Source organism: Ornithorhynchus anatinus, chromosome X1, assembly GCF_004115215.2.
Source record: "Ornithorhynchus anatinus isolate Pmale09 chromosome X1, mOrnAna1.pri.v4, whole genome shotgun sequence".
NCBI lineage: Eukaryota > Metazoa > Chordata > Mammalia > Monotremata > Ornithorhynchidae > Ornithorhynchus > Ornithorhynchus anatinus.
In genome coordinates, this window is record NC_041749.1 from 35,412,724 (window position 1) to 35,556,902 (window position 144,179).

The window sequence follows — 144,179 nt, forward strand, 5'->3', positions numbered from 1 at the left end:
ATTTACGACTGAGGTAAAAGGCACAGAGAAGTGAAGTAGTACATTCCAAGCACTTAGTCCAGTGCTCTGCATATAGTAAGCTCTCAATAAATACTCTTGAATGAATGCATAATCATGATGATGGTATTTAAGTGCTTACTAGGTTCCAAGCACTGTTCTAAGTATTGCAGTAGATAGGTCTCAGGTCACACGGCAGACAAGCGACAGAGCTGGGATTAGAACCCCAGTTCTTCTGACTCCCAGGCCCGTGCTTTTTTCTACTAGGCCAAGCTGCTTCTCTGTCAGGCCCTTCCAAACACAGTCACCAACTCCGGACCACAGAACGTGGCAGCAGGAGCCAAGTGGGAGGGAAGAAGACTCAGTGCTGAAAATATAAATACTGGACATAATGATGGATTTGTACCTTACAGGGAACAGACCAGCTGAAAACCAGACAGACCAGTATAAAACTGGCCCCCTACCCTGACCCGAATCTGGCCTCCCGAGAAGTGGAAGCAAAAATCGCTGCAACCTGGCAAGGTTCTGGGAAAAACCTGGCCCTATGATTCCTTTCTTCTTTCTCTGGTCTCGCTCTTGTTCTTTCTCCTCCCCAGGTCTCTTTGGCTGCGGCCTCTGGCTCTTGGCCAGAGCTGGTTTGCCTCCGGTGGCCCGTGTGGCAAGCAGGCGGGCTCTCTGGCTGGGCCACAGTGGCCCTGGATAAGGCTCTGGCCAGGCTGGATTAAGAGTGTCTTTTGGAGCAGCATTTTGGAGGCCTCTCAGGGTCAGTCACAGGCAATTGGATTTACTGAGTGTTTACTGTGCACTTTGGGAGAGTACAATATATTATAACTGACACATTCCCTGCCCCCAATGAGATTATAGTCAAGGGGGGAGACAGACATTAATAGAAATAGATTCAGTACATAAGGTCGGGGGGGGGGGGGGGTGAATAAAGGGAGCAAGTCAGGGTGATGCAGAAGGGAGTTGAAGAAAAGGAAGAAAGGGCTTAAGGGAAGGTATTGTGGCTTAGTGGAAAGAGCACTGGCTTGGGAGTCAGAGGATGTGGGTTCTAATCCTGGCTCTACCACTTGTCTGCTGTGTGCCTCAGCTTCTCTGTGCCTCAGTTACCTCATCAGTAAAATGGGGATTATGACTGGGAGCCCCACGTGGCACAGCCTGATAACCTTGTATCTACTCCAGCAGTTAGAAGAGTGCTTGGCACACAGGTGCTTAAATGCCATTATTATTATTGTAATTATTAATATTAAGGCCTCTGGGAAGAGACAGGCCTTCAATAAGGCCTTGAAGGTGGGGAGAGTAATTATCTGTTGGATATGAAGAGAAAGGGCATTCCAGACCAGAGGCAGGACATGAGCAAGAGGTTGGAGGCGAGATAGATGAGATTGAGGTACAGTGAGAAGGTTGCATTAGAGGAACACAGTGTGCGGGTTGGGTTGTAGTAGGAGCGAAGTCATGTGAGGTATGAGGAGGCAAGGTGAGTGAGTGCTTTAAGGCCGATGGCGAAGAGGTTCTGTTCAATGTGGAGGTGGATGGGTGACCACAGGCGGTTCTTGAGAGTGGGGAAATGTGCCCTGAATATTTCTGTAGAAAAATGATCAGGGCAGCAGAGTGAAGTATCTGACTCGAGAGTTTGGGGGTGAGAAACCCCTGGCCTGAAAGGTCCCTTGAGAGATGGATCCATGCAGCTCTCTGGTGCAACAGGGTTAGCCTCACCCCAATTTTTTTAATGGTATTTAAGTGCTTCTCATGTGCCAGACATTGTACAAAGCTTTGGGGTAGATATGAGTGAATCATGCTCCACATGGGACTGACAATCTTCACCCCCATTTTACAGATGAGGTAAAATGCCATAATGAACTAACCACAGTTGCCTATGGCTGATCCCCCTTTTCCCCTTTTCGGGGAAGCTCCAGCCTCAGCGCCACTGTCACCACCCCAGCTGGCCCGGCCTCGGCCCCTTCTGAGGAGTTGGCGATGGGACCAGAATGATGTTTCTGGCTGCCCTGACCCTCCGGGGCCCTGGACCGGGAAGGGAAGTTCAGTCAGGGTGATGACAGCTGCTGTGGCAATAGCTGCTGTGGCAATGTTTAGGCTGCTGCGGCTGCCAAGGAGGAGGAGACAGGAGGAAGAGGGGGAGGCTTCGAAATTTCCCCTCTCCCACTTCCTGGCCATTCTTCACTGGTTGGGCAGAAATGGAAGTGCCCAGTGACATAGGGTGGCAGAGGATGGTGATGGCATGTGGTGGATTGGCCCCCTCCTCAATCACCTGTTTTGTTTTCTATGGTATTTAAGCTCTTACTATGTGCCATAGTGCCATAGAAGATAGATATCTTTCCCTCCTCTCTTTCCTCCTCCTCTCTTCCTCTCTCTGCCTCTTTCCCTTCCTTCCTCTTACTTCTCTTCCTCTCTTTGTTCTTCACCCTCCTCCCCACCCCAAACTGTTGTTGTTGTTGGCTGCAGGGCTCGCTTCCAGCAAAACCTCAGTAATCAGGACCTGCTTCTTTTAGCAAGGGGCAGTGCCAACTTGGGGATCCCAGCTGATCAGGGGAGACCCTGGAACTTCTCCTCTTGGATCTGGAATGTCTCCTGGGATTTCCTCCCTGGCTGGCTGGCTCCAGGAGAGGAAAGGAGTTGGGATTGGGGGGGACTGTCTGTCTCTCTGCTCTGCTTCTCTCTCTTTCCTTTTTTTTAAAATGATATTTAAGCACTTACTCTGTGCCAGTCACTGTTCTAAGCCCTAGGGTAGATACAAGGTAATCTGATTGGATACAGTCCATGGCCTACATTGGGCTCACAGTCTAAATTCCCATTTTACATATGAGGGAACTGAGGCCCAGAGAAGTGAAGTGACTTGCCCAGGGTCTCACAGCAGACAAGCGGCAGAGCAGGGATTAGAACGCAGGTCCTTCTGATTCCCAGGCCCGTACTCTGTCCACTAGGCCATGCTGCTTCTTTGTTAGTAATTAGTAGCAGCAGTAATGACATTTACTGAGGTTTTTCTCTGTGTGAGTGCTCAGTACAGTGCTCTGCACACAGTAAGCACTCAATAAATGCTATTGGGAAGCAGCATATTGCACTAAGTGCTGGGGTAGTTGAGATAATTGGGTTGGACACAGTCCCTGTCCTTTTTAATCTTAATCTCTGTTTTATAGATGAGGGAACTGAGTCACAGGGAATTTGTGATTTGCCCAATGACACACAGCAGAAAAGTGGCAGAGCTGGGATTGGAACCCAGGTCCTCTGATACTCAGGTCTGTGCTCTCTCCAATGGGCATCACTGCTCACTTGTTCAAATATCAATTTACAGGCCCTACTCTTTCAGCACCTCTCCCTCCTATCTGTCTGCCCTGTTAGATGGGCAGCTCCTCAAGGGCAGGGATTATGTCTTTGCAAGTGCTTAGTACAGTGGTCAATACATGCCACTGATGATTGATCAGGAAGGCAAAAGAGAAAATACCAGGGATTGGAAAAAATATAGAAAACATCACAATGCGGGACTATGTTTAATTCCCACCCCTGCATGGTCTCTGAGCACTTTGAACAGTGCTTTGCACACAGAAAGCACTTCATATACCCTATTGCTACCACAACAAAAGCCCGCTTTTGTGTGTGTCCTCTGCGGTTGGCACTGTGGGTCCTGCTTAGGCCATTTTAGCCCCAGAGATGAATTCCACTGTCAGTGGTGTCATCTTTGAGTATGAAGAACAACTCTGTTGTGCACTATTCCCGTAACTTAGGCTGAGGTTCTTATTCCTGCCAAGTATTTTAATAAACCACTTAGTCCCTGGCCCGTGGACAACCCTATCCCAGGTTACAGCCGCCCCTTGGTACATATAACCCAGAGATTCAGCCTGTACTGCTTGATACCTTACCCCAGGTTGCGACCACCACGCAACTGATGCAAGCCCAGGACCCAGCTGGTATTTTATTAATACCTCATAACTTTGGTATTTGAGCGCTTACTATGTGCCAGGCACTAAACTGAGCACTGGGGTGGATTCGAGCAAATTGAATTGGATGCGGTCCCTGTCCCACATGGGGCTCAGTCTCAATCCCCATTTTACAGATGAGGTAAGCGAGGAGCAAGGAAATGAAGTGACTTGCCCAAGTCCACACAGCAGAGAAGTGGCGGAGCCGGAATTAGAACCCAAGACCTTCTAATTCCCAGGCCCGTGCTCTAGCCGCTATGCCATCCGCACCTCAAACCTATCCCGGGTTACAATCATTCCATATTATTACAACCCGAGGGATGCAACTTATATTAGCAACATAGATTTGACACGTTATGGGCTGCTACTTCTGTTGTTATTGTACTCTCCCAAGTGTTTAGTACAGTGCTCTGCACAGAGTAAGTGCTCAATAGAGTCGATTGAAGTAATGTATTTTCCATGTAAATTGAGGGATGTGTTTATAATAAATACCAGCTGGACACTTATTGTCAATCAGTGGTATGTATTGAGCACTTACTGTGGTAGAACACTGTATTGATAGGGAGAGTACAATATAGTAGGTAGATGATTCCTGTCCACAAGAAGCTTGCCAGTCTAGTGGGGAGATGGATCATGAAATATATTACAACTATGAGATGTCAGAGTACAAGATGTATACATAAATGCTTTGATAACTAACATGATACATGGTAATTAATCAACCAATGAATGATATTTACTGAGCCTTACTGTGTGCTTGGGAAAGCACAGTACGGCACAGTTGATAGGTGTGATCCCTGCCCATGAGAAACTTAGAGTCCACAGAGGGAGACAGACATTAACATAGATTAGTGGTAGGGGAAATAGAATGTAAGATTATTTACATAAGTATTGGGGGGCTGGGAGCGAGCATCAACGTGCTGAACGAGTGCATAGCCAAGTGCCTATTTAGGGCAAAAAGATTAATTCGGGCCTGGAAATTAATCATATCTCTCTCTGGTATTTTGCTTTTTGACATTGTAGAAGATGAGCACATTTTAAAAATGTTTGTTAATGTGTGTCAAGCATTGTTCTAAACCCTGGGCTAATTACAGTTGCATCAGGTTGGACATGGTCCCTTTCCCACATGGGACTCATAAATCTAAGTTGGAGGGAGTACAGATATTGAATCCCCATTTTAGAGGTGAGGAAACTGAGGGACTGAGACGTTGAGCCCAAGGTCACCCAGCAAGCAATTGGCAGAATGAGGATTGGAACCCAGATCTTCTCACTCCCAGGCCCGTGCTCTTTCCGTGAGGCCACGCTGCTTCTCATTTGCCCCGTTCCAGTAGTAGTAATAAATTGTGGTATCGGTTAGGTGCTTACTATGGGCAAGCAACATATTACGCCCTGGGGTATATACAACATATTCGGGTCAGACCCCCTTCCTGTCCCATATGGGGTTCACAGGGTTACTGGGAGAGTGCTGGTATTGACTCCCCGTTTTACAGATGAGGCAACTGAGAGACTGGCAAGTTAAATGACTTGCCCAAGGTCACGCAGACATCGGTTTTGGGTGGAAGTGTGGTCTTTTTTAGACTGTGGAGGTACCATGAGAAGCTTTGGGGCAGCAGTTAAATGTCTTAAAGTGTGCTGACCACTAGGGAGCAATCATCCGCAAATAGTAGCTCAAGGCCGGGCATCTCCGCTACCTTTGTCTTGGCAGGAAGTCACTGTAAATCCAGGAATCCCAGATGCGGATCATACTGATTCTCATTTATATACTCTTCCCCCAGCATGTAGTAATAATTATTATGCTGGTATTTAAGCGCTTAATGATGGCTTTTGTTAAGCGCTTACTATGTGCAAAGCACTGTTCTAAGCCCTGGAGAGGTTACAAGGTGATCGGGTTGTCCCACATGGGGCTCACAGTCTTCATCCCCATTTTCCAGATGAGGTCACTGAGGCCCAGAGAAGTGAAGTGACTTGCCCAAAGTCACGCAGATGACAAGCGGCTTAACTGGGATTTGAACTCATGGCCTCTGACTTCCAAGCCTGGGCTCTTTCCACTGAGCCATGCTCCTCCTCTTGCTGCTTGCTATGTGTCAGGTGCGGTACTAAAGCGCTGGGGTGGATAGGAGCAAATCGGGTTGGATACAGTCCCTGTCCTGTGTGGAACGCTGGGTCTCCGGCCCCGTTTTACAGATGGGGTGACTGAGGCCCGGAGGAGTGAAGGGACTTGCCCAAGGTCACACAGCAGACAAGTAGTAGAGCCTTCTGACTCCCAGGCTCGCGCTGTATCCAAAAAGCTGCTTCTCTGCCCTGCACATGGTAAACAATAAATATTACTATTAGTTTCCTTTGAACAACTCGGTTCACAAGATCTTGAACATTATGGTGAAAAGCCTTGGTGCCAAAATGCCCTTCTGCCTGACATAATAATAATAATGTTGGTATTTATTAAGCACTTACTATGTGCAGAGCACTGTTCTAAGCGCTGAGGGAGATACAGGGTAATCAGGTTGTCCCACGTGGGGCTCACAGTCTTCATCCCCATTTTACAGATGAGGTAACCGAGGCACAGAGAAGTGAAGTGACTTGCCCACTTGTCACACAGCTGACAGTCACAAAGCTCAAATCCCCACCTATGACCCCTGACTCCCAAGCCCGGGCTCTTTCCACCGAGCCACACTGCTTCTCATTTGTGAGGATGAAGGGTGTCGAGATGCAGCCTCGGTTCAGAATTCTGACCCTCATTCCAATGTGGAATGACCTCTTAACTTTTCCAGACAGTCGGATTAGCGGGGAATGGCCCACAGACACACTACTGCATTTTACTGGCCAAAAAACTTGAATAGTAATAGTAATAATGGTATTTAAGTGCTTACTATGATTCAAACACTGTTCTAAGCACTGGGATAGATGGAAGTTAACCTGATTGACACAGTCCCTGTCCCCCCATGGGACTGACAGTTTCACACTGAACAGACTGACAGTCTGATAGTCAAGAGAAGCAGTGAGGCTCAATGGAAAGAGCCCGGGCTTGGGAGCCAGAGGTCATGGGTTCTAATCCAGGATCCACCACTTGTCAGCTGTGTGACTTTGGGTAAGTCACTTAACTTCTCTGTGCCTCAGTTCCCTCATCTGTAAAATGGGAATTAAGACGGTGAGCCCCATGTGGGGCAACCTGATTACCTTGTACCACCCCCCAACCCCCCCCCCCCGCCCCCCCCGTGCTTAGAACAGTGCTTGGCACATAGTAAGTGTTTAACAAATGCCATCATTATTATTAAATAGGATTAGGTCCTCATTTCCTCTTCTTCCACTCTCTTCTGCATTGCCCTTTTACTTGGATTTGTGCCTTTTATTTGCCCCCCAGCCCCAGACTATATATCTCTAATTTATTTCTATTAATATCTGTCTCCCCATCTTCTCGATTGAAAGCTCACTGTGGGCAGGGACAGTGTCTACCAACTCTATTATTTGCACTCTCCCAAGTGCTTAATACAGTGCTCTGCACAAAGTAAGAGCTCAATAAATATGATTGAGGGAGAAGCAGCTGCAGGCCACATACTAGTCCTGGTTTTGCTCTCTGCATTTCTCCTGCATCTGTCCAGGGAAGGCGATCAGGTCAGGAGTTCGGCTATCGGAGTGAAAGCCACGTTGGCTTTCAGGAAGGATTTCTTCATCAGCTGGTCAGTTAGGAGGTTCCACATTCTTGAACCTTCGCAGCAGTGGCTGCTGATTACTAATTTCTATCTATATACTCTTTCCCAGCTCTTAGTACAGTGTCCTGCATCCAGTAAGCACTTAATAAATATTATTACTATTACTACCAGTAGTAGTATTTGGGAAGCAGCATGGCCTAGTGGATAGAGCACGGGCCTGGGTTTCAGGAGGACCTGGGTTCTAATTCCTGCTCTGCCACTCGTCTGCTGGGTGACCTTGGTCAAGCCACTTCACTTCTCTGTGCCTGTTACCTCAATCTGTAAAGTGGGAATTAAGACTGTGAGCCCCACGTGGGACCACCTGATTACCGTGTGTCTACCCCAGGGCTTAGAAGAGTGCTTCGCACATAGTAAGCACTTACAAATACCACAATTATTAGTGTTATTATTATTACCACTCCTCCTGTGTCTGGTGTCGTTACCTTGCTCTGGCTATTTGGTGTACAGGAAAAGACATTTCTTTTCCAGGAGAGTTCCCATCTTTGGTCCATGCTCAGTGTTGATCATCCTTGGCCTCCTGATGATTTTGTTGAACGCGTCTCGGTGTTTTCTCTTAGCAAATCCAAGAATGTGTGTAGACGTGTTACATATAGGGTCCTTGCGTACTGACCTTTCAATCTTAAAATCTGAGCTATCAGAATGAGTGTGAGTCAAGAGCCTAATCCACTCAGTTGGACAGCTTGCCATGTTTGGTAGCCAGAGGCAGGACTCGGCCATGTTCAGCTTCTTTGTTGGTGGCTTATGATAGCGGTGCCATGACGGTGCCAGCTCAAATCTCAGTCTTCTGGCTGTGGGTCAGGCAGCATGGTGGTTTCTCCCTTAAACGAGTGACCGTGACATCCTGTCAATCCTGCTGCCTTACAATGACAAAATCTGGTAGTTGGCAGTGATGGGAGAGCGGGTACATCCATGTGGTTTTGTATTTTGGTATCAAGCTGGAACAGTATTAACCAGTTGATTACTCCCAGAATCCAAGGAGAGAGAGAGATAAGAGGCTGGAGCCAAGCCTCCTCCTCCTCCTCCTCCCCCCCGCCCCCAGCCCTGGGAACAGGGGCCCTTGATGAGGAAGAGAGAGTGCAAGTGGGGTTGCTGGAAGCATTGACAAAGGGGCAATTCTGTACATCAAAGCCCCCAGGCCTTTGACAGGTGGAAGGGAAAAAGGCAAAGAGTTCTGGAGGCAGAGATGGGCCATGGGGAGGCCTTGTCCTATTCTCTGCCCAATTTTTAACTGAACTCCCAGCCTTGCTTATTGCAGAGCTCTGAAAAGATCTGTCGGCTTCCAAGCAGAGATGAAAAGACCCCAAATAATGGCTTTCTAGTCTACTAGCTCCTGGTTCTCATCGCCCATAAAATCCCCGGCCCATCTTCATCTTCATCCCCCCAGCTCAAAGTGAAAAGCTGGCACCTCTGTCCGGGTGCCTTGTCAGAAGAAAAGGGAACTTGCCGGGGTGAGACCTGATATTTATAGCAATGTCTGTCTCCCCTTTAGACTGTAAGCTCGGTATGGGCAGGGAATGTATCCATTTATTGTTATATTGTACTCTTCCAAGCACTTAGTACAGTTCTCTGCACAAAGTAAGTGCTCAATAAATACCACTGATTGACTAAGCCTACAGGGGACCATCATGGACACTACTTGGACCGGAGGCAGCAGGAAGGCTAGGGGAGGTTTTGCAAGTCCGGGATGACTTGCTGCTTGACATTGGTCGGCCTCAGAGAGATTCTCTCCTGGTCATTCTCAAGGAGGGTGACCAGAGACAGGACCCTCAATTTCCAGCTGAGCTCAGGAGTCCACAAAGCCACCGACCAACTGATGACAAGGCCCGAGCTACCTGGGTGTGTCTCAACCTTGGACTGACCATCCTACCAGACCGCCTTCTCCAAGGCAGAGCGCTTAGCGAGACCAAGCCGGAGCCGCTGCCTTCAGCAGAAACTGGGTACTGCTCGGGAGAAAGCCAGAACAAAATCTTTCAGGAGCTTGCCCCAGTCCAAAATATCTTCCCCAGAAAAGGCTGATAGCAGTAGCAAGCACAGGCAGTTTGTCTTTCACCTCAAGAAGTGATTTCACAGTGGCTCCGGGCCCGCCAAGCCACCAGAATCCATTTTTGTGGGCGCTTATGAGCGTATAACATCCAAGATGCATTCTGTCTGCCTGCCGTTTTGGCCAAAACCTTTGCGAGGCAGCTGGATCTCTGCTTCCTCAAAAACTTTGAGTTTCTCGTTGTTTTTTTGTGGGATAAACAGCAGGTTCTTCATTGCTTTTTATCATTCTTAACTTTCGGAGGAAAATTTCGAGATGGGCCCTCTCTGAGGACTATGTTTCAAACTCACTCTCTCTCTGTCAACCCCTCCTCTTGGTATTCTGCAAAGCATGCAGAGACCTAAGGCCTGAGCCTCGAAAATGGGAGTAACTCATCTCTACTGGATAGAGAAAGTGTTTCCGGGGAAGACGAAAACATTTGGCTAATAAAGGAGGCTGGAGAGAAGCAGGTTTGGGTATTTTTTTTTTAATTTTATGGTGTTTGTTAAGCACTTACTATTCATTCAATCATATTTACTGAGCAGTTACTGAGTGCAGAGCACTATACTAAGCACTTGGGAAAGTACAATATAGCAATAAGAGAGACAATCCTTGCCCACAACGAGCTTACTATGTGCTGAGCCCTGTTCTAAGTGCTGGGTAGATAAAAATAACCAGATTGGACATTGTCTATGTCCCACGTGAGGTTCACACTCTTAATCCCCAATTTACAGATGAGGTAACTGAGGCACAGAGAAGTTAAATGACATGCTCTAGGTCACACAGGAGACAAGTGGCAGAGTTGGGATTAAAACCCAGTTCCTTCCAAATCTGGGGCCTATGCTCTATCCATTAGGCAACTCTGCTTCTCTGGGAATTGGAAATTGGATGAATGGTCCGTCCCTACCACAATGCCCCAGATGGATGTGTAGGTCCTGTAGATGGGAGGAGTGCAGGGAAGAGGCTGGAATTTTGCATGATGTGAGGTGATCGGCATCCACTCTGCATATCACTGCAGGAATAGAAGAATAGCCAGGGAACAGAGCAACAGCTGGGTTGGTGGGGGGTGAGGAGGAGGAGGTTGTGGGCGGGTGGGGGAGGGAGAGAGGAGGGATGGGTCTAGAGGAGGAAGTGATGGTGATTGGCCTGATCACTCCAATTTAGCAGGATGGTTTGGAATGTGCTATTGGTCATGAAGAAATGCCTTCCCATTTGGGGCTCTTTGCAAGGGCCTGAAGCCAGCACAATCATTCCTGCATGGGCTTTGTTCTTCTCCTAATTTTTCTGTGGCTGACATAGACTGTTGACTCTAGACAGAAAGTTCATTATGGACAGGGAATGTGTCTGCTCAGCCTGTTGTACTCTCCCAAGTGCTTAGTACAGTGCTGTGCACACAGAAAACACTCAATAAATACCACTGATTGACTGTCGTGCCATTGAAACACAAAGGGAAATGGAATAGCAGGCCCAGAAGGGCTACCCAAGGAGAACCACCTGCAAAGCAGAAAGATATCTGAGACATTAGTCTTTCCCTTTTTTTAAATGTGGTGCTTATTAAGCTCTTACTCTGCCAGGCACTGTACTAAGTGCTGGGGCAATACAGGATAATCAGGTTGGCCATTGTCCTTGCCTCAGTTGAGGCTCTTGAAGTTGGCCCATTTAAGCAGCACTTCCTCTTATAATGGTGGTATTTATTAAGCACTTAGGATGTTCCAAGCACTATGTAAACACAGGATTAGATACTAGATAATCAGGTTGGCCATAGTCCCGGTCCTACATGGGGCTACCTATCTAATTAGAGGGAGAACAGGTATTGAACCCCCATTTTACAATTGAGGAAACTGAGCCCGTTGTTGGGCAGGGATTGTCTCTGTTGCCAAATTGTACATTCCAAGCACTTAGTACAGTGCTCTGCCACAGTAAGTGCTCAATAAATACGATTGAATAAATGTTATTTGCCCAATCAAGCAGCAGGCAAGTGGAAGAGTTGAGATTCGAATGCAGGTCCTCATCCATAATTATGCTGACTACCTCCCCTTTTAGATTACAAATTCTTGTGGACAAGGATTGTTCCTCCTCCATCCATTACACTCACCCAAGCGTTCAATACAGTGCAAGGCACTTGGCACTCAAAGATGATTGATCGATCAGTTGATTGAATATAGTTCACCCGGGGTCCAGGTGTGCTGCTGCACCACTTGAATCACCGTCCTCGCTCTCTGGCCTTGGTAAACATTGCTTGACCGATATTTTCCATTCCTCAGAAACCTCCAATGGCTGTCCACTTCCCTCCACATCAAATGGGAACTCCTTATCGTCAGTTTCAAGCCCGTCCATCAGCTACTTCCATCTTACATACCAGTTCCCTTCCACTTGTCCCATCCCAAGCTCACCTCCCTAAGCTCACATCTCCAACCCACCTTGCTCTCACCAGTCTCCCTGCCTAGAACTCTTTCAAATCTGCCAGACCACAGCTCTCCAAAATCCAACTACCTTCAGGGTGCCTACCCTCGGCCCTTATCCATAGAAATATATGCAATTCTTGAGTAATTTTCGTTGCGCGCAAGTTATGTCCATCTGCCTCTCCCTCAAAATCGTAGCCTTCTTGAAAACAAGGACCACTCAACAGCACTACTGTTCGATTTGGTGAAATGGGGCCAAGTACTTTTCATCTCTATCTTTAAGGTTCTAGAATCTAGAAAAACGGATGTTTTTTCCAGTATACTTCTTTGAAGCTATTGGTATGCAAGGCTTCCACTTGCATTGTGGAGTTTCCCTTAAATCAATTCTATTGGAAGGGGTAAAAAGATTACATTAATGACCTGTTGATTTGGGGTATTGCCCTAAAGGAATAGAATAGGAGACTTGAACAAGCGATGATTAAAACGTATGAAGCTGACATGATACTGAAGAAAACTATACTTACAAAAAATTTAGGGGAAGAAAGTTTCATATAAAGGGGCGAAATTATTGGCAGAAGCTATCAATTCAGGTGTCAGAATTCACAGCAAATACAAACCTGACTGTTCCAAAAGGCAAGGAAAAGTTTAGCAAAGGCTTTGGGCGTATTGAGCTTCTTTGGAAAGTTCATTCCAAATTTGGCATAGAAAGCAAAACATGTAAGGGCCTTACTGGAAAAAATGTGCTGAGTTTTTAGGAGAAATATCCATTAGAAGGAATTTGACCCGGTGAAATTGATCATTAAAAGACACTGACACTAAGGAATTTTAATTCTGACAGAGAAATTACCATCTTGAAAACAAGGATTGGAAACAGCATTCATTCAGAAATAGGGTTCAAAATTAACTTATTCCTTGTGATTTTTTCTTCCCAGTTTATGATGATAGTAATCATAATGCCAGTATCAATAATAATTGTATTTAAGCATTTATTATGGGTCATTCATTCAGTTGTATTTGAGTGTTTACTGTGTGCAAAACACTGTACCAAGCGCTTGGGAGAGCACAATATAACAGACACATTCCCTGCCCAAGAGCTCAAAGTTTAGAGGGGGAGACGGACTTTAAAATACAGAAATAAAGCACTGTATTCAGTGCTGGGGTAGATACAAGATAATTAGATCCTACCTGGGACTCACAGTCTAAGTAGGTGGGAGAACAAAATGAATTCCCATTTTGCAGCTGAGGGAAGTGAGTCACTGACAGTTAAGTGACTTGCCCAAGGTCACACAGCAGGTACATGGTGGAGCCGGGATTAGAACCCAGTCTTCTAGATTTCAGGTCTGAGTTCTTTCCACTCGGCCATGCTGCTTTTCTAGATATTATCTTCCCCCCTATATCACCTCAACACTTACGCACTCAGCCACCTCATAATACTTTTACATATATTGGTTTGTGTACTCTGCTATTCAAGCGATTTACTCACCAAGCCATTTTTCCAGCCTCTCTTTCTCCTCTAGGTAAATCATTTCATGTCTGTCTCCCTATAACATTTCCCATCACTTTAAAGGTCAAGCCTCCCCCCTCTCCCCCCCCAGGTATCTTAAGGCTGTTGTCTATGTGCAGTTAGGGGCAAAGAGCAGAAGCAGGGTGGCCTAGTGGTCAGAGCACAGGCCAGGGACTCAGAAGGACCTGGGTTCTAATCCCGACTCTGCCACTTATCTGCTGTGGGACTCTGGGCAAGTCGCTCATCTTTTCTGTGCCCCAGTTTCCTCCTCTGTAAAATGGGGATTCAGTACCTGTCCTAGTTGGGGAGCCCAATGTTGGACAGGGACTGTCTAATCTATCTCGTATTCCCTAGCGCTTAGTAGGTCAATGCTATTGAGCACTTACTATGTGCAGAGCACTTTGGAAAGTACAATAGAATTAGCAGACACACAGAATGAGTGGTGCATTGTAAGTGATTAACAAATTCCACGACTATTTCTTTAGAATGTGATCCCTGGTTAGGACAGAGATTGTGTCTAACCTGAATACCTTGTATCTACCCCAGTGCTTAGTACAGTGCTTGTCACACAACAAAATAACTGTACCACAATTATTACAATTATGGTCTCGTGCCTCTCAGATTTAGGGCCTCCAGAAGGTGTGGGGATCATGGGTTTCAGTGGGTTAGTCTTGCTTCCTTGGGGCTGGCTGCTGCCATCAGGGGAGATGCTAACAGCCCTCTCCCTTCTGTGATAACACATTCCCTAGTTATAGCGATATCTTGAGAGGCAGGAGGACCTGGGTTCTAATTCTGGCACTGCCGCTTGTCTGCTGTGAGACCTTGGGCAAGTCACTTCATTTCTCTGTGCCTCAGTTGGCTCATCTGTAAAATGGGGATCGAGACTGTGAGCCCCACGTGGGACAGGGACTGTCCAAATCAATATGCTTCTCTCCACCCCGGCGCTTAGAGTGCTTAGCACCTAGTCAGCACTTAACAAATACCATAATAATAATAATTATTATTAAGTTCCATTATATATAAAATAACTGGGGTTTTTTCCCCTACCTTGTTAACCACTCCCTTCTTTGGCCAATTCCTCCCCTGTAATTGGCTGTGCTCCAACTGGTGTCACCAGAGGAGTGCTTTTTAAAATGGTATTTAAATGCTTACTATGTATCAAGCACTGTTCTAAACGCTGGGGGTAGATACAAGATGAACAAGTTGGACAGAGCTCCTGTCCCACATAGGGCTCATAGTCTAAGTTGGAGAGAACATACTTGATTGACATACTGTGCACAATATCTTTCCCACTGTGAAGGGTCCTGAGAGAGCAGTTTACCAGATCTAAAAATTTCTGGACCTCACCCCCTTTAACTGTGTATGAACTACCTTGGAATGTCACAGTCCCTTGTAAGATTGTAAGTACTTCAAGGGCATGGGTTACGTCTCCAAACCCAATCGTACCCTCCCTTGTGCATGTAGTAGACATTGAGTAAATACTATTGATTGATTGTAGAACTGGAAGAGTGACAGGGAGATCTTATTCTCTTGGAGCTAAATTCTAGCCTTACTCTTCTCTCCTTCACTAAGTGATCTTGGGTCTGGCTCTACCATGCTCCCTCAGGGTGAGCCCTCTCCCTCTTTGAGCAAACCCAGAGAGCCTGAGAACAGAAGCAGAGCAGCTGTTCTGTTGTGTGTTTTCCCCGACAAATGAATGGCTGATTTATCAATCCAATCACGAGTATTTATTGAGTGCTTATTGTGTGCAGAGCACTGTGCTAAGCACTTGAGAGAGTACAATATGACAGTTGGTAGACGCATTCCCTGCCCCCATTGAAGATTTAACTTTAAGTGAAATGGCCTCAATCTCTGCTCTTCTGCTGCTTGTGCCCTTTAGCCCAGCTTCCTGTATCCAAACATCTCTTTATTACTAAATATTGTAATATTTTATAATCTAACATTACCATTCAAACAGTTTCAATTCATCTTCTAGGCTGTTTCTCACAGTACTTTGAACTTCAGGTATATTATTTTTCGCTGTTTACCTTCCCCCTCGATACTGTCATCTGAACAATATCAACTCCATTGGTGGAGAGAGGGGTCACCATTCCTAAGGGATAATAATAATGTTGGTATTTGTTAAGCGCTTACTATGTGCAGAGCACTATTCTAAGCGCTGGGGTAGATACAAGGTAATCAGGTTGCCCCACGTGAGGCTCACAGTTAATCCCCATTTTACAGATGAGGTAACGGAGGCACAGAGAAGTTGTCACTTGCCCTCAGTCACACAGTTGACAAGTGGCAGAGCCGGAATTCGAACCCATGACCTCTGACTCCAAAGCCCGTGCTCTTTCCACTGAGCCACGCTGGATAGGGATCGTCAAGCAAGGGATGCTGCATGGCGTAATGGACAGAGCATGGGCCTGGGACCTGGGTTCTAATCCTGCCTCCATCTCTTGTCTGCTGTGGGACCTTGGGCAAATTGTTTCACTTCTCCGGCCTCAACTACCTCATCTGTAAAATGGGGATTAAGACTGTAGTCCATGTGGGACATGGATCGTGTCCAACTTGACTAGCTTGTCTTCACCCCAGTGTTTAGTACAATATCTGGCATGTAGTAAGAGCTTAACAAGTACCATTTGAAAAACAAAAAAGGGCTTGGCATTGTGGGGGTGAAGTCATTAGGTTTGAGCTTTTTGGGCTGGGTGGGCTAGTGTAGTTAATTAGCTCACCCCATTCCTTGGAGCAGGAAAGGAACCATAAATTGTTCTTGTCTGTCCGTCTCCCCCGATTAGACCGTAAGCCCGTCAAACGGCAGGGACCGTCTCTATCTGTTGCCGACTTGTTCATTCCAAGCGCTTAGTACAGTGCTCTGAATGAATAAATGGAGCAAAGATGGTGGTTTTACACTTGTTCCCCACTAGCAAAACCCTGCCTCTGGCCTGTGGGTTCCTGTTCTCCTTACTGCTTCTGGGTCAGAGGTCTTCTCTCATTTCCAGTCACAGAACATGTGAAGATAATAATCATGGCATTTAAGCACTTACTATGTGCAAAGTACTGTTCCTAGCACTGGGGGGATACAAGGTGATCAGGTTGTCCCACGTGGGGTTCGCAGTCTTGATCCCCATTTTACAGATGAGGTAACTGAGGCACAGAGAAATTAAGTGACTCGCCCAAAGTCACACAGCTGACAAGTGGCGGAGCGGGGATTGGAACCCATGACCTCTGACTCCCAAGCCCGGGCTCTTTCCATGTTGGTGTCTGGAGCTGCTGAGAGGGTTACTTAAACATAAGAGGCTAAGCAGTCGCCTTTCCTCTAGTCTGGCACCACTACTTCCCACATACTGCTGTTGTTATAAGCCAAGCAATCATGGCAGCTCTGGTTCCGCTGACCAATCCTGGGCTCATCCTCACGAACACGTCTGTAATTTATATTAATGTCTGTCTCCCCCTCTGGACTGTAAGCTCCCTCTGGGCAGGGCACATGTTACCAGCTGTGTTATATTATACTTTCCGAAGCACTTAATACAATGCTCTGAACTTGGTAAGTGCTCAGTACTGAGGATGGGGAGAATATCAAGTGCCTAAAGGAAGCAGGTTCAAGTGTGAAGGCCACCCTTCCCGCTGGGTGACCTCGGGTAAGTCACTTAACTTCTCTGGGCCTGTTACCTCATCTGTAAAATGGGGATTTAGGCTGTGAGTCCCATATGGGACAGGGACTGTAAAAGACCTGATCAAGCTTGAATCTACCCCAGTGCTGAGTTCAGTGCCTGGCACATAGTAAGTACTTTGCAAATATCATTAAAATCTAGTACAGTGCTGAGCATGCAGGAAAGTGCTCAGTCAGTTCCGTGCTCGGTACCTGGGACCCAGTTCTGGGCTCGATTCTGATTTTCCCAGACTTAGCTCCTTTTTCTGCCCAGAGAAGTGGCTGGAAGCTGCCTCTCTTACTTCTACCCTCCATTGTTGCCAATCTATTTACATGCGAATAAGGTCTTTGTTTCCTCTAAAAGTGCCTCTTCTCCTGCCTTTCATTCCCATTTGAAGACTCAATATGCTCGTGGCCTGACAGTTTACTGCTTTCAAAGCTATTCTGCTGGTATAAAAGAGAGATTATTGACATTACTGGAGATTATTGACTTTAGTGGGGGGCCCAACTGAATGTCCTGGAACAAAGATTCTGTTTTCATGTAAACTTCCTCCATAATACAAGAGCAGCACTTTAAGGAGAGTTGTTTCCACTTTCAACATTCTTCCCCCTGCCTCTCCCCAATGCCCCCCCTCCCTTCTCCTTCTCCTCCCTTTCCTCATTTGTTCATTCAATAGTATTTATTGAGTGCTTACTGTGTGTGGAGCACCATACTAAGCGCCTGGGAGAGTCCAAAATGAAAATAAACAGTCTAGAGGGTAAGCTTAAAGCCCAAGACACTCCCACCTCATCCAGACCCTTCCCAACCTCCTAGCTGTCCCTCCCTCTTCTCACCCCTGCTCCACTTCCTCCTCCTCACCCTGCCACCACCCAACTTTCTCCCTCTCCATAGCCTTCCCTTCCTAACTCTCATGGTTGCCCCTTTGTACCGTAACCTCGCTGTGGAAAGGGAACGTGCCTGCTGATTCTGCGCTTAGTACAGTGATCAGCACATAGAAGTGCTCAATAACTACCTGTGTTGGACTGATTGCCAAGGAGAATGGGGAAGATTGAGATGGCTTTTCCAACTGCCAGCTTTCAAATGGAAATATTAAAGTATTGAAACCCCATTTTACAGATGAGGCAACTGAGGCACCCAAGTGAAGTCACTTGCCCAAGGTCACACAACAAGCAAGTGGCTGAGCTGGGATTAGAACCCTGGTCCTCTGAATCCCAGGCCCACATTCCCTGCCCGCAGTGAGTTTACAGTCTAGAGGGTGAGAGACATTAATATAAATATATTATGGATATGGGTTCGACTCCCGGCTCTGCCACTTGTCAGCTGTGTGACTGTTGGCGAGTCACTTAACTTCTCTGTGCCTGTTACCTCATCTGTAAAATGGAAATTAACTGTGAGCCTCACGTTGGACAACCTGATGACCCTGTATCTACCCCAGTGTTTAGAACAGTGCTTTGCACGTAGTAAGCGCTTAATAAATACCAACATTATTATTATTACTTAAGTGCTGTGTGGCTGGGGTAGAATGAATAAAGGGAGCAAGTCAGGGCAATGCAGAAGGCAGTGGAGAAAAAAGGAAATGGGGGCTTAGGGAAGGCTTCTTAGAGGAGATATGCCATCAGTAAGGGAGAGTAATTGTCAGATACAAAGAGGGAGAGTGTTCTAAGACAGAGGCAGCATGTGGGTGAGAGGTTGGCGGTGAGATAGATGAGATCGAAGTACAGTGAGTAGGTTGGCATTAGAGGAGCAAAGCGTGTGGGTTTGGTTGTAGTAGAACGGTGAGGTAGGAGGGGATAAGGTATTTGAGTGATTTAAAGCCGATGGTAAGGAGTTTGTTGTGGAGATGGATGGGCAACCACTGGAGGTTCTTAAGGAGTGGGGAAACATGGACTGAATGTTTTTGTGGAGTGATCCAGGCAGCAGAGTGAAGTATGAATTGAAGTAGGGAGAGACAGGAGGCTGGGAGGTCAGCGAGGGGTTGATTCAGTAATCAGTGTGGGATAGGATAAGTGCTCAGAATAACGTGGTAGCTGTTTGGAGAGGAAAGGGCGGATTTTAGCAATGGTGTGAAGGTTGAACTGACAGGATTTAGGGATAGATTGAATATGTGGGCTGAATGAGGGAGAGGAGTCAAGGATAATGCCAAAATTATGCGTTTGTGAGACGAAGTGATGGGAAAGCCTGAGGACAGGGTTTTGGGTGGGAAGATAAGGAGTTCTGTTTTGGACATGTTAAGTTTGAGGTGACGGTAGGGCATCCAAATAGGGATGTCTTGAAGGCAGGAGGAATTGCGAGACCGCAGAGATGGAGAGAGATTAAGGCTGGAAATGTAGAGTTGAGAATCGTCCACATAGAAGTGATAGTTGAAGCCATGGGATCAAATTCGTTCATTCAGTAGTATTTACTGAGCACTTACTATGTGCAGAGCACTGTACTAAGCGCTTGGAATGTTCAATTCGGCAACAGATAAAGACCATCCCTGCCCAGTAACAGGCTCACAGTCTAAGCGGGGGCTTACAGTCTAATTGAGTTCTAAGGGAGTGGATGTAGACAGAGAAGAGAAGGGGACCCAAAACTGAGGGACTCCCACAGTTAGGGGGTGGGAGGCAGAGGAACAATCCGTGAAAGAGACTGAGAATGAGCATCGAGAGAGATAGGCTAGGCACTTTGCCATATTCTGGCTTGACTACTGCATCAGCCTCCTTGTTGATTCCCTAATCTCCAATCAATCAACAGTCAATCAGTGGTATTTATTGAGCACTTACTGGGTGCAGGGCACTATACTAAGCTCTGGGAAAAGTGTAGTACAGCAGAGTTGGTTGACATGATCCCTGCCCTTAAGGAGCTTCTAGTGGAGGAGCTTACAGTCTAATCTCCCCCAACTTCTGACTACTTCACTCTGCTGCCTGGATCATTTTTTCTAAAATAACATTCTGTGCACACCTTTCCACTTCTCAAAAGTCTGAAATGCTTTCTCATTCCTCTCCTTGTCAAGCGGAAACTCCTGACAGTTGATTTTTGAGGCACTGTCGGTTCTCTGCCTCTTTTCTCTTCTCCCACTTTACCCTAGTTCACAATCTCCGTTGCTCTCAGACTAACATACTCACTTCGGAGAGGAGGTTCTCATCATTCCTGCTGCTGACCTCCTTCTCATGCCCTTCCCCCTGAGGCTCTCCCCCTTCATATCCAACAGACCACAACTCTCTTCATTTACATAGCCCTTCTGAAATCGCTTCTCCATCAGGAGGCCATCTCTAATCAATTTCTAACCCTCTCAATATATATCTCCCAATTCCCATGTCAGCACTTTTGTTGTACCTAAGTACTTAAGCTTTCACAAGCCCTGTAGCACTTATCTCCGTTTCTTACACTTCATTTCTTCCTCCAATCTTTAATTTACTTGAATATCTGTGTCCCCAACTAGTTTTTAAATTTTTTTGTTTTTACGGCATTTTTAAGCACTCTCTATGTGTCAAACACTATTCTAAGTGCTGGGGTTAATTAGGTTGGACACGGTCCCTGTCCCACATGGGGCTCTCAGTCTAAATATGGGAAGAATGGGTATTCAATCCCTATTTTACAGTTGAGGAGACTGAAGCACCAGGAAGTTGTGACCTGCCCAGTGTCACACAGCAAGCAGTTGGCAGAACCAGGCTTAAAACCCAGGTACTCTGATTCCCAGGGTGCTGTTCAGAACACGTGTATAGAATTAACTGGATTCTCCCAAGTGCTTTGTAACTACCCCAGTGCTTAGTACAGTGGCTGGCACCTCGTAAGCGCTTAGCAAATACCATAAAAAACAAAAACAAACAAAACCCCAAGGACCGTGTCTGACCTGATTAGCTTGTAGCTACCCCAGCACTTAGTACAGTGCCTGGCACCCAGTAAGTGCTCAACAAATACCACTGAAAAAGAAAAATGACGTGTCTGATGGCATACACATCTACTGACACTCCCACACACACAGTGCCATGTACCCCCTGGCACATAAACACTGTAACCACCCCCAGATAGAAAATGCCAGACACACACACACACCTGTGCACACACAAACACAGACACATCGGTGGGTGCTTTGGGCTAGGATGGACTGTGAGCATCAGTCCCCCATCTCTCTGCTCCCACTCTACTCTCTGCCCTTTCCTCCTTCCTGCATAGGGCCCTTGGGTTGAATCCAACCCCTCAACACTTTATATCCCCCGCAGGGGAGATGCAGGCAGAATGCAGGCAATCAGGGCAAGAATATGGCATCTTCCCTACCAGCAGAAGGGGCATTTCAGTACTCAGAACAGTGCTTGGCCCATAGTAAGCACTTCCCAAGTACTATCATTATTATTGTTGTTGTTATTGATGATAATCCTGGCTCTGCCACCTGTCTGCCGTGTGGTCTTGGACAAATCACTTCTCTGTGCCTGTTATCTCATCTGTAAAATGGGGATGAAGACTTTGAGCCCCATATGGGAAGGGACTGTGTCCAACCCAATTTCCTTGTATCCAACCCAGTGCTTAGTACAGTGCCTGACACACAGAAAGCGCTTAACAAATATCACAGTTACTGCTGCTATTGTTATTATTGCCATAGAAGTGGTAGTCCCTGAATCTGTGGCTCTGACTTTGCCAGATTGGGGGTTGGGGGGGAGGAAGAAAAAGAAAGAAAAGGTTATCCCGTGGGCTCTATTGCAATTAGTTTTATTAAAACTGCAGCCTAATAGACCTTGAATGTTCCACTTTGGAAGTAGTGAGCCAGTTGACAAGCTCCCATGGAGGAGTGGGGGCAGGGCGGACAGGGAAGAGCAGTGCCAGATGGGAAGGGGCCAAGGCTGGTTCAGTTGCCATATGCCATTTAACCTAAAAAGGGAACCGCCTACAGAAGGAAAAATGCCGAGTATTTGTCAGCAGCAGCTTGAGGCAGAAATCAAAGCGCAGCATCTCACTCTCCGTTCAACCCAAGAAACCAAAATAAGCCCTCCTGCAGCCCAAGAATTCCCAGCGTCCTCAGTCCACAGTCCTCGGGCCTGGAGTCATGGCAAACGTGCTAGGAGGCCCGGGGCGCTCTGGCAGGGTCACGACAGCCTCTGGGCTGCCCCCAGAGTGGTTTTCTCCTCACGGAGGGATGTTGCCGAGGATAGAGCCCGGGCCTGGGAGTCAGAAGGCCCTGAGTTCTAGTCCCGGTTCTGCCACAGAATAAGACTGTGAGCCCCATGTGAGACAAGGATTATGTCCACCTGATTAGAGTGAATCTATTCCAGCGCTTAGTACAGTGCCTGGCACATAGTAAGCGCTTAGCCAATGCCATAAAATAATAGAAGCCCCCGCTCTGAGAGCATTATGGAAAGACATCGGGTTATCATGGACAACGCTCATTTTTTCCATTGGTAATCAATCAGTGGCCTCTACTGAGCTCTTCCTGGGCACTGAGCACTATTCTAAGCACTTGGGAGAGAACCAAAGAGGTAAAAGATCCAATCGCTCCCCTCAAGGAGCTTTCAATCTAATTGGGGAATTGCCAAATAAGCAGCTTGGCCTAGTGGAAAGAGCCTGGGAGTCCTCTGACTCTGCCACTTGTCTGCTGTGTGACCTTGGGCAAGTCACTTCACTTCTCTGTGCTTCCATTGCCTCATCTGAAAAATGGGGATTAAATCCTACTTCTAGCTAGACTGTGAGTCCCATGTGGGACAGGGATAGTGTCCAACCTGATAACCTTAAATCTACCTCAGTACTTAGTACAGTGCTTGGCACATAGTAAGCATTTAACAAATACCATTGAAAAATCAAGAACTTACAGATAAGAGGAAGAAGAAAATGGAAAGCTGGCTATGGAAAGTAAGAGTTTAAATAGTACAGTAGGGAAAATCTAGGTGTCCAAAAGCATTGACTGTGAGTCCCTTAGGGACAGGGACCGTGTCTAATTCCCTCCTGTGTATAATGTTTCGGCTTAATACAGTGCTTTGCACACCATAAGTGTTTAAGAAACACTTACTACTGGTACAGGTGGTTTGGGAGGTGGAAGTGGTGCAGGATTACTGTGGTGGTAGCAGGAAAGGTATGACTTGGGGAATAGAAAAATTGAGGAAAGCATCCTGAAGGATGTGAATTTTCAAGAGGGCGTTAAAAATGGGGACAGCATGGATTTAAAGAGGGAGGAAATTCCAGGCAGGGAGAGGGCTTGAGCAAGGTGCTGGAGGTGAGAAAGAGGGAAAGAGAAGGTTTGCATGGAAGCCCTGTGGCCTAATGGATACAGCTGGGGCCTGGGTTCTAATCCCAGCTCTGCCACTTGTCTGCTGTGTGACCTTAGGCACCTCACTTAACTTCTCTGTGCCTTAGTTACATCATCTGTAAAATGGGGATTAAGATTGTGAGCCCCACATAAGACATGGACTGTGTCCAATATGATTAGCTTATATTTACTCCGGTGCTTAGTACCTGGCATGTAATAAGCACTTAGCAAATACCTTTTTTTTTATAAACGAAGAATAAGATTGTTAGATAAGGAGAGTGCCTTCAAGTCAATAAATGGGAGTTTCTGTTTGAAAGGGATGGGTGCCAGCCAGGATCTCAAACAGATTGCATGGAAGAGGAGGCCCAGAGAAATCAGAAAGGAAAAGTGGACACCAGGTGATTAAGAAAGGGTAGAGTCTTTTATTAGAGGTTTTTCTACATTTCTGTTAATGGGAAAAAGATCGAATGGGTTTAGATGACCAGAACAAACGCCTTTAGTGGAGAGAGGTTGGGAAAGAAATGGAGAATATAAAAATGCTGGTTGTAATTAAAACAGCATATTTTGGGGAGGTTGGATTGGGGGTTGGGCTCTCTAGGAGGCATGACCCAAAAAGTAAGAGAGAAGGCAAGAAGATAAGAGATGAGGACTGACAGAGAATCAGAGCCAGAGGGAGAGAGAAATAGAGGCTGGCTGGGAGTCAGAGATGGAGAGGTGGTGGACATGGGGAAAAAGAGAGTCAGAGCCAAAAGGACTGTGGACTGTAACTTCGTTGTAGGCAGGGAATGTGTCTGTTATACTGTATTCTCCCAAGCGATTAGTATAGTGCTTTGCACACAGTAAACACTCAGTAAATACGATGAATGAATGAAAGAGAGGAAGGGGGAGAGAGAGAGAGAGAGAGTGGCAGATGGTCCAGGCAGCAGAGACACACGGGTTCACATGCTGACACACTTCCGCTCTCCCTCCCAAGACCAGCTCTTTGGTGTCCGGAGGGCTCCGTGCCCCACAGCAGGCAGCAGCCAGAAACGTTCTCATCCAGCGTGTGCGGCTACTTGCCTCCTGAGGCTCCACAGTAGTCCAGGTCGGCCGGAGGCAGAAGCAGCACTAGGAAGTCTGGTGGGGCAAAACCTCACTGGTCCAGCGGAGTAGGAATCAGCAGTGGCAGCAGGAACCTGGACAGTGGCAGGTAAAAGGGAAGCTGCCGCTGCCATCCAATCCATCTATATTTATTGGGCACTTACTGTGTGGAGAGCCCTGTACTGGGCGTTGGAGGAGAATACATGGTTGGAAATTAGGGTCCCTGGCCCTCGGGGGCTCACGCTCTAAGAGGTTTGGAAGGGACTTGGGTGGAGCCTGGCACATAGTAAGAGCTTAAATTGTGTTTCACTCTAGATGGTGAGCTCATTTTGAGCAGGGAATGTGTCTCGTTGTATTGTACTCTCCCAAGTGCTTAGTACAATGCTTTGCACACAGTAAGCCCTCAATAAACACGATTGAATGAATGAATGTTCCCGGTTGGCTCAGTCTATAGCGCATGAGACACTTAATCACTTAAGACACTTAAAGGGAAGCAGCGTGGCTCGGTGGAAAAGAGCCTGGGCTTCGGAGTCAGAGGTCATGAGTTCGACTCCCTGCTCTGCCACTTATCAGTTGTGTGACTGTGGGCAAGTCACTTCACTTCTCTGTGCCTCAGTTCCCTCATCTGTAAAATGGGGATTAACTGTGAGCCTCACGTGGGACAACCTGATTACCCTGTATCTACCCTAGTGCTTAGAACAGTGCTCTGCACATAGTAAGCGCTTAACAAATACCAACATTATTATTATTATTAATCTCAGGGTTGTGGGTCGGAGTCCCATGTTGGGTGTAGTTCTTATATGCAAACAGCATGATGTAATGGATAGAGCACAGGCCTGCACGTTAAGTCAAGGGTTCTAATCTCAGCTATGCTACTTGTCTGCTGTGTAGCCTTGGGCAAGTCACCTCACTTCTCTGTGCCTGTTACCTCATGTGTAAATTGGGGGATTAAGACTGTGAGCCGCATGTGAGATGACCTGATTACCTTGTATCTACTCCAGCTCTTAGAACAGTGCTTGGCATGTAGTAAGGATTTAACAGATACCATCATCATCTGTAAAATGGGGATTAAGACTGTGAGCCCCATGTGGGACAGGGACTGTGTCCAACCCGGTTTGCTTGTATCCACCCCAGTGCTTAGTACGGTGTCTGGCACATAGTAAGCGCTTACATACCACAGCTGTTATGTCTGTCATCCAAAGGCTCACCTGGCTCATTCAAACAAGCATCTGGTGACTGGGGGAGTTAACCCATGGTCCCATGGCAGGGCCTCGTGGAGGTCCATCCATCCCTGGCTGTAAAGGCAGGGCCCGGCTCTCCTTGGCCCAGGCACCGACTTTACGCTAAAGGCCTGCAAGCCACTCTCGTGCCTCTGCCCCACGACCCAGACTGAATCGGGCATTCCACAGGAGCATGGAGCTTCCTGGCACTTATCTCCCCGGGGCAGGGCCTCCCACCCCCCTCCTCGCCTTCCCCGGCCAGCCACACCGTACCCCCTCGTCGGCCTGGGGGAGGATGACGGAACATTCTGTTCTGCTGAGCGCACGGCGGAGGTATGTGAGCAGAGGGCAAATCTCCACACGAGGCCCCTCCTTGGACAGAAGAAGGCAGTAATGACCGGTCAGAACAACCGGCTTCCTGCCTGTCACACTCTGTTCCAGAGTCCCCGTTGGGTTCCCGTGGCTCACGTAGGCGCCGTCCGGATTCAGCCGGCTCCGGGGGCCGTCCGGTTTGTCTGGGCTGAGAGGACCCTGCAGCCGCCCCAAACGGCAGCCTCATCTGAACGGTGTCTACCGGAATGCACACAAAGACGGCATTCGCAGAGCGGCTATAAACAAAGCAGGAAGGCACTCGATGAATTTCGCCAGGAAGGAACTGTCGGCTAAAAATGGATTTGTGTCTTCGCTGCATTCCGCGGGACCCCTTCTCCCCCCACCACTCCCACCCGCCACCGGCATAGCATCCTGCCTTTTGACAGCCAAACTCGGTTGAGAGACCGTTTCTGCTCCGTTTGGTCGGCTGGCTCCACTTCTGCCTCATCCCCTATCCGTGGGGGTCCTGCAAGACTCCTTGGCTCATTCCCATACTCTTTTCCCTCTGCACACAGTAAGCCCTCAATAAATACCACTGATGGGTTGCGTTCACTCTCTTGGGAAATTCACTCACTCCATTTTCCATTTTCATCTTTATGGGGATGACCCACAAATCCAATCTCTAGCCCTGACCTCTCACCACCTAGCCAATCTGGCAGGTCCTGTAGACAACAGGACACCCCCCCACTGCTGGTATGCCAACTTCAAAATGGCCAAAATGCAACTTCTCATCCTCCCTCCTGAACTTTTCTGTTCTCCCAACTACCCCTTCTCTGCTCACAACACCTCCATCCTCCCTGTGTCTGAAGCCACAGGCCTTGGGAAACTTTCAACCAATGGCTAAAATCAGTAGAGATTTCTTCTGAAACATTTTGCAGCTCTGGCCATTCCTCACCACCTAGGGAAGCTACTTACCCAGGTTCGAGCAATCAGGATCAGTAGTGTAGTGAGGCAGTCTCCCTGACTCCAATTTCTCCCCACTTTGTGCTTCTGCCTGGATCGGCTTCCAGAAATGCTACTTAGAAACATCTCCCTTTTTCTCAAAATCCTTCCATGGTTGCCCATCTCCCTCCCCATTAAGTCAACACCTCTTACCAATGGCTTTTTATGTTCTTTACCAGTTCTCTTCACCTTACCTTAACAATTCTCCTCATCCACTACTCCCCAAGCATCTGTACCCCACAGTTACCTTGCTCACCTCTGATATTTTGCTCATATTTTACCGGGGCCTGGAATTCCCTTCCCTACAAACCCATCACACTTCATCACTCCCCACCTTCAAAGCCCTCCTAAAATCCAAGCTTCTCTAACAAGCCTTCCCTGACTAAAGACCAAATTAACCTTTACAATCCTTCAGCTACTTCTGGCACTTACGTATTTATTTATGCCCCTCTTTGGCACTAGCATATAGATGCCTAGTTCACTGAACATTGAATTTGGTTTATTCTGATTCCATTATGGTGAGTATTTCCATGTCTGCCTTCCCCATTAGAGTGTAAAACCCTTCTGGTCAGGGAATGTATCTTGTTAATTGTACTTCCCAAACATTTAGTACACTGCGGTGAGCTTACAAGGTAACCAGTAAATACCCTTCCTTTTCCTCCTCCTTTTCCTCCACCTCCTCCTCCCCTTCCATTTCCTCCTCTTTCATATTTACTCAGAGAACAGTCCACCTGTTGTTCCCTACTGTTCTCCAGAGAGAAATCCATACCTCACTCAGATGAGGAGTATTTCTGAGAGCTGGTTCCGGGTGAGGCGTCTCTAGGAAATCGTATTCTTGATGCTGTGAAGAAAGAAATGGTAAACTGGGGTCTGGTCCTCCCTTTTCAACCAACAGATTGCTGGGATCTACCCTAAGGAAGAGAAGATGTCTTCTCCACTCCTTCACGCTGTCACGGGGACTCCTGTTGACCCTTGCTCCAATCCAGAAGGGACTCAAACACCTATGGCACAGGGTCTCAGCTTCCGAGCACTGGGTAGGCCACTGCCATGGCTGTGGCTGTGCCTTCTGAGCCATGAGGCGCCTGAGACCTACAGCTTTAGCCCCAATTCTCCACTGCTCTTGTTGTGTATATCGTTGGCCTTGTCTTTTATTTTTTTCATCTTTCCTTCTGTGTCTCTTTCTACCCCTTCCCTCCCTGATACTCTTAAACTGTCACACAGCAGATGCCATGTCAACATCTCATCTGAATGCTTCTTTCCCAGTATTTAGTTCAGGGTTTTGCATATAGTCTTGTCTTATGCTGCAGAGTCATTTCTGACCCATTAGTGACTCCATGACACATCCCCCCAAGAACGCCCCATCTGTAACTGCTCTGGTAGTGCCCGTTGTTGGGTAGGGATTGTCTCTATTCGTTGCCAGATTGTACTTTCCAAGTGCTCAGTGCAGTGCTCTGCATACAGTACGCGCTCGATAAATATGACTGAATGAATAGTTTACCCATAGAGTTTTCTTGGTAATAGTACAGAAGTGGTTTCCCATTGCCTTCTTCCATGCAGTAGCTTGAGTCTCCGCCCTCAACCCTCTCCCATGCCGCTGCTGCCCAGCACAGGGGAGTTTTGACTTGTAGCAGATTGCCTTCCACTCACTAGCAACAGCCCAAGCTAGGCATGGAATGGGTAGGCCTCTGCTTGACTCTCCCTCCCATAGCTGAGACTGGTAGAGTGCTGGAAACTCTGCAGGTGTGAACCTGAGAGGGGATTGCATTCAGTAGGGATTCCATAAATACCGGGAGTCAGAAGGACCTGGCTTCTAATCCTGGCATTGCCGCTTGTCTGCTGTGTGACCTTGGACAAGTCACATAATGTCTCTGTATCTACCTCATCTGTAACGTGGGGATTAGGACTGTGAGCCCCATAATAATAATGGTATTAGTTAAGCACTTACTATTTGCCAGACACTATTCTAAGCCCTGGGGTAGGTACAAAATAATTGGGTTGGACTCGGTCCCTGTCCCATATAAGACTCACAGCCTTAATCCCCATTTTCCAGATGAGGTAACTGAGCCTCAGAGAAATTGTCTTGCCCAAGGTCACACAGCAGACAAGTAGTGGAGCCAGGATTGAACCCAGGGCAATTCTCCCAGACCCAGCCTCTATCCACTAGATCATGCTGCTTCTCATGTGGGATTAGAGAAGAAGCGTGGCTCAGTGGAAAGAGCCCAGGCTTGGCAGTCAGAGCTCACGGGTTCTCATCTCGGCTGTGCCACTTGTCAGCTCTGTGACCTTTGGCAAGTCACCTCACTTCTCTGTGCCTCAGTTACCTCATCTGGAAAATGGGGATGATGACTGTGAGCCCCACCTGGGGACAACCTAATGACCTTGTACCCCCCCCCAGTGCTTAGAACAGTGCTTGGCACATAGTAAGCGCCTAACAAATACCATCATCATCATATGGACTGTTGTCCAACCTGATTAGTTTGTATCTACTTAATACAGTGCCTGGCACCTAGTAAGCGCTTAACAAATTAAAAAAATACTTCTACTATTAATATTCTGTTACTACTACTAGGCAATACCCCAGGGAAAGGAAGGAGAGCGGGAGGGAAGAGATGGTAGATAATGTCTGGGAACTCTGCTAGCTCCAGCAATCGTGAGTTAGATTTACGATTTAATGTCATCGTCCAGGTCTCACGGAAGACTACTGGGTGGACTCCACTCAAACCATTCAAGAACAGCATAAATGGTTTGGAAGAAGCTTTCCACCTCTCGCTGAGGGGTAGAAAACTTAGGACCGGGCTGGATCTCGTGTTCCCACTCCAAATTGGGTTCTGCTTAAATTCCTCTGCCTGAGCCTTCGATCCAGAGTTAAAACAGCAAGCCACTGCCTGGCCAACCCAGTCAGCTTGGCCGAGGGCCTGAAAATCATTCCTTGGTTCAGCTCTGGACATTCCCCAGGGGCCTGAGACGTGGCTGCCAGTGTGAGAGGTGAGGGCGGAGAGTCGGGTGTTGTTAAAATGGTCGCGAAGCTAAGGTCACGGGAGGCCTTGGGAAGAGGGACTAAAGCGGCACTGGGGGAGACTAGAGAGAGACTCTTGGATTTCCAGCTGTTGGATCAGGCTCTCTCACCCCTGCAATCAGTGTTATTTATTGAGTGCCAACTGAGTGCAAAGCATTCTACTAAGCAGCTGGGACAGTACAGCAAAATTAAGATGCAAGTTTGCTGCCCTCGAGGAGCTTCTAAAGAGGGAAGGGGACTGGCAGCCAAAAGACAGTGAGTGGCAAGCAGAGAAGAAGCAGTGTGGACTAGTGGAATGTGCATAGACTTAGAAGTCAGGCCTGGGTTCTTGTCTGCTGTGTGACCTCAGGCAAGTCACTTAACCTTTCTGTGCCTCAGTTACCTCATCTGTAAAACGGGAATTAAGACTGTGAGCCCTACACGGGAGAAGGACTGTGTTCAATTCAGCCATCTTGTATCTACCCTGGTGCTTAGTACAGTGACTGAAAGCACTGTGGCCTACTGGAAAGAGCACAAGCCTGGGAGTCATAGAACTTGGGTTCTATTCCCGGTTCTGCCATTTGTCAGCTCCATTTGTCAGCTCAGTGACACGGGCAAGTGACTTCACTTCTCAGTTCAATTACCTCATCTGTAAAACGAGGATTCAATACCTGTTGTCCTTCCTTCTTAGAGTGTGAGTCCTGTGTGGGACAGGGGCAATGTCCAACCTGATTATACTGTATCTTCCCCAGTGCCTAGAAGAGTGCTTGACACATAGTAAGGGCTTAACAAATACTAAATTTATTATTATATCAGTCAGTCGTATTTAACGAGTGTCTATTGTATACAGAGCACTCTATTAAGCGCTTGGGAGAATACAATATAATAAACACGTTCCCTGCCTATAATGAACTGAGTCTAGAGGGGGAGACAGACATTAATATAAATAAATTACAGATATGTACATAAGTTCTGTGGGGCTGGGGATGAATAAAAGGAGCAAGTCAGGGTGACACAGAAGGGAGTTGAAGAAAAGGAAAGGAGGGCTTAGGAGGAGATGTGCCATCAGTAAGGCTTTGAAGGGAGGGAGGGTGATTGTCTTATATAGTAAATGCTCAACAAATACTGTTAAAGAAAAATGAGGAAGAAGAGTGACTTCCCAGGTAGCATCTCCCTGAGAGCTGGCCATAAACTTCAGCACTGAATTATTATTATTCAGATTATTCAGGGGTCCTGGGGAAGTAGTCCCCAGCCCTGGGCAGAAAGACTCCCAGGGTCCCTATCTTGGCTGGAGCCATCTGGCTCTTTCTGGACACCCTGGGGGTTCCCGTGACACATGGCCAAAGGCTTAACTAATGGATGGAACCCCTCCTGTGTACTCTCAGGGTCCCCCTCAGGACCATCCATTTCTGGGACATGCTGGTCTCGGGGCAGGGGCTGGTGCCCCTCAACACACTGGGAGGCTGCAAGCGATGGGCCGGCCCAGCCAGACAGAAGGGTACAGTGCTGAGACACACTTGGGGCTCTAAATCACCGCCGCAGCGTGACACCCGCCCGGACCTTGCCAGGACTTTCCGGGGGGGCTTCCTCGCTGGCTGAGAAGCCCCAGCGGGTGCCAGAGAAAGCAGCGGGAGGAGGCTGTGCCTCACACGTCTTGGCACCAGGTCCCGCTAATAGCTGGGCAGAAGGCCAGGGAGGGGAACACCGCTTCCTAAGGTCCCTTTCGAAGCCCCTGGCGACCGGCTGTTCCTTGAGAGGGTCAGGTGGGGGGTGGGGGGTCTCCCGGGCAGAAATAAGAAAAGCTTCTCCTCAGACTGCAGCGTGGCCTCCCAGCTGGGGTCAGCCTCAAGCCCTGGGACTGGGGGCTTTTTAACCTCCTGCCGGCAGTCCCCATGACTGATCCCTACTGGTCCTTTGGGGTGAGGGGATGAGTTTTGGGAAATCAGGACTTGTGGGGAAGCCTTCATTGGTCCTCACTGATGCTAGGGGAGACCTTTGTTTTTTCCCCACCAAACCAGCAACCAACACAAGTTCTCAGAGGCCCCAAGTGGGACAGGCCTTCCACAAACTCCTGAAAAACACTTAATTATGGTATTAAGCTCTTACTTTGTGCCAAGCACTGTGCTCAATGCAGAGGTAGATCAAGATGCGGTCAGTGTCCATACCCAGGGCTTACAATCTAAGTGGTTGGAGAGAAGATATCCTATTCCCATCTTGTGCTGTCAAGTCGTCTTTGTCCCCTAGTGACTCCACGGACACATCTCTCCCAGGACGCCCCACCTCCATCTGCAATCATTCTAGTAGTGTATCCAGAGAATTTTCTTGGTAACAATACGCAAGTGGTTGACCATTGCCTTCTTCCACGCAGTTAACTTGAATCTCTGCCCTCTACTCTCTCCCATGCCTCTGTTGCCCAGCATGGGTGAGTTTTGACTTGTAAGAGATTGCCTTCCACTCACTAGCCACTGTTCAAGCTAGGAATGGAATGGGTATGACTCTGCTCGACTCTCCCTCCTATAGCCGAGACTGGTAAAGGACTGGAAACTCTCGAGGTGCAGCCCTGGGAGGGGGCATTTCCATCTTTCAGGTGAAAGATCCATGGTATAGAGAAGTTAAATGGCTTATCCAAGGTCACAAAGCAGGCCAGGTTTAGAACTAGGGCCTTTGACTCCCAGGCCTGTGTACTTTCCTCTGTTCCTGCTTCTCTGGACAACGGGATGATCGCATCTGCAGTCAGGTCCAGCTCTTATCTCTCTTCAGAAGCCAAGCATCACTCCAATTCCTTGGCAGAAACTTTGCTCTTCCTCTATCTCCTTCAGGAAGCCAAGCATTACCCCCAAGTTTGTGTCTGGTGGTCTCTATATTTCCAACCAAACAGTGACCTCTACAGAAGTCACAGAGGGAGGAGGTGGGAGCCCCAGAGGACTCATGAGGGAAATGAAGCTCTGAAGGAGTCATCACGGCCAGGGGTGAGAGAGAGTCATTGAGTGAGGAATCCTGTGTGTTGCTACCCTGAGAAGGGGCAACTTGAGTTGTAGAACTGCTTGTAGTTGTAGAGGTTGGGATAAGAATCGCTCAGCTGGTTGAAGACAGGAGTGGAGGAAGTGGACCGTGGAGGTAAGCCAGGAGATTGGCAGGCCAGAGTTAAGGAGGGCAAGGGGGTGAGATGGTTGATTTATTAAACGGAAGGTGTTGAAAATGGAGGTTTGCACCTAGGGCTGGGAGGTTTGTTAGGAGAGACCCAGTCGTGGGGGGCAGGTGGAGCGGATCCAGACCCTGGACATGTCAGTGTGGCCAACTTTAAACTGAACTGTCCAATTTTCTGGTCTGTCCTCTGTCTGGCACAGATTGAGCCCCGGATGTGATGTCTTTATGACTCGGATTTTTATTTTAAGCATGAGCGTCCCTCTGCCTCGGTTTCCACTGCCGAGATCCCCGGCTTGGCAGTGACACCCGTGTTCGCAGGGAACAGGGAGGGGAACTCAAAACCATTGGTGGTGGGGTAGGTTAGGAGTTGAACCAAAGAAATGCTCTAGGTTAAGGTGGTCTCATGCCTGCTTCTGCAAAATGGCACATGGAATGCCAGCATGTGGTGCTTTTTGTATCTGTCTGGTATTCGTGAGGTTCATTAGTGTGCATATTCACTGTGGTAGAAGACGGGGTGAAGGGGAAAAGGTATTGGGGGTGATGACAGGGAAAAAGCCAGAGGCCTCAGAGAAAAATGGGCCTTAATACTAGAAAAGCAGCATGGCCTGATGGACAGAGCAGAAGGACTTGTGTTCTAATGCTGGCTCCACCACTTGTCTGCTGTATGACCTTGGGCAAGTCACTTCACTTCTTTGGGCCTCAGTTCACTCATCTATAAAGTGGGGATTAAGACTATGAGCCCCATGTGGGACAGGGACTGTGTCCAACCTGATTACCTTATATCTTCCCCAGCACTTAGAACAGTGCCTGGAACATAGTAAGCACTTAACAAATATCATTTAAAAAAAAACCCAAAAAAACCTGGAGTCCCAACAGAACTCCAGTTAGCCATTACCTTCTCTCCACTCCTGCCCCCAGCCTCCCCGGAAGCCCTGCCCCCTGAAATCCCCCTTCCATTCAACTCTATGGTGGAAAGGAAAAGTTGGCCATTTTGTTCTGCCTTCCCAGGGAGTTTGGGGAAGGTGTTGGGGTGGAGGCTGGGTGGGAACGATGGACCCAGGAATCCAGAGGACAGCAGGTGTCGACTACTCAATCTCCTTGCATCGGCAGCTGAGTGGCCTGAACCCAGGGTGATCGGACGGGGACTTAGTAAGAACCAACACCAGGAACAATCCGTCTCAGTGATGCGCACTGGGCATCAGACGGACTTGGGAAAGGATGACCAAGACCATGGTTTTTTCTGGCTCTGAAAACGGAGCCCAGCCGGGCTAATAAGGGCTTTCATTAAACGCTGAGCATAATCCAAGGCTGGAATAATGTCCCCTCTGTGGTGCGGCTCTACCGCGCCTGCCTTAACCCCCACTTTTTAACAAGGCCTGAAAGGAGGCTAAATAGAGACTCTCACCCTTGCATTACCTCAGAACCCATGTAGGCCCTCGGGGGCTAGTTGGAAGGGCTGGGGATGGGGGCGGGCGGCTGGCGGGGGAAGGCAGGCGGCTGGGGTTCCCAGTTTCACTGTGGCACTCCTGTCTGCGCTTCTCTTCTCCCCGGTTCTGAGCAGCTCTGAGCTCTGTGGTGACCAGAGGGAAGACCCTCCAAGTGGGTAGGGGTGGGGAAACTGATGGAGTCTCCTGGGGCTCTTTACTGATTTGAGAACATTTTTTGTATCTTTATGCACGCTCAGTTTTGGTATTTTCATCAATTTATGTTGATGGATTTTCCCAGGGGACTGTAAAATCCTTGAGGGTAGGGGTCAGGTCTTTTCCTGCTTCTGAATGTTCTCCTAACCTCCAAGGACAGTGCTCGGCCCATGGTCGAGGCTCAATCCTTTGGATTAAATGGGGTTGGACACAGTCCCTATATGACAGAGGGTTAACGGTTCTAAGTAGGAGGGAAAACAGATATTGAACCTAACGGTGTTTGTTAAGCACTTAATATGTTCTAAGCGTTGGAATAGATACAAGGTAATCAGGTTGGACACAGTCCATGTCCCACATGGGGCTCACAGTCTTAATCCCCACTTTACAAATGAGGTAATTGAGGTACAAAGAGGTGAAGTGACTTGCCCAAGGTCATACAGCAGATGAGTGGCGGAGCTGAGATTAGAACCCTATCCACAACCTCCTTCTTAGACTGTGGACCCCATATGGGCAAGCTAGGTGGCACAGAAGGGAGTGGGAAAAGAGGAAATGAGGGCTTAATCAGGGAAGGCCTCTTGAAGGAGATGAGTCTTAAATAAGGCTTTGAAGATGGTAAAAAGTAATTGCCTGTTGGAGATGAAATGAAAGAGCATTCCAGGCCAGAGGCGGGATGTGGGCGAGAGGTCGGTGATGAGATAGACGATATCGAGGTGCAGTGAGTAGGTTGGCATTAGAGGAGTGAAGTGTGTGGACTAGGTTATAGTAGGAGAGTAGGGAGGCGAGGAAGGAGGGAGGTGATTGGGTGCTTTAAAGCCGAAGGTGAGGAGTTCTTCTTTGAGGCAGAGGTGAGTGGGCAATCACCAGAGGTTCTTGAGGAGTGGGGAGATGTGGCCTGAACGTTTTTGTAGAAAAATGTATGAACTGGAATGGAGAGAGACAGGAGGCAGGGAGCTCAGCAAGTAGGTTGATAGAGTAATCATTGTGGGATAAAGTAAATGCTTGGATTAATGTCGTATCGGTCTAGCATTGTTGTGAATGTGGATCCGATGGGATTTAGTGATAGACTGAATACGTGGGTTGAACGAGAGGAGTCACGGATAATGCCAAGGTTATGGGTTTGTGAGACAAGAAAGATGGTGGTGCTGTCTTCAGTAATGGGAAGGTCATGGGGAGGTCTACAGTAATGGGAAAGTTATGGGGAGGCCAGGGTTTGGGAGGGAAGATGAGTAGTTTTGTTTTGGATGTGTTAAGTTTGAGGTGACAGCAGGACATCCAAGTCGAGAGATCTTGAAGGCAGGAGGAACGTGAGACCACAGAGATGGCGAGCGATCAGGGCTGGCGGTGTACATTTGGGAATCACCTGCATAGAGGTGGTAGTTGAAACCATGGGAGCATATGAGTTCTCAAGGGCGTGGGTGTAGATGGAGACTAGAAGGGGACGCAGAACTGAAGCTTGAGGGACACCCACAGTTAGAGGTGGGAGGCAGAGGAGAAGCCTCTGAAAGAGGGATAGGAGGAGAATCAGGAGAGGACTGTCAGCAAAGCCGAGGTTGGATAATGTTTGCAGGAGAAGGGGGAGGTCGATAGTGGCAAAGGTAGCCGAGAGGTCGAGGAGGATTAGGATAGAGCATTATAAGTACGTTCGTAAGTGCTATGGGACTGAGGGTGGATCTGTACTTGAAAGGTAGAAGTGAATAGGCCACCCTAAAGGGAAGGAGAAATGAGGACTGGACAAAGTGCTTAAGTGGTACAGACCCAAGTGCAGGAAGGGAGGGCAAAGAGGGTGGAGGAAATAAGAGGTTAGACAGGGAAGACTTCTTGGAGGAGTTGTGATTTTAGTAGAAATTTAAAGACGGAAGTGCCTGCTGTGTGATCTCGAGCAAATCTCTTAACCTCTCTGGGTCGCAGTTTCCTCAACTGTAAAATGGGAGTGAGATTGATCGTGACAGGCACTGTATCTGACTTCAATCAATCATTGCTATCGAGCGTTGCCTGAGGGCAGAGCACGGTACTAAGCACTCTATTCCTCTTAGCAATGGCATGTTTGTCCATTTGTGTCTTTTGCCTCTGTCATTAGAGTGTAAACTCCTGGAGGGCATGTTCAGTGTATTTTACTCTACATGTACCCTAAACTCACCAAATGAGTGAGGGTACAGTGATGTCTGCTGTTTCTGAGGCTCAGAGAGAGTCTGTCCCTCCAGACGGTAAGCTCACTGTGGCCAGAGAATGTCTGTTATATTGTTGTATCGTAGTCTCCCAAATGCTTAGTATGGTGCGCTGCACACAGTAAACGCTCAATAAATATGACTGACTGACTGACCGGCTCTGACTCTGGTACCAGCTGTCTCTCAATGCCTTGTCTCAGGGTGCAGGGGGCTGGGGAGAGGGATGGTGGGTGGCTGTGCAAATCATCCCTGTGATTACAAAAACAATTCAAGCATGTGGCCTGCTGGCGTGAGGACAGCTCCTTGCCCGTTTAGCCTTTGGTGCCTTTGCAGTGGAAACTGGACCAGGGCCAGAAAAGGTGCCCCATTGGATCCTTTGTGGATAAAGTGTGCAGTATCTCCCTCATAGATCGATGGTATTTATTGAGTGCTTACTGTTCGAAGTGCTTTGGGAGAGTGTGTGACGCCAGAGTTGGTAGACACATGCCCTGCCCACGATGAGCTGACGGACTAGATGGGGAGGCAGAAAACAATATAAATCAGTCAGTAATATGAATAAATAATTTATAGATATGTACAAAACTGCTATGAGAGATTCAATCTCTTCATTGTTAGGATCATCTTGGAATCAAAGTAGTACTGTGTTTCCCTACAGTACTCTGCTCTCAGTAAGCACTCAAAGTGCTCTGCCCACAGGAGATCCTCAGTACAGTGCTCGGCGCACAGTAGGTTCTCGGGGCAGGCAGACAGTAAATTCTTGTTGCAGTGCTTGGCACACAATAGGCTCTCAGTACTGTACCCTGCATACAGCGGGTTCTAGGTTCAGCAGTCCGCACGCAGTAGGCTCTCAGTGCAATGTTCGACCCACTGGACTCTCGGTACAGTGCTCAGCCACAGTAGACAATCAGTACAGTGCTCTGCATTCAGTAGGTTCTCAGTACAGTGCTCTGCACACAGTAGGTCTCAAGGCCTCAGCCCTGCTCCCAAGGGCATCGGTCCCGATACCGACCGATACAGGCCGCTTTCGTTCACCCCCCGCCCGCTGCTAAAAACGAGACCAGTTATCAAAAGAGAACCACCCCCTTCGGCCTGCCCAGTTGGAGTCCAGACCAGATTGGAAAGCGAAGGCCCCACCGTCTCGCCTGTTAAATAACTAAGTCGGAGCCGAGAAGACTCTTTTTTTTAAAACGCTTGCTCAGTCACCTTAGGAATGCCAGTCAAGTCGCCCGAAATGGCATCAGGAATGAGAACAAGCCGAGCAATTCTGCGCGCGCCAGCCCCCGCCCGACGCTCCTTCCGGGGCCGTGGAGGCCTGCTCCCAGAGAGACTCCGTTTTATCCCTTCCTTGTGTAGCTTTTTTGAGCACCAGGACGTGGCCCAGCCCCGACCTTTGACCTCAGAACGTGGCCTCCCCAGCTGGAGAAGCCTCAGGTAGAAGGGTCAGAGGGTCCGGGGCCTCGGGATGGGGAAAGGCGACTCCAGAGGGATGGGAGAGTCCCCAGATCCACTCCAAGCACTGTCGTTCCCCCCACTGCTCACGGAAGGCCAGGGATGGGTGTCTCTGGCTGGGCTGCTGGAAAGCCAAACTCTGGGATGGAAAAACAAGGTTTTGCGGTGAAACTCCCTGGCTGTTTTGGTTGCACGGAGCCTGCCAGCTACTAAAACGCTGGAGGAGCTGAAGGTTTTCAGACCACAGGAAACTTTATGGCCACTTAGGGGGTCTGTCCTTTGATGGCCCTGATTGATGGCTCTTGTGCCTGGGGCTGGGGGGGAGGAATCAGCGTCAACACCATTGAAGGAGCTGGGAGCTGTCAGCCATAGCGGGGCAACTCTCCCTGGAGCCACGAGGAACCTGCTGGCTGCCAGACCCTGGGGTTGACCATGTGGGTGATAAGGAGTCCGTAGATCTCAGGCCTCAGTGGACTCTGCACATAGAGAAGCAGCGTGGCTCGGTGGAAAGAGCACGGGCTTTGGAGTCAGAGGTCATGGGTTTGAATCCCGGCTCGGCCACTTATCAGCTGTGTGAGTTTGGGCAAGTCACTTAACTTCTCTGTGCCTCAGTTACCTCATCTGTAAAATGGGGATTAAGACTGTGAGCCCCACGTGGGACAACCTGATTCCCCTGTGTCTACCCCAGCGCTTAGAACAGTGCTCGGCACATAGTAAGCACTTAACAAATACCAACATTATTATTATTATTAGTAAGTGCTCAATAAATACAATTTGAATGAATTAATGACTGCTTATGGGCAGGGCACGTATCTGCTAATTCTGTTGAATTGTATTCTCCCAAGCAGTTAGTACAGTGCTCTATAGATACTAAGTGCTCAATAAATACCCCTGATTGATTTTTTTTTTTACAATATTTCTTTAGGGCTTACTATGTGCCAGGCCCTGAAGAGCTGGGGTAGATATAAGGTTGGGCAGAGACCATGCCTCACATGGGGCTCACATTCTTAATCCCCATTTTACAGATGAGGTAACTGAAGCCCAGAGAAATGAAGTGACTTGCCCAAGGTCAGACAGCAGACAAGTGGCAGAGCTGGGATTAGAACCCAAGTCCTGACAACTCTCGGGCCCAGGCTCTATCCATTAGGTCACGTTGATTGGTTGTCCCTCCCCTGAGGTCAGGCAGAACCCCCTTCTGGGGCAGAGAGTCCAGCGGGTCCATATGGCCGCTCCAGCTTGGGTCCAACCATCGACTGGTTCGGCGTAGAAGCAACACCGTATAAGAAGCAGCGTGGCGTAGTGGATGGAGCAAGGGCCTGGGAGCAGAAGGTCAGGGGTTCTAATCCCAGCTCTGCCATTTGCCTGTGGTGTGTCACCTTGGACAAGTCATGTCACTTCTCTGGGCCTGTTACCTCATCTGAAAAATGGGGATTGAGATTGCGAGCCCCACAAGGGGACACCAACTCGATTTGCTCATATCACCCCCCCCCCCACCCAGGGCTTAGTACAGAGCCTAGCACATAGTAAGCACTAGCAAATACCATTATTATTATTATTATTACTGGTGGCTCCCAAGGGCCCAAAGACAGCGGGAAAGGAAGAGGTGGAGTTCGTCCTCTGGCTGGCTCTCCTCTGTCCCCGCCGAATCACCAGAAGCCCGAACCTGATTGCTCCAGCTGTCTGGGCCCAGGACAGGCTGTGTATCGAGACCCTGCAGTCAGGAAATGATGCAGTGCCCTCCTGCCCTCTGCCAAGGTTCTCATGTCAGGTTGGGGAATGCTACACACATACCCACACATGTTCATGCACTCACACACAGGCTCACATATACTCAGGATAGCTAAGAAGCAGTGCGGCTTAGTGGCTGGAGCACAGGCCTGGGAGTCACAAGGACTTATTAATAAAAATGTCCATCTCTCCCTCTAGTCTGTTGATGTGGGCGGGGAACGTGTCTGTTTACTGTTATATTGTACTCTTCCAAGAGCTTAGTACAATGCTTTGCACTTAGTAAGCGCTCAATGAAAGAATGAATTGAACCTGGGTTCTAATCCCAGCCCTGCCACTTGTCTGTTGTGTGACTCTGGGCAAATCACTTCACTTCTCTGTGCTTCAGTTACCTCATCTGTAAAATGGGGATTAAGACTCTGAGCCCCATGTGGGACAGGGAGCGTATCCAACCTGATTCGCACGTATCTACCCCAGCTCTTAGTACAGTGCACAGAGTAAGTGTTTAACAAATACCATGAAAAAAAAAAATCACAGTGGATAGTCTGGTTTTCAGCTGCTCTGTCCCCTGTCCAGTACGGATTTTGTAGTGGACAAGTGCAATCCTTTACTTTGACTAAGCCCTCCTTTCTTCTCCTCCCACTCCCTCTGTGTCACCCTTACTTGCTCCCTTTATTCATTCCCCCCTCCCAGCCCCACAGCACTTGTGTACATTTCTGTAATTTATTCGTGTATACCAAGCGCTTCGTATGGTGCTCTGCACACAATAAGCACATTTGAATGAATGATCGAACTCTCTGCATCTCCTGTAGCTCCTGGTGCCGAGCTTGGTGGATCAGCCACAGGGCTCAAGGACACACGGGAACAGGAAGAATCTGGAGACTCTGGAGTTTTTGGGAAACACTCTGTTTGGGTTGATTTAGGCCAAAGGGGGGTGACTTACAAAATGGCAGCTACATCCCATCATCAGGGCCCACTGCGGGCAGACGTAGGGAACATCACGGAGTCTGATTTTTAGAGTCTCATCTCTGGCTCCCCAGAACGCGCTTAAACACACACTTGTCTTACTCATTTTCACACACAAGCACCCCCTGGCTCAAAAACACACTCCTCATAGGCTCTCACACTTATTAAATCTAAGAATTTAAATACCGTTACTGCCGCTCCTTAGCCGGAGAATTCCTCACCCCGCTCTGGGAAAGATGAGGTGCTAGGACCAGACAGCAGAAGCTGTGCCTCGGGGGGGTTGGCTGTGAAATCTTCACCTTTGCTCACCCCTTGATTGTGCTAATCCTGCACTCCCTCCTCTAGTCTCTTTTTCTTTCCTGTTCCTCACTGTTAATCCAGGGCCTTGATTCGCCTCTCCTGGACCCCTCTGCTGTTGCTCCCCTTGGCCTTTAGGTAGAAGTGCCCAACGGGCCCTCATCTCCTTTGCTACCTTTCTTGGGAGCTGCCAGCACAGAGTTGACATTGAAGCCTTAAGGTCTGGGTCATGTGGACTTCCGCAGTGACAGTTTCGGAGAGCTGGGTGGTTGGAGAATGAATGAATATACAGTACAGCCAGCCAAACCATCAGTTCTCCAGCCAACCGTCTTACCCATCTGTCCATCGATCCACCCGTCTTACCCATCTGTCCATCATACACTCACCTCCATCCATCCGCTCATCCATCCATTCAGCAATCCATCCATCCATCCATCCGTCCAACAATCCACCACCTAACCATCCATCCAGATGTCCAACTATTATGTCCTTAGGCTTCCCTTGCTAGGTTTGAGTATTACGAGGACCAGGCTGCTCTCTAACTCTCGCCTCTAGCACTTTGTGCACCTCGGGGGATTTTTGGTTGCAAGTTGGCAGGGAGGGGGGAAGGGAACTCCTGGCAGGCTCTGATGAGACAGGGCAGAGGCTAGAGCTAGGAATCGGTTACCCCTCGCAATGGCCAACTCAACCGAACGGCACCCGGCAAGGGGATTTTCACCAAATCCGGCTGCACTTTTTGCTCACTATTTTCCTGAGGGGTTGGCTCCTTTAGCGGCAGGGAGTGGGTGTGTTTGTTTAATCTGTCTCAGTCAGTCCTGTTTACAGCAGCCCCGATGAGGCACACAGCATGTTGCTGTTGCTAGCCTAGGAGCCACTCCACAAAGAGACCATTAAGACAGCACTTGACTCAAGCCAGGAGATGGGAGAAAAATGGGTTTAGGGCTTGCGGGAGGATGTGAGTCAGGATCTACAGCTACGGACTCACCGATCCTGCAGGAGAATCAGTTATAGCAAAGTCTAGGAGGGCAGGAAGACCCCCAAAAGGTCATCCAGGCCATCACCTGCCTCCACTCAGTTTTCACTTCTACCAGACAATTCAAGGCAGATGTAGAATTACCTTACTTCCCACACTGAGGAAAGAAAAGAGATCTCCCAACTCACCAATTTTATGTTTACATCCTTTCGTCCTTACTCTGTCTTCAGTACCATATTGTAAGCTCCTCGAAGGCAGGGAATGGGTGCCTTGCTTCTCTGTACTCTCCTGAGTGCTTCAGTACTTCATGCTCTGAAGGAGCTCAATAAATACAATTGATTGACTGATGGATGCAATGACGAGTTGGGGTGGGGCCGGCCAGTATCCAGCTCCAAGCTTAGTGGATGCCGTGTCTTGCTGGGACTTGTGGAAACTATTGTAGCCTTGACTGACATTCAACCTCAGGGATGTTGCTTCATGCTACCCTAGTTCTAGGCTATTTAGGCCTTAAAAAAATACATGGCATTTAGTGATCACTCTATGCCAGGCACTATACTAAATGCTGGGGTAGGTAAAAACTAATTAGGTTGGACACACTCCATTCCCACATGGGGCTCACAGTCTTAATCCTCATTTTACAGATGAGGTAACTGAGGCCCTGAGAAGTGAAATGCCCTAGTGTATTAGAGCCACGAGCCTGGGAGTCAGAAGGACCTGGGTTCTATTCCCAGCTCCAACATTTGCCTTCTATGTGGTCTTGGACAGGTTACTTTATTTCTTGTGCCTCAGTTCCCTCACTGGTAAAATGAGAATTAAGACTATGAGCCCCTTGTGGGACATGGACTGTGTCCAATCCAGTTAGCTTATATCTACCCCAGCGATTAGGATGGTATCTGGAACATAGTAAATTTAAAAAAAACATTTTTTTTTTTAAAAAGGGACTTGCCCTAGGTCATACAGCAGACAAGTGGCAGAGCCAGGATTAGAACCCAGCTCTTTCTGACTCCCAGGCCCGTGCTCTATCCATTAGGGAAGGTTGCTTCTCCACACTGCCTCTTCCCAGCCCATCAATCTCACTTCTTTCCCTTTTCCCTTCAAGGCCTGCCCCCTGGTCTCTCTGCTTTAACATGCAAACAAGGACCAAGACCTCCAGTGGTCCCAAGCCCTGTGTCCAACCCTCGGGGCAGAGTCTTGACGGTCCCTCTGAGGGGGAAGATTCCTTACTGGCCCTTAGGAAGAAGGTTGGGGGACACATTAGGATAGACAGTCCTCCCGGAGGAATGCCAAGCTTCATCTCCAAACTACAAAGTGCTACAGAATATTCGGCCAAACCTGATTACAGTCAGCCATAAGAAGAGCCGACCATGTCTTTTTCCTTTCGCACGATTATGATTTTAGGTCATCGAGCTCTTTAGCGTGGTTCCAGTGGTTGATGCGACTTATGGCAGTCTACATCTCCTAGTGGCTTTCACTGTGGGCATTGACCAGCCCACGGCCAAGTCTCCACCACCCCCTTCCTACCTCATCCCATCAGTCATGTGTTCTCAATGACATTGACCTGACCCATTTATGTTCCTTTTCTAAAAATAATAGCCAACAGTTTCCAATTTTCAACCCCCTCCTCCCCTCCCGGCAAAAGGCTAACAAGATGTGATGAGAACTCCACAGGGTGGGTTAATCACCCACCCCTGAACTAGAAGCAGCTTGGGGAAGAGCCATAGCCCGAGGCTGACCGAGGAATCTCTAGCGTTTAACAGAGAGTTCAGTGCTGGAGCCTGGTCTAGAGGTGGCCTGGTGGATAGACCACGAGCCTGGGAGCCGGAAGGAACTGGGTTCTAGTCCAGGCTCCGCCACGTGTCTGCTGTATGGCCTTGGGCGAGTCATCTAACCCCTCTGTCGCTCAGTTACCTCATCTGTAAAATGGGGTTTAAGACTGTGAGCCCTATGTGGTTCAGGGACTGATCCAACCTGATTAGCTTGTATGTGCCGCAGGGCATAGAACAGTGCTTGACACACAGTAAGCGCTTAAATACCATTATTATTAAGGTAGAGAGACGTCACCCTCTGGCCCCTAGATACCAGTGCTTGTGAGCTCGCGGTCCCCGGTGGGTCTTCTTGGCGTCGGACCTGCCATTTGACTCTTCGATCTTTGAGAAGGAACCCAGGGCTGAGACGAAGGAGAAACATCCGAAGCCAAAGGCAGTTTCCAGGGCTGCAGCAGAACAACCCGTGCTGACCTGGACAGGCGGTCTGCGGGCGGCCGGGAGCCTCACACCTTGACAGCCAGAGCTAAGGCTGTTGCTGTGTGACCTCAGGCAAATCACAAAAGTTCTCTGTGGCCTCAGTCCCCTCATCTGTAAAATCTCTGTTCTCCCTACTACTTAGACTTAGAGCCTCACGTGGAACCTGATTATCTTCCGAAGTAGCATGGCAGAGTGGATAGAGCACGGGCCTGGGAGTCAGAAGGTCGTGGGTTCTAATCCTGCCTGTCTGTTGTGTGACCTCGGGCAAGTCACTTCACTTCTCTGTGTCTCAGTTACCTCATCTGGAAAATGGGAATTGAGACTGTGAGCCCCATGTGGGACAGGGACTTTGATGATTTGTTTGTAGGCACCCCCAGGGCTTAGTAGAGTGCCTGGAACATAGTAAATGCTTAACAAATACCAGTATTATTGTATCTACCCCAGTGCTTAGTTCAGTGCTTGGCACATAGCACTCAAAAAATAGCCTAATTAATTATTATTATTGCTAATGATAGTAAAAACAGTCATTTGTATTGACTGAATGTTTACTGTGTGCAGAGCTCTGTACTAAGCGCTTGGGAGAGCACAATAAAACAATATAATAGACACATTCCCTGCCCACAACCAGCTTACAGTCTAGAGCAGCCTCAGTTTCCAAGGTCTCTCCACAGTTTTTCATTGCAACTAACAGGCTTTGACCACCCCCGCATAAAACCATGGCTGAAAATTAGAGGCACTGTGTGCTTAGGAGGTTTATGTTGCATTCCGAGATTGTGAGGCCACAAGGGAAGCAGCGTGGGCTAGTGGCAAGAGCTCGGGCCTGGGAGTCAGAGGACTTGGGTTCTAATCCTTGTTCTGCCAAATGCTTGCTGTATGACCTTGGGCAAGTTGCTCCTCTTCTCTGTGCCTCAGTTCTCCTGTTCTCCCTCCTACTTAGACTGTGAGCCCCATGTAATAATAATAATAATGTTGGTATTTGTTAAGCGCTTACTATGTGCCAAGCACTGTTCTAAGTGCTGGGGTAGACATAGGGGAATCAGGTTGTCCCACTTGGGGCTCACAGTCTTAATCCCCATTTTACAGATGAGGTAACTGAGGCACCGAGAAGTTAAGTGACTTGCCCAAAGTCACACAGCTGACAAGTGGCCGAGCCGGAATTCAAACCCACGACCTCTGACTCCAAAGCCCGTGCTCCTTCCACTGAGCCACGCTGCTTCTCATGTAGGACAGGGACTGTGTCTAACAATTAGAACAGCCTAAGAACAGTGTTTGACACATTGTAAGGGCTTAACAACTACCATGTTAAAAAAAAAAAAAAGACTCGAAGACACTAAACCAGACAACTTAGCATGGAGCCATTAAGCAGAAAGGATGGGCCGGGAAAGGCCTCTAAGTCCTTGGAGGCTCCCGACTGTCAGCCATTTCTATCAGAACTGCAATCTCCTTTGCCAGCTCCCGATTACGGGGAAAGCCCCAAACATTCCCCCACATCTAGTTCACTGTGTTTTCCGGGACTTTCACCCCCATGAGCCTCCTCCCTGAAGCCAGAGAAAACCGCAGCCTTCCCCAGAGGAAAAAAGCCTAAGTAGCCTTTCAGGGCCATCCCTGTTACGGTCCATTTTCCACTCCCCAGAAACCCCATCGTACGCTTTCACCCCCACACTGGATCTGCCTCCAGTACTGGGCTTCCCAGAGACCGGAGAAGACTCCCCCTGAACTTGTGTGTGGGTGTCAGTGTCGAGGAAGCTGGATCAGCCTCCCACGGGACAGCCAAGTTAGTGGAGGATGGAGACCTGTGGGGGGAAATGGGATCCAAAACCGACACAAGGGGGTCGTTTTTCAATCAATCAGTGGTATTTATTGAGCGCTTACTGGGTGCAGAGTATTGGACTGAGCGTTTAGGAGAGCACGATATAACAGGATTGGTAGACCCTTTCCCTGTCCGCAACGAGCGTCAGACCAACCCTCAGATGTGCTCTTTGTGTGGCCCTTTGCCCTCCGAACGAGGCTCTCCGGACTCTTCTGGCCCATTCGCCAGCAAGAACTGATAGAACCGGTTAGCACTCGCCCCATGGAGCTCACCCCATTTCCTCCATGCTGACCGAAGGGGCCTTGTGAGCTTTCCATGCAGACTCCCCAGGGCAAGGAGACTGATGAGCCCGGAGACTGTCCGCTCTGCATCAACAGTTCCGTGACCAGAGCTAGGCAATCCTCGGGCTGACACGGCAGCTGGGTCATACTTTGCACCAGATGTAGGGACTTAAGCGGGAAGAGTCTCCCTCTGGAATGTGTATCTGCCCTGTGGGACTCCCAGCTCTTTCCAATCAGCAGAGGGCTGGCTCCCACACTCCACCTCCCAAAAGAGACCCTGAGACAGACAGGAAATTGTCCTAAAGGCAGAGAGAAAACACGGGCGGCTAACACAGGCTCTGCTGTCTAACATCCCCATTCCTTCATCCCTAACCCTTTTTTTTTTTTTATAAATGGTAACTGTTAAGCTCTTACTACGTGCCAGGAACTGTACTAAGTGGTTGAGTAGGCTCAAGCTAACCGGGTTGGGCACAGTCCATGTCCCACATGGGGCTCATACTTTAAACCCCATTTTTCAGATGTGGTTACGGAGGCACAGAGAAGTTAAGTGATTCGCTAAGGTCACACAGCCAACGAACAGTGGACTCGAGATTAGAACCCAGGTCCTTCTGACACCCGCTTGCCTGCTGCGTGACCTTGGACAAGTCACTTCCAAAGCGATCGAGAACACAGAACCCATAATAAATGACCCGGAGCGCTGTTGGGATTTTTTTAAATGCTTTTTTTAAACGCTAAAGCCCTGAATGCCATCTTTCCCTTTAGGGATGAAGGCTGCAGGGCTTGTTGGATATTTGTGGGCTTCAATTATTCCTGGTGACCTAGAACTCGAATAAACCAGGCGGCATCTGTCCAACAGCTACAACCACTTTAAGAATGTCTAAGTGATTATTTCAAAACAAAGAATGGGGTATGTTTAGAGGCAAGAACAGCCAGTTGTCCCACGCAGAGACCAAATTGCCACAGTCGGCAATTTGCCGCAGTGAGAACACACAGATTGATGCTCTCAAGAACTCATATGACAAATGGCGAAATGTTCCCACACCACCACTGGGCCGAGAGTAATTAGGGTGTTGGCAAACAAAGCAAAATCCTTCCACTTTCCCACCGCAAAGGGAACTCTGAGCAAATAAGTGTGGTATTTACTATGTGTCGAACACTGTACTGAGCGCTGGGATAGATATGAGGTAATCAGATCCTCACAGTCTAAGGAAGGGTTCTGAGTCCCCATTCTGCAGATGAGGACAGAGGCCCAGAGATGTTAAGTGCCTTGTCCAAGGTCACCCAGCAGACGAGAGGCAGAGCTGGGGTTAGAACCCAGGTCCTCTGATTCCCAGGCCCTTGCTCTTTCCGCTTGACCACGCCGCTTCACTTTATACGTGGGCTTGAGGGAGAAGCATCCCTACCGGGAAAGTCATTCATACGTTCATTAATCTATCTCTGCCTGTCTTCCCCATGAGACTACATGCTTCCCAAGGGCAGGAATTGCAGCCTCTGAGCATCTGACCGCCTCTGAGCTCCTAGTACGGTCCTTGGCCAGGTACCGCTGATTCTGATCCAAGAGAGCTCATTTTCCACCACCCTTCCTTACGTGGAGCCCGTTTCATATGGGCCATCGTCGTATTCATTTTGTTTTCTTCAGTTACCTCATCTTTCTAAGATTTCATAGAGTTCTTTCCAACGCCCCAGAAGACAGCAGTCCTATTCAAAAAGATTATGACAGACTAGAGAAACGGTCCATCCAAACCGGGACGAAATTCAGCAGGAACCAGTGTGAGGTGGCGCACTTACAGACAAAAACCAAATATAATCAGGATGGGGAAATGGCAGTAAAAGGTCTGGATTCAGAAGGGAATGAGTCGGTGTCGGGTGACATCATTAAACCCCAACTCTGCTACTCATCTGTGTGTCCTTGGATAAGTCTCTTAGCTTCTCTGTACCTCAGTTTCCTCAACTATAAAATGGGGACTCAACACTTAGACTGAGAGCCCCATGTCTTATACGGTGCTCTCCCAAGCGCTTAAGTGCTCTGCTCACAGGAAATGTTCGATAAACACTGGCTGACAGGGACTTTGTCAGACCTGATTAACTTGTATCTTCCCCAGTAGAACAGTGTTTTGTACATACTAAGCATTTAGATCCCATTAAAAAAAAAAAAAGAGGCAGCAGAATCCTGGGACGAATGGATGGCATGCCCACTTTGCCCTGGTGTTTTCTTTGAAAATGGTGGAAGTGGAAAATACTCATCAATCAACAGGATTTATTGAGAGCCTACTATTATGCAGGGCACGGTACTAAGCACCTGGGATAAGGCAATAGAGGTAGAAGACGGGGTGTCTGCTCTCATGAACCTCTCACTCCAACAGGACAGATGCAAACTCATTTACAGATTGGGGGAAGAAGTGCTTAAATAGTGGAGTAGGTAAATCAAAATGCATGACTTGATGGGGGAGTTTATGACTGCCTATGTGCTGAGATGACAGGGAGGATGCAATCTGGGGAGATGAAAAATAAATTAGGGACCCAAGTCTTTGGGAGGAGGTGGGATTTCTGAAGATGGGGAGAGGTGGGGTCTGGTGGATTTGAAGGGGGGAGTTCCAGGCAAAAGGAGTGTGACGTGCAGGTCGTAGGTGGGGGTTGAAAACGAGGCATGCTGAGGGAAGCTTGGGAGGAAATGAGTGTGAGCTGGACTCGAAAGGAAAGAGGAAGCTGAGGGAGAGTCTTAAAGCCAAGGGGCTGGAATTTGTTTGCTATGGAAAAGAATGCGTAAAGATTTTGATGTAGTGGGTCTAGTAGATAGCGCACGATCCTGGGCTCTAATCCCAGCTCCACCACTTGTTTGCTACGTGACCTTGGGCATATCACTTAACTTTCCTATGCTTCAGTTCCCTCATCTGTAAAGTAGGGATTAAGACTACAAGCCCCATTTGGGCCATGAACTGTATCCAACCTGGTTTCCTTGGACCCACCCTGGTGCTTCTTAGGCAGTACCTGGCACAGAGTAAATGCTTAAATACCATAAAAAATGTCCTCGAGGAAAGATTAATGGAATGGAGGTTGTTTTGTAGGACAGAGGATTGAGGAGAGACTTAAATGTCTTGAAAGTATGTTTTGGGAGGGTACTGACCAGTTATTCTCTATGGCTACTGAGAACTGAATAGGAGCAAATGGGTCTAAAGTAGACTTACGCTGGATTGAAGTGAAAGACTCCCTAGCCAGCAAGGCTTGATCCCAGATTGATCTATCATTACTTTCATGGGGACAATCCCAAATGAAGGCCAGCTGAGGTCTCCGACTTACCCGTACGTTCACAGAGGGATGGTGTCCCCAGGCTGTCCCTTGCTCTGCTCGGGATCCAGGTCCTTGTCCCGCCAGTGGAAGTCTCCCCCAGGTCATCCCACTCTGGAGCTCCCATCATCTTCCTCCAGCACGGACGGCCTCGAGGCTTTCTTCCGAGGGAGTTGGTCCCAGAGGGGAGGCCTCACTTCCAGTTCTTCCAGGGAGACCCAGGTCCTCCTGGGTCCGGCCCTGGGCAGACCCTTTTCTGAGCTTGGCACCGTGAGAGGTTAGCGGTGGCCGGGCCCCCCTAACGTGCTGATTTCCAGGGGCTTAAACACTCAGAACTGAAAGCAGTTACTACCAACCACCACCTTTGTTTCTCAGAGGATGGATTGAGGCTAGATGAGACTTACCGGGAAGTGAGGGGGTGAAAGAGGGTGGGGGGGGGGGGTGGTTCAAAAAGAAACGTGCAGCCCCCTGGAGTAGGTCCCTTGGTCTTCACCCCTTTTCTCCACCTCCTGGGAGATTGGAGCTTGGTGTTGCAGGTTTCCAGACCGCAAACTCTTTGAGGACAAGGGTGTGCTTATTTCTATTAGTGCAGTGCTTGGTCCGGAACATGGGGCTCGTTATGATGAACACAACAGTCATCTGCCCCCAGTGGGTGCTCAGGAAGAATTTCATACCCACCACAGTGATAAAGTGACAGCTGTAGCTCTGCAGGATGGCCATGGGGACCCCCGCCCCTGGAGCTCCGCTGGAACAAAAGGTAACCGTCGGCCCTAGGTCCATTACGTCATTCGCTCTGGAGGCAGAAGCCTGGACCAGATGACCTTCTTGAAGTCCCTTAGCCACAAAACTGCCCAGGAAAAATAATAATGTTGGTATTTGTTAAACGCTTACTGTGTGCGGAGCACTGTTCTAAGCGCTGGGGTAGATACAGGGTAATCAGGTTGTCCCACGTGAGGCTCACAGTCTTAATCCCCATTTTACAGATGAGGGAACGGAGGCACAGAGAAGTTAAGTGACTTGCCCACAGTCACACAGCTGACAAGTGGCAGAGCAGGGCTCCGAACCCATGACCTCTGACTCCCAAGCCCGTGTTCTTTCTACTGAGCCATGCTGCTTCTCAAAAAATGCACCAGTGTTACTAACTCTAAAAAGCCTGCCCCAGAGAGAGAGAGAGAGAGAGAACAGAGGGCAGCATATGTTTTCTGTCAGGGACTAAACTTCTATTGACTCTGGGTTAGAGGCGGCTGAAACAGCAAGGGAGATTGTGGTAACCTCGGCCAAATGGCACGGGGGCAAGTATCGGATCCATTTGTTAAATGGGCTCAGGTGGGGCAGTAGATTTTGCGAGGTGGGGAGAGAGGGGGAACCCAAAACAAAAACAAACTTGACTTTTCACCATGTCAGAGTTTCTGGTTTTTCTAGTGTTTTATTATAAAATGGAGAAGGACATTGCCGATCGACTATACATCCATTCTCTCCAGCAAATTCCCAGCCCCGACCGTCCCCGTTTAAAACCCTGCAGGGATAAGGTCGGCGAACCTGTCTGAGGACGAAACCCCTGAGCAACTTCCCCAATCCTCCCCCCGACCCGGCAGACAGATTCGCCCACTCCCTGCCGGCCTGTGCTTTCCAGTTTACTGTGGGCTTGGGCCAGGCCCCCGCTCACTGGGAAAGCCAAAAACAGACAATTCAGAAGGATCTGCTGGGCCACCCTGGCTGCTGCCCTGGCCCGCCAACTTCGCCGTAATAAGCAGCTCATTTCTAAAGAAGCATCTCCTTCCCGGATCGACAATTCGGTCGTTTACTAATGCCGTGAAGGACCCAATCTACCTAGACTACTCTTAACTCTTCCTATCACAAAATTACAGATTCTGTTGCATTTTTCAGGGCTCCCCACTCTTCTATCTAGATTCCAATCCTCACAAAGCTCAAAGCTCTTGGGAAGTCCCCCCTCAAGCTCACTGCCAGTTCAGCCACCCAGACTCCTCTTGCCCCCCCTGCCCACCTCAAACACCACCCCAGTGTGCCTGAGCCTCCCATGATGGTCTGGGAGACCTTAGGATGAACCAGAAGGGCACAGCCCCCATTGAGCGGGGTCTTTTTTAACCCAAGTAAGGCAATCTGCCAGGCAGCGAGGCGGAACCATCATATTCGATCCCCGACTGAGTCTTTGGATATCTTCATTAAGAGGCTGCAGTCTTGTGTGTCTGGTGGAATATACTTGGCCGCTGCCAATTTTCGTCGGCTAGCATACCAGGCGAATTCTGCAAGGGAAAAAAAAAAGTCGTCAAAGCCTCTTTGGGCACATATGCATCGGACACTCGGTCTCCCGGAGCAATTCACAGTAAATGTTGTTGAGAGTGCTGTGCCCCGGCTTCGAAAACCATCTCAAGTGAAACCTCCTTCCAGCACCGTGTCAGTCGATCGCGTTAACTGGAGCGATTACTGTGTGCAGAGTACTGTAGTAAGCGCTCGGGAGAGTACAATTTAACAAAAAGCAGATACATTATGGACAAATGGGGATCTCCACGGAGCAGCCCCGTCAATACCGGGGCTCCTTTCTCCTGGTCTGGTCCTCCCTCTTGCAGCTGATCCAGGCGATGCCCGCTGGGGTGGACAGGCCGCCTCCCATCCCATCATCTTTCAAGGAAAATGGCTCGGGAGCTAGTGTAATTTAATGGGCTAAGGCACCGGAGCACACTGGGGAAGGAAATGACAAAGAAGGCTTTTAAGTACATCAAAATCTTATCAGCGAGAAAAGAAAATTAAGCAAGTGTCCTATTAAAAATCGACCACGCCCTTGGTAAAATGCTGGATGGTGTATTTGTTTCAAAGCAAATATTCATTGGCCTTTGCCATCTTGTCGAGAATTCGCTCTCTAGTGCTTCTGCACCTTTTTGGAGCCAGACCATTAGAAAAGGAAAATCAAGTCACATTCAAGTCTGACCACCGATTTCACCTCCAGCCTCAGAAAAACTTAAAGATAAAGCAAATGAAATAAGATGGCTCTGACAGTCATAAACAGAACCTCAGTTTCTATTGAAAATAAAATTAATTTTTACTTCAAAGGCATTTAAAAACCTCCTACGAGCCGGTCCGCCTTCTACAACTTGGCTTGCAGACTCAAATCAGATCATCATCACTTGCCAGAGTGGTTCGCGGACTGAAAATTGGGCTTATAATAGAAGTGTCGCTTGGTATGTGAATGACCAACTCTCAGATTGAATGTTAAGAAACTGACCCCCTAGCAGATAAAGGGTAAGCTGACATTTCGATGTTCAGACAGACTCTGAACCCTGTCAAGGGCATCACTTCAAATGGGCCGTTCATTTATTTATTTATTTTTAATTAGAGAACACGCCGTTAACTCATTTCCAGGGCAGACACTCCGTCAGCAGTTTCGGCTAGAGAAAAAAAAAAATTGGGCTCTCACTTAAACCCTCCTTGTGTGCAGGAATACTCATCTCGGTACAGCAAATAAGACCGAAATCAGTTATGCCACTCTATAAGACCACAGTGTGCTTGCCCCTGCAATACAGTGGGCAGTCCCACCTGTCCCATCTTAGAAAGGATAGAACAGAGTCGGAGATGAAGGCGGGGAAGAAGCTCACCCAAGACGGTCAGCTTCCGGATGAGGAGGGCCCGGAAACACTAGATAGAATTCTGCAGCCTGGAAAGATGCAGACTGAGAAGGGTGACTGAAGTCTACCAAACTCGGAAGGACCCGGACCCGGAATCACCTCTTCCCGATTCCCAAGCCCCACCGGGTCGAGGAACCCTCCCGAAGGACACACTTTATAGGAAAGCGGGCGATAAACCTATCGGATTTGCTCCCATGGGGCGTTATGCCGGTCCGAAACGATCAATAGCTTCCAGACGGATGTTCCGTACTTTTAATAAATGGGAGATCCCGCAGTAGGCTGCCGTAATTTCTCTCTCTAATCTTGGGCGGAATGTCCCACGCTGTGGGGGGCGGGCGACGCCGGCAACCATCCCGTGGCACCTCCCACTGCCCTTTGGTGTCACTTACAGAGTCAGATGCCCGGGCCGGATGGACTGTGGGGTCTGACCCGGAACGGCACCGATCCCGGCCTCGTGTTTTAATGAAGCAGCGCAGCTCTTCGTTTCGGGAGGAGAGGAGAAGTTGGGGGGGGGGGGGGGGGAGAGGAACACTTCTGCAGCTCTTTTTCTTCCCTTGGCTGAGGGGGTGGGGAGGGGGTCACTGAAAATCTCAAGTATTTATAGATCAGAAGGCATTATTTACTTAAAATAACCAGTGGGAAAGTAAACAGATGGAATCCTCTGCAAAACTGCTCTTCTCTGGGCTTCTGCTAGAATATTCCTTCCCCATTGCACTACCTGTGCCCGCAGAGTCGAGTCAGCTCGGCTGGGGGGGGCGGAGGATGGGGGGACGGAGGGAGGAAGGGAGCGGGAGGGAAGCCGAAGAGGTCGGGCGGGAGAGAGAACGAACAGCGTGGCGATACCAGACCTTAGGAGGCATCTGGGGAAGGAGCTGGAGGGTCCTGACTTTCAGGCTCCGGGGGTGGAGCGGGCACAACCTCCTCTTTCTTCTGTGCAGCCAGGAACTCATGAATCGCTCGCTCTATCTGGGGCCTGAAGATGTGGTTTAGTTTGGGATCCACCACCTGAGAAATAATTCTGTCCACTCCAGCTTCCAGCATCCCCGACCTTGGGGGCAAACAAGGAGCCATTCAGTTAGTTGGTCCCTCGAAGAACCGCCCCGACCCCGCTGCCGCCGCCGCCCTGCCCTGCCAGAGGAATCGCAGAGCCCTTGCATCAGCCCCAAATCGTGCCAACACGGTGACAGCTGCAGGCTCCTTGGTCGCTCCTTCCGGGGGGCGGGGGGGAGGGAGAGGAGAGACACAGGGGACGAGTGGCATCTTTCGCCACATGCGATTTAAGACCCGTCTCCCTTTGGAAAGCTCCCTCCGACGAATGCGTGCCCTGCCCAGGCCGGTGCCACACCACCCACCCCTCTCTCTGCACAACGCTTGCGTGGTGTGGGGGGGATGACGACAAGGGGACCCAAACTGGGGGCGGGTACAGCCCAAAGGTGGGTGTTGGGGCCGGGGGGAGATCCAAATTCAGGCTCCCGTGGCCCGGGCAAATGAGTCGCCAAGCCCGCTGCTTTTTAGCGGCCAAGAACTCTAGTCGGGCCTTGAAAGGGAGGCTCGTTCGAGCAAGAGGAGAGCAACAACACGTCGCTGGGCCGCCCAGCCTGACGTTCCCCGCATCCAGAGGGTGTCAAGATGAATATTATTATTATCATCACCCAAAATTGTGTTTTCGGGGAGCCATCCCCCAAGTGGAAGATGCTGAATCTTGGGGTGGGGAAGAGGTGCTCACAGGGAAGGAGGGGCAGGGAAGACTTTTTAATTTTATGGTATTTTAAAGTGCTTATTATGTATTAAACACTGCTGTGAGCGCTGGGGTAGGTACAAGTTAATTAGGTCGGACCGTGTCCGTGTCCCACGTGGGGCTCACAGATACTTAAACCCCATTTTTATACTTGAGGAAGCTGAGGCACAGAGAGGTGAAGTGACCTGTCTATGGCCACGCTGCTTCTCTGGATTCCACTGGGGAAGGCTGACGGAGATCAAAGGGAGGGGCCCGGAAGCAGAGTAATCGAGACAGGCGCAGGGTCGCCTAGTGTTGAAGAGGTGGCCATTCTGCAAAGGTGCTCTGGGGTACAGGGAGGTGGAGAGGGGAGGAAGAAAGGAGGGCAAGGTGAGGGAGGGAAAAGGGGGCAGCCACCCTCTGATTCTCACTAATTCTCCCTCGGGTTTCTGAGCATTTCTCCAACACGGGTGGTCCCCCCGGGCCTGCCTTTAACCATCCTGTCTGAGGCCATCCTGGAAAACGCTTTTACACGGGTCCCACAACCATAGATGAGCTGAAGCGGATTCTGGAGTGAGGAGAGAGAATCACAATCCAAGCTGGGGCGGCCTTCTGGCCACCGTGCTCTCAAGGACCACATGAGAGGTGAGACCCTCCCAGCCCCACTGTGCTTATGTCCATAGTGGTAATTTTTTTTTTTAATATTACCGTCCATCTCCCCGCCTCTAGACTGTAAGCTCATTGTGGGAAGGGAATTTGTTTACTGTTGTACTGTACTCTCCTGAGTGCTTAGTACAGCGCTCTGCACACAGTAAGCACTCAGTAAATACGACAGTAGAATGAATGACCCAACTCCCACCTGTATATTCTCTCCCAGTGCTTAGTACAGTTTTCAGCTCCCAGCGAGCGCTTAATACATGCTATTACCACTGCTGTCGCTACTATCATTAATCACCACTACTCCTTCAAAGCCTTACTGAGGCCCCTCTCCTCCAAGAAGCCTTCCCTGACTAAGCCCTCCTCTCCTCCCTTATTGCGCCACTTACTTGCTCCTTCATTCTTCCTCCCTCCCATCCCCACAGCCCATGTTTCTATCTGTTATTTATCTCTTCCCACAGCACCTAGGTGCGTATATCTGCAATTTCTTTCAGGTCTGTCTCCCCCTCTAGCCTCTGAGCTTGTTGTGGGCAGAAATGTGCCTGTCTGTTGTTATATCGTACTCTCCCAGGGGCTGGGTACGGTGCTTCGCACCTGGTAAGGGCTCAATAAATAGCGTCAGTGCACCAACGAAGGCACGGCTCCCTTTCCTGAAGGGAGACGCCGCCCGGACCGAAGAGTGCACGGAGGAGGTGCCGTTGGGCAACTCGCCGAGGCTCGGGGAACCGTGGCCACCCCCGAGACCCTCTGCCCGGGGTGCAATGTGGGCCCGTGGCGAGGAGCGGGGCCAAGTGGGCATCCGGCGGGCAGGGGATGGCTAGCCACGCGTCGCCCTCTCCTGGCCAAACCCCCTCACTGCAGCGTGCCCTGCCACCCCTGGGCCACGGGGCTCTCGCTCCCGCCGTCATTCATTTAATCGTATTTATTGAGCGCTTCCCTTCTGCGGAGCACCGTGCTTCTCTCCGCTGGGCGGACTGACGCCGGGCCGCAAGTCCCCGGACGGCAGAATTTCTTCAATTCCACCCCCACGGCACACGTGTTTCTATCTGTGATTACTCCCACAGCACCTATGTGCATAGTTTTATCTGTATTAGTCTGTCTCCCCCTCTAGACTGTGAGCTGCTTGTGGGCAGAAATGTACCTCTTTTGCTGTTACACTGTACTCTCCCGTGCGTTCAGTACGGTTCCGCTCAGCGTTTTCCTTGCCTACCTGTTTTCTCCCCTGACCTCCGATTCGCCAAACTCCATCGTTTAATTTGCTCATGTCTTGTTCCCCGGCTGCCTTCTACTAATAACGACCGGGATAATAATCACGATAACTGTGAATCTGTTAAGTGCTTACTATGTGCCAAGCTCTGTACTAAGTTCTGAAGTAGATGCGAGATCATCGGGTCCCGCACTGGGGTTCACAGCCTAAGCAGGAGGGAAAAGAAGTACCGATCAGATCCCCGCTCTGCATATGAGGGAACTGAGGCACTGAGAAGCTAAGTGACTTGCTCAAGGTCACAGAGCAGGGAAGTGGCGGAGCTGGCATCGGTGGCCAGGTCCTCTGACTCTCAGGGCCACGGTCTTTTCACTCAGCCACGTGCCTCTCTCTCCTCTCCCCTTCTATCCACTAGTTCTCCCCTAGCCCTGCCAACTTTCCACAGAATCTGGGATCCCAAGGGATGTGGACACAGAATTTCTCCCGGCTCACATCCACCTATCTGTTTTGCCCCCCGCCGACTCTCACCCTGGAAAAATCCAAAGGACGGCCTACCCTGTAAACTCCTTGTACAGAGGGAACAGTCTCATTTACCTCCTCCGTAAAGTGAAGACTGAAACCCTGAGCCCCACTTGGGACAGGGATTGTGTCCAAACCCATCTGTTGTATCCACCCCAGTGCTTAGTGTAGTGCCTGGCACATAGTAAGTGCTTAACAAATACCACAATTATTATTATGACCAACTCTATTGTACTGTGCTCTCCCAAGCGCTAGACACAGTGCTCTGCACACAGTAAGTTCTCAGTAGATACCACTGTTTGACTGATTCATGTGGGCAATCTTTCTTGGAGAAATAGCTGCAATGGAGTGAGGTGATTCACAGCTCCACCTTCTCTTGGGAAGAGGCCTTTCCTCACCAGAGCAATGGCGTTGGAGCTTGCCTTTGCAGTCTTACGATCGCTGGTCTCGGCGGGCCCTTTTCATTTGCCCGGAGGCAGAAGGGAATACGTGGAGGTATGGCGCTACCCCAAGAAAGAGCCTATCTGCAAGTGTTCGGCCCCATTTTTCCTGCTACTTTCCAACTTTGGTCTATGAAGGCCAACTAAATATTTGGAAAACCCCCTTCCCACCCCGCCCCATCCCTTACAAAAAGGCACCTGGATGGGACACCTCACTCAACAATGACTTCCACACTTGAAGAGGGCACAGTGATGCCCACTGGTAAGACCTTCCAGAGATACTGACCCACTCTCTTGCCGATCAGCTCATACCACATCAGTCATATTTACTGAGTGCCTACTGTGAGCAGAGCACTATACTAACCGCTTGGGAGAGTACAATAAAACAGACCTGTTCCCTGCCCACAGGAACTTACAATCAAGAGGGAGGAGGTGAACTTGGGCAGTGTGGACCAAGGGGCAAGAAACTGTCTTGAATTATTCTCTCGCCAATGGATCTACACTGACCGTCAGCAGTGTCATCTTCTAACGGGAAAGGCAACTGACAGTTCACGCTCTTTCAAGCCTAAGATCGCAGTCCACTTACATGCATGCACTGATTCTACTGAAATACTACAGTCAACTCTGGAGTTGATTTTGGTAGACCTATCACACAGAAAATTTGCTATCTGAACTCTAAGGAGCTAATAGAAACTGTTTTATTCCAATCAGTAGAAATAACAGCGAAACACCCAGCTCCTTCCCTCCGAAGTTTGCCATTATTTGGGGTTATCTTTCCTAGCTTTAGAATATTCTAGAAATTAGTCCCCACAAGGATTACTCTCCTGCTCTTTCCCTCTCAGAAAGGGCCCCAGTGAATGAAAGACAGATGGCCTTGTACTTTACACCATTATGCACCTTTCTGTCATTCACAGGTCAAGGAATAGGCTTTCTGAACATCGTATCTTTGTGTGGATGCCTCAAGGACCACGACAGAGCTGGCTTTTTGTATGCGTTCCTTTCTACTGTGAGGGAAGTCTTGTGTCTCCAGCCGGGTGACCACGGACTGAGGCTTTCAGCTAGGGCCCTGCTCTGACTGGTTGCTAGCAAGGAGCCTTGTCGAGGTGGCAAGCCAAGGATGTGTACCAAAGGTTCCGCGTTCCATCGTCCTACTGAAATAACTAGCAAATGTAGGGGGTCTATCAGGATCGACATTCCAAATGTTCACGAAACCACCGGCCAGTTGACGCTCGGCGACACAGGCGAGACTGTGGATGTCAGCCCGGTTGTGACGGCAAAAAGACACACGACCGAACAGGCGGGCTGCCTCGATTGGCTCTCCTGCCTTCGTGGACCCTACTTACTGAACCACACTGTGCCTCAGTCCATTTCTCAGTTGGTTTTTGTTCATCGTTGGGTTCCACTCCTGTTTATCCAGATGGGTTGACACGAAGTTGTCCACTTTTTGTCTCAGGTTTTGGTAAGCTGGCTGAAATGTTAAAGAGAGGGAAAAAAATGAGGAAAGTTGTAGAAAAATATTTTTCCATCTTTAGTTTCCCCTTCTCTCCACTACTACAAATCTGCCTGAGCCTGTGTCAGAAACTTAGAGATACATCCAATATACACAGCCCATCGTCACAACCTTGCCACTCAGATATTTACTTTTCTAATCACTGAAGTTTCGTTACCCGGGAAAACTCCATCTTGCCGCTCAAGATAGTTGAATTCATGTCTTCTCTAGACTTCTACTCTAAAATGGTGCACGTAAACCATATAAAAGCTGAGTGAGTGGGTGGAAAATTGGCAGAGGCGCTTTTTGGGCCCTGAACTAAATGGTCGCCTCTGGGGAAGAAAGTCTTGGGAACTTTGGCCAACTGGTCCTTCATATCATCAGCCTAATCGAGGTATTCATTTGAGCGCTCAGTGTGTGCACGTACTGTATGTACCAAGCGCTTGGAAGAGTACCTGCTCCCTGCCCCCGAGGAATTTACAGTCTAGAGGGAGAGGCAGATGTTAAATTCCGGATAAGGGAAAAGGTAGAGTACAAGTTGTAGCAGTAGTACAGAAGCAATGTGGCTGATTGGAAAAAGCCCGGGGTTTGGGAGTCAGAGGACCTGGGTTCTAATCCCGGCTCCGTCACTTGTCTGCTCTGTGACCTTGGCAAGTCATTTCTCTGAGCCTCAGTTACCTCATCTGTAAAATGGGGATTAAAAGTGTTAGCCCCACATAGGACAACCTGATTACCCTGTATCTACCCCAGTGCTTAGAAGAGTGCTTGGCACATAGTGCTTAACAAATACCACAGTTATTATTAACAACTGTATTTATTAAGGGATTACTGGGTGCACAGCACTGCAGAGTGCTGTATAAGGATAGGCACACAAGTGTTGTGGGGCTGGGGTGAGTAACAAAGTGCTGAAGAGGTGCAGCATAGGTGATGCCGAGGGGAGGGTGAGGGTGGGGAAGGGAGGGGTTAGTCAGGGTAGGTGTCTTAGAGGAGTTGGAAATCATTGGTATTTATTGAGTGCTTACTGTGTGCAGACCGCTGTATTACGCACTTGGGAGAGTACAATATAAGAGCTGGTAGATACGTTCCCTGCCCACAGCAAACTTACACTCTAGAGGAGAGGCATCTATGTGATTTTAATGGCTCTGAAGATGGGGTAAGTGGTGGTCTGTTGGATATGAAGGGGGAGGGAATTCCAGGCCACAGCCTAATGCGTGGCATTAGCCCAAGACACCAACGAAATGCTGGGCGTCGTCAGGATTGAAAACAAAGCAAAAGGCACCATTCTGTCACTATCCAAAACCTGGAACGCTTTCCTGTGCAATTGTGGTCACAGCATCTTAGGGTAGACAGAACTGGGCTGGAGAAGGAACCACAGAGCCAAGGAAAATGGGGGGGAAATGAGGCTTGGGGAAAATGGACGGGCTGAAAAGATGAGTTTTCCGTCATAACTGAAAGAGGCAGGCTGAGGAAGGGTATGACTGAACTCTACAACATCGAAAAGGGAGTGGATGGGGGAAGACCCAAACTTGTTGTGGACCCACTCCCACCCTGCCAGGACAAAAAGGGACACCAATTGAAGCCTGTGGATGAGAAATTCTGAACAGAGGGAAGCGCTTCACACAGGGAATTCAATACCACAAAATACCGGTACAGTCAAGAGGGTTTGGAGCAAGCAGTCGAGAATAGGTCACGAGGAGGAAAATGAAAGGTGCTGGGTGTCCAGCCCCATCAAGAGGTCAATGGTATTTATTGAGCACGTACTCTGAGTACAGCACTCTACTCCATTGCTTAGTACAATGCCTGGCACACAGTAAGCGCTAAAACAAATACCATAATTATTATTACCAGGCCCCGGCCCCGAGAACGGACGCTCGGAGGATTCTCCAAAATGTTCCGATGCCACAGTTGGACAAGGAATTGTGGACTGGTTGGCCCATCTGGCTGGGCCATTCACGGTCTAAGTTGCCTAAGGCCTCCATAAGCGGAAAATTTCCCAACAGAGACACACCCAGAGGAGTAGGAAATCTAGGTGAAAAGTGGTATGATTGAAATACGTGGTCTCAACGGGATCGGGAGCAGGTAAGTGGTAGTTACATTTAACATGGTTCAAGTGAGACATGGGTGTGTTTTTTTTTTACACCAAGCAGACCACAGGGTGAGGCCTGAACCAATCAATGGTATTTACTGAGCACTTGCTTTGTGCAGAGCACTTTACTAAGCACTTGGGTGAGCAGCACAATACAGTGGAGTTAGCAGGCACGTTCCCTGCCCACAAGCTTACCACCACAGGGTCTACACAATAGGTGCAGCTTTCTCCTCCTCCCTAGTCAAATGCCCCCAATCCCCCTGCCAAAAAATAAGAATGCGTCTTTACAGGACACATCAAGAATTTACCCCAAGGAGTAGTGTGACCAAGTGGATAGAGCATGGGCCTGGGGTCAGTCGGACCCAGGTTCTAATCCTGACTCCACCGCTGCATAACCTTGGGCAGATTGCCTCACTTCTCTGTGTCTCAGTTCCTTCATCTGTAAAATGGGGATTTAGACTGTGAGCTCCATGTGGGACGGGGAGTATGGCCAACCTGATTAGCTTGTATCTCTACCCCAGCGCTTAGTACAGTGCCTGGCCCACGGTGCCAAAAAAAGCTCAGAAACAGCCAGTTAACTGACAGATTCAGTCGGCTCTGAAAATCCAAAAGACAATTCAGGAAACCAAACTGTGGAGGGCCCCAGAAGGACCAAACCCCAGTGGGTTCAGTCGATTAGTAATCTTTATCGAGCCCGATTTCTGGGCACAGTGTACTAAGCGCTTGGGGGTGTGCACCTGGGCAGCTGCCCTAGATTCAGTTACCCGAATGGACAATCTGAACTGCATTCCTCGAATTCAAGGAATCCGCAGTCCCCTTCTATGGGATGTTTGGACTTGCTGGTAAATAGACCTGCTGGGTGAGCTCGTTTTGGGCAGGGAATGCACGTGCTAATTCTATTGTAAGGTATGCTCCCAAGTGCTTAATACAGTGTCTTGTACGTAGTAAGTGCTCAATATGATGGATGAAGCCCTAAATGAGGTCAGATCTAAACTTGGGAGGGGGACAGGGAGGAATGTGTAGGTGCGGGGGGGGGGGGTGGATGGTGAGGAGAGGGAGGGGGGAAGGAGGGAGGAGGAGGAGGGGAGGGAAGGTAGATGGGGAGGGAGAGGGAAAGGAGAGGGAGAAGGAAAGAGAGAGGGAAAGGAGAGGGAGAGGGTGAAGGACAGGAGAGGGAGAAGGAAAGGAGAGGAGAGGGAGAAGGAAAGGAGAGGGAGAAGGAAGGGAGAAGGAAGGGAGAGGGAAAGGAGAGGGAGAGGGACAGGAGAGGGAAAGGAGAGGGAGAGGGAAAGGAGAGGGAGAGGGAAAGGAGAAGAAGGGAAAGGAGAAGGAGGGCAAGGAGAAGAAGGGAAAGGAGAAGGAAGACAAGGAGAAGAAGGGAAAGGAGGAGGGCAAGGAGAAGGAAGACAAGGAGAAGGAGGGAAAGGAGGAGGAGGAGGGAAAGGAGGAGGAGGGAAAGGAGGAGGAGGAGGGAATGGAGAAGGAGGAGAGAAAGGAGGGCAAGGAGAAGGAGGAGGGAAAGGAGGAGGGAATCGAGGAGGAGGGAATGGGGAAGGAAAAGAAGGGGAAGGAGGGTAAAGGAGGAGAAAAGGGAGGAGGGGGGCTGGAAGGGGTGATGAGGAGGAGGAGGAGGAGGAGGGGGAGTCCCGTCACCTTGGTGTCGACGTCGGCCAGACAGTCCCGCCTGAAGCCGTCAAACAGGCCTCGGCTCTTGAGCTGCTCCACGATGAGGGCGATGAGCTGCGCGTCCCCGGGGGGCAGCGCCGCCGGGTTGGTGGCGCCCCCGACCCCGCCCGCCCCGGGGCCCGCTCCGCCGCCGCCGCCCCCCGGCCCCGCCGGCCCGGCCCCCGCCCCCGCCCTGGCCCCGGGCCCGGACGACGACGAGGAGGACGAGGCCGCCGCCGCCGCCGCCGCCCCCGAGCCCGGGCCGCTCCCGCCGCCGTCCGCCATGTCCGGCCCCGCGCCCCCGGGCCCGCCCGACACCCACAAGCCCCCGCGCGGCTCTGGGCCCGCCCGCGCTTTGCATCCTGGGAGGGGGAGTCTTTGGCGCCGGGCGGCCCCGCTCTATCGCCGCGGCTCGGGCCGCCCGGCTGAACTACAACTCCCGAAAGGCATTGCGCCCAAGGGGACGGGCGGGGCCGGGGAGGGAGGAGGAAGAAGGGACGGGCCTCGTTCAGCCGGCCTGGGCGAAGGGAGGCAGCGTGGGACTGCATGCATGCATGCATTCATTCATTCATTCATTCATTCATGCATTCCTTCCTTCCTTCCTTCCTTCCTGCCTTCCTGCCTGCCTGCCTGCCTTCCTGCCTTCCTGCCTTCCTTCCTGCCTTCCTTCCTGCCTTCCTTCCTGCATTCATTCCTGCCTGCCTGCATGCATTCATTCATGCATGCAATCATTCATTCATACAATCATTCATTTATTCAATCAATCAATCATTCATTCAATCATCAATCCATCCCTCCAGTCTAATAATAATAATAATAATAATGGTATGATTCATTCAGCCATCCATCCACTCATCCATCTATCCAGTCAAATAATAACAATAATAATAATGGTGTCATTCATTCATTCATTCATGCATTCATTCATTCAATCAATCATTCAATCAATCATTCATTCAATCATCAATCCATCCTTCCAGTCAAATAATAATAATAATAATGGTATCATTCATTCATCCATCCATCCACTCATCCAGTCAAATAATAACAATAATAATAATGGTATCATTCATTCATCTGTCCATCCACTCATCCATCCAGCCAGCCAAACAATAACAATAATAATGATGGTGTCATTCATTCATCTATCTATCCACTCATCCATCCAGACAAATAATAACAATAATAATCAACATGTTGGTATTTGTTGAGCGCTTACTATGTGCCGAGCACTGTTCTAAGCGCTGGGGGAGATACAGGGGAATGAGGTTGTCCCACGTGAGGCTCACTATCTTCGTCCCCGTTTTACAGATGAGGGAAATGAGGTACAGAGAAGCGAAGTGACTTGCCCACAGTCACACAGCTGACAAGTGGCAAGCCGGGAGTCGAACCCATGACCTCTGACTCCGAAGCCCAAGCTCTTTCCACTGAGCCATGCTGCTTTCATAATAATGGTATCATTCATTCATCCATCCATCCACTTATCCATCTATCCAGTCAAATAATAACAATGATAATAATATCATTCATTCATTCATCCATCCACTCACCCCTCCATTCATTCAAATAATAACAACAGTAATAATGGTATCCTTCATTCATCCATTCTAATAATAATAATGATGATGATGGTATCATTCATTCATCCATTCTAATAATAGCAATAACAATGATGGTATTTCTTGAGCTCTTACTATGTGCCAAGCACTGTTCCAAGCACTGGGGTAGATACAGGGTAACCAGATTGTCCCATGTGAGGCTCACACTTATTCATAATAACAGTGATGGCATTTGTTAAGTGCTTACTATGTGCAAAGCACTGTTCTAAGCGCTGCAGAGGATACAAAGTGATTAGGTTGTCCCACGTGGGGCTCAGAGTCTTAATGCCCATTTTATAGATGAGGTGACTGAGGCACAGAGAAGTGGAGTGACTTGCCCAAAGTCACACAGCTGACAGGTAGCGGAGCTGGGATTAGAACCCATGACCTCTGATTTCTAAGCCCGTGCTCTTTCCACTGAGCCACGCTACTTCTCTGAGTGGAGGAGCCTGGATTAGAGCCCACCCATGTTCAGTTGTATCGATTGAGGGCTTACTTTGTGACGAGCACTGGACTAAGCGCTTGGAAAGTGTGACTGGGCAACAGAGAGAGGCAATTCCTGCCCAATAACGGGCCCGCAGTGTTGAAGGGGAGTTGTAGTTAAAGTGTTGTTCTGTGCTGTGGCAACTCAGATTTTCAACTCTGTGGTGTTTCCAGTGCGGTGTTGCCACTGACAGTGTCTGAATCCGAAAGCTGGACAGTGAAAAAACAGGGTAGAAAGAACATCGATTCTTTTGAAACGTGGCGTTCCAGACTTCTAGACTGTGAGCCCATTATTGGGTAGGGATTGTCTCTTATCTGTTGCCGGATTGCCGCTTAGTACAGTGCTCTGCACACAGTAAGCGCTCGATAAATACGAGTGAGTGAATGAGTGGTGTTGGAGAAGGCCTTTGCGAATACCATGGACTGACCGAAAAGCAAATAAATGGATTTTGGAGCAAATTAAACCAAAGTGGTCCTTGGAAGGCCAAATGACTGGACTTAGACGAGCATGTTTTGGACGCGTAATCGGGAGGACTGATCCTCTGGAGAAGACTCTAATGCTAGGAAAAGGCCAGGGAAAAGGTAGAAGAGGCAGACCGGCAGCTAGATGGATAGAGACCATAACAGTGAGAACGGAGGGACGTTAGAAAGGTTGCGGATTATGGCAGAGGACGGGACATTCTGGAGAAGGTAGATCCATGGAGTTGCTATGAATCAGAAATGAACCTACAGCACATAATAATAATAATAATGCATGGTTTGAGTTTGTGTGTTTGGGTTGGGGTGGAGGCTGGCTGTTATTCTTCTTATTATTATTATTATTTAAAAAAAAAGACTGCTTCAAAATCCACAATCTATAGAGGACAGAAAACGACCATCCTTTCTAACCCGTTGCACTTGCTACCTTTCATTCAGTCATTCAATTCATTGTATTTATTAAGCGCTTTCTGTGTGCGAAGCACTGAACTAAACGCTTGGGAAAGTACACTGTAACAATCAAGAGACACTCCCTGCCCACAACGAACTTACTTGCCTGCTGTGTGACCTTGAGCAAGTCACTTAACCCCTCTGTGCCTTAGTTTTCTCATCTGTAAAATGGGATCCAATCCCTGATAATAATAATAATAATGATGATGCTGTTTGTTAAGTGCTTACCATGTGCCAAGTACTTTTCTAAGCGCTAGGATAGTTACAAGGTCAGGTAGTCCCACGTGGGGCTCACAATCTTCATCCCCATTTTACGGATGAGGTACCTGAGGCCCAGGGAAGTTAAGTGAGTTGCCCAAGGTCACACAGCAGACAAGTGGCAGAGCCAGGATTAGAACCCGATCAGCATAATACTTAGAATATGAACAGTAACAGCATCCGACTTGATTACTTTATATGGATCCCAGCGCTTAGAACAGTCCTTGAGATATAGTAAGCGCTGAACAAAAAACAGAGTTGTCAATAAGATTATGAAAGTGGGGAGAATGGTGGTTTAAAGAAAGCTGGAAACTGCAAATGCTGAAGACCTTCAGCTTGATCTAAATTTAGATGATGTGTTGACTCTGCAGTTGATCTGATGTCCTCGGTAAGCCCTCCTTCCCCGACCTGTGTTTCTTTTTTTTAATAGTATTCGCCAAGAGCTTACTACGTGCCAGCCTCTGTACTAAGCACTGCGGTAGATATAAGCTAATCAGGTTGGACACGGTCCCTGTCCTATATGGGGGTCACGGTCTTAATCTTCATTTTACAGACGAGGTAACTGAGGCACAGATAAGTTACGTGACTTGCTCAAGGTCACACAGCAGACAAGTGGCAGAGCTGGTTTAGAACTCAGTTCAATTAATCATTCGTATTTATTGAGCTCTTACTGCATTCAGAGCACTCTACTAAGTGCTTGAGGGAATGCACTATAACAGAGTTTGTAGACATATTTTATTTTAATGGCATTTGTTAAGTGTTTACTATGTGCCAAGGCCTGTACTAAGCACAATGGTGGATACAAGCTATTCAGGTTGGACCCAGTCCTTGTTCCACACGGGGCTCAAAATGAATCCCCATTTTGCCGGTGAGGTAAGTGGAGCACAGAGAAGCGAAGTGACTTCAAGATCAACAGCAGGCAATGGCGAAGCCAGAATTGGAGCCCAGATCCTTCCGGTTCCCAAGCCGATGCTCCATCCATTAGGCCACGCTGCTTCCCCGCCCACAACGAGCTCCCAGGCCCGTGCTCTCTCCACAAAGCCGTGCCGCTTCCCCCAAGATGGGATGGGTTTGGAAGGGTGAGGAGGAAGCCTGGGGGAGTGTGGAGAGGAATAGCCCTCTCACCCCGTCGTGCTCCTGGTCCATCTCTCTGATCATCTCGACGGTCCACCTTTGCCCCTGGTGCTAGATTTAGGTGGAGAGGGAGGAGAGAGGGATGGTGAGGGGGAGCTCCGGATTTCCGAGGCCACGTAGGGACACAGGTGGCTGTCCTGCAAACCTTTTCCATCCCCCGAAGACTTCAGAGGAGTCAAAGAGAGGAAGGTGAAGCCGAAGGGCCATTCAATAGGTCATTTGGACTCAGGAAGCCCTGACCCCGCCGACAATTCAGGCAGAAGGCAGTGCTGACGACAATCCACCAGATGTCTCTATGACTCTGACAGTCATCCGCTGGACCAGAAAGAGGAATGAATCCCTGAGATGTCTATTAACGCTGACCTCGTGTTAGCATCCCAGATACAGGAGAGGAAAAAAAGATCGTTCTTATGGAAAATATTATTTTAGAAATGAGCGGGCTGAAAATGGCAGAAGTAGCCCCTGCAGATCCAGATGAGAATCTTTGTCGGAGAGTCTCGGGAAAGAAGCTGGGCCGGGAACTTGTCCTTTATTCTGGGATTTTTGTACTCTCCCAAGCGCTCGGTACAGTGCACAGTAAGCACTCAATAAATACAATTGATCGATGGATAGGTAGAAGCTGCGTTGATTGGTTTTCACCATCAACGAAGCTTTTCGTGACCCACGGCTGATGCTCCAGCCCCCGTCAGGGTCCGGCCGACATGAGGGTCCGGGCCCCGGACCACCCCTGGGGGAGCCCCGGTGGCTGCTTTCACAGAGGTCCACCGGTCACAGCCGTGGCACACAATAGACTGAGGCAACCCTAAGGCGGACTAGTCGGCCCGCGGTGGACACGGAGATGGAACGACAGCCGAGAGGGACAGCCGGTGTCGGGAGAACGAACCGGGCTATTATTTTTAGGGGAAGGAAGCTGACCGGTTGTTCTCCAGGTCCACTGAGAGTTAGACAAGAGGAAACTGGCTGGAATTCAAACAAAGGAAATCGGGGCTTCACTGTTGTCTTTAAAGCATTCAATCAGCTCGCCTCCTCTTAGCTTTCGTTGCTGATACTCTACTTTGGCTCAGCCTGCACTCTTTGCTCCTCTAGAGCCAGCTTGCTATCTCCCCAGCGACCCCTTGCCCACACCCTCCTTTTCAGTCAGTTGTATTTATCGAGCGTATACCGTGTGCAGAGAACTGTGCTAAGTGCTTGGGCGAGCACAGTATAACAGACATATTCCCTGCTCATAATGAGCTTACAGTCCTTTGTTCCGGAACTACTTCAACCTCCATTTCTAACAGACCACCACTCTCCCCACCTTCCGAGGCTTTTTAAAATGGCATCTCCTCCAAGATGCCTTCCCCGGTTAAGTCCTCTTTTCCCCAATCCCTCATCCTTCTGTGTTGTCTAATCACCTGGATATGAACCCTTTAGGCACTTGATATTCACCTCACTCTCAGCCCCACAGCACTTATGCAAATATCCCTAATTTATTTATTTATATTGATGCCTGGCTCCCCCCTAGACTCTGAGCTCCCTGTGGACATGGGACGCGTCCTCTCTGTCGTACTGTACTCTCCCAAGCGCTTAGTAAAGGGCTCTGCACGCAGTAAAGACTCGATAAATGCCACTGATTGACTGATTGGTCACTTTATTGGGCACAAATAACTTCCAGACCATCGGGATAATAAAACAGCGGAAGAAGCTACCCGGGAAGGATGCGGAGCCTTTGTCTTTAAAGAAAAAACAGACCTGTGTATTCCCCAATGGGTCAGTCACTTGTCTGTCTGAACTCGATGACCTCAAAGTGTGTAAATTTTCGGAGATCATCCCTGCACCAGGCTTGATTTGAATTCTGATCCCACCAGAGGGCGATCCAGGGAAAGACAGGCCCTACTGGGAGGGGCTGAGAGGTGGTCAGCAAGTGGACGGGCCAAGGAGAGCAGGTGACGCCTCTCCTGTCCTCTCTGCGACTGTCCGCCCGAAGGAGCCTCTGCCGGCGACACGATAGACAATCCAGACATTGCAAACATAGGGGGTTAGTATGAGGAGGCCGCCAGCTAGCCGCTCTCCATCTCCCCGGAGACTGGGTGGAGCACCGTTGCATCTTAAATTACAACAGGAGGGATTTTAGTTAGCCCCGGTGGAGAACTTCCTGTTGATCAGGGCTCAGGCTTGATGTGGACTTTCTGGGTCATCGGAAAGCTTTTAGAAGAGGAGGGACTGTTCTTTACCTTGGATGGTTGGAGCCAGGGGACCGGATTTGGTGACTCGCCCAGTTCCCCGCAGTGCTAACCTAGAGCTTTCTTGCTGCAACACAAGCTTGTTCGGAGTCGGGTGCTGGAGGAAGCGGGACACAGGCTTCAGTGTGGCCTTGCTTCTGGAGGTGGTGTCCTAGCTCCACCTGCCTGAGGGTTTAGAGGAAAATGGAATCTAGTTGTCCCCGTGCCGGCCAGCCGACCCACCCACATGGTTGTCTTTATTTTGAACTTGATTTTTTTCATTAGTCATATGAACCTGCTTAGCTACCCAAGGGCCCGGGGGAGGGGTATGGACGCCAAGGCCGGTCTAGGGTGTGGGTGGTGCAGGGACCCTCAAGATTTGGGTGGGGAGCAGGCAGAAGAGCACATACGCATATTCTTTATTCATTTAGTTAACTGACTTTCTAGTGAGGGTACAATAATGATAGGGATCAATTGAAAAGGGAAGAGTGAGTCAGGAATTGATCCGAGGGTAAATCAGGGAAGGTCTCTTGGAGGAGGTGGCCCGGTGCAGTGATTGGAAGGGGGAGAGATCGTAGTAATAATAATAATAATGGTATTTGTTAAGCGTTTACTATGTGTCAAGCACCGTTCTAGGCACTGGGGTAGATACGAGCTAATCGAGTTGGACACAGTCCCTGTCCTACGTGGGGCTCACAGTCTCAATCCCCATTTTACAGATGAGGTAACCGAGGCACAGAAAAGTGACTTGTCCAAGGTCATATAGCAGACAAGTGGCAGAGCCGGGATGAGAACCCAGGTCCTTCTGACTCCTCGGTCTGTGCTCTAACTCCTAGGCCATGTTTCTTCCCATGTGAAGGGCGCATGGAGGATCGGAAGAATGAGGCTGTGGTGTCAGAGCTAGGCGAAGGAGGGGTGCTTGGAGGACGCTCCTTGCAGGCCTCCCAGGGGCAGGGGCAGAGGGCTGGGAATAGGTGGGAGATGAGGGTGGCTGGGGGTGGGTGGCACAGTGGCAGGGCAGAAGAGCTCTCCGTTGGCGAGGACCGATGAGGGTGAGCTGAGTGCTCGGAGGGCAGGGCCGCTGGGGCAGACCCCGAGGAGCCAGGAGAGGAGACCGTGGCTGGGTAGCAGGGCCAGGGACAGAGAGTGGCCTAGGGGTGTGGTGGGGGAAAGAGCTGGACAGTGCGGGGCTGAGGGCTGAGGGGAGGGGAGTGGAGGGGCTAGACTGGACTGGGGTGTGGGAGGTGCTGGGATCCTCAGGATTTGGGTGGGGAGCAGGCAGAAGAGCACATATGTATATTCTTTATTCATTTATACATTTTTTCATTTATTCACCTGTTGGTGCAATTGTTAGCTCAGTTGCTTCATCCTCATGGGCTTGGCCGGCTTCCTGCTTTATCCTTGATCTTCTGCGGGCTTTCACTATCTGGAAATGATTGCCATCTGTCTCCCCCATTATTTGCCTCTGAGAACAGAAGTGTTGCAAATGTATTTTGCACAGTGCCTGGCCCTCAGTGGGTGCTCAATAAATACCTTTGATTGACTGCTTGATCGTCAGGAGCCCTGCTCCTGCCGATCCCCCTTAACAGACTGTAATCTGGTTGAGGGCAGGGAATGTGTCTGTTTATTGTTATATTGTACTCTCCCAAGCACTTAGTACAGTGCTCCTCACCTAGTAAGCACTCAATAAATATGACTGAATGAAAGGTTTAGTGGAAGGGAGAAGGGGAAATGAGTTTGGTCTCCACCGTGTTGAGTTGGAAGGAGATACCCTGGGGGGCGGTCAGAACCGGATGGGTCTCCGGGTCTTCAGAAGGGGTTTTCCTTGCAGGATTTCCTTTACTATCCCTCCCTTTGCCTGTTATCCCGGAAGTCAGAGCCGTGAGTCATTGTGGAAATGCCCTCTGTGTGTCTTTCTGAGCCCACCAGGGTCCAGGGTGTCGGGTTCTGGGGCTGGGAGGGAGATGGGGGGCTTCCCTTTCCTGCCCGGGAGGCCTGGCCTTGCTCTCTTGCCGATGCATCCATCCGCTCGGTGCCAGGGAAGATTCCTAGTAGGCATGTGCTTCTGGGTTGACCCTGGAGGCCACAGGCCAGGCAGGGAAATGCTTTATGGTGTAGCGGGTAGATCACGGGCCTGGGAGTCAGAAGGTCATGGGTTCTGTTCCCGGCTCCACCACTTGTCTCTTGTGTGACCTTGGGCCAGCCACTTAACTTCTCTGTGCCTCAGTTATCTCATCTGGAAAATGGAGATCAAGACTGTGAGCCCTATGTGGACAGGGACTGTGTTCAACCCGATTAGCTTGTATCTAACCCCAGTGCTTAATACAGTTCCTGGCAGACTGTAAGCGCTTAGCAAATGCCATTATTATTATTATTATTATTATTTCAATCACCTTGCCCCCTCCTTCCTCACCTCGCTACTCTCCTACTACAACCCAGCCCGCGCACATCACTCCTTTAATGCCAACTGACTCACTGTACCTCCATCTTACCTATCTCACCTCCTACCTCTCACCCACGTCCTGCCTCTGGCCTGGAACGCCCTCCTTCTTCATATCCAATGGACGATCAATCTTCCCATCTTCAGAACTTTATTAAAGGCACAGCTTCTCCAAGAGACCTTCCCTGATTAAGCCCTCATTTTCTCTTCTCCCACACCTTTCTGGGTCATCCTTGCACTTCGATTTGCTCCCTCTATTCACCCTTCCCTCAGCCTCCAGCACTTATGTCCATATCTGTAATTTATTGATTTCTATTAGTGTCTGTCTCCTCTCTAGACTGTAAGTTCACTGTGGGCAGGGAACATGTCTACCAACTCTGTAATATTGTATTCTCCCAAGCGTTTAGGACAGTGCTCTGCACCATGAGCAGATTGATATAAATATGATTGATTGATTTCTTTAGTGGGTTTGTGTTGGCTTTGTCCTCACCAAGAGTCAGAGGAGAGGATGGAGAGCTCTGATTGAGGCACCTGGAGCCAGGCATGTAATAGGCAAATGCAGGCAACCGGGCCAGCCAGACCTCAGGGACTCTCTTGGGGAAGGTGGAGGCAGAGAAGGGAAGGAGAAGTTCAAAGATCCCTGGACCAACGAGCAATTCAACTTGGGGCCCTAAGCGGTTTTGTCCCTTTGTCTGGTCAACTCTCCCGTGCCTTAAGTGGGGCTGGTTTCCCTGTCAGAGACCCAATCCTGGCTTGTAATAATAATAATAATAATAATGATAATGTTGGTATTTGTTAAGCACTTACTATGTGCAGAGCACTGTTCTAAGTGCTGGGGTAGATACAGGGTAATCAGGTTGTCCCACGTGAGGCTCACAGTCTGCATCCCCATTTTACAGAGGAGGTAACTGAGGCACAGAGAAGTTAAGTGACTTGCCCACAGTCACACAGCTGACAAATGGCAGAGCCGCGATTCGAACCCATGACTTCTGACTCCCAAGCCCTTGCTCTTTCCAATGGGTCGAGCGCATCAGGAACTCTCCTATCCCCCACCTAACTTTTCTGTCCCTGGGGACAACAGCACCACCCTCCCCATCTCTTCCTTCTATTTTAACACCCGTAGTCAATCTGTCACCAAATCCTTTTGTTTCTTCCTCCACAGACTCTCCAGAATCCACCCCTTATTCTCCAGCCAAACTGCCATCATGCTGGTTCGGGCACCTTTCATTCATTTATTCATTCAGTCGTATTTACAGAGCGCTTACCGTGTGCAGAGCACTGTACTGATCACTTGGGAAGTACAATTGAGCAACAAATAGAGACAATCCCTGCCCATAAGGGGCTCACAGTCTAGAAGGGGAGAGAGAGACATCCAAACAAGTAAACAGGCATCAGTAGCATTATTATAAATAAAAAGAATTATAGATATGTGCACATCATCAATAAAAATAAATAGAATTATACTTATCAACATGTACATATATACCCAAGTGCTGTGCAGCAGCGAGAGGGCTAGAGCAAAGGGAGCGAGTCGGGGAGATGGGGATGGGAGAGGCAGCAGAGGACAAGGGGGTTTACATCTATCCCAACTGGACAACTGCATCGGCCTCCTCTCAGACCTCCCTATCTCCAGCCTCTCCCCTCTCCGGCCCATCTTTTCAAACATCTTTTCCCGAACATCTTTTCAAACATCTTTCTGCACAAGTCTCTCCACTCCTCAAACATCTCCAATGGCCTCCCATTCCATTCCCATTCCTCACGTCGGCTTAAAGGCATTCGGTTGGCTCACTCCCTCACTCCTTATCCTCATTCTTCCCCCATTTGGCAGAGGCTTTATTCCTTTGCAGCCAACCAACTCACTCTGCCTCGTTCTCCTCTCTCTGTCTCTGTCAGCCAACCTCCTGTTCACGCCCTCCCTCCCGCTTAGAACCACCTCTCCCTTCACATTTTGCCAGCCACTGCTCTCCCATCTTCAAGATCCTTCTGCAATCATATTTCCTCTAGGAGGCCTTCCCTGATGAATTGCCCATCTCCCTGCCCCATATACCCCCGAGACTGATAATGATGCTGGTATTTGTTAAGCGCTTACTGTGTGCAGAGCACTGTTCTAAGCGCTGGGGGAGATTCAAGGGTAACCGGGCTGTCCCTCATGAGGCTCACGGTGAATCCCCATTTTACAGATGAGGTAACTGAGGCACAGAGAAGTGAAGTGACTTGCCCACAGTCACACAGCTGACAAGTGGCAGAGCCGGGATTTGAACCCATGACCTCTGACTCCAAAGCCCGGGCTCTTTCCACTGAGCCACGCCGCTTCAGAATGCAGAAAGTCCTGTTGACTGATTGATTGATTGATTGATGGCTAGACGGGGAAGCCGCCGGAGATCCGCCATCACCATCTCCTGCTCCTTTTCGCTGGACCTCTCCCCCCCAACCCCCAACCTCAAGCTTATCCAAACACAACTCGAGAAGCTGGAAATACCAGTCAGCAGCTCCTCCTGGTAGTCAGACAGTAAGACAATCGTATTTATTGAACGCTTACTGTGTGCAGAGCACTTGGGTGAGTACGCTAAACAATAAGCAGACACATTCCCTGCCCACGGCGAGCTTTCTGTCTAGAGTGGCCCCCTCTGCCAGAGCCCTGCTTGCCCTCCCCAGGCCTAGCCCTGCCCCCTGATCTGGTGCCCAGAGGATTGAGGAAAAATCAGGCAGAGGTTGTGTTTTGGGGTAGAAGATCCTGTAGCTGGTCGCTTGGTCACCAGCCAATTGCAGTCTGATGGGCAGCACCTATATGCATACGCATATGTCTCCTGTACCTCGTGCCCAGCAGGTATCATCTGTGGTTTGACAATTCCAAATTCCGGTCCTGGTGGTCGTCCCCCGCCCCCCACCCCCACCCCGTGTCAGCTTCCAGGTGGAGTTATGGAATCCCTCCAAAAGGGGACAGAGAGGCTCTCCTGACTGGGCTGAGAGGCAGCAGGGGGGATCGAATAGTCCCAGATCACGGCAGGTGCTAGGTTTATTTTCAGCAGACTCCCGACTCGGAGAATTGGATCCCTGCCGGAGGCTTGGCGGGTCCTGCAGGCTCCCGGGAACCCCAGGCGGAGAGGAGCCCCCAGAGAAATGACCTTTCCCCATGCCCACAGGCACAGTCAAGTTCCTGCTGACACTGCCCAGTCCCACTCATTATCTCCGGCCTGCAGAGTTGGGCTAGCGCTCCACATGTGTGCGTGTGCCCACCCTGCTAACCGTGCCCGCCCACAGGCTCCTCAGTGGCTAGTCATAGGCTCCGGCCAGGGCGCCTGTGCCTGGCCTGAGCTTTGGCGGTCAGTCCCTTCCCTTAGTCTCCACAGTCAGTCTCTGAGCCCAAAATAACAATAATAATGAGAAGCAGTGGGGCCTAGTGGTTAGGGCACGGGCCTGGGAGTCAGAAGGACCTGGGTCCTAATCCTCGGCTCTTCCATTTGTCTGCTGGGTCACGCTGGGCAAGTCACTGAACTTCTCTGGGTCTCAGTTCCCTCATCTGTAAAATGGGGTTTACGACTGTGAGCTCCATGTGGGACATGGACTGGGTCCAACCTGATCAGCTTGTATCTTCCCCAGCGCTTAGTACAGTGGCTGGCACACAGTAAGCAATGTAACAAATACCATAAAAAATAATAATTGTAGCGTTCGCTAAGCGCTTACTATGTGCCAAGTACTATACTAAAGGTTGGCATAGATACAAGATAGTTTGGACGCCGTCCCTGCTTGTCATGAGGCTCACAGTCTAAGAAGGAGGGAGTCTTCCTAAAGAAGACATAGAGATGTTAAGTGATTTGTCCAAGGCCACACAGCAGGCAAATGGAGGAGGTAGGATTAGAACCCAGGGCCTTCCGACTCCCAGGCCCATGGTCTTTCTATGAGGCCACACTTGTGTAGAGTGCATGGGTGCCAGAAGTCAGAATGTCTTAGTGTCTTACAAAGGATTAGTGTGACCTATTTCCCCCAGAGTTTAGTACAGTGCTTGTTATGTAGTAAGCGCTCGATACCACATTTCCTATTGTTTTCAGCCCTGCAACCTTGCTGACTTTTTTTTCAGTGCTATTTGTTAACCACTTACTATGGGCCAAGGACTGGGATAGATACAAGTAAATCAGGTTGGACACAGTCCCTGTCCCACATAGGATTCAAAGTCTAATCCCCATTTTACAGCTGAGGTAACTGGGGTGCAGAGAAGTGAAGCGAAGTGACTTGACCAAGGTCACAGAGCAGACGAGTGGCAGAGCTAGGATTAGAACCCAGGTCCTTCTGACTCCCAGACCCTTGCTCTGTCCTCTAGGCCACGCTGCTTCTTCCATTTCCTTCTTCGGGGCTGGGTTTGGGCAGAACTCTGAGCGAGGGCGGAGTGGCTGGCCCTTTACGACCGTATCGCTGAACATCGAGGTCGTCCCTGGGGCATCGGCTGCCTGATATTCATCCTCCACTTCAGGGAGGAACAGGACAAGATAACATAACCCCCGCATCCCACCGACCCCCTCCCAGCGCGGCCAAGGAAGAACCTGATTTCACTCTCCCCACCCCAGGCCAGGAAGAGGCGGTCATGACCTTCTCCGGGCCAGAAATCCAATCTCTCCCCATAGTCTGGTCGGCTGAGTTCAAACCTCATCTCTCCAATGGGGCTGGCTGGGCTGGGAGGGCTGCTTGTCATTAGAGCTGAGAAAGTGATATGCTGGAGGAAGCCTTAATGGAGCCTGGAAAAAGCTAATGAGCTAATGTAGTCAAAGACTAAATAAATAAACCGGCGACCTTGTGTTCTCCGGACTCGGGTGCCCCGGTGGCCGGCTGTGCTGAGCCGTGGCAGACCCGGCCGGGGGAATTCCGGCCAAGACCGAACTTCCTCGGTTTGGGATTCAGGAGAAGGGGCTTCTGAAGAGCCTTCCTGCCTCTGTGCCTTGCCAGGACTTGGCTGGGGACACAGAAACCCTGGCATGGCAGCAGAAAAGGTTGAGGTTCCAAACCGGCCAGCACATCCCGGAAAGCCACAGTCCGGTTCATCCTACAATCGTTGACTTTGGATCCCCAGCCGAATGGCTCTGACGTTTTGGATGGATAAAACTCATTAAAAATCTTTCTTTTCCCACCCTGGTGCTTCCTCCGGACTGAGCGATTCCCTCAAACCCCTCAAGGCTCCTCTCTTCTCTGCGCTCTACCCCACCAGGAAGAACGAACACAAACACCGTTTGAGGTTGCCTCTCTGGACAGGGATTTCCTGTTGTCAGCCTGGAGCAATCGGGGCCTTTCCCTGCCAGCCGGGAGGGTGGGGCGGCTGGGCCTGCTCTCCTGAATCACCTGGAGCACCTCAGTCTGCCTGGAAACAGAGAGGAATTTGTCCAGTTTTATACCGGCCAGTCCAGTTTTTGGCTGGCACGTCCCTTCTGTAGTACCAATAAGGTCCCAGATGCTTGTCTCTCTGGAGGTTTAGTTTTCAGTGCCCATCCTCCCTCTGCCATGGGGCTTGCTGCTAAGCTTGCCACTTTCTTTCTTTTTCTTTTTTTTACAAATGGTATTTAAGCCTTTTCTGTGTGTCAAACACTCTTCTAAGCTCTGGAGTGGGTACAAGTGAATTAGATCAGACACCGTCCATGTCCTGCATGGGGCTCACAGTCTAAGTAGGAAGGAGAACAGGTATTTAATCCCCATTTTGCAGTTGAGGGAACTGAGGTCCAGAGAAGTTAAGTGATTGGCCCAAGGTGACACAGCAAACAAGGGACAGATCCAAGATTAGAACCCAGTCCTCTGACTCCCAGTCCTGTGTTCCTTCCGCTAGGGCACACTGCTTCTCCATGGAGCTTGGACCCAGTGTCCGAGCTCACAGTGATCTGGGGCGGGGGGAAACGCGGGCTACTGGAGTAAATGGAGGAGCCAGCCAAGGTCCTCCAGAGAAATGGTCTGGAGTCTGACTGAATCAGGCAGACTGCCACAAAATGACCACCATATTGTGTCATCACATCACACCTGTGCTGGGATTGAGCGTGTGACATCATGTGACTCTGGGGGGCTGGATATATCGATGGCTCTTGCTGGCCATCCTATGTGGAATCTCCAGGCTAGGACCAGATGGAAAAACTCTACAGGCAGAGATGTAGTTGGGGTCACCCCTCAGTGGCCTTGGAAGTCAGAGAAGCAGTGAGGCTTGTTGTGGGGTTAAGAGGTAGGGACCGCTTAGTTTAAGGAGGTGTCAGGAGAACTCCTCTATTCAGAAATTGGGGCCAGTTTTGGGTGGGAGAAGAGGGAGAAAGAGAGAGACAGAGAGATGGAAAGAGAGAGAGACATCAGAGCCGGAGAAATTGCCGTGGGACTATCAGCTTCAGGAGCAATGAGCCATATGAGAGGATCTCCCAGGAGCAAGCGGAGAACAATCGGAGCAGAATACAGAAAGGGGAAGGCAAGAGGTCTGAACCAGAAAAGCCCGGGCAAGCAGAGAGTTTGGGGCTCCGGAGCTGAGATCAGAAAGAAGGTTGAGGAGGAGCGGATGAGCAGTAAGGAGCGGGCCAATCCGGCCCGAGAGGAGCCCGTGGCTCTTAGCGAGAGCTACTCTCCCCCCCTTCAAAACCTTATTGAAGGCACGTCTCCTCCAAGAGGCCTTCCCTAACTAGCCCTCCTTTCCTCTTCTCTCACTTCCTTCTGCATCGCCCTGACTTGCTCCCTTTATTCATCCCCTTCCCAGACTCACAGCGCTTTTGTATGTGTCTGTAATTCATTCATTTATATTGTCTGTCTCCCCCTCTAGACCGTAAGCTCATTATGGCCAGGGAACATGTCTGTTAACTATTGTATTGAACTCTCCCAAGCTCTTAAAACAGTGTTCTGCACACAGTAAGCACTGAATAAATACGATCGAATGAATGCAGTGCTGTCGACACATCTCCACACCCTGTCCCGCTGTCCTCCCTGTATTCCCCTCTGTCCCGCTCGCTTCTCTTTCTCCCTGTGTCCTCTGGGTGCCTTTCTCCTCCCTTAGTCTGGTTGTGGGTTGAGGCCCTGCTATTTGGTCTGGTGAAACAGGCAACCAGAACACAGCATTCAGTACCCACAGCACAGCAAACGGCATCCGGCACCCAGTGTCCCGCAACCGGAGTCCAGCAAACAAGCATCCAGTCTCCATCGTCCAGTACCATCAAGCACCCAGAGTACAGCAAGCAGTGTCCGTCCGGCACCCAGAATCCAGCAAACTGTGTCCAGTCTCCAGAGCCCAGGCTGCAAGAATCGCATTTTCCTAACAGCTGAATGTTTCCTGCATTTCTCTTTGGCACATGGCTCACTTTAAGGGCCAGGACTCTGTGGCTCGCTCTAGTGCTGAGAATTCTGGGGGACTTTTCTCTGCAGAAGATGGGAAGGGTTTCTTCCCTGAATTTTTATGTAGGCTTCAGCTGGGGTGGGTTTGTTGGTAGGGGTCTCTTTATCAGTTTGCTATTCTGATTTCAGGAGGGAGAGGGAAAGAGAGAGAGGGGAAGAGGAAGAGAGAAAGAGACAGAGACAGACAGAGGCTCCTATTTTATTCTACGCCACTACTAAGATCAAGGCCCCCAGGAAGCTCTCACAGATATTTCATCACTATTAATAGGTTTGAACATTCAGAAGCCAAATTGCTGGATTTCTGACATTTAGAAAGAAACTCAAGTGAGAAGTTGCCTAGAAACCCTTTTCCTGACTAGAATTCAAACAAGCTTTCACTGTGGGAGAGAGAGGGGGAGTGGGGAGAATGTGGGTGGAAATGTACAGTAACTGTGCATGTAAGGGTGTGTGTAAAAATAACCTTTATCACAAAGCAGCAAGAGCTCCAAATGCTGCTGTTTACAACATTAATGCCAGTGATAGATGGTGATTTCATTTATTATACCGTTGCATGCACGAGCAAAGATTTTCATCTGTTCTCTGGAGCCGGTGCTTCATCGAGTTCTGCTACCAAGGCAGGACATTATTCAGGGATGCACCGATGGACAAACGAGGAGAAAATGGACAAACACGTAGAAAGTGGCGAAGCAACATGGCTCAGTAGAAAGAGTACAGGCCTGGGAGTTAGAAAACCTGAGTTCTAATCCTCGCTCTGCCACTTGTCTGCTGGGTGACCTTGGGCAAGTCACTTAACTTCTCTGGGCCTCAGTTACCTCATCTTTAAAATGGGAATAAAGACTGTGAACCCCATGTCCAATCTGATTAGCTTGTATCTGCCCCAGTGCTTAAGACAGTGCCTGGCACATAGTAAGCGCTTAACAAATACCAAGTTCAGAATGTATAGGCTAAGCGCTCACTATGTACCAGGCAACTTACTAAGCTCTGTAGTAGACACAAGCTAATCAGTTTGGACCCAGTCCTTGTCCCACATGGGGCTCATTTTAATCCCCATTTTACTAATGAGGTAATGAGGCACAGAGAAGTTAAGTGACTTGCCCGAGGTCATACAGCAGACAAGTGGCAGAGCTGGGTTTAGAACCCATGTCACTCTGACTTCCTGGCCTGTGCTATACCCACTAGGCAACACCGCTTCTTCCACCATTGTCGGTGCTCTCGGACCTCCATTCCAGGCCAGAGTCTTCAAAAGAAAGACTTTCTAGCCTTTGAGCAGAATCCTTCAGAGATAGTTAAGTCAACAGTTTCCTGCTGGCTCCTACTCTTCATTCGATTCATTCATTCACTCATATTTATTGAGCGCTTACTGTGTGCTGAACACTGTACTAAGCTCTTGGGAGAATACAATAAAGTGATAAACACACACATTCCCTACTCACAATGAGTTTTTGTCTGGAGGAGGAGACAGACAATTGTATAAATAAATTAGAGATACAGAGGGGGAATGAATAAAGGGAGCAAGTCAACTAGATGCAGAAGGGAGTTGGGAGAAGAAGAAAAGAGGGCTTAGTCAGGGAAGACCTATCATCTCCACTATTCCCTAGGGCCACCTGAGCTGCTTCCCAGATTCCGGACTGGCCTGTAGAGGACCTCTCCTGGTATTAACAGAAGATTTTTCTGAATGTTTATGTCCAGTTGCGTAGCAGGGGGGTGGTTTGGAAAATCTTTCCCAGCTTTGAGCAGCCAAATATCTGAACCCAGCCCTGGCTAAGAAAAGCCAAGAACAGGTGGTCTTGGCTATGACTAGCTCCCACCCCCATCTCCCAGCCTGCTCTCCAGTTTCGCCAGCTGAAGAGACGTCAGCACGATTCTCCCTGCTGAGGATCCTGAGCAGTGGAGTTTGGGGCATCCTGTGGGATAATTGCTTTAGCCAGATCAAAGCTCTTTCCTAATGATTAGTCATTCATTCATGCATCATTCATTCATTCAATCATATTTATTGAATGCTTACTGTGTGCAAAGCACAGTAGTAAGCACTAGGGAAAGTACAATGTAACAATAAACAGACACATTCCCTGGCCATAACGCATATGCTTTGCATTCCGTTAGCACTGAATAAATACTGCTGTTCCTACAAAGCCAAAGTTAATTGGCAGTTTACTTGTTCAAAACAATTTTCATAAATAAGTGAAAACATCCAGGTGTCCTAAGTACTACTTCAGTGAATCGAACCCTCAATTATTACCAAGAAAATATTTGTCCTTTCCCACCCAAATCCTTTTCTGTTTATTTTTTCCCCTGAAATTTTTTCCCTAACAGGACGCTCCTCACTACCAAATGTCAAGCCAAGGCCCGGACTGGGTTACTTTCCTTTGTTTTTTTCCAGGCCCAGAGGGCACCTCCTAAGCAGCAGATGTCACCGATGAAGTTCCCTGGCTGGGCCCAGGGTGGGGGGAAGGGAGCACCAGTTCCGCCCAGATAGCACCATCATCCCCGGCCCTGGAGTCAGGTTGCTTATCTGAACTCCCCGGGCCCTTGCACTATGCCCTGGAAACATCCCGACAAGCTCTTTTCTGCTGGCTACCTGCACTTCCTGTTTACAGCGGGACCGGGCGAGCCCTGAGAACAGCCCCAGCCCCCTCTCCCAGGGCTTCCCCTGCTCCTGCTCCCGCTGAGCCGGATCTGCAAGGGCAAAGGCCCTGCTGCAGCCTGGGAAATCACTGGGGAGGGGATGGAGAGGAGAGAATTTGAGCTGCGGGGAGGGGAAGTAATAGTGGAATTTGGAGGACATTCGGAAACCAACTTCCAGGTGGTGTTAGAGCCTGAACTTCTCTCCAAAACCTGGAGCAGATGTGGCCTTTTCCCAGACAGGCACAGAGCCGGAGTTGATCCCTTGCTTCCTGCCCACTCCCTATCAGCCCACGTCCATATCTTTCTGAGGCTCCACAGTGGGGAGCTTGGGATATGCTTTTGCCGAGGTCTCAGACAGAGGGAAACCCTTCTCGCAAAGCCGAGGGGCCTTCTCCGACCAGAGCCTGCGGAGGGACCAGTCGGTCGAATGACCCATCCTCCATCTTCTTGGTTTCCTCATCCCAGAAAGGGCAGTCTGTCTTTGACTGTTGGTCACTGTCTGTCTGATTGTCTGTCTGGGATTTGCCATCACCTATGTCTTCGTCCTGTAAACTCCCACAATATGCGAGGTGTGTTCTTATAAAACCCTGTTTATGGAAAATCTGCTCTGATCTGCTCACTGTTTCTGAACCCTCACCGACGAGCCCAAGCCATTTCTTCCACTTTTTGTGTCCAAAAAGATTCTTGTCATCAGATATACGTTCTTAATCCCCTAAACACTGGGGCCAAAACATATAGCGAAAGCATGTACATTCTTGCAGAAATGAGATTATTTGTATCTCAACTGACAGAGAGGAGGTAACCAGGACCTGTGGCCTTCTCACTGAAAGCTGCTGGCCCCGCAGGCCCAGGGAATGGAATGGACACCGGGGAGATGCTGCCCATGCTCAGTTTGGGGGAACAGAAGTGTTTGTCCTTCAGGGCGACAGTAGAAGGGTTAGGACCTCTTAAGTGGCCAGAGGGGAGGCTCAGGGCTCAGTCTGGGGCTCAGCTTCTTGCCAATCCAGAACCCAGCTTCCTGCCTGTCTAGAATCCAATTTTCTGCCAACCCAGGACCCAGATTCCAGCTTGCCCAAGACCCAGTTTTCTGCTTGCCCAGGATCCAGCCTTCTGCCTGCCCAACACAGACACTCTCCTTTATTCCCAGAACTTCTTGCCTGCCTGATAGGCCTTTGCTTTTTTCTCCTGGGCTCTGACAAACCTCCAGTTAGAAACCGGACAACACATAAGCACTTCATTCAGAAGCTTGACGTGACCAAGCTCAGTCAAACTGGGTGAGGCTGGAGGAGGGGAAGAGAGGTATAGAAAAGGATTTATAGTACATTGTTTGGTTTTGTTTTCTCTCCTCCCTGTGGAGCTCCATCCTCTTTTCCTTTTTTTTTCCACCATGGAAAAGCAGTTGAAGGCATAGGTGGAGCAAGGGCTCAGATACCTTTTCTTGCCCTTGGTTAAGAGCGGATGAGCCATTAGGCGTGGTTCATTTATAGTTCCATTCTTTGGGGTCCTGCTTATTTCCTGTGGGCAAATGGCTAGACTGGACCCTACTTTAGTTGTCAGCCTTTAGGCAGGGGTAATTGTCAAGCAAGATCACTGTCCATAAATCCTGAGGATTTCTCTGGAGGTGGAAGTTCCCATGTCACAGTCCTAAGGGGACCATCACCCCACCTCTGACTCTTACTGCTGTATAATAATCATGGTACTTATTACTTATTGCTTACTATTTGAAAGCAAAATCTTCTAAGTGCCGGAGCCATCGACCCCTGGCCCACGTCCTACCTCTGACCTGGAATGCCCCCCTTCCTCACATCTGCCCAATTCACTCTCTTCCCCTCTTCAAAGCCCTACTGAGAACTCTCCTCCTCCAGGAGGCCTCCCCAGCGTGAGCTCTCCCTTTCCCTCTGCTCCTCCTCCCCTCCCCTTTGCCCCTACTCCCTCTCTCTGCTCTACCCCTTTACCCTCCCCACAGCACTTGTGGATATTTGTATATATTATTTATTGCTCTAGTTTATTAATGATGTGTGTATATGATTCTATTTTGATGGTATTGATGCCTGTCTACTTGTTTTGTTTTGTTGTCTGCCTCCCCCTTCTAGACTGTGAATCTATTGTTGGGCAGGGATTGTCTATGTGTTCCCGAATTGTTCTTTCCAACTGCTTAGGACAGTGCTCTGCACACAGTAAGCACTCAATAAATACGACTGAATGAATGAGTACAAGCTAATCAGGTCAGACACAGTCCCTGTCCCACAGGGGGCTCACACTCTTAATCCTCATTTTACAGATGAGGAAACTGAGGCTCAGAGAAGTGAAGTGGCTTGCCCAAGATCACCCAGCAGACATGTGGCGGAGCTGGGATTAGAACCCAAGTCCTTCGGACTCTCAGGTCTGTGCTCCGTCCACTCAGCCACACGGGCTCTAATGGCCTTGGGCAAGTCGCTGACCTTCTCTGCGTCCCCGTTTCCTCATCCATAAACAGGGAACTAAACACCTTTTCTGCCTTCCCTTTAGTCTGTGAGCCCCATGTGTCTGTGCCTGATCTGATTGTAGTTACACCAGTGCTGAGCACAGAGCTTGGCACATGTAAACACTTAACAGTTACCACAACTTTTACTAACACCAGGTGAGGGAAAAGCTCTCTCCTTCTGAATGTCTGAGAGGAACAGCTACTCAGAGGGAGATTGGGCTGAAGACGGATGGGGAAAGGAGAAGCGAGTCGCTGCCCAAGTAAGAGCTGCACTGTGGGACTCCGGGGGCAATGGCGGTCTGGGATGTGCCAGTTGGAGCGATGTGGAGATGAGTTTGCTTGCAAGATTCCAGGGGTAGAAGAGTGGGCGAGCGCTGTGGGAGTGAGTGACAGCTAGTATATCTGGTACAAAGTGTGAACCTGATGACTGGACTTGGAAGGGCTTCTGAGTGGCTAATCTAATCAACACGTGTGTTGTGTGTGTGTGTGTGTCTTTCACTATCTCTGCCTGATTGTTCAGGAATGTGCCAGGAGATAGCCTGTAGTCCCAAACCTCTGCTCCAAAGTCGGTGAAGATTTAAGCATCTAAGCACCTGGAAGAGTACGATACAACAATATGACAGGGTTAGTAGACACATTCCCTGTTAGTAAGTTCACTGTGGGTAGGGAATGCGTCCGTTTGTCATATGGTACTCTCCCAAGCGCTTAGTACAGTGCTCTGCATGCAGTAAGCACTCAGTAAATACAACTGACTGACTGATTTACAGCCTAAAGGGGAAGACAGACATTAATAGACTGTGAGACCCATGTGGGACGTGGACTGTGTCGAACCTAATTAATTTGGAACTACCCCACCATTTATTTTGGTGCCTGGCACATAGTAAGTGCTTAAAAAATACCTGTAAAATAAAATTGCTGTAGTTCCAAAATAAAATTGCTGTAGTTCCTGCCTCCTTCCCCCAGAACTAGTATCCCACAGTTTGGACTGCAATATATCCAGTTTGGAGCCACAGGGAAAGGAAGATGTGTTTGTCTTGTCTGGAAACGAGTTCAGGAGAGGCAGGAGGCAGGGAGGTTGGCAAAATCAACCCATTTAGGGGCAAGGGAATTAGGGAGGAAAGGGAGGTAGGGGAAGATAAAACAAACACATCTTCCTTTCCTCCCTAATTCCCTTGCCCCTAAATGGGTTGATTTTGCCAACCTCCCTGCCTCCTGCCTCTCCTGAACTCCTTTCTATACTCTATTCTGCTGCCCAGACTTCAAAAATGTCCAGATTATGCTTCCCTACTCCTCAGGAAACTCCAGGGGTTGCCCATCCACCTCTGCATCAAACAGAAACTCCTCACCACTGGCTTTAAAACAATTAATCATCTTGCTACCTCACCTCACTACTCTCCTACTACAACCCAGCCCACTCACTTCATTCTTCTAATACTAACCTTCTCACTATACCTCAATCTCATCTATCTGGCCGCCGACCTCTATCCCACATCCTACCTCTGGCCTGGAATGCCCTCCCTCCTCACATCAGGCAAATAATTGCTCCAGCTTCAAAGCCTTATTGAAGGCACATCTCCTCCAAGAAGCCTTCCCTGACTAAGCCCTTCTCTCCTCTTCTCCCACTCCCTTCTCCATCACCCTGACTTGTGCCCTTTATTCATCCTTCCTCCCGGCCCCACAGCACATATGTATATATCTGTATATAGCTGTAATTTATTTATGTATTTGTTTATATTAATGCCTGGCTCCCCTTCTAGGCTGTGAGCTCATTGTGGGCAAGGAATTTGTCTCTTTGTTGTTATATTGTACTCTCCCAAGCACTTAGTACAGTGCGTCGCACACAGTAAGTGCCCAATAAATATGATTGAATGAATTGAAGGCAAGAACCTCGCAGTGTGCATCTGCTCCCTTGTGATAATTGTTCCCCTGTCCTCTCTGGTGGTCAGGCAGGACCCCTGAGTAACCAACCATTGCCCGCTACTCCTGAAGACACGGGGGGGCAAATTCAGATCAGTTGCATCGGTTCGTTTAGGTATCCTCACTCCAGATTGGCATTCTGCTGCCTGTGACATCGACTGGCTGGGGGACAGGATATTAGCTAAAATTGCGGAGGAAGGGTATTCCAGGGTGAGTCACTGAACAGGTCGGTGTGTGAAAAGTCATCCAGCAATATGGTCCCCTTCTAGACCGTAAGCTTACTGTAGGCAGGGAACGTATCTGCTAACTCTGTAAGCCCGTCAAACGGCAGGGACCGTCTCTATCTGTTGCCGACTTGTTCATTCCAAGCGCTTAGTACGGTGCTCTGCACATAGTAAGCGCTCAATAAATACTATTGAATGAACTCGGTTGAATTGTATTCTCCTACCGCTTAGTTCGGTGCTCTCCGGCTCAGGTCCTTCTGGAGTCTAACACTGCACCAGGAACGCTGGGCTCACCCCAAATTACTCCCCGCAGTCACAGAGATTTGACCTTCCCCCCGAAAGAGGGAGGAAACGAGACAGGGGTTTGCCTGCCCAGGACAAGCCCGTCAGTCAGCCAGTCAATCGCCTCCCGCAGCCCTCTCCCTCCTAAGTGCACACTTTCTGTAGAACTCTCGGGCTCACCTGGGGCCCCACCATTCTTGGTTCGAGGGCATTTGGGGGCCAACGGCTGCCTGCTGCCTTTCCTGCTGCCATCTTCTCCAGGTCCCGAGGCTCTCACATCCTACTGTAGCTATGCGTGGCCTAGGGGATAGAGTAAGGGACTGGGAGTCAGAAGGACCTGGTTTCTAATCCCGGCTCCTCCACTTGTCTGCTGAGTGATCTAGGGCAAGTCACTTCACTTCTCTGAGCCTCAGTTACCTCAACTGTAAAATGGGGATTAGGACTGTAAGCCCCAGGAGGGACATGGACCGTGTCCCACCTGATTATTTTGTATCCACCCCAGCGCTTAGTACCTGGCATATAGTAAGCGCTTAACAAATGCCACGATTGTTATTATTATTACTGGCTCAGGGAGTCAATTCTCTGAGGCAGGCTGGCTGGTGAATTTACTTTCACCCCGTCTTTCTCAGAGCCAGCTCTCCTACCCATAACCAATATCCACAACCCCCAAGCCTGTGCAAGCGGTTCCGTGGCTCTCTGCCAAGAATGCGGTCTGCCAGCGGCCCGGGAATGGAGCGCACCGGGAAGCTGCCCTTTAAACAAACACAAGGCCAAATACTATGCCAAGAGGGGACTTGGCCACGCCAACGCGGAGCCAAGTCAGAGTCAGCAGAGGCGGCAGAGCCAACGCTCAGAGGCAGAGAGAAGGGGAGGAAGAGGAGCAGAAGCCAGAGAAGTTAAGTGACTTTCCCAAGGTCACACAGCCGGCCAAAGGCGGAACCGGGACTGCAATCCAGGTCACCTGACTCCTACTGTTGATAGCGGTATTCGTTAAGCGCTTACTATGCGATAAGCATTGAACTAGACCCTTGGGTGGATACAGGATAATCAGGTCCCCAGTGGGGTTAGCGGTCTTTCCATTAAGAAGCATTTCCTCTCTAATCGATCAGTCGACCTATTCGCCGTACCAAGATCTCGTCTATCTCACCACCGGCCCCTCGTCCCTGTCCTGCCCCTGGCCTATGGTAATTATTGAAGGCCTACTGAGTGCTGAGCACTGTACAGAGTGGGAGAGTACAACAGAAGCTAGGCTCATTCCAGGCCCTCTCACTTCCTGCTCTCAAGGAGCGTACACTCTTATAGGGACGACAGACAGGCATCAACTACTGATCGATAGTAGGAGCAGGAGGAAGAACCAGGATAAGAGAAAGAGCATGGACTAGTAGAAAGAGCATGGTCTGGGAGTTAGAGGACTTGGATTCTAAGCAGCGTGGCTCAGTGGAAAGAGCCTGGGCTTCGGAGTCAGAGGTCATGGGTTCGACTCCCAGCTCTGCCACTTGTCAGCTGTGTGACTGTGGGCGAGTCACTTCACTTCTCTGTGCCTCAGTTACCTCATCTGTAAAATGGGGATTACCTGTGAGCCTCACGTGGGACAACCTGATTACCCTGTATCTACCCTAGCGCTTAGAACAGTGCTCGGCACATAGTAAGCGCTTAACAAATACCAACATTATTATTAATCCCGGCTGTGCCAAATGCTTGCTGCATGACCTTGGACAAGTCACTTCACTTCTCCATGCCTCAGTTCTCCTGTTCTCTCTCCAGAGAAGCAGCGTGGCTCAGTGGAAAGAGTCCGGGCTTGGGAGTCAGAGTTCATGGGTTCGAATCCCGACTCTGCCACTTGTCAGCTGTTTGACTGTGGGCAAGTCACTTCACTTCTCTGTGCCTCAGTTCCCTCATCTGTAAAATGGGGATTAACTGTGAGTCTCACGTGGGACAACCTGATTACCCTGTATCTACCCCAACGCTTAGAACAGTGCTCTGCACATAGTAAGCGCTTAACAAATACCAACATTATTATTACTTAGACTGTGAGCCCGAAGTAAGCACTTGATAAATATCGCCGATGATAATACAGTGCTCTGCACACAGTGAGGGTTCAATAAATACGATTGAATGAATGAATAAAGAAGAACATGAGATTGCAAGCGGCATCGTTACTGATTTACTTCCACCCTCCAGCTGATTGAGGATTCTTTCTCCCCGGTGGCACCGGGATGCTCGGAGGAAACGAGGTGGCGTGAGCCCGTTGTGGAACAGGAACTGTGTGTCCTATGTAGTTCGCTTGAATCTACCCCATGCTTAGAACAGTGTTTGACACATAATAAGTGCTGAGGAAAGAGCAGGGGCTTGGGAGTCAGAGGATGTGGGTTCTAATCCCGGTTCCATCTCTTGTCTGCTGTGTGACCTTGGGCAAGCCACTTCACTTCTCTGTGCCTCAATTACCTCATCTGTAAAATGGGGATTAGGACTGTGAGCCCCATGTGGGACAACTTAATTACCTTGTATCTATCCCTGTGCTTAGAATGGTGCTTGTCACATAGCGCTTAACGAATACCGTAATTATTATAATTATTAAATACTACTGAAAAAAATGCCGAAGGGGAATGTAGTGTAAAAATGCTACGATGAAATAGTTAACTAAATAGCTGGCCGTAAGTGGGATGCAAGACCCATTTCTTGGCACTGGTTTTGCTCCGGGCTTGAGCAAATGGCCCAAGCTGCTTTGGGCTTGCCCAAAGGGTTTTGGCTGGAGAGAAGATTCGTGCAGGAAGCCAGGTGGAGTGGCAGACACCATATCCATTCCAGAGCGGGGTTGGGGTGAAGTGGAAAGTGTCGTGGGCTGCTGCACGGGGGTTTGTCGGACTGGCCGTGCTAAGGATTTTGCAAACCAGTGACCAAACCACGTCTTTCCCATGGCTCTACAAGTGTTTCCCGGTTGGTCACCCCTGTGCCAGCCACCACCACCATCCAACGTTCAGACCCGCTTGCCCCACAGACCCGAACGGCTTTGGACCAAATTCGGCTTGGTCACTCTACGGGGGTCATCCCAGATGCTTCTCTGTAAGCTTTATTCCCAGAGAAGCAGCATGGCCTAGTAGAAAGAGCAAGAGGATTGGGAGTCAAAGGACCTGGGTTCAATCCCGCCTCTGCTATTTACCCGTGGTGTGACCTTGGGCGAGTCACTTATTTGCTCTGTGCCGCAGTATCCTCACAGAATCCCCACTGAATGGGGTTCAGTACTTAGCCTGTGAGCCCCACGCGGGACAGCGACTCTGTCAGTCCTGTTTCCCTATATCTACCCCAGTGCTTAGAACAGTGCTTGATACATAGTAAAGGCTTAACAAATGCCACAATTATAATTAAAGTCCATTTCTTGCCTGTGGATTTCTGCCGGCTTACCATCAAGCCAGGAGAAGCAGTATGGCTTAGAGGAAAGAACACGGGTCTGGGAGTCAGAGGACCTGGGTTTTAAGCCTGGTTCTGTCACTTATCTACTATGCGAACTTGGGCTAGCCACTTCACTTCTTTGGGCCTTTGCTACCTCATCTGTAAAATGGGGATTAAGACTATGAGCCCCATGTAGGATGTGGACTGTGTCAAACCTGATTATCCTGTATCTAGCCCGGTGCTTAGAACAGTGCTTGACACGTAGTAAGTGCTTAATAAATATCATTAAAAAAACCCTAAAACTTCAGAAGTGAGAAATAATGATAATAATAATAATGGTATTTAAGTGCTTACTATGTGCCAGGCACTGTACAGCACTGGGGTGGATACAAGCAAATTGGGTTGGACACATGGGGTTCCCAATCTCAATCACCATTTTATAGATGAGGTAACTGAGGCACAGAGAGTGAAGTGACTTGCCCAAGATCCCACAGCAGACAAGCGGCGAAAGAGCAGGTGCTGGAGTCCCCCTGCACCCAGTGACTTTAAAGAGAATTTAAGAATATTTTAGGAAGAACTAAAAGGTGATTAATAATTATGGTATTTGTTGGGCACTTACTATGCCTTGAGCGCTGTATTAAGAGCCAGGGTAGATGCAAGATGATCAGGTTGGATAAAGTCCCTGCCCAACCTGCGCCTCACAGTCTTAGTAAGAGGGAGAACAAGCGTTGAATATCCATTTTATAGACAAGGCAAGCGAGCCACAGAGAAATTAAGTGATTTGCTCAAGGTCACACAGCAGACAAGTGGCGGAGGTGGAATTAGAACCCAGCTCTTCTGATACCCAGGCCCGTGTTCTTTCCACTAGGCTACGTTGCTTCTTTAGGAAATTAAGAACACCCCACGAAAAAGCAGAGACATTTAGCCACATTTTCCCATTTCCCATTTAAACCCTCTTGCTGTAGAGGGATGGTGGTGATGATTTTGGAGATGGAGGCTCCTGACAAGAATAATGGATGAGCCTCTGAGGTGAGGTTTTCAGGGCTGAGAAACTGCACGAAGGAATCGATCTCAATGATGGTGGTTTGCACCATGCCTCTCACACTCTCTCATTCCTGCCAGTCCCCGCCGATGGTTGCCTTGGTAGCCACTGCGGTTTTCGCCGCCCACATTAGGCAGCTATTTTTCACGATTCTCGCTGGGCCCGTCCACCTCACGGATCATCCTAAGTGTTCTAAAGTCAGAAATCTTCACTCCTCATGGCAGAGTCCTGCTTCTAGAATCGGTATCCTGATGTATCCTGATGTGGGGCTAGGGAAGCAGCATGGTCTAGTGGAAAGAGCACAGATCTGGGCGTCAGAGGACCTGGTTTCTAATCCAGGCTCTGCCATTTACCTGCTGTAGGACTTTGGGCAAGTCACTTCAGCTCCCCATCTGCAAAATGGGGATTCGATACCTGTTCTCCCTCCTATGTGGACTGTGAGCCCCACATGGGACCTGATTATCTCGTATCTACCCCAGGTGGGTACACAATAAGCACTTAACCAATACCACAATTATTATTTGTAATATTATTAAGGCATAAAGGTCATAAAATGAAATCCAGGAAGAAAACGCCGAGTTTCCCTCGGTGGTACTTTTCCCCACGCTGGGTTGAAACAGACCTTTTCTGAACCTTAACTCTTACCACCCCCCGTGAAAGGGATTTTTGCCTGAGTTCTAAGCGAGGACTGTTTTTAGCAGAGCTTCCAAGGAAGAGCTTAGCTGGCCTGTCACAATCTCTTTCTATTACTGACCTTGTTGTTTGATGACAAGGCTGCTGACAGCGTGATTTTCTGAACTGGACACCCCCTCCCTGCCGTCGGTCTGCCTGGTGGAGCCTGAGAGCTGCAGGGCTCGATGGGAAATTTGTCCTGAAGAGTTGCCAAGGCAACACCATCAGCATATGACTTCCTGGAGGAACCAGAAGGGACCCCCCTCCCCTCCATCCTACCCTTCCAGGCACGCTGCAGGCTCACGGGGAAAAAGAGCAAGTCAGCCGGCCCGGGGTTCTGTCTGACCACCCTGGACCAGGGTGGACTCTGTAGCGTTTGGTCACGGGGTCATGGGAGTACTCCCAGTTGGAGGAAGGCCGGACTCTGATGTCTGGCAGAGGGCAGAACAGTCCCCAAGCGAATGGCAACCAGACAGAGGGAGTCTATCAGTCGGTCAATCAATCCGCAAATAAAAATGGTACTTGTTAAACCCTTACTATGTGTCAAGCACTGTTCTAGGTGTTGGGGTAGATACAAGTTAGGTTGGGCAAAGTCCCTGTCCCAAAAAGGGCTCACACTCTCATCCCCATTTTACAGATGAGATAACTGAGGCACAGAGGAGTTAAGTGACTTGCCCAAGGTCACACAGCAGACAGGAGGCAGAGGCAGGATTAAACCCAGTTCCTTCTGACTCCCAAGCCCATGCTCTATCCACTCAACCATGCTGCTTCTGTACTAACTGCTTGGGAGAGCACAATACCAAAGAATTAAGGGACACATTCCCTGCCCAAAAAGAGCTTAAAGCCTAGAAGGAGAGACAAACGTTGATATGAATAAATGTCGGGGTTGACAATGGCTGACAGAGATTTTTACAAACAGTGTGCCCGGGGTATCAAGTCGGCCACCTGGGGCTCACAGTCTAAGTAGGAGGGAGAAGGGGTATTGAATCCCCATTTTGCAGCTGGGGGAACCGAGGTGCTGAGAGGTTAAATAACTTGTCTGAAGTCACAGCAGACAGTTGGCAAAGCCAGGTTTAGAACCCAAGCCCTCCGACTCCCAGGCCTGTGCTCTTTCCACTAGATCGCACTACCCAATGGAGAAGAAAGTTCTCTCTCTCTAACAGGAAAATTCCAGGCCTTGAGTTGACCATCAGATTTGATGTTCATAACCTCAAATACAGTGTTTATCAGTGTCTAAGACTGTGGGAATGGGGGCTAGGTCCCCCTAATCTGATTGATTAATTATGGTATTTATTAAGTGTTTACTGTGCTCCAAATGTTGTGCTGAATGTTGAGGTAAATAAAAGAGAATCAGATCAGAGTCCCTCTCCCATGTCGAGTCTATTTGGCAGTGAGAGATGGTATCTCATCCCCTTTGTACAGATGGGAAAACCGAAGACACAGAGAAGGTAAATGACTTACCCCGATCAACAGCCGGTCAAAGACAGAGCTGGGATTAGAAGCCTATTTTTCTGACTCTTAGTCTTGTGCTGCTTTCACTGGGCCACAAGAGTAATGGAGAAGTCTAATTATGAGCTCTGCTAGTCCAAGATGGATCTTGAGCAGGTAATTCATTCATTCATCCAATCTTATTTATTGAGCACTTACTGTGTGCAGAACACTGTACTAAGTGCTTGGGAGAGTACCATATAACAGAAATAGAAGACATGTTCCCTGCCTACAAGGAATTTACAGTCTAGAGAGGTTGGGATCCTTTCCAGTCACCACTACTCATGGTGCTCACTGGCCATAGTGGTTAGCGGAGAGTCCCACGGAGAAGTAATCATAAGGAGGTGTCTGCTTTCAGGGGTGTGTCTGCATGGGGTTCAGCAGGGGCTATCTCTTGGGCTTCAGGGCTACTGCCTGGCTCAGATAAGCCCACAGGAGGCCAGAGGCTTTATCTCAGTTCCCCCAAAATCCTCACGTCAGCAACCCTAGGTCTGAATGGTGAGATTTGGAACCTTTCTGTCCCCCAGGTCTACCCACCCAGCCAAGAAGGGGACGGAAGGAGTTTAGACTTGTGAACCCCATGTGGGACGGAGGATGTGTCCCAACCTCGTAATCTTTTAACTAGGCCAGCTCTTAGCACAGTGCTTGGCACCCAGCATGGCCTAGTGGCTGGATTACGAGCCTGGGAGTCCGTGGGACCTGGGTTCCGGTCCTGGTTCTGCCTCTTGTCTGCTGTGTAACCTTGGACAAGTCACTTTACTTCTCTGTCCCTCATCCGTAAAAGGGGGATTAAGACTGTGAGCCTCATGAGGGAAATGGACTATATCCAACCTGATTAGCTTGTCCTTATCCCAGAGCTTAGAATGGTGCCTGATATATAGTAAACCCTTAACAAATGCCATTAAAAAAAATGATTAACGAATACCATTATCACCAAAAATAAAAGCTGCCAACTTGGTTTTCAGTTCCCATGATCCAGCCAAGGAAGTTTGGTGGAGTCTGGCCCAGAGTAGAGGGGATGAAGCCCAGGAACAGCCTCTTTTGTGGTTGGATTTTTGTCATGGGGTTAAATTTAAGGTTTTTCTCTTTCTGAAAAAACTCCACACTCCAGCTCTCTGAACTTGGCATTCCATCTCAGCACCAGGCAGGGAGCAGGGACCATGATGTTCATTTGGGAGCGATAGATTTTGATTTGCTTTGTTGCGTTTTTGTCTTAATAAGAAGTAGTGTGGTCTAGTGGAAAGAGCATGGGGCTGGGAGTCAGAGGACCTGAGTTCTAATCCCAACTCTGCCACTTGCCTGTTGTGTGACCTTGGGCAAGTTACTTAATTTCTCTGTGCCTCAGTTCTCTCATCTGTAAAATGGGGATTCAATACTTGTTCTCCCTCCTACTTAGTCTGGGAGCCCAATACAGAACCTTATGATCTTGTATCTACTAACGGACTTGGCACAGAGTAAGCACTTAACAAATACCACGATTAAAACAACTAGAAACGAGAGATTCCAGTCTGGCCAGTTTAGAAAAGAGTGCAAATTCATGTGTAGCAGAGTGCTTTGCATGTTTTTAGTGCATAATAGATGTTATTGACTGATGACTTTTTCTAAACTGCAAACCCAAAACTTTGGTTGGTAGTTTTTGCTCAGAATTTGTTGTCTGAGGACTCTTTAGACAAAATAATGCTTAACCAATCAAGAGCCTTAGGGAGAATACAGTAGAGTAAGGAGACATGTTCCTGGACCACAGGGAGTTTATAATCTAGTGGAGTAGAGAGACATTATAACAAAACAGTTGGGTTCTAGTCAGGTTGGACACAATCCTTGTCCCACATGGGGCTCACAGTCTTAATCCCCATTTTGCAGATAAGGTAACTGAGCCTCAGAGAAGTTAAATGACTTCTCCAAGGTCACGCAGCAGACGAGTGGTAGAGCCAGGATTAGAAACCAGGTCCTCCGGTCTCCCAGGTCTGTGCTTTATCCACTTGGCCAAACTACTTCTCAACTGATACTGTCGGTTGCCATACGTTCAGGAGCCTAAGGAGGCTTTCTCCGGTCCATCCCACCCGCAGAGAGGCTGGATAGCCTCTGGAATAGTAATAACGATAATAACTGTGGTATTTGTTAAGCCAAACAAGGTGCCAAACATTATACTAAGCACTGGGGTAGATTCCAAATAGATTGGACATAGTTCTTGTCCCAAGAGGACTTAAAATTTAAGGGGGAGGGAGAGCAGGTATTTAATTTCCATTTCACAGATGAGGAAACTAAGGCACGGTGAATATGTGACTTGTCCAGATCACATCGAAAGTGAGTGCGAAGCCGGGAGTAGAATGCAGGTCCCCTGTAAACCGGACCTGTGCTTGGATACCAACTGCCACTTGGGAGAAACAGCTCCAGGACACTCTTGCCTGATTAATGGTAGAAGCCTCTAGTCAGGCACGGAGGGGTAAAGGATGGGCAGACAGACAGAGGGATTTACGGTTCTTGCATTCTCTGTAAAGGAAAGGTTCCTTACCCAGAAAATTGCCCCCAAATTGTTCAGACCTTCTGCCATGACTGCAGGAACATAAACAGCTGGTTAGATGTTCACTAAGGGACCTGGATCTAAAGCAGGCCAGGCCAAAAACACTGAGCTGTTTCTAAGCTCTCCAAGGTATGAGAAGACCCCAGGAAAAATTTGGGATGAAAAGACCCTGGCAGATCCACTCCAGGTCCCCATGGGACCGCCTTTTTTTGCTATTTCTATTTACCTGCCATTCCCCCAAATTCACACTATTTAATCTGCAGGATGAATTGGGACTCATCTTTGGTTACATGCATATATTGTATGTAATCGTGAAAGTAACCACGTGTAGGCATTTATGCATACGTGCATGCGTTAATGGGTGTGCGTGCATGCGTTTTGTGTACGTGGAAGGGAGGGTGCACTATGTCTATTTCAGTGCTGCAAATTCATTATTTACCTGTGAATGCCAGGCAGGCGTGATGGCACCGGGAGTTTAACTGTAGTGGGGCCTGGTGCTGACTGGCTGTCATGGTCTGCCCGTCGGCACAGATGGATGACTTTCCTATCATCTCTCACCTTCCCCTCCACAAAGCAGCCGTTCTGGATTGCGGTCCCCTCTCAGAGGTACTATTTATTTTAGCTCTCACTCCCCTGCCAGATTGCAAGCTTCTTGAGGGCAGGGATCGTGTCTACTAAGCCTATTGTACTCCTCCAAGCGCTGAGCACGGTGCTATGCACAGAGCAGGTCTTCATTCATTCATTCAATCGTGTCTATTGGGTGCTTACTGTGTGCAGAGCACTGTACTAAGTGCTGGGAGAGTGCAATTTAACAATAAACAGACACATTCCCTGCCCGCAACTGATGTGCAATCAGTATTACCAATCAGTGGATTGATTAGGACAGAGTCTGCCGATGTCCCTGCAGAAAAGAAGGGGGACCATCTTCCCGTCTTCTCCCTCACAGCAGGGCTCCACTATCTCCCTCTGCTTCCACTTTATCCCGTCTTAGATTTGGGGACAAAAAAAGGAGACTCCAGTCTTTTCCTTAACAAAGAACCATCATCTTCATCACTGATGGTATTTATTGAGTGCTTACTGTGTATAGAGCACTGTGCTAAGCCCTCGGGAGGGTACAGTATAACGATAAATAGGCACATTCCCTGGCTACAGCGAGTTTATGGTCTCTCTCAGTTTTTTTTTGATTTGGCCCATCTTGTGTGAATTATAGGATCTGCTAGAGCTTACGTTTTCCAGTATGGAGAATGTCTGCATTGTTTCCTGTTAAAATAGTTCATTAAAGCAGCTGGGTACTATGGAGACCGTCTCTATAGAAATTCTCAGGCCCAGCCCCCTCAGCTCTCACAGTGCCGGGGGGTAGACAGTGAAGAAGCTGCATGGAGATTCAAGGCTGTTGAAGAAGCCTATGGTTTGCATGATTCATTCATTCAATCATATTTATTGAGCACTTAGGGTGTGCAAAGCCCTGTACTATGCGCTTGGAAGTGTACAATACAACAACAAATGGACACATTCCCTGCCCACAACGAGCTCCCATTCTAGAGATTGAGATTCCCTAGTTCATTTTGCTCTCGACTGGTTAGAGGCAGGGGGGATCTGATGGGAGGGGGAGAGCTACGGAGCTCCCGCCCTGGGAGAGTGTTGGAATCAATCTAAGCAGCGTGGCTCAGTGGAAAGAGTCCGGGCTTGGGAGTCAGAGGTCATGGGTTCGAATTCCAGCTCTGCCACTTGTCAGCTGTGTGACTGTGGGCAAGTCACTTAACTTCTCTGTGCCTCACTTACTTCATCTGTAAAATGGGGATTAACTGTGAACCTCACTTGGGACAACCTGATTCCCTTGTACCTACTCCAGCGCTTAGAACAATGCTCTGCACATAATAAGTGCTTAACAAATGCCAACATTATTATTATTATCCATTGGTCAATCAATCAATGGTATTTGTTGAGCACTTACTGGGTGCAGAGGACGGTTCTAAGGGCTTGGGAGAGTAAAATATAACAAAGGTGATAGACCCGTTCCCTGCCCACAATGAGTTTACAGTCTAGAAGGGGAGATGGACATTAATAGAAATAAATGTTCCCGTGGAGTGGCCTATGCTGGACAAGGACCCCAAAGAATTTGAGGAACCCAGTCCTATGGCCCCTGGGGACTGCTAATGCCGACGATCTCTTGGGGCTGGAAGCTCCCGCGTCCCCCAACTATTGGGAAGACTCGCCCTTGGACTCCTCGTGCTTCAGGAGTATGGAAGCAGCATGGCCTAGTGGATAGAGCATGCGCTGGGGACTCAGAAAGACCTGAGTTCTAATCCTGGCTCCACCACTTGTCTGCTGTGTGATCTTGGGCAAGTCACTTCGCTTCTCCGTGCCTCATCTGCAAAATGGGGTTAAGACTGTGAGTTCCTGATGTGGGACAAGGACTATGTCCAACCCAATTATCTTGCATCTACCTCAGCACAGTTCCTGGCACGTACTAAGTGCTTAACAGATGCTATTATTATTATTTTTACTAGTAATAATAATAATGTCCTAATGGGAACGTGTGCTCTGGGGACTGTGCCCCTGGCTGCAGCAGACCAGGGCTGCTCCGGGGACTTCACGGCCAATGCAGACGCCATCCCACCGCCAATGCAATGTGATAATAATTTCCCCGATCCGCCCCACCGGCGATACAGAAGGACGAGCCTGAGGACCAAGGGTCGAGGACAGAAATAGTTGAGGGACAAGAGAGCCTCCAGCCCCATCTGGTAGTCCCCGGGGACTTCAGCGCACGTAGTAAGCGCTTAACTCCCCAAGTGCTTAATACAGTGCTCTGCGCACAGTAAGTGGTCATTCCTGCCTCTCTCCTCTCCCCTTCTCTAGTGTAAAACTAAATCATTTAGAACACCAAGAGGGCCGAGCCACGCAAGCTCTTCAGTGGGGCCGAGTAGCGTCTCTGTCATCTTGAGGTCAAATCTGCCGGCATCCGTCTCCTCCCGTTGGCTGCCGAATGCGTCCCCACTGCTCATTTAACTGCGCAGAGCGCTGACAAGCAGGAAGGTTCCTTGCTTTCCAGGGCCACGGTGGCCGCTCTCCGGCCTCATTGTGAGTCTGGGCCCGCAGCAGGCTGGGATGACTCACCCAGCGGCCTGCCAGCGCTAACCTCTGCCCGTGCCAGGTTTTCTCTATTTTTTTCCACTTTTTTCTTCTCGGAGGATGATTGTGGCTGGAGTGTCCCTCTGGTTTTATTAACGTTATTTAATTATATCTCTCATTTGGTAAAGGGACCTGAATTTATTATAGAGAGAGGCCCTGGGCATCAGCAGACAGCACTGTAAAATAGGACACAGATTTGGGAAGCTTTCAGGCTTTTAGGGTATTTTTGCAACGTGTAATCGATCACAGCCAGATATGGCCATTATGTAATTTAATTTAATTAGGTACTGTGAGGAAAACTACACGACGACACAAAAATAAGGCCCCAGAAACCAGATGGCGAAGGAACAGCTCGGTCCAAGTGGAACAGAGAAGCAGCGTGGCCTAGTGGAAAGTGCATGGACTGGGAGTCGGGGGACCTGCGTTCTAATTCCAGCTCTGCCAATTTTTTGCTGTGTGACCTTGGGCAAGTCACTTCACTTCTCTGAGCCACAGTTACCTCATCTATAAAATGGGGATTAAATCCGCTTCCCTCCAATTTATACAGTGAGCCCCATGTCGGACAGGAACTCTGTCCAACCTGGTAAACTTGTTTCTGCCCCAGTGCTTAGAACAGTGCTTGACACATAGTAAGCACTAAACAGATACCATTAAACAAAGAAAAGGATCAAGCAGTGTGGCCTAGTGGAGAGAGCACGGGCTGGGATTCAGAGGGATCTGGGTTCTAATCCCAGTTCTGCCACCTATCTGCTGTGTGAGCTTGGGTAAATCACTTAACTTCTCTATGCCTTAGTTACCTCATCTGTAAATGGGAATTAAGACAGTGAGCCCCATGTAGGACAGGAATTGTGTCCAACCCAATCTGCGCATATTCATTCAATAGTATTTATTTCACCTCGGCACTTAGAACAGTACCTGGAGCATAGTAAGCGCTTAACCAATACCACAATTATCATTATTATGATGGTTCACCTACTGAATGGGAGCCAACAATTTTTACACAATTAGTAATTAATAATTAATGGGAAGGGGCCACACGCGAATGTCCCCTGGCAGTCAGGAGGTCCGGTTGGCAATGAGGGAAGGAATTTAGGAAACAGTACATTGTCTGCTGAGTTTCCAGAGAAAAGCACTGAGGGGGACAAACTGGGATTATTCCTGAGGAGAACTGCCTCGGCCCCACTGAAGCCAGGAGAGGTAGAGAGCAGAGAGACAAGGGGCTCCATTTTGCAGGAGAGAGTTTTGGCTCTAACCCCAGATGGACTCTGATACTTTGCTTCTGAAACAAGGCTTTGAGAGCCAAGGTCACCTGAACTGCACAGTCCCCGCAGCACCTGGGGTGAAAGACCTCAGACTCACACCGTCGTGCTAAGCAGTCTCGACAACCCCACAGTCCTTGTCACAGCATGGCCCTTCCCCACCTCCTCCCTCCACTCAAGGCCAGAAGCTGCTTCTGTCCTTCACCCTTATGAGAAGCAGCATGATGCAGTGAACGGAACACGGACCTGGGAGTCCAAAGGTCGTGAGTTCTAATCCCGGCTCTGCCAGTTGTTTGCTATGTGACCCTGGACAAGTCATTTCACCTCTCTGTGCCTCATTTACCTCATCTGTAAAATGACGATTGAGACTGTGAACCCCACGTGGGACAGGGACTGTGTCCAACCTGATTTGCTTGTATCCTCCCCAGCGCTTAGTACAGTGTCTGGCACAAATACCATTATTATTATTATTTCATTATTAAGCATTTAGAACAGTGCTCTGCATACAACAAACACCCAGTAAATACCATCGATTGACTAATCACGTCATGCTGCTCCCATGGGCAGAACCCATGAGGTTGCTCATGGTATAAAGCCAAACCCTGTTAGAGGCAGAGTCCTGGGCTGCTTAGACCATGGAACTGACTCAACAATTGAGCTCAGTAGGGCCTTATAGTCTTTTATTCTCGTGCTAGCAGACCTGATTCATATTTTTGGAGCTGGGCACCACCAGTCCCAGCCACCTCAGCACCTCTGCCTGGTTGACAGGGAACATTTTGAACTTTTCCACCCTCTAGTCTCTTTGCATACCACCCCTCCTCTCAGCTGTCATCTTGGCAAGCTGGCAGCAGGGTGGGGGTGGGGGGCAGGGCAGCCCTGCACCCCCAGTGGGTCAGATTACTGGGCCAATCAGGAGCCCGAAACACAGACCCAATCCCCTGCCTATAATGTCCTATATGCACCAGCTCAACTTCAGGATTTTTATTTATTTTCTGTCTGAGTGCAAGAAAGAGTTCTGGAATCAGGGGCCCCCGTAGTTAGCTGCCTAATGATCCAGATGACATTCCCGTTAAAGAGTAGGAGGAGCCTAGGAAATCTTTAATTTGTCACTAAATTTTCCCCCATCCAGCCACGCTCAGGTTGTCCATAAGAGCCAGTGTGACTCTGGGGTAGTTTGACTCATTCCTCAGTTAGTTCACTCAGGGAACGGCTACCATGCTGGGTGAAGTTTTGGGAGGCCCTGATGGGAAAGAAGTGGCTAACTCTTAGAAATGGCGAGAGCGGAAAGAAAAAAATTTAAAGTTAGGGAAATAGCCCGGCTATGCAGTTGAATTTCCACACTCTGAAAACAGCAACTTCCTCACTTGAGTGGAATAGATAAAAGCACAGCTCAGTCTCATCCCCAGAAAAGGAAGGGTCCGAGAACTCCCCGCAGCTTCCCTGGAGGAAACCGGAATCTACATGGGATCCCAGGGAGCTGAACCCCTAATCTAGGAATTCACGGTGTTTCCCTCTGACTGGGCCACTTTATAATAATAATAACTGTGGTATTTGTTAAGCACTTACTGTGTGCCAAGCACTGTACTAAGCACTGGAGTGGATACAAGCAAATCAGGTTGGACACCGTCCCTGTCCCACCTGGGGCTCATGGTCTCAATTTCCATTTTACAGATGAGGTAACTGAGGCACAGAGAAGTTAAATGACTGGCCCAAGGTCACCCAGCAGACAAGTGGCAGAGCCAGGATTAGAATCCATGACCTTCTAACTCCCAAGCTTGTGCTCTATCCACTACTCCAAATACAACAGAGTTGGAAGATATATTCCCTGCCCATGATGATCTGATAGTCTAGGGGAAGATATCGTTAGTCACATATGGAGTGGGAACATTTTCCCCTCCAGGAATGGTCCTGTCAGATCTGCCTGGCATCTGGACTCTGGGTTGGAGCATACACCAGGTCCTTATCTGACACGTCCATCTCAGGACATTCCTTGGACTCTCTCCTGCTTCCAACAAGGACTGGTCTGGAGGGAGAAGTGGAGAAGAGAAGGAGATAGAATCAATAAATCATATTTACTGAGCATCTACCGTGTGAAGAACACTGTACTAAATGTTTGGGAGAATACGATGTAATGATAATAATAATAATAATTGTGGTATTTGTTAAGCACCTACTATGTGTCAGGCACTCTACTAAACACTTGGGTAGATACAAGCAAAGTGAGTTGGATACGGTTCCTGTCCCATTCGAGCCTCACGGTTTCAATCCCCATTTTACAGATGAGGTAACTGAAGCACAGAGAAATTAAATGACTTGCCCAGGGTCACCCAGCAGACAAATGGCACAGCCAGGATTAGAACCCAGATCCTTCTGACTCCCAGGCCCGTGCTCTATCCACTAGGCCATGCTGCTTCAACTGCAGCAGACTTGTTCCCTGCCCACAAGGAGTTTGTCGACCTGGAAAACATTAACCTCACAAAATTGCAGCTCTGAGGGCTTGGGTAACCTAGCTCTGGAGGTGAAGATTCTGTTTCCTGAACGATTTCCACTCTGCCCAGCTACACTGCCCTGAAAATAAATAGGTCGGTGTCCTGAGGCTCAAGAGGAGCTCAGGGGAGAGGAATGGAGGAAGGGCCCTGAGCACTTATGGGACACTTGTTGGAACCAGAAGTGGAGTCAAGAGGATGAGACACCGAGGGGCTAAAGACAGAGAGGGAGGTCATGCGGCCTCGGGGAAAAAGCGTGGAACAAGGCATCGATCAATCGGTGGTGTTGGTCAAGCGCTTACTATATGCAGAGCATTGCATTTATTCAATAGTATTTATTGAGCACTTACTATGTGCAGAGCACTGTACTAAGTGCTTGGAATGTACAATTCGGGAACAGAGACAATCCCTGCCCAATGAGGGGCTCACAGTCTAAACGGGGGAGACAGACAGCAGAGCAAAACAGAACAAAGCAAAAACAAGACAACATCACCAAGATAAATAGAATCGAGGAATAAGCAGACACATTCCACACCCATAACGAAGTTATATTCTAGAGACCTGGATTCTAATCCCAGACCTGCCACTGGCCCGCAAGTCCCTTAAACTCCCCGTGCCTTGGTTATCTTCATCCGTAAAATGGGGGTAAGGTACAGGGACTGGGCCTGATCTGATTTTCTTATACCTTCCCCACAGCTTGGCACACACGGCAGAGTGGCTTTGGCAGAAAATCCAAATATCACACCAACCTCTGCCAATACAAATTTACCCTCTCGCACTGAAACTCTGCCCTTTCTCTTCACAACAACATTAATGCTCCCTAATCAACTCCCGTGCCGAGTCACCACTGACTATTTCAGACCTTCAACTCCCTTCAGAAGCCTCCGATGTCACTGACTCTTCCCTCTCCAACTCCCCAGCGACTTCACTGATTGTTTAATAAAAAAATTGGAGACCATCGGATACGAGCTCCCAGTTAGAACCCTTTGGCCTCCTCAATATCTTTTATCCCAAGCCATTCTCCTTCCCTCCTAAGAAAAGATGGTTTATTATATGTTACGGCACTTTAACTCTTCAATCTGTCTCTTGGAGAGGATCCCCCTCTTTCTTCCAAGAATCCCGACTCCCACCCTCCTCCCCTCTCTGCCACCTTCAGCCTCTTATTCTTCCGTGGCTACTTCTTCACTGCCTCCTAATAAGCCCATCTCTCCCTCTCTAGCCTAAATCCCTCTCCTTCTCTACCTTAGATCCCAAATTCCTAAACCCTGCTCAAACTCCCTGAACACTCGCTCAGCGCTTAGAACGGTGCTTGGCTCGTAGTAAGTGCTTAACAAAGACCATCATTATTATCTCCAGTTCCACCCCTGTATTCTGGACTTCACCCCCTTCACTCTAATAAGACTCCATTTATCAAAGTTTCCAACGACCCCATTCAGGAGAAATCTAAAGGACTCTTCTCTTTTCCAATATTCCCTGACTGCCCTCCTTTCCTCTTTTCCCATTCCCTTCTGCATCACTCTGACTTGCTCCCTTTATTCATCCCTCCTCTCAGCCCAACAGCTTTTAGGTACAATTCTGTAATTTATTTATTTACATTAATGTCTGCCTCCCCCACTAAACTATAAGCTCACTGTGAGCAAGGAATGTATCTGTTTTGATTGTTTTGTTGTTCTCTCTCCAGTGCTTAGTAAAGTGCTCCGTACACAGTAAGTGCTCAATAAACAACAACAGACTGACTAATATTCTTTTATCTTTACGCTATCTTTTCAGCACAGTTGACCATCCCAACCTAAAAACTCTCCCTGGATGTAGTCTTACTGATATAGTGCTCCCCTGGTTCTTTTCCAACCTCTCTAACATACCCTCTAAGTCTCCTTTCATGGCAGCACTTCCTCCCCTCACTCTTGAATTAGGGGGGTCCCAAAAGGCTCTGTCTGCCACCTGTTCATCTAGCTAATTCTCTGGGAGAGCTCATTTGCTCAAGTGATTTCCACTTCTGCCTTGTCCTCTAATGGGTTTCACAAGCTTGCATCTCCTCCTGCCTTTGGGACATCTCCAAGTGGACAGCCTGCCATTTCCTTAACTCAGTATGTTCAAAATTGAATGCTTCTTCACCTTTCTTCCTAAACCCTTTCCTCCTCCTAAATTTCCCATCACAGTAGGCGACACCTACTAACCTCCTTATCCTACAGGTCTGTAACTTTGGGGTCATCTTGGGTGTCCCCATTCAGTTTGTCTCTGAATCCTGTTGGCTTTTCCTCCACTCTATTTCCCAGATCCACCCCTTCCTCGCCACCTTATGACCACCATCCTGTAACACTATCTCCCTCGTAGTGGAAAGAGCCTGAAGTTTCAGGATTGTCCTCAACACGAGACTCCATCACAGACTCTCTTTGCATCTCGTAAGCTCATTGTGGGCAGGGAACGTGTCTTTTTATTGTTATATTGTACTGTCCCAAATGCTTAGTACTGTGCTGTGCACACAGTAAGTGCTTAAGAAATAGATTAACTGATTGACTGACTTGTAATAAGGGGGGAATGTGCTAATTTGTTGTATTGTACTCTCCCAAACGTTTAATACAGTGCTCTGCACATAATAAGCACTTAATATATACCATTGATTGATTTGGCTCTTGTTGGGTGACTGTAACAGTCTATGCACTGGTCTCTCTGCCTCTAGTTTCTCCCCCCTTTAGGGTAAATATTTAGCTCTCTGGTATGCTTCTCAAAATGTGGGGGTTTGCTCTAATAGTGTAAATGATAATGTGGTCTAATGAATAGAACCTGGGAATCAGAAGAACCTGGGTTCTAATTCTCACTCCACCACTTGTCTGCTCTATGATCTTGGCCAAGTCTCTTCACTTCTCCATGCCTCCGTTACCCGAGTTGGAAAATGGGGATTGAGACTGTGAGCCCCACATGGAACATAGACTGTGTCCAACCTGATTAGCTCGTATCTACCCCAGCTCTTAGTACAGTGCCTGGCACATAGTAAGCACTTCACAAATACCATAATTAGTATTATTATTACTCTGTTTTCCCAAATGATGCTTTTTTCAGCCTTAAACACCCTATTTCAAAGTCACTTCCTCCAGCAAGCAATCCCTGGTTACTTCTCTCACCTTCAGTAATCCTGTCAGTTAACTCAGCACTCAGGTACTTATCATTTATTTGTTATTGATATCTTTATTTGCCTTACTTTTGTTAATGATTTTATTGTCACTTGATTATCAGTCTTTTGAGAGAAGGGAGAATATTTTTTACCTCTATTTATATTCTCCCAAACATAAATAGTGGTATTAGTTAAAAGTGCTTAGTAGAGGCCAAGCACTGTACTAAACACTGGGGTAGATACAAGATAATCGGGTTGAACACAGTCCCCGTTCCATATGGAGCTCACAGTCTAAGTAGGAGGGAGGAATATCCTCTTGACAGACGGGGAAACAGAGAAGATAAATGGCTTGCCCAAGCTCACACAAGTGACAGAGCTGGGATTAAGCCTAAATCCTCTGACGCTGAGGCCTGTTCTCTTTTCACTAGGCCATGCTGCTTCTCTGCACTCAATGAGCACCCAACAAATACTGTTGGTTGATTACATGTCTATCATCTGACATTCTTTTCCTATTGTGTATTTGGTCATTTGTGACTGCTTGTCTCCTTCAGTAGATTGTAAGCTCCACGAGGGGAGGAAACATGTCTTTTACTCCTATTGTATATTTCTCAAGCGATTTGTACACTGTTCTGCATGCTCTAGGCACTCCATCAATACCATTGGATTCCACCAACTGCAAACTAATTAATTATCTACCGGGCTCTGAAGGGCCTCTAATGGGAGGACTGAGGACCGATCAAAGGGAGGTAGATTGAAATGAATGCAGGAGAGATTTGTGTTGGACCCAAAAGAGAACTTCCTGTTGATCGGGGTAATGGACCTTGGAACAGGCCTTCGGGGCAGTGTGTGGAGACTCTGCATTTTAAGACTGAATTGGACTTTGTCCGTCTGGTGATTGAGTCATTCCCCGGCAGGAGGCCAGAGGTGGTAGAGCCTTCCTCAGGAGGTGCTGGAGATGGGAATGCCCACACAGACTGAGGTGTCCAAGAGCTGAACCAGGCCAAACTGGACCTGACCGTGTATGATCGTCTCGGGAGCCTCTGGATAGCCGGATGTGTCTGGCCCTCGCTTAGGGGCAGCCATGTGCCCCGGGTGGGAAGTTTGGGTCACTGGAGTCCACCCAGAGACCCCTCCAACATGGAAGTGCCCCTCTGCCAGGCCACAGTCCTCAATCTAGCCCTTAGAACAGTGTTTCGCATATAGTAAGCACTTAAATGCCATCATTATTATTATCATTATTATCACCCCCAAAGGAGAGCTGCGTAGCCTGCAGAACGGGCCCCATCTCTGCAAGATTTCCTTTTGCTGCTTGAGAAGCAGCGTGGCCTCATGGTTAGAGTACGGGCCTGGAAGCCAGAAGGATCTGGGTTCCAATACCACCTCCACCACTTTTCTGCTGTGTGGCCTTGGGCAAGTCCCTTAACTTCTCTGTGTCTCAGTTACCTCATCTGTAAAATGGGGATCAGGACTGTGACTCCTAAGTAGGACAGAGACTCTGTCTAACCCGATTTGCTTGTATCCACCCCAGTCCTTAGTACAGTGCTTGGCACATAGCAAGCACTTAACAAATACCACAATTATTATCATTATTATTATTTTGCACCAGCCAGACGCTCTGGGAGCTGGTGAGAGAGAGGGACTCCTGGCTTTCCGTACAGCATGGGCACTCCTCCCCGCCCCCCAATTCCGGGGGCTCCAGAAACACTTGCTTTTCTGTTCCTGCCGATGCCCTTGATCTGCCCTTGATCCAGGTTGTCCCGGCAGCCGAGCCGGAGGCAGGCGGAGGTTTCTGTTTGTTCAAAGCAATCTCCGTTGTGAGGTTCTTCCTGACTCTGCTGCCGTGATGTTCTTGTTTTTCTCTGGACTCTCTGACTCATCTTGAGTCTCCAGATGGCTTCCTGAATTTCAATCCGTTGGCCGAGCTGCAGAGCCCTCGGCACAGAAAAACTAGTCCGAGATGATAACGGCCAAGAAATCCGCATCCCCCATTTACTGTTCGTTATCAATTCCTCCCAGGTGACCAGGTGGAACTAGCAGGTTTCGGCAAGTTGCGTTCCCTTTCTCTGCTTCCTTTTCTTGCCTCCAGCACCTTGCCACCCTGCATTCAACCTCAAAGTCCAAGAACCTTGGACTGGTGTGACCTCCAGGCCAGTGAGACACAGATCACTAGAGTCCTTGCTGCGGTCCTCTTACTGCTGGACGCTATCTAGGAATGAAGTTTCAGGAGTCACCTGGAAGGGCTAGGAGAGACTTCCCCTTGGTCAGAGCTGTTATTAGAACAATAAATCTGAGAGTATTCGGTCTGGGAATTGCTTTGGCCAAACACCTGTTCCTCTGATTCTGCTTCAGCTTCCTGCCCTGGCTCTATTGAACGAGGGGGTGGAGTGAGGGACACTTTCAGCTTTGTGGCCTAGAGGAAAGAGCATGGGCCTGAAAATCAGAGGACCGGGGTTCTAATTTCTTAATGGCTTTGTGGCCTTGGGCAAATCACTTCCTTCTCCTGAGCCTCCTTTCCCTCATCTTTAAAATGGAGATTAAATCCAATTCTTTCTGACTTAGACGATAAGCCCCATGTGGAAAAGGGACTGTGTCCGACCTGATTATTTTGTATCTACTCCAGTGCTTAGTACAGTGCTTGGAAGATAGTAAGTGCTAAGCCAGGACCATTAAAAAAAAAAAAAGGTTTCCACTCCATTCCCAATGTTGCTGACTCTGCTCCCTCCATGCAAATTGATAACATTATAAATATAGAGAGGATTTTTACAGCTCTTTCACATCGGGTACATCACTTTATCCTCGCAGCCTCCCTCTGGGGTAGGGAGAGGCAGCTGTTCTCCCTATTTTATGGAGGAAGAAAATGAGGCCCAGAGAGGTTAAATGAGTTGCCCAAGGTCACACAGCAGTTCCAGGGCAGAACCTGACTGGCACTAGGCCTCCTGCCTCCTAGTCCATTAGCTTACTCTGGCTCCTTCACCCTGCCGAGGAGGGTCGTCCTCTTCGGGGACTGGAATGTGGCAGCAGCAGAGTGGTCCAGAGCCAGTCACTGCATTCTAAACACACATTGAGAGTGTCCAGAGATGAGGAGTGAAGATCACAAAAGGGGCTGAAAATGAGTCCTAGGAGGAAAAGGAAAAGGAATCGAGAAGAGAAGACTGAGGGCGGAGCCGATATCTGTCTTCAGGTCCCTCACCAGCTGTTCTCCCGGTCCAGAAAGAACCAAACAAGAGGAAATGGGCTGAAATTAAAATAGAAGAGCTTCTCGAAGCGACAAAACCCCTGGAACAGGCTCCTGAGGGAAGGTGAGTCTCCATCCCGGAGGCCTTTAAAGACAGAACAGACACTGCCTGTGTTGGATGGGTTATTCAGTCACTTACCCAGAGGCAGGGAGCTAGCCCAGATGACCAATCAATCAATCGATCAACCAATGGTATTTACTGAGTGTCTGCTGTGTCCAGAGCCAAGCCCTGTGTACTAGGTATACTAAACCTTTGGGAAAATAATAATGTTGGCATTTGTTAAGCACTTACTATGTGCAGAGCACTGTTCTTAGCACTGGCGTAGATACAGGGTAAGCAGGTTGTCCCACGTGAGGCTCACAGTCCTAATCCCCATTTTACAGATGAGGTAACTGAGGCGCATAGAAGTTAAGTGACTTGCCCACAGTCAGGCAGCTGACAAGTGGCAGAGTTGGGATTTGAACCCATGACCTCCGACTCCCAAGCCCGGGCTCTTTCCACTGAGCCACGCTGCTTCACCTACACAATATAATAGAGTTGGTAGACATGATCTTTGCCCACAAGGAGCTCACAGCCTAAAGGGGGATACAGACATTAAAATAGATCACGCAGAGGGGAAATAGTAAACGATACATACATAAGTGCTGCCGGGTTGGGGCGAGTATCGGAGTGCTTAAGGGCTATACGGAAGCAGCATGGCCTAGGAGAAAGAGCAAGGGCCTGGGAGTCAGAGGACCTGGGTTCTATCCCCAGCTTTGCCTCTTGCCACCATCCTCCGTGACTTGAGGACTGAAGCCTTCTTGACTTGGGGGAAACGAAGGATCAGAGTCAGACGTGGGTCAGGAAACTCGCTTCGTCTCAAGCCCCTCCTATGTCTGTAAAGGGTTCCGATTCTCTGTTGAAAGATAGAAGGAGTCAGAAGGGCCAAACCACAGAGCAGCTGGTAAGATCTCTCGATGACAAGAGCCTCCTTTGCAGGCCTACACTGTAGCTGTAGGGAGGGGGAGGAAGGAGCCCGCAGTAGGAGAGGTTCTGGAAACTTCCCCTCGGAGCCACCGTGACCTGAAGTTTCTAACATGTTCTCCCTGAAATTCACGCTTGAGATGGCACTGGTGTCGGACCCGAACCTCGACTCCCAGAGGAAAACTCCCGCTAACGTCTCCACCACTTATCTGCCCCGGCTCAGGGTCGCGCTGGCCCAGCGTAAATTGGAGAAGTTGCATGGCTTGGTGGAAAGAGCACTAGCCTAGTAGTGAGAGGACCTGAATTCTCCCATGGGGGACAGGGACCGTGTCCAACCCGATTCGACTGAGTCCAATCCAGCATTTCATACGGTGTCGGGCACATAATAAGCATTTAACAAATACCACAGTTACTATTATTAGTTCTAAACCCGGCTCTGCCAATTGCTCTGCGAATTGATTGCTTTGTGACCTTGGGCAAGTCACTTAACTGCTCTGTGCCTCAGTTTCCTCAACTGTAAAATGAGGATTCAATCAGAGGAGCAGCGTGGCTCAGTGGAAAGAGCCCGGGCTTTGGAGTCAGAGGTCATGAGTTCGAATCCCAGCTCTGCCACTTGTCAGCTGTGTGACTGTGGGCAAGTCACTTAACTTCTCTGTGCCTCAGTTACCTCATCTGTAAAATGGGGATTAAGAGTGTGAGCCCCACGTGGGACATCCTGATTCCCCTGTGTCTACCCCAGCGCTTAGAACAGTGCTCGGCACATAGTAAGCGCTTAACAAATACCAACATTATTATTATATCTGTTCTCCCTCCTACTTAAGACCGTGAGCCCCTGTGTGGGACAGGGATGGTGTCCAACCTAATTAACTTCTACCTACTCCTCCTGCCCCCAGCTTAGAACAGCGTTTGACACATAGTAAGCACTTAACGAGTACCATAAAAAACAAAACAAAAAAACTCGTTCATGCCTGAACCTGAATGCCCTTGGCAATATTGCCAGTTAGCTCAGGGAGCTCCCCATTCTTTGTCCAGCAGTGACCTCCTGCCTAACCCTGGGGGCATATCCACCCCCTGGGCTAACGACTGAGTGGAAGGAGTGTAGTTAGTCCCCTGTGATTGGGCAAGATGTGTTGAAAATGCATTAATAAACAGTGAAAAGAAATCCTTTCATCCTGAAGGTGGGATTTAATCAGTCTTTCTGCCCATCTGAGAAAATAATGTTTACAAATTAGGTTGTTTTAGCACAGAATGTGTCTCCCTCCCTCATTTTTTCCCTCCCTTTACCCCCTCAACCAGCCCATTACTGATCAATGATTAACTCCCAGTCCCCTGAAAGCAGGGTCCCCGGCTGCTCTGAGGCCTGGCCTGGTTTTCCTGCAGTTCAGTTCAGAAAAAAAAAATGCTCCAGAGATTGGCTTGGGCTCATTTCCTTATCGCTAATTCATCACTGCCTGCTCCAGCTCCGTTAATCAATACACAGCGGTTTATTTTTAGATTCGCTTAGAGCTTGACGTCTCCTTCACAGCAAGGGCACATTTCAGGATCTTCTCAGCATCCAGCAGAGCAGCAGAGCGGTGGCCCAACCAAAAACCAATTCCGAAGGCTTTCTGCCCCTCCTAAGGCAGAATAAAATAATAATAATAATAATGATTGTGTTATTTGTTAAGTGCTGTGTGCCAGGCACTGTACTAAGTGCTGGGGTGGATACAGGCAAATTGGGTTGGGCCCAGTCCCTGTTCCCCATGGGGCTCACGGTTTCAATCCCCATTTTACAGATGAGGGAACTGAGGCTCAGAGAAGGGAAGTGACTTGCCTAAGGTCACACAGCAGACAAGCGGTGGAGCCGGAATTAGAACCCATGATGCCTTTGGGGCACTGTGGAGGGGAGACTCAAACGGGGTCCAAGGGTCAAGTGCCAAGGGGCGGCTGCCCCAGCAGCTGCCCCAGACCTGACTCTTAAAACACGCGCACACTCACACACAGGTGGAGTCCATAGCCTGATCAAAAGGGACCCTCCCTTCATGTGGAGCTGTCCAACATTTTGGGTGGTCCAGAAGATGCACCTGCTCTGCACCCCTAATTACCGTGGTACTTATTAAGCGCTTACTATATGCCAACTACTGTCCTAAATGCTGAGATAGGTATAAAATAGTCATTTCCCACTTGGGGCTCACAGTCTAAGTTGGAGGGAGAACAGGTATCAAATCCCCATTTTGCAGATGAGAGAAACGAGGCTCAGAGAAGTTACATCGTTTCCCTTCACATCACTTGCTGGAGATCGTAAGCAGGCGTGTGGCGGAGTTGGGATTACAACCTCTGACTCCCTCATCCGTGCTCTTTCCTCCCATCACCACAGCATTTATTACATATCTGTAATTTTATTTATCTTAATGTCTGTCTCCCCTTCTAGACAGCTCACTGTGGGCAGGCGGAGTGTCTATTTTATTGTAATACTGTACTCTCCCAAGTGCTAAGTACAGTGCTCTGCACACAGTAAGTGCTCAGTAAATACGACTGATTGACTTTTTCCACTAGGCCACGTTGCTGGTGCCGTACGTACTGGAGGCAGGGCTCCTGGGGCCAGGTATGCTGCAGCTTGAGAAGCCGTTGGCTCCTGCCGGCACAGTGCAGTCCCTAACCCTAGCCTGGCATTAAAATGAATTTCTCTCCTATTCTGGTCATCCATGGCCTCTGTCTTCGGCCGACGAAACTGGAGAGGTCTCCCAGAAAGATCCCTCAGACAACTGACTCTTGCCCCTAGCCCTAGAAACCTAACCATGAGATCACTGTTCCGTGGTAACCATTCTACACTTCTCCACCTCTTCTCCTGTTGGTTTTTTTTTAATGGCATTAGTTAAGTGCTTATTATGGGCCAGGCACTGTACTAAACGCTGAGGTAGATACAAGATAATCAGTTTAGACACAGTCCAAACAATCAAACGGTTATTAATGTTGGCATTTGTTCAACGCTTACTATATGCAGAGCACTGTTCTAAGCGCTGGGGTAGATGCTGGGTAGTCAGGTTGTCCCACGTGAGGCTCACAGTCTTAATCCCCATTTTACAGATGAGGTAACTGAGGCACAGAGAAGTGACTTGCCCACAGTCACAATTGTATTTATTGAGTGCTTACTATGTACGGAGAACTGTACTAAGCACCTGGGAGGGCACAGCAGAACTGAGTCAGAAGACGTGCATCCTGTCCACAGCGAATTTACAGTCTAGAGGGGGAGACAGACAATAAAAGTTAATAAATTACGGATATGTACATGAGTGTTGGGGGGCTGAGGGAGGGGTGCAAATCCAAGTTCAAGGGTGACCCAGAAGGGAGCAGGGGAAGAGGAAATGAGGGCTTAGTTAGGGAAGGTCTCTTGAAGGAGATGTGCCTTCAGCGAGGCTTTGAAGGTGGGGAGAGTGATCGTCTGCTGGATATGAAGAGGGAGGGCATTCCAGGCCAGAGGAGGGATGTGGGTGACAGGTGGGTGGCGAGACAGATAAGACAGAGGTACAGTGAGTACGACGGTATTAGAGGAGAGAAGTGTGCGGTCAGGATTGGAGTAAGAAATCAGTGAGGTAACGTAGGAAGGGGCAAGGTGATTGAGTCCTGTGAAAATGTCCTTCATGGGGTTCACAGCTTTACTCCCCATTTTACAGATGAGGTAACTGAGGCACAGAGAAGTGAAGTGTCTCACCCCAGGTCACCCAGCAGGCAAGTGGTGGGGCTGGGATTAGAACCCAGGTACTCTGCCTCCCAGCCCCATGTTCTATCCACTTAGCCATGCTGCTTCTCAGTTAGCATTGTGGTTTAGTCTTGTTCTGTGAGCTTGCATCTATGATACAGTAGCCTGTCCAGACCTTTGGTGAAGGAAATCAACGTTTATGTCCCCGTTCAGTGGGCCCTGATTCCAGATCCATAATGAAGCACCAGATTGTAGGCTCAGACAACTGACCCCCAGTCCCCTGGGACCATTAAGACCTACCCAGCCACTTTCAGGGACAGAGCTCTCTGACCCCTCCATGTAAGGCTGAGGGCAGGAATGGATGTGTGGCCCTGGCCATTGAGTTCAGTCCACAGGATCGGTCCACAGGCTAGCCAATCCTCTCAAGTCCACCTGACCATAATATAATTCCTGCACCCGAGTGCAGGCTGGGAGCCAGAACGCTTGGGTTCCATTCCTGTTCCCACCCCACCATCTTAGCTCTCATCCTATGAACACCAACCCATCTAACCCAACACTTAGAACAGTGCTTAGAGAAGCAGCGTGGCTTAGTGGCAAGAACACGGGCTTTGGAGTCAGAGGACGTGGGTTATAAACCCGCCTCCGCCACTTGTCTGTCGTGTGACCTTGGGCAAGCCATTTAACTTCTCTGTGCCTCAGTTCCCTCATCTGAAAACCGGGAATTAAGATTGTGACTGGGGATTTGAACAGTGCTTGGCACGTGGTAAGTGTTTAACAAATACCAAGATTTTCAAGCTAGAATCAAGATAATCCGGTTGGACCAGGTGCCTATCCCACCTGGCGTTCACAGTCTTAATCCCCGTTTTGCAAGTGTGGGAACTGAGGCAGAGAGAAGTTAAGTGACTTGCTCAAGGTCACACAGCAGGCAAGTGGGAGAGCAGGTCCTTCTGCCTCCCAGGCTCATGTCTTTTCACTAGGCCACGGTGCTTCTCTCACTAGGCCATACTATCATCGTGACCTGGGAGCCTCAGGAGAAGGGGGCCGTTACAAACGCAGGCAGTTCCGAGGAGATTTACCTCACCTTGTGCCGGATGAGCCGTAAACTCGTGACGGGGAACACGACGTTTCACTCGGTCCTCTGAGGACGCCTCCCCTCCCCGCTCAGCCCCGCTTTCTCAGCATCATCTCCCCCCTCCCCCCCCGCTCCGCCCCTCCCACTCGCTAAAGCTGGTATTTTTCCTTTCAGCAGGTCCAACAGGCTCTCCCTCCTACCCCGAACAGCAGGCGCATTTCACCGAATCATCGGGCGGCTTCAATCGCTGCCGTGGAAACTGTGGTCCGAGCTCTGGGGATGGGATAGACATAGATATTTTTTCAGAATCTTGAGCTTTTCAGCAACGTTTGTTCGCTGCATCTTCAGAAGCGTCGGCAGCAGGGCCCGCGCTGACCTTGTCTGTTGCCGCTTTAAATACCCGAGTCGACGGCAGGCCCCAGAGCAGCGGTCACATGGAGGATTCAGATTCACATGGATCACTCATGTGCTAGGAAGGAAAAAAAAAACCCATCAGCCCCAAATGCGATGCTCTCTGCGGGAATCCCCCCTCCCTCCCCTTTAACCTTCAATCCGGGAGCGAAACGCATTCGATCGGCATTCGATCGGCAATCGATAAGCCCTAAGGCAGGTTTGACTCGTTGCTCTGGACCTTTTCAGTGGCCAAGCACGGCTAATAATAATAATTATGGTACTTGCTAAGGTCTTATTCTGTGCCAAGCACTGTTCTAAGCTGCTGGGGTAAATACAAGCTGATCAGTCTGGACAGAGGTCCCTGCACCACACTGGGCTCACGGTCTTAATCTCCATTTTAGAGATGAGGTAACTGAGGCCCTGAGAAGCGAAGTGACTTGCCCAAGGTCACACAGCAGACATCGTCCAGCGGCGGGGGGTGGTCCGTGATCCCGCTGGGGTGTCAGGTGGGCTCCAATAACGCTACCATTCTACAGACCCCATTCCCGCAGCTATGGGGATGTTGGCTGCCGGTCGCCTCACCTGGGGCGGCGTGGGTAAAAGGGGCCTCGCACTCGGAACAGCAAATGGTTTGGGATCTAGAGAGAGCTGACGTGCATTCACACACGCACGCACAGAGACATTCTCTCTCTCTCTCACACACACACTTTCTCCCACACCCTCAGCGTAAGCACAGGCTGCAGAGCAACTGCACCCAATGAGAGGAAGAGGATTCTTTAACATCCTTGCAAAACGCCTTTCTCTCTCCTGACCGCTCAGGGAGTCGTAGGCTGCTGCTGCAAGATGGGCCCAGCTCTGCCTCCTCTGCTGAGTCACCCGGCTGCAATGACATCATGATTTCTGGCTTAACGTGGGGAGGGATGAGGGGGTCTCGACAGATCTGCCTCGACTCGGAGGTTGCAGACAGCAACTGCTGCCTTGCAGCGAAGGCTCCGAGTGGTGATGGCTTATTTTCCCGATTAATGTTTCTTCCCTCCGGGTCACACCCTCCCAGCTACCACCTTAGCCCTTGAACTTTCACAGCTCCTCCTAGCACTAATAATAATTAGGGTATCTGTTAAGCGCGTAATATGTGCCAGGCATTATATAATGTTGGTATTTGTTAAGCGCTTACTATATGCAGAGCACTGTTCCAAGCGCTGGGGTAGACACAGGGGAATCAAGTCGTCCCACGTGGGGCTCACAGTCTTAATCCCCATTTTACAGATGAGGGAACTGAGGCACAGAGAAGTGAAGTGACTTGCCCACAGTCACACAGCTGACAAGTGGCAGAGTTGGGATTCGAACCCATGACCTCCGACTCCCAAGCCCGGGCTCTTTCCACTGAGCCACGCTGCTTTAAGCGCTGGGGTAGATTCAAACAAATGCGGTTGAACAGTCCTGTCCCACAGTCTTAATCCCCATTTTACAGATGAGGGAACTGAGTGAGGGCTTGAGAAGTAAAGTGGCTCGCCCAAGGTCACGCAGCAGACTAGCAGCGGAGCTGGGTTTAGATATGCTTATTGATTTACGTATTCTTCATATTTAAGTACTCATTTTTTCTTATACGCACTGTAAGCTCCTTGAGGACAGGGATCATATCTACCGACTCTATTGTACTGTACCTGAGCAGCGTGGCTCAGTGGAAAGAGCCCGGTCTTGGGAGCCAGGGGTCATGGGTTCTAATCCTGACTCTGCCACCTGTCAGCTGTGTGACTGTGGGCAAGTCACTTTACCTCTCTGTGTCTCAATTCCCTCATCTGTAAAATGGGGATGAAGACTGTGAGCCTCATGTGGGACAAACTGATGACCCTGTATCTATCGCTTAGAACAGTGCTCGGCACATAGTAAGCGCTTAACAAATACCAACGTTAACAAATACCAACATTACTCTCCTGAGTGCTGAGTGCAGAGGTCTGAACACAGTAAGTGCTCAATAAATACCACTGATGGATTGACTTGACTGAATGATCTCCAGTCATTTCTTCCTCCTATCTACAATTTATTTTAGTATCTGCCTCTAGTTAGATTGTAAGCTCCTTGAGGGTATTTTCTACAGCTTGGCGTAGTGGAGAGAACATGGGCTGGGAGTCAGAAGGTCAGGGGTCCTAATCCTGGCTCTGACACATGTCTGCTGTGTGACTTTGGGCAAGTCACTTCACTTCTCTGTGCCTCAGTTACCTCATCTGTAAAATGGGAATTGAGACGGTGAGCCCCTTGTGGGACAGGGACTGCGTCCAGCCCGATTTGTTTGTATCCACCCCAGCGTCTGGTATTGTGCCGGACATATAGTAAGCACTTAACAAATACCACGGTTATTATTACCTCCCGGTGTTTAGTACAGTGTCTCACACACCCCGCACTACAGCCCTATTGAAAAAAGAAAATTAAACCACAGTCCCCAACATACACGATGAACAGCCATTTCTCCTTGATACTGTATTGCAGGCAGCCAACAAGATATTGGAAATGGCCAAGAGAAGGCAGCAAGATCAATTTGACGCAAGCGACTTGGAGACAAAAGGCCCGTTTGCTGAAAAAAGCCATCAATTACCACAGCAGCATCCTGTAGCGTCTGAAAACTCGGAGAGAAGTGAGGCTTTCAGAAACCTGTGTTAAGACCTTCAGATCAAATTAAGGAACATGAACGGCAGGTAGTGGGGTGATGAAATGAAAAAGAGCCAGGGCTTTGCGGACGGCTATCAATCAATCAAGCAATCAGTCGATGGAGTGCTTGCTTTGTTCAGAGCGCCGTACTGAGCGCTTGGGAGAGTACAATACAACAGAGATGGTGGACGCAAACCCTGTCCAAATGGAGTCTAGAGGGAGGGTTGCACATTACATAGATTAGGGATTGAGGAAGTAGTACAGTATAGAACGGTATCCAAAAGCACTCTGTGGTTGCAATGTCATGAAACCATGATACTAAAGACTTCTACATGTCTTAGAAAGACTTTAGACTGCAAGCGTGTTATGGGCACGGTACACGTCCACTAATTCTGTTGTACTGTACTCTCCCAAGCACTTAGTATAGTGTTCTGCACATAGAAAATGCTCAATCAGTACCACTGATTGATTGTAAAAGACATTGTATCGGCCTCGTTGAAAGCACGATGGTACCTCTTTAGAGTATAAGGTCCTTGAGGGGACGGTTAGTATCTCCTTACCCTTTATTGTAATCTCCCAAGTCCTTACTCAGAATCTGCACACAGAAAGAGCTCAGTAATAATAATAATAATCATGGTATTTAAGTGCTTCTTATGTGTCAAGCACTGTTCTAAGTGCTGGGATCAATCCAAGGTAATCACATGTCTCAATCCCCATTTCACAGATGAGGTAACTGAGGCGCAGAGAAGTTAAATAGCTGGCCTAAGGTCACACAGCAGGCAAGTGGATTAGAACCCTCCGCCTCTGACTCCCAAGCCCCTGCTCTCGCCACTAGGTAAACCAATGATTGATTGCCTGAAGAGTGAAGACAGCTCTAATCTCATCACAGATAAGGTGGGACTCCTGAAGAGATGGTATGAACTGTTGTTCTCAGGGAAAACAGGCAATGAACGAGCGGTATTTATTGAATGCTTATTGTGTGCAGAAGGTTGTACTAAGTTCTTGGGAGACTACAATAGAATAGAGTTGTCCCTCATAGCGCTCACAGTCTTAATCCCCATTTTACAGATGAGGTAACTGAGGCACAGAGAAGTTAAGTGATTTGCCCCAAGTCACTAAGCTGATAAGTAGCAGAGCCGGTATTAGAACCCACGACCTCTGACTCCCAAGCCCGTGCTCTTTCCACTGACCCACGCTGCTTCTCTAACAGACTTGAGGCATGAATCTCCCTCTCGGGGTCGCACCTGGAGAGTTTCCAGTTTTCTACCAGTCTCAACTACTGGAGGGAGAGTCAAGCAGAGGTCTGTCCATTCCATTCCTAGCTTGGCCAGTGGATCCCAGCTCTGCCAATTATCAGCTGTGTGACTGTGGGCAAGTCACTTCACTTTTCTGTGCCTCAGTTACCTCATCTGTCAAATGGGGATTAACTGTGAGCCTCACGTGGGACAACCTGATTACCCTGTATCTACCCCAGCGCTTAGAACAGTGCTCTGCACATAGTAAGCGCTTAACAAATACCAACATTATTACCTAGTGGCAGGCTATCTGCTACAAGGCAAAACTCACCTGTGCTGGGCAGCAGTGGCATGGGAGAGAGTCGAGTGTGGAGACTCAAGTTGACTGCGCAGAAGGCGGCAATGGTCAACCATTTCCATTGTTTTACCAAGAAAACTCTCTGGATCCACTACCAGCACGTTTGCAGATGGAGGTGGGGCGTTCTGGGAGAGATGTGTCCATGGTGTCGCTATGGGTCGGAGACGATTTGACGGCATAAGACAAGATAGATGAATCCCATGTGCTTGTCACCCATTGGATATTGAATGTGTAAAACTTTCCACCTTCTATTTCAACCATTTTAAAAATGAAACAGAGCAACACACACAAACACACACACAAACACACACCAAAAGAAACATGGTGGGAGTTTCTGGTTCTCAGCTCTCAGCTCAAAAAGGCCCGGATGAGCTTGGTCTTCATGTGGGGCCATTTCACTAACTCAGTTGCCCCCTCACCGCTGTAGACTATAAGCTCATTTTGGGCAGGGAATGTGCCCATTTACTGTTGTATTGTACTTCTTCCAAGTGCTTAGTACAGTGCTCTGCACACAGTAAGTGCTCAACAAATACAACTAAATGAATGAATTCCCCATTTACATCACACCAAGAGCAGGGTTTGGGTTCCTTCAACCAGATCCCAGCTTACTCTTTTTTTTTTTTAATGGTGTTTGTTAAATGTTTTGCTCTGTGCCGGGCACTGTACTAAGCGTTGGGGTGCGTACAAGCTGATCAGGTTGGAAACAGCCCAGTCCCACGTGGGGCTCACAGTCTTAATCCCCATTTTTCAGATGAGGTAACTGAGGTCCAGAGAAGTGAAGTGACTTGCCAAAGGACACATAGCAAATAAGTGCCAGAGCCGAGATTAGAACCCATGTCTTTCTGACTCTATCTAGGCCCATGCTCTATCTATTAGGCCACACCGCTTCTCTGGTTCTCTGGTCTCCTGGTCATCTCCTCGATACTTGCTCAGCTGGGGGTCCGCAGTTCCCCCTCTGCATCAGGGCGCCGGGGTGACCCCGGGAGCAAAACTGCCTGACGAGATTGCACTGCTGAGCTAGTTCTGAACCAGCCTACCACCTCAACCTCCTTAATCAATCAGAGGTATTTCTTGAGGGCTTACTATGGCCTAGTGGAAAGAGCACTGGCCCGGGAGTCAGAAGGTAATGGACTCTAGCCCCAGCTCTTCCACTTATCTGCCGTGTGACCTTGGGCAAGTCACTTCACTTCTCCGCTCCACAGTCACCTCATTTGCAAAATGGGGATTAAGATGGAAGCCCCATGTGGGGCAGGGACTGTGCCCAACTTGATTAGCTTGGATCTACCCCAGTACTAAAAACAGTGCTTGTCACATAGTAAGCATTTAACAAATACTATTATTATTATTATTACGTGCAGAGCACTGGACTAAGTGCTTAGAAGAGTAAAGTATAATAAAAATAGCAGACGTTCCCTGCCTATAACGAGCTGACAGTTTATAGGGACTGCAGCCTCATTGATTTCAAAGATGAGGCTATCAACAGCGAGAGAGAGGCTTCCCTTTTGCCTCACTCGCACGGAGGAGGCATTGGGTCCGTCTGGGAATCTGCCTCTCTTAGGATCCTTATCCCCGAGCCTCCGGTCAAGGAAAGCCGCATGGCGTAGCGGGTAGAGGACGACTCTGGGAGTCACAAGGTCATGGGTTCCAATTCCGGCTCTGTCCCTTGTCTGCGGTGTAGCCTTGGGCGAGTCACTGTGCCTCAGTCGCCTCATCTGTAAAAGGGGGACTGAGACCGTGAGCCCCATGTGGGACAGGAACTGTGTCGAACCCAATTTGCTTGTAATAATAATGATTATTATATTGTATCCACCCCAGCGCTTAGTACCTGGCACATACTAAGCACTTAACAAATACCACAGTTATTGTTATTAATTATTAAGGACGGCAGCCCTGCTTCCCGGCTGCCGACCCCGAGGCTGGTTTGACCGGAGCGGTTCCCTCTGCTTCATCTCCTTGTTCGGAACCGGGCTCGGCCGGCTTTTCAGAGCTTCACATTTTCTCGCTGAGCCCTTTCGCTCGACACCATTTAATTTCAATGCCCCGATTTTGCAACAGGCCAAATTCCAAGCAGAAGCAGGATAAACAAGATTGCAAAGCTAATGATTGGTGAGCCTGTTCGGAATGCAATTTCCTGCCGGATTTCAGCAGAGGAGACTTTGTAACCTACAGACGGCCCCCTGGGAGGTTACACAAATAGCCCCGAGTTTCCAGGCCTCGGGGAGCTGGGGTCGGGCTCTCTGACCCGCTCCCTCGCCCCCAGGAGCTTAGAATGTGCTGGGCCAGCTTGCTGCCTCCCCTAGTCACGGGCTCCGTCTAGATGGTCTTTCTGCTCAGCCATAGTCTAGTGGAAAATGGAGGAGCTCATTTAGATGACTCAGGTCAAAAGTGATTAATCGGTGCAAAAAATCAGAATTTTCAATTTGTCTAGATCATTATCTCACCACAACCCTACTTTCAAATGATAATGATGGTGCTTGTTAATAATAATAATAATAATAATAGTAATGGTATTTGTTAAGTGTTTACTCTGTGCCACGCTCTAAGCGTTGGGACCGATACAAAGTAATCGGGTTGTCCGCATGTGAGGCTCACAGTCTTAATCCCCATTTTACAGATGAGATGACTGAGGCGCAGAGAAGTTAAGTGGCTTGCCCAAGGTCATACAGCAGGCAAGTGGCAGAGCCGGGATCAGAACCCATGTCATCTGACTCCCAAGCCCGTGCTCTTTCCACTAAGCCATGCTGCTTCTCTTAATTGCTTACTACGTGTCAAGCACTGTTCTAAGCGCTGGGGTAGACACAAGGTAATCAGGTGGGACACAGTCCCTGTCGCCCGTAAAGCTCATAGTCTTAGTCCCCATTTTACAGATGAGGTAATTGAGGCCCAGAGTGACCTACCCAAGGTCACAGCAGGCAAGTGGGGGAGCTGGGATTAGAATCCAGGTCCTTTTGACTCCCAGGCCTGTGCTCTATCCACTAAGCCATACCGGGCAGGGAATGTGTCTACCAACACTGCTGTATTATACTCTCCCAAGTGCTTAGTACACTGCTCTGCACACAGTTAGTGCTCAATAAATTTAATTGATTGATTGGTTGATTGATTGACTACCCAACATGGACATCCCACCGTCAACACAGATGCTGTCCCGTTTCGACCATCTAGAAATCTCCTCTTCCGGGGCCGCTGGGGGAGCGTCTTGCCCACCAAAAGGAGCCCAGCTTAGGAAGACCCCCAAGCCTGGATGTCACGGAAGCCCCTTGAGGGCAGGGATTGTGTTTTCCCACTCTTTTGTATTGTATCCTCCCAAGCGTTCAGTACGCTGCTCTGCACCCAGAAAGCGCTCAAAATCTCAATAAATATGGTTGAGGGACTGAATAAATGCCATTAATTGATCGGCCACTCTCCCGTTAGATAACCAGACCCCCGCTGGAGATCTTCCCAGTGAGAAGGACACAGGAAGCAGAAGCAGCAAGTTTCTCGGGCTCCTGCCCTCTTACACTGAATCATTCAATAAGTGGCATTTGTTGAGTGCTTTCAGTGTGCAGAGTATTGTACTAAACACTTGGGAGAGTACAGTACAATGGAGTCGGTAGTCACATTCTCTGCTCACAATGAGCTTACAGTTTAAAGAAAGCAATGAAGGCACAGGCCACCTCCTTGAGGACCGAGATTATATCTCCTAACTCTAGTATACTCTCCCAAGTACTGACAGCAGTTCTCTACACACAGTGAGCATGCAATAAAGACCGTCGATTCATTGATAGAAGTCAAACCCGGGATAAAACAGCTCTTCCCACTTGCCTCCTCTCTCCTTCTGGTCCAAATGCCCATCCTCAACCCCTAGGGACCAGCTAGCATTTCAGAGAGTTCAGTTCAGGTTCTGAGTTTCCGTAATGTTGATGTGGTTCTCACTCTTATTTCCTCTAAGGAGGGGGAAGCCCCGTGGGTTTTGGTTCTGCCATCTGTCTTGAACCACTTCTCAAATGTTTTTACTTTGGCGACGACGTAAATTCTTTACGCCTGGAGCATTTCTGTCTCCTCCTTTTCTCACTTTCGAGCCTGGGTGCCTATTAAGAGCGATTTCATCCATCATCCCAACAAGTCACCTTCAATCTGTAATTTATTTCTTGATGCCTGTCTCCCCCTCTCAAATTTAAGTTCTCTGTGGGCCGGGATCGTGTCTACCGACTGTACCACTGTACTCCTCCAAGTGTTCAGTATAGTGGTCTGCGTACAGTAAACATTCAAGTGCCATTTATTGACTGGATTGAGGAGGGGCTCGGTCGAGGGTAAAGCCTTATCGACATCAGGGTTTTCTGCTCTTTGCAGCTCAGAAACTGCAAGTCCTCAAATGAGCCCTAGCTGAGGTGTCAATATTTCATTGTTTGTGTAGGGGTGAAAATGGGGCAAGGATTTAAAATGGTATTTGTTAAGCAGTTTCTAAGTGCCAGCCACTATACTAATCGCTAGGGTAGATACAAGCTAAGCTCCCCCTCCTTTCCTCTTCTCCCATTCACTTCTGCATCACCCTGACTTATTCTCTCTGTTATCCCCCCCGACCCCACAGCACTTACATACATAACTGTAACTTTTTTATATATTAATATCTGTCTCTCCCCATCTAGATTGTAAACCCGTTGTGGGCAGGGAATGTGTCTATTTTGGCATTGTATTCTTCCAAGAGCTCAGTACTGTGCTCTGCACACAGTCAGCACCCAATAAATATGGTCGAATGATTGAGTGAATGAATCAGGTAGGACACAGTCCATGTCCCACATGGGGCTCTCAGTCTTACAGATTGAGATAACTGAGGCACAAAAAAAAGTAATAACTGTGGTATTTGGTAAGCGCTTACTACATGCCAGGCACTGAGCTAAGCATTGGGTCAGATACAAGCAAATCGGGTTGGACACAGTCCCCGTCTGACATGGGGCTCGCGGCATTAATCCCCATTTTACAAATGAGGTAACTGAGGCACAGAGAAGTTAAAGTGGCAGAGCTGGGATTAGACCCCGGGTCCTTCTGACTTCCAGGCCTGTGTTCTTTCCACTAGGCAATGCTGCTAAACACCTGCTAGGTGGAAACTTTAATTAGGCTTTGGTTCCAGACTGCTGTTCATTCATTGACCAGCCTGATCCACTTCAGCAGCCTGGCCGGGCACGTCTATGGCTGCCAAAGCAACGGACTCTCTGCTTTCTTCTCCATTTCACCAATCAGGCATTGGGACATAGATCAGGATCCTAATTCGTGGAGGTGAACTTAGCTAAAGACCCCTGGGCCACTGGATCCCTCTTTAAAGAAATAAGCCAAGGTATTAAGTACCCAAGGCTCTCCCTTCCCCACGGATGCCCAAGCAATAGGGGGCATGAGCCATGCCACACAACAACAGACCCCCCATCCCAGGACCCCCCAGGACTCCGTGTCTGACAGCAGCACCACGACCCATGGAGAAACCAGTGGGAGGTATAGTAATAATAATAGTAATTACCGTATTTGTTAAGCGCTCACTACGTGCCGGGCACTGGGATGGATACAAGCAAATCGGTTTGGACGCAGTCCCCGTCTCGCATAGGGCTCACAATCTCGATCTCCATTTTACAGACGAGGTAACTGAGGCACCGAGAAGTGAAGTGACTTGCCCAAGGCCACCCAGCAGAGCCGGGATCTCCCCCGGACAAACGTCCTCATGGTTAGGAATGGACCACCCAGCACTCCTGGCTTGCCTTGTGCATATGAGAGCAGTCCCTTGAGCATCTCTGTTCAGTAGCCCGGGGCACGGTCCCAGAGAGGTCCCGCTTCCTGGTGAGGGGGAGGGGAGGAAGTCTTGGCTTTTACTTTCCCCGAACGGATCCGCTCACTTGGTCTAACGAGAGTGGTGCTACTTACCGAGGAGAACTGACAAATGTGCCTGCCGGAATTTAAATCACCGTTGCCGGGCTAACCGTGGGCAGACTCTATTACTATGGAAAATTCCAGATTCAGTTGGCAAAGAATTTCCTCTGTAGGGCAGGTTATTAATAGGTACGTCGGCTTCTGACGTTCAAGAGTCTGTTCTTTAACACGTCACCTTGAAAGCAGGATAAAACGGTGCTCTTTGGTAGAGCCGAGGACAGTGCGCTCTTTAGATGTCCCCTTTATATTTGGCTCCCTTAGATCCAAATCAAAATGGTGACCAGGGAATAATTCTAAAGAGATCATCAAACAATTTTTTTATGGTACTTATCGACTGCTTACTATGTGCCGGGCACCGTACTAAGCACTGGCCTGCGGGTTTCATCAAGCACACCAAGGGAAGTGACGTGGTCTAGTGGATAGAGCACGGGCCTGAGTTCTAATCCCGGTTCCACCACCTGTCTGCTGAGTGACTTTGGGCAAGTCGCTTCATTTCTCTGGGCCTCGGTTACCTCATCTGTAAAATGGGGATTAAGGCTGTGAGCTCCAGGTGGGACAGGGACTGTGTCCAACTTGATTAGCTTGCCTCTACCCCAGCACTTAGAACAGTGCCTGGCACATAGTAAGGGCTTGGCAAATACCATTTAAAATAAAACAACAAAAACCCCCTCCTCCTCGCAACTCTGTCTTTGTCCCATTCCTGACGTGTTTCTGGTTCACTCAGTCTCAATAGTGATGCCGGCCTGGAACTAGGAGTCCTGAATCACTGTGTGAGAACAGGCCCAGGGTCTCGGGAGGATTCCTGAGCTGCCGGCCAATTAAGGGAAAGTTATTCCGGCTTAATCAATGGACTTCAGTTGCAATCCCATTTAGCTTCTGAGAAGGAAATGCTGAAAAGAAGCAATTCCTGTTTGAGACCCAGCTTGGGAAGAGCCAGGAAGTGACACTGTTTGGACTGTCTCTCGCCTTCAGTGTTTTTCACACATGGACAGTTGGGGATGCTTCGTGGTTGGCAGTTTTTCCCGATTGTTTCTGTATTTACCCCCGGGCCGATAATTATGGCATAGCTTTGGCCATTCCTTAACACCTGCTAAGGCCAGAATGACCCATTCATCCTCTCATCTGGACTGGAGAGTGATTGATTCCGGTGAAATGCAGTTTCTGGTGAGAGGAAACTGAGTATGAGCTGTAGAAACAGCAAGGCTTAGTGGATAGAGCTCAAGCCTGGGAGTCAGAGGGACCTGGGTTCGAATTCCAGCTCCACGACATGTCTGCTGTGTGACCTTGGACAGGTCACTTCACTTCTCTGTGCCTCAGTTTCCTCATCTGTAAAATGGGGATAAGAGTGTGAGCCCATGTGGGACGGGGACTCTGTCCGATCTGATTAACTTGTATCTACTCCAGTGCTTAGAACAGTCCTTGGCACATAGTAAGCACTTAACAAGCACCATAATTAATTATTATTATCTGTTGGGAGTTGATTGCTGGGTAGTCATGGAGTCTCAGTAGAGAAACCTGTATTTGTTTCTTAAGGGCCGATTTTGTGGCAGTGAGCGTTTCCAGCCAGATAGACACTGCTCGAAACACGGCTCCATTGATTTTTCCAAACTGCTTTACTGATGCTTAATTAGCTCAGGGAGACGGTCACCATCTGGTATCCAGCACAGAAATGGAGATTAAGAAGACTCCCTCTCCGGTCACCAGGGAGAGAATGGGAGGAAAGGCAAGCCTCTATCATCCCTGCCCTGTCCACTTCCGCTTTTCCCTGCCCAGTCTTGCCTGGAATACCTCCACCCAATCTTCTCAAACTGAGAGAGAGGTTATTTGCTATCATGGCAGTTATTAAGTGCCCAATACTGGCTAAGCACAGTGAATAATGACAATGATAGTAATAATAATAATAAACCTGGTTAAGCGCTCACTATGTGCCAGGCACTGTACTAAGCGCTGGTGTAGATACAAGGTAATTGGGTTGGACACAGTCCCGGTCCCACATGGGGCTCACAGGCTCGATCCCTATTTTACAGATGAGGTAACCGCAGCACAGAGAAGTGAAGTGACTTGCCCAGGGTCACACAGCAGACAAGTGGCGGAGCCGAGATTAGAACCCACGACATTCTGACTCCCAGGTCCGTGCTCTATCCACTAAGCCACACTACAAATTAATTGTTTGATATTCATCGAGTAATAATAATAATAATCCTAAAAATGAAGGTATTTGTTAAGCGCTTACTATGTGCCAAGCACTGTTCTAAGCCCTGGGAGAGATACAAGGTTATCAGGTTGTCCCATATGGGGTTTACAGTCTTAATCCCCATTTTACAGATGAGGTAACTGAGGCACAGAGAAGTCACAAAGTTACACAGCAGACAAGCAGACAAGCAGCAGACAGCACACAAAGTCACACGGCAGTCACAGAGTCACACAGCAGACAAGCGGCAGAGCCGGGATTAGAACCCACGTCCTCTGAATCCCAAGCCCGTGTTCTCTCCACTAAGCCACGCTGCTTCTCTGCTGGGTGCAGAGCACTGTTCTGAGTGTTTGGGAGAGTAGGAAAAGAATAAGTAGACAGAGTCCCTCCCCTCAAGGAGCTTATAATCTACCAAGGGAGACAGACATCAAAATTAATTCCAGGTTGGAGTAACAACCGAGAATAAAGTTATATATCTATAGATATATATCTATAGATATATATCTATAGATATATATCTATATCTATCCCAGCGCTTAAAACGGTGCTCAGCACGTAGTAAGCGCTTAACAAATACCAACATTATTATATATATAAATGCTGCGGGATTGGGGTTGGGGTGAGTGCCTAAGTAGGTAAACTTCCCTCTAGACTCTAAGCTCCCTGCGGGCAGGGGACACGGCTACCAACTGTGTTATACTGTAATCTCCCAAGCGTTTAGTATAGTGCTTTCTAGACAGTAAACACTCAATAAACGCCACTGATTGATCAGTGAGGACTCAAGGGCATAGGTGACACAGTAGGGAGGGAAAACAGAAAGGGAAGATGAAAGATTAGTCAGGGAAGGCTCCCTGGAGGAGGTGTGATTTTGAAGCAGGGTGGCCTAGTGGAAAGAGCACGAGTCTGGGAGCCGGAGGATCTGGGGTTTAATCCAAGTTCTGCAATTTACCCCCTGCATGACTATGGGCAAATTACTTCACTTCCCCAGGCCTCCTCACCTGTAAAATGGGGATGCAATACCTGTTCTTCCTCTTACTTAGAATGTGAGCACAATGTATATATTGCACAAATATGCACACACATATCTATATCTGGGGGGGGGGGTGTATGTGTGTGTGTGTCCTTTTTGAATACTGATGGTGAGATGCCAGACAACGGCCATTTCCTCATTACTCAGCTTTCCTTCAGCTGTGAGTGCTGAAAGTCCTCCACGTTGCAGTTCTTCATTCACACGGCTACACAGTAATAAGAGCAGTAGTAATCATAATGATATTTGTTACGTGCTTATTCTGGGTCAAGCGCTGTGCTAAGCACTGGGGTAGATATGGCACCATCAGTTCAGAGTCGGTCTGCATCCACCTCGGGGCTCAGAGTGTAAGGGGAGAGGAGTAGACAGTCAGCCCCCCTTCTTGTCCTCCAACCCCCTGTTGTACATCCCCATACCATGCAGCATGGCCTAGTGGATAGAGCACGGGCCTGGGAGTCACAAGGATCCGGGTTCTAATCCCCGCTCCTCCACTTGTCTGCTGTGTGACCTCGGGCAAGTCGCTTAACCTCTCTGTGCCTCAGTTACCTCACCTATAAAATGGAGATTAAGACAGGGACTTACTGTGAGGCAGGGACTTTGTCCAACCTGATTAGCTTGTGTCTACCCCAGCGTCTAGAACAGTGCTTGACACATAATAAGCTCTCGACAAATATCATTATTATTGTTATTATTCTCCTGGTGTTGGGGAGCTCACTGGACACCCTGCCGGCACTCATCAATCAGTGGTACTTATTGAGCAACTATTGTATACAGGACACTGTACTAACCACCTGGCACCAGAGAAGTCAGAGGGGCCAGTTCTCCAAGTCCCTAAAAGAAAGAAGATCTTTCTGCGTGTCCCGAGGCCTTGTGCGAGGTTGTAAAGAAATCTCTCCAACTCCCAGAACTTTTCCCCCTCAACAAACGCCAATGGGAATAATAATGATGGCATTTGTTAAGCTCTTACTATGTGCGAAGCACTGTTCTAAGCGTTGGATGGGAGCCCTGGCTCAGCTCAGCAGAGAAAAATCCCCAGGTGGGAAATTGCATGCATGCATTCATCCATCCATCTATCTATTCACTTGTGCGTTCATTCATATTAAGTGAGGGATTACTCTGAGCTCCCAGAGGGACGGGAACTGTGTCTAATTCCCACCTATGTATTCTTCCCGAAGCTTAGTAGAGCGCTCTGCACATAGTAAGCTCTTAATAAATACTATTAATACTAATAATTATAGTATTTGTTAAGCACTGACTATATGCCAGGCACTGTACTAAGCGCTACTGCTACTATGGCCGTGACCAAAGGCTAAACATCGGGGAAAAAAAATATAAGAATGAGAATTAGACACAGGCCCCATCCCCCAAGGAGCTCACACTTTTAAAGTAAGTCGAGTGGGGTGGGGAAGACGTTTTGCGACGGACACACAAGGAAACAGGAAACAATAAATACACAGAGCAACGTAAGAGACCAGGACAATGCTAAATGAAATTACAGCAGTGGAACACTGCAGCCAGAGGAGCAGAATTGGAGGCTCCTGCAGCTTTAGCGTGGTCACCCCCCAGTCCAAAAGCCCTGAGAGTCGTAACAGCCGAAGGCCCAAGTCTCCCGCTCAATTTCCTGGAAGTTCAGAAGGCACTCTTCTTACAGCTTCCTCCGAGTTTGGTGTTGAGCATGTGAGTGCATCTAAGTGTTTGCCCCAGTGTGTACATGTGTGTCTTATGGCAGTGAATGGATATGTGTGTGGGGAATGACTGTTTCTGTGGTGGTATACAGGTTTGTGTCTGGGTGTGCGTGGGTGCATGGTTATTTAGGTGGATGTGCATGGATAAACCTGTCTGCATACGTGTCTGGGAAGACATGGCGGTGGGTTGGTGTGCACGTGAGTTTGGAGTGCAGGTATGAAGATGTGTGTGGGGGTAGGGGTGGGGGAAAAGCGTGAGAATGTGCATGAATGTGGGTGTGCCTAGGCGAATGTGTGTGTGCGCTCTGAGGGCATGGATAGGTCTGTATTTGTTTACCTGGGTGTGTGTTGGGGCGAAGGCACACACAAACACTGGAACTGCTGTTTCCTTTTGTCTGTCTGCCTATGGACCTGTTGCCTGTCAGGAGAGCTCCTCATCTGCTCTTTCCAGGAAACTGAAGAAACAAAAAACTCTCTGCAGTGTTTTCCTCCAGAGCCAGCGTTAACAATGCTCATTGTTTGGGCAGGAAACCCAGGCATTGGGGGGCTCAAGCTTCAAGGGGGAGATGCTGAAAGGAATGAGGACTTTGAGTCTTGGGCAGAAAGAGCTGGGTCTTGACTCCGACGGCGGGGTTGCTCAGGTTCGCAGGGCTTCGGGCTGAAGGGAGGATTCGCATTCACTGCTGCTTCGCTTTCTATTTTAATGGTATTTGTTAAGCATTTACTGTGTGCCAGACAAAGGACGAAGCGATGGGATAGACACAGGCTAATCAGGTTAGAGAGAGTCCCTGTCCCACATGGGGCTCGCAGTCTTAATCTCCATTTTTTAGATGAGGGAACTGAGGCACAGAGAAGTGGACTGATTTGCCCCAGGTCACACAGCAGACAAGGGGTGGAGCCGGGATCAGAACCCCGGTTCTTCTGATTCCCAGGCCTGTGCTTCATCCACTAGGCCACGCTGCTTCTGCCATTCTGTGGGAGGAAGATCCTGCCTCGGCTTCACTGTTTCCTGCTGGTCCCAGCCTGGGGAAGGAACTCACCAGAGAGCCTGGAACATTACCAGTGCCCGGGTGCTAACGAAATACCTCTAGTTTGTAAGCTCGTCGTGGGCAGCGAATGTGTCTGTGTGTTGTCATGTTGTACTCTTCCAAGTGCACAGTGCTCTGCCCACAGTAAGCACTCAGTAAATACAATTGAAAAAATGAAAATATTCCACCTCTGACATCACTACCCAGCCCGGAAAAGGCCAGAGGAGCTGAGCTCCACCCTGCTTCATGCTGTGATCAACAATGCATGGTAAAACAATTTGATACCCGTGGGCCCCGGGCTGGCTCACAGATAGCAATAATTGTGATATTTGTTAAACGCAAACTATGTGCCGCAGACACTGTACCAAGCACTGGGTTAGAGACAAAACAATCCAGTTGGACGCGGTTCCACATTGGACTCCCAGTCTTAAACCCCATTTTACAGATGATGTAACTGAGGCCCAGAGAAGTGAAGTGACTTGCCCTCAGTCTCACAGCAGACAAGTAGCAGAGCCTGGTTTAGAACCCAGATCCTTCCGACTCCCAGGCCCGTGCTCTATCCATTAGGCCTTGGTGCTTCTTAACAGGTGCCATCTCTCCCTACCTCAGCCTGACTTCCCAGTGGCAGCTCTTCCATTTGCTGGTGAGAAAAGACCCCTAGGGCAGTTTTGGCCATTGGGACCGGAATGGGCATCGGGCCATAATGTGATCATCGCCTTTCCTCTTTAGCCCCAAGCCCAGGGGAGATGGAGGGTGGAGTTGGGATGGAGGTGGCTGCTAGGATTGTTGACTCAGATGGGGGCTTCAGGCCCTGGTTTTGAGGTCCTGGTGACCACTGCTCACTTTCTGGCCCACTCCACCTTGGATGATGTCTTTTCTCCAGAGGGTCAAGGGGCTGGGCCTCATACCCCCAGCCTCACCCTCTCCCCGGTGCACCGTCAATCCCCAGACTTCTCCCTGACCCAGGACATGGTCAGAAAACCAGCATCCCAGAGGGTCGTTGGCAGCCCAGCCCCACTTATTTCTTGTTAAGACTGAGTCAGTTAGTCAGTAAGTCAGTGCTTACGCTGAGCAGAGCACTTTGCTGAGCAATTGGGAGAGTATAACAATATAACAGACACATTCCCTCCCACAATGAGCTTACAGTGTAGAGGGAGAGACAGACATTAATAGAAATAAATATAATACAGATATAGACGAAGTGCTGTGGTGCCAAGAGGGGGATGAATAAAGGGAGCAAGTCAGGGTGACGCAGAAGGGAGCTGAAGAAAAGTTAGAGGGCTTAGTCAGGCAAGGCCTCTTGGAGATGTGTCTTTATTAAGGCTTTGAAAGAGGTGAGATAAATTGCCTGTCAGATATGAGAAGGGAGGGCATACCAGGCCAGAGGCGGGACGTGGGCGAGAGGTCAGCGGCGAGCTAGACAAGATTGAGGTACAGTGAGAAGGTTAGCAATAGAGGAGCGAAGTGTGCGGGCTGAGTTGTAGTAGGAGAGTAGTGAGGTGATGTAGGAAGGGGCAAAGTGATTGAGTGCTTTAAAGCCAATGGTGAGGAGTTGAGACTGATGTTGGTTTGTGTCTCCTTGGAAGGGCCCTGTTGATTCTGTGGCCCTTGTTTGGGCTCCAGAGTGTCCCAAGAAGAGGGCAGCCAGGCCATCGTCCTTCGGGTTTTAGCTATCGTTTCTGGTTCCCCGGGACCCCGGCTCCCCACCACGATTACTATGTGCCGAGTCCTGTACTAAGCACTTTGGTAGAGTACAGTATAACAGACGCATTCCCTGCCCATGAGGTGCTTACAGTCTAGAGGGTGAGGCAGACATTAAGATAAATTACGGGTCTGTACTTAAGAGCTGTGGGGCTGTGATGGGATGACTTAGGGGTACAAATCCAAGTGCGTGGGTGTCAATCCCCATTTTACCCATGAGCGAACTGAATAGCCCAAAGTGAAACCACAGGCAAATGGCAGAGGTAGGATTAGAACCCAGGACTCCTGACGCTTAGTCCTGTGCTCTTTCCACTAAGCCACACTGCTTGTCTCCTGTTACAGGGCTGTATCTGATCTGATTGTCCTGAATTTGCCCTAGTGCTTAGTGGAAAGCTTGGCATAAAGAAAGCACCGAGTCAATATGGTGAATAAAATTGGGAAATTTCTTTGGGAACAAATTGCTTCCTGCTGAAAATACACTATTGGCCTCTTATGAAGAAGACCTCTGCACCTCCAGCCCGTGAAGTGATGGTGGGATCCCCAAGATGAAGGGAAGGAGCCCTAGCATCTATCATTAAGAAGCAGTGATTCTCTAGGAGAACGAGCACGGGTGGGGAAGTCAGAGGTTTAGGGTTCTAATACCAGCTCCGCCACTTGTCTGCTGTGTGACTTTGAGCTAGTCACTTTACCTCTTCGTGCTCACTTACGTCCTCTGTAAAATGGGATTAAGACTGTGAGCCCTATGTGGGACAGGGACTGTGTCCAACCTGATTATCTTGGATCCACTCCAGGGCTTAGTACTGTACCTGGCACATAGTAAGCACTTAACAAATAGCATAACTATTATTAGCGTGGCCTAGTAGATAGAGTGCAGGCCTGGGAGTTAGAAGGACCTGGGTCTAATCCCAGCTCCGCCACTTGCCTGCTGTGTGACCCTGGGCAAATCACTTAACTTCTCTGTGTCTCAGTTACCTCATCTATAAAATGGGGATTAAGACCGTGAGCCTTAAGTGGGCCAGGGACTCTTTCCAACCTGACATGCTTGTATCCACCCCAGTGCTTAGTACAGCGCCTGGCACATAGCGTTTAACAAATACCACAGTCATTATTATTATCCCCTGCTTCCCACTAGAGCCCACAGCTGAGGGGGTCCTCGAGCGTGGCGGAGAGGGAGGGAAGGATGAAGAGAGCAGGGAGTCTGACTGCCACAGCCTCGGTGGGGCAGACAGGACCTGGGGGAGAGACGGGTCGGGGACTTTCCGCAGCAAGGCCGCCCTTTCCTAGAATACCCGCTGTCGGTGCCGGCCTGGTTTGGGCTCTGCTCTCTGGAGATTGGGTTCTGGGAAAAAAAATCCGCTTAATGAATGATAAGACTGCCCCGGCCCTCCTACTCTTCTTGGGCCTCCAGCCTTTGCTGGAGGAGCTCATGACTCGACATTTCCTGCGTCCCGCTCCGGAGGACCGGCGGGGCCGAGGCCTTAGCCGAAACGCAGCCTCTGGCCAGGAGCGAGGGCAGGAGGGTATCCTGGGGGAGGAGGAAGAGAAGGAGGAGTCGTAGCAGGACTACTATTAGTTGCACCAGGAGCACTAGTAGAAGCGGTCTGTCGTAGAATCAGTAGTAGTAGTGGTAATAATAATAATAATGATGGCATTTCTTAAGTGCTTACTATGTGCCAAGGGTTGTTCTAAGCTCTGAGCGGGAGATACAAGGTAATCGGGTTGTCCCACGTGGGGCTCACAGGCTTAATCCCCGTTTTCCAGTCGAGGTCACTGAGGCCCAGCGAAGTGAAGCGACTTGCCCAAAGTCACTCAGCTGACAAATGGCGGAGTCGGGATTAGAACCCATGACCTCTGACTCCCAAGTCTGGTCTCTTTCCACTGGGCCACACTGCGTCTCATGCAGTTGTAGTGCTAGTAATAATAATAATAACAATGATGATGGTATTTGTGAAGCGCTTACTATGTGCCAAGCACTGTTCTAAGCACTGGAGTAGATACAAGGTCCCCTCTCAGGGTGGCACCTGGAGAGTTTCCAGTCCTCTGCCAGTCTCGACTACGGGAGGGAGAATCAAGCAGAGGCCTGTCCATTCCATTCCTAGCTTGGGCAGTGGCTAGCCAGCGGAAGGCCATAAGTCAAAGCTCCCCCGTGCTGGGCAGCAGCAGCACGGGACGGAGTCGAGGGCAGAAGGAGGCGGTGGTAAACCACTTTGGAATTTGTACCAAGAAAACTCTATGGATCCAACTCTCTGGGTCCACTGCCGGAAAGACTGCAGGTGGAGGTGGGGATTTCTGGGAGAGATGTGGCCATGGTGTTGCTAAGGGTTGGAGACGACTCGACCGCGTAAGACAAGATAGAAGGTAATCAGGTTGTCCCACGTAATAGCAGCAATAGCAGCAGTACTAAGCAGTGTGGCTCAGTGGAAAGAGCCCGGGCTTGGGAGTCCGGGTTCATGGGTTCGAATCCCAACTCTGCCACTTGTCAGCTGTGTGACTTTGGGCAAGGAACTTCACTTCTCTGGGCCTCAGTTCCCTCATCTGTAAAAGGGGATGAAGACCATGAGCCCCCCCTTGGGACAACCTGATTACCCTGTGTCTACCCCAGCGCTTAGAACAGTGCTCGGCACATAGTAAGCACTTAACAAAGAACATCATTATCATTATTATTACTAAGTAGCTGTAGTTTGTAGCAGCTGTAGTTGCTTGATGTGGGCAGGGAACATGTCTACCAACTCTGTTGTGTTGTACTCTCCCAAGCATTTAGTACAGTTCTCTGCACGCAATAGGCACTCAGTAAGTGCCATCGAGGATGAGAGTAGTAGCCACAGTTATAGCAATAGCAGTGTTTGTAGGCAGGGGATATGTCTACCAGCTCTGTTATAGTGTACTCTGCCAAGTGCTTAGTACAGTGTTCTGCACGCAGTAAATAATCAATACAACTGACTGATTGACTGATAGTAGCAAGCTCCACTCTAGACCGTAAGCTCCTCTTCCAAACTGTAAGCTCCGCTGTGGACATGTCCACGGACTTTGTTGTATTATACTCTCCCATGCATTTAGCATTGTGCTCTGCACGCTGTAAGTGCTCAATAACTACCAATGATTGATTGCTTTATAGATTAGTAGCAGTAGGAGGATGAGGAGTGGTGATAATAATAATGATGATGATGATGATGATGGTATTTGTTAAGCGCTTACTATGTGCAGAGCATAGTAGTATTAGCAGCATTTATTGAGAGCCCACTTGGTGCTGTGCTTAGTTGGGAAATCCAAACTAATGAATTAACATTCCCTGCCCATAAAGAGGTTACATTCCAATGAGGAAGACAGACATAAAAATATTTACAACAAGAGAGGAAGGGGGGAATCCTAGGATAACAGGGCTAACACAGTCGGCCCTCCGATGGCCAACTCAGCCATCAGACCTCCTGGAGGCAGGGAAGAGGCAGTTGTTGCTGGGCAGGGAGACTGTAGGTGCTGATTACATTTCCCCACTTGCTGAGGGGTTTCTGGAAGCTCTCTCTTCCATGTTTCTCCCCAGGCCAGGCCACTCTCACTCAGTCCATCCAACACCCTTCCAACACCATCCTAGTTTCCACGTGGCCCCCTCTTCGTTCCCCCTCCCCGCCCCACCGATGGATGAAGCGAAGCCAGGCTTCTCCCCTGGCAGGACCCGGGCAGACCGACAATGGAGCCCAGAGGCAATGGCCGGAGGCCAGAGAGAAGGATGGAGCCAGGTGAGCCGAGACCGATGACCGGCACAGACTGAGATGGACAGTGGGCAGAGAACCAGGTGGGTCCGAGGCAATGCAGGTGGAGATATGAGGGCCAGCAGAAGGCAAAACAGGATCATCCATGGAGAGAAGTCAGGATGGGAATAACCACAGAGAGATCAGCACAAGAGCGGGTCTCAGTAGAGACCCTCAATAATAATAACTGTGGTGTCTGTTAAGTGTTTACTATGTGCCAGGCACAGTACTAAGCCCTGGGGTGGATACAAGCAAATCGAGTTGGTCACGGTCCCTGTCCCACATGAGGCTCGCAGTCTTAATCTCCATTTTACAGATGAAGTAACCGAGACACAGAAAAGTGAAATGACTCACCCAGGGTCACCGGATTAGAACCCAGGCCCTTCTGACTCCCCGGCCCATGCTCTACCCACTAGGCCACGCATCTGACACTCAGAGCCGCGACTAAGAGCCTTTTCAGGTGGAGAAGCAGCATGGCTTAGTGGAAAAAAACCCAAGCCTGGGAATCGGGAGACCTCATCCTGGCTCCCTCACTTGCCTGCTGGGTGACCTTGATCAGATCACTGAACTTCTCTGAGCCTCAGTTTCCTCATCTGGAAAATGGAGGTTTAATACCTGTTCTCCCTCTACCTTAGACTGTGAGCCCCATGTGGGACAGGGACTGTGTTCAGTCTACTTAGCCCAGTGTTTGGTATGGAATAGGCAAATACGGAATATGTCTGGTGCATAGTAAACAGTTAACAAATTAAAAAAAAGAACAAAATTAAAAAAAAAAAACAGTGCTGGGAGTCTGGGCACTGGGCGTCCAGAGCTGGCCAGCAACAGCATCAGACTTCCAGGCAAGGGCAAGGAGGAGTAGGGCACGACTGGTGTCTCCGCCAGAACCACAGGAGACAAGATGTCTGCTCCCAGGAAGGTTGGATTATCCCCGTGGGGTGGACCGGGTGCCATGTTCCACTGCTGAGAGTTTTATGTGGAGAGTGGCTACGGTGCCCGTGGGAGTGCGTGTGTGTTTACGAATGTGGATGGGACTGTGTGGGTGTTTCTGAGTATATGTACTATGTGTATGAGTTTATGAGGGTGTGTATAAACTCCTTAACATAGGCTTTAAAGCACTCGATCAGCTCGCCCCGATCTACCTCACCTCACTGAGCTTCTACTACAGTCCACCCCTCATACTCTGCTCCTCTAGCACCAGCTTACTCACTGGGCCCCAATCTCGTCTATCTCGCAGCTGACCCCTTTCCCACACCCTCCCCGTAGTCAGGAACTCCCTCCCCCTCTCATACACCACACCACCACCCTCCCTACCTTCAGAGCATTATTAAGGCCTCTTTCCCCCCCAGCTCGCTCTCCCCTCTGGATCATCTATGCTCTTGGATACGTGACCTTTGGGCATTTGATACTCATTCCACTCCCTACCCCACGGCATTTACGTACATATCTTTAAATTATATATTATACTTTTTTTTTATATTAACATCCGTCTCTCCCTCCAGACTGAGCTCATTATAGGCAGGGGAAATTGTCTGTTACGTCTGTTCGTTTGCACTCTGCCAAGTGCTTGGTAAGGTGTTCTGCACATAGTAAGTGCTCAATAAATGCCACTGATCGATATAATAATAATGTTGGTATTTGTTAAGTGCTTACTATGTGCAGAGCACTGTTCTAAGTGCTGGGGTGGATGCAGGGTAATGAGGTTGCCCCAAGTGAGGCTCACAGTCTTAATCCCCATTTTACAGATGAGGCACAGAGAAGTTAAGTGACTTGCCCAAAGTCACACAGCTGACAAGTGGCAGAGCAGGGATTGGAACCCACGAACTCTGACTCCCAAGCCCGTGCTCTTTGCACTGAGCCACGCTGCTGATTGATATGAGTGTATATGTGTAGGGTGAGTCCGAGTGTCCACCTCACACCCCTGGGGACCATATCCCTGCCCTTGAAGGAAGATGGTGACTTGATGGTGACTGCGAACCAGCATGGTCTGGTGGATAGAATACAAGCCTGGGAGTCAGAAGGTAGATTCTAATCCTGACTCTGCCACTTGTCTTCTGCGTAACCTTGGGCAGGCCTCTTAACTTCCTTGTGCCTCAATTACTTCATCTGTAAAATAGGGGTTAAGACTGTGAGCCCTGTGTGGTTTAGCGACTGCGTCCAACCCAGTTACCTTGTACCTATCCCAGCGCTTAGTACAGTGCCTGGCACAAAGTAAGTGCTTAACAAATGCCATCATCATTACTATTATTATTAGCCCTACAAAGTGGAAGGCTTGAGTCCTTCTATTCCTCCAAAGACAGTTATATCTCCTGGAAAATTCTAGCCTTCAGCTGCAGAATGAGCTGAGAGCACGCCAGCCTCATGGCTCAATATCCTGCCCCAGTGTCACCAAACCACCTCTCTGGGCATCCGGCCCCCATCCCTCCACGCCACCCTGTTGGGCACCCTGGCAGAACCAATACTTGGGGCAGCCCCTCAAAGATGTAATTTATGGGAAGTCTTGCATTTGTGCTTGAGAACTCAGCCATTTCAAGCTAAAATGGGCCCCACAAATAACAAATAGCTGCCATTTTCTGGGTCCACAAAAAGGAAAGGTGGAAGAAGACAGATTAGCTTCAGACTTCCTGTTTGGCCCAAGTCAACGTTGACGCCGGTACCCAGTTTGGAGGGAAGAGTAAGCCCCTGCCAGAAAAAGACCCTAGCCGCAGAACTCGGCTTCCCAGGGCACGGCAGGGTAGCTGCCCAATTGCCTGGATCGTTAGACCTTCGTCAAGCTGGAGCTGCAGGGGAGCCCGAGGCCAGAACTTGGAAGCCAAATCCAAGTTTAGTCCAATTGATTCGAATCCCTGGGAAATTGGGCTGGAAATTTGGCCAAGGGGAGGTTTTCTCTAAGGTTCTCGTGCTTCCTGTTTTCCATCCACTTTGGAATTTCCTCAAGAATAACTTTCCCTCTGAGTCTTTTGGAAATTTCTCATCCTGGTCATGGCTGGGGGAGAGAAACCGGACCATGAGAGCATGACAGAACGCAACCCGACGGCAAATGGTTTTCTCCGGAAAACTTTGAGCTCTGTTTGCACTAGAAGAGGAAGTTGAGGGAGTTTTGCTTTTTCTTCCTCCCTCAGGGGCGGCGTTTACTCTCCCAGGGGCTTGATCAGAGAGTCGCCTCGGGCCGCAGGGGCAGGATCCCCGCCAGTGGACCTGTGCGGGAGGACAGCCGGAAATAGAGCCACGGCTGAGGCGGGCCTAGCTGAAGCTCTCGGAGACCAGTTGGAAGAATTTCTCGATTCGATTTTTCTGGATAATTTAGTCTTCCTGTGCCAGCTCCCCCAACCAGACCCAAACGAGACACTGCTCAAATCCAGCAGTGGGAGCCGAGCTGGGATTTTCCAGATAATTTGTCCCTTCACTCCAGGACTATTTTCAGAGCATCTTTCCTAACTGACAAACAGCAGCAGCTAAGCCAAAACCATCCTGGCGGCGTCTAAACTGGACGTTCCAATAGAAACCCAAAATAACGTCCTCTGAGAAGCACTTTGGGTTGCAGAGAAGCTTAGCAGCTGGTTGGGCCTCGCTGTTGCTGCTGATGTCATCTTTTTCCTAACTAAAGTGCATGGAGTATAATAATGATAATAGTAATAACTGTGGGATTTGTATAATAATAATAATGATGGCATTTGTTAAACGCTATGTGCAAAGCACTGTTCTAAGCACTGGGGAGGATACAAGGTGATCAGGTTGTCCCCCGTGGGCTCACAGTCTTAATCCCCATTTTACAGTTGAGGGAACTGAGGCCCAGAGAAGTGAAGTGACTTGCCCAAAGTCACACAGCTGACAAGCGGCAGAGCTGGGATTTGAACCCATGACCTCTGACTCCCCAGCCCGTGCTCTTTCCACTAAGCCACGCTGCTTCTCTAAGCACTTACTATACGCCAAGCTTTCCGGGAGATACGGTTCGATCAGATCGGGCACAGTCTCTGTCCCACACGGGCTCACAGTGTAAGGGGGAGGGAGAACAGGAACGGATGAGGAAACCGAGGCAAAGAGATGTTAAGTGACTTGCCCAAGGTCATATAACAGGCATGTGACAGAGCCAAAATTAGAACCCAGGCCTTCCAACTCCAAGTCCTGGGCTCTTTCCACTAGGCCCTGCGGCTTTTCTAGTATCCCAAGAAAGGGCAATGTGGTGTGATATAGAACTGGTGTGGAGTTTGGGGCATCCAGAAGCCAAAATGGCGGAAATCCATGGGTGCATCCTGGCCCTTTCCTCTCCAGTTCCCAATCCCTTTCTCTTCTTTCGCTTCCACCTGGAGTTGGGGTGGGGCAAGTTAGGCTTGGCCGGTGGGATTGCCATCCCCCAGCCCGCAGAAGCTCGGGGCTAGTGGTCCCAGTCTGGGGGGGAGGGGGACGGAGGAGGGAAGGGGAGGAGGGGAAGAAGCACCGGAAGCAGGCAAGGTTACAAAGGACAGCCCTCCGCTGTGTTGGCGGAGGCCATCTGGGACCTTCAGCCCTGGTGTCGCACATGCAAATCGGTTCTGCCACTGGAAGCTACTGCTTTGCCTCAGCTCCCGGCATACACCGGGACCCAGTGTCTCCTTCCCCCACCCCCTTCCACTCTGACAGGCGTGGAGTCTAATTAAATCAGGAGAACTAAAGCAAGGAGCGAGGTATAAATAGCAGCAGCAGAAAAGGAAAAGAGGAGAACATTTTGCCGATTTTCCCATGGGTCCAGAGTGCTTCTGGAAGCACAGCCTCCTGGATGTGGGGAGCGGTGTGGAGAAGGAGGAAGGGTCAGCAGAGAAAACCTTCCGTGCCTGGCTCCATTCCCCGTAGACCCCTGAATTCTCCAACTGGGGCCGGAGAACCGGCCAGCTGCTCTCTCTCCCCAGGGAGCATCATGTAGCAGCTGCCAAAGGACCCCCAGAACACGGGGGTCTTCAGGCTTCTCCCCCTGCTCCGTCTCCTCTGGGGTCTCTACGGGCAGGTCTGGCGCTGTACCCCAGGAGATTGACCCGATAGCAAGAATCCTCCTTAATGCCCTCTGACTTCCTCTTAATAATAAATAATTATTATTATTATGGTTCTTGCTAAATGCTCACTGGGTGCCAAGCTCTGTTCTAAGCACTATTGTAGATACCAGTTAATCAGGTTGGACACAGTCCCTGCCCCCCATGGGGCTCACACTCTTAGTCACCATTTTACAGATGAGGTAACTGAGGCCCAGAGAAGTTAAGTGATTTGCCCAAGATCAGACACGTGGGAGAGCTGGGAATAGAATCCAGGTCCTACTGACTCCCAGGCCTGCGCTCTATCTACTAGGCCACACTGCTTCTCCACTCCCTTTTCCACTCCCCCTCTCCCCCCACCCCCACTGGCAGGCAAAGGGGACCTTGACTTTCCCATTCCCTTAACCTCCTCAGCCCTCACATCCATTGCTGGAAACTTCAGGCGCTATCCATGCTTGTGGATTTTATTTCTCTAGTGCTTTCGCTTTCTTATCTCACCTAAATTGCAGGCTCCCTGAGGGTAGTGACTTTAGCCTGAAAAGATTAGGACTCACCAGTCAGGATAGACGCCAACTCAGGGAGGACAGATGGAAGTTTGCAAAATCAGGAAGCTCTGGGGATGGGGTTGCCACAGAACTGTCACCAAATCCTACACCATCAGGCCTGGGGAGACTCCCATTAGTAAAGTGCTTTGCACACAGTAAGTGCTCAATAAATAGGATCGAATGAATAAGTGAATTGAAGCTTGAGGGTGACAGGCCTAGAACAAACTCTGCTGCACCCAAAGGTGCTTTCATGTTTGGTCATTGTTGTTTTGCTTTTTAAAAATGGTATTTAAGTCCTTACTATGTGCCAGGCACTGTATTAAATCTGTAATACTGTGCCCTTCCAAGCGCTTAGTACAGAGCTCTGCACATAATAAGCACTCAATATATACGTTTGGTTGACTGATTGATCCAGGTCCTGTGCTCTTTCCACTAGTCCGTGGTGCTTCTCAGTTTATAATAGATTTCTATATATAGTTACTGACTTCTTTCTGACATTTATTTGTTGAGCACTTGCAATGTGTGAAGGCCTGGGTGCGAAGCCCAAAGGCTTTACGGTGACAGCTGAAAATGGGAAACCAAAAGCGAGGAAGTCAGAGGAAATATTTTATGGGTATAGTCAAATGAGCCTCCAAAAGTATGGCATTCTGGCTGAAGAACAGTGTGACTTAGTAGAAAGTAAACGGGCCTGGGAATCAGAGGACCTAGGTTCTAATTCCAGCTGGGTAAATTGCCTGCTGTGAGACCTTGGGCAAGTCACTTCACTTCTCTGGGTCTCAGTTACCTCATCTGTAAAATGGTGATTAAGACTGTGAGCCCCATGTGGGACAAGGACTCTGCCCAAGCTGATTAGCTTGTATCTACTCCAGGGCTTAGTACAGTGCCTGGCACATAATAAGTACTTAACAAATACCATTTTTTTTAAAAAAAAGGTTCTCAACATCTGTTCTCCCTCTTCCTTAGACTGTGGGCCCCAAGTGGGACGGGGACTGTGTCCAACCTGTTTAACTTGTATGCTTAGAACAGTGCTTGACACATAGTAAGTGCTTAACAAATACTATTACAAAAAAAAAATAACTAAAACCAAAAACCCCGGGAGGCAATTACCACAGACAGAGTGGTAATAATAATAATACTAATAGCCGTGGTATTTGTTAAGCATTTATTATGTGCCAAGCACTGTACTAAGCACTAGGACAGGTACAAGATAATCGGGTTGGACACAGTTCCTGTCCCACATAGGGTTCACATTTTTAATCCACATTTATAGATGAGGTAACTGAGACCCAGAGAACTGAAGTGACTTGCCCAGGATCACAAGGCAGACAAGTGGCGGAGCTGGGATTAGAACCCAGGTCCTTCTGACTCCCACATGG

General features: G+C 49.1%; 1 protein-coding gene, 2 long non-coding RNA genes and 1 other non-coding gene across 4 annotated transcripts; all 4 read right to left on the reverse strand.

Moving 5' to 3' along the window:
* Window positions 1-28,642: 28,642 nt before the first annotated feature.
* Window positions 28,643-28,780, reverse strand: LOC114807220. The gene has a single exon (XR_003755272.1). It is a non-coding gene; the product is annotated as a small nucleolar RNA SNORA7 (small nucleolar RNA).
* A 22,618-nt stretch (window positions 28,781-51,398) lies between these two features.
* BOD1 (biorientation of chromosomes in cell division 1) lies at window positions 51,399-63,572 on the reverse strand (the record flags this gene model as incomplete). The annotated part of the gene is made up of 4 exons (XM_029050532.1): window positions 51,399-52,262; window positions 54,488-54,687; window positions 59,520-59,644; window positions 63,405-63,572. Coding segments are annotated over 3 exons (492 nt in total), but the record flags the coding sequence as incomplete, so codon positions are not given.
* A 5,857-nt stretch (window positions 63,573-69,429) lies between these two features.
* On the reverse strand, window positions 69,430-92,710 carry LOC120638047. Its single transcript, XR_005659502.1, has 4 exons — window positions 92,491-92,710; window positions 87,485-87,604; window positions 71,353-71,482; window positions 69,430-70,203 (listed from the first exon to the last, which is right to left on the reverse strand). It is a non-coding gene; the product is annotated as an uncharacterized LOC120638047 (long non-coding RNA).
* Window positions 92,711-111,767: 19,057 nt separating this feature from the next.
* LOC120638048 lies at window positions 111,768-115,803 on the reverse strand. Its single transcript, XR_005659503.1, has 2 exons — window positions 115,557-115,803; window positions 111,768-112,221 (listed from the first exon to the last, which is right to left on the reverse strand). It is a non-coding gene; the product is annotated as an uncharacterized LOC120638048 (long non-coding RNA).
* Window positions 115,804-144,179: the final 28,376 nt, after the last annotated feature.